A 144,179-nucleotide genomic window follows, 5' to 3' on the forward strand; every position below is an offset into this window, starting at 1 on the left:
CGGAAATAAATTGGTTAATTAAGTATTCCGAGATCCACCGTGTCAAGAGCGTGCCGAGAACACCAGATTTCAGGTATTACCTCTCAACTGGTCAGTGGTCGACGGCTTTGACATAAGGCGAGGTTTACTATCCCTTGGTTAAAAAAATCGATTTTTTTACAATTGCATTTTTGGTTCCTAAACGTGTTTAGAATCCACCCCTGAAACGGTTTTTCCGAATACGGAACGGAAATGTTAGTTATGCGCGGCTGAACAAAAAAATGCAAGTGCCTCAAATCAGCCTATTTGACACACCAGTTTTTTTTCGGGATTTTCGACTTTGTAGCCGAGAAAAATTATCCTATGTGCTTGCCCAAGTATCAAGTGATCAAGGAGCTTACGACGTACTACGGCTTGGCAATACGGCGACTTTCCAATTCGGAGGAACAGATGAAGAAGGCAATTTGGACAACGCATTTCCCCAAGTGTTCGACGGATGACCACGCACAACACCAAAATTGTCCGTCTGGGGAAACTAGTTGGTGCAAGTGGCGCATTGCAGAGGCTACCGGACGTCTGCATAAATATCAACTCGACCAGCCGCTCTCCAAAGTAGTTCAAAAAGTGATTCATCCGATCTACGAGGCCCTTTCGGAGGACGAGTTATAGTAGCGGTGCTCGGGAGGAAACACTCAAAATTGAAATGAAAGTTTGAACGCGTGTGTTTGGAAGTTAGTCCCCATGCATTTGCGTTCTGGTGCGAAGACTGTGGAGACTGCGACTTTCTGGCAGTGAGCAGCTTCAACGAAGGGTATTCAGCAATTCTGAAGACCATGACAACGATGGACGTCGCCATGGGACTCTATTAGACGCAGTTCGCCAAGCATTCGGACGACCACCGGATTCAAGCGGCCGTACCAGCTGCTCTGGATGGCCCAGATTGAGCAGAACGCCCTCTATGAGGAAAAGGAAGGACTAGTTTATGGACCCAAAATAGCAGATTGAACGTACGTTGCATTATAATGCATGTATATGTCGTCAAAACTTCAAGCACGTTTTTCTCGAAAAGACTTTTTTTATCACGCGGTATGGTAACTCCAAATCTACTGAACCGACTGGCATGATTCTTTATTTCCGTTGAAGCTAACTAAATTGTCTAGGAGTTGTACCACTTTTATTCCGATCCATCAACTATAAATATTTTTACTAGGCCGACGAAGTCGAAAAATTGATGAAAAAAACCCTATTTTGTTTCAAATAGTCGCCATTTTGTTTTCTATGGTCCAAACAACTCCTAAAGAATCTTATATACTTCGCTAACATCAACTTAATTTTGATTTCAGACGAGCCGGCTGACCTGTGACATACCTCGCGTTTAGGTCTACATCGAAATTTTGTTTCGTTCCGAAGGCACTTCCGCCTTTGCTCTTCGACATTTCCGGTCGAAAAAATTCCAGTTTGTAGAGGAAATATCAATAAAAATTTTGACCAAATTTGACATTGATATCGATAGCACATCCAGAGGAAAAATCCTCAAAGAACATGCTTCTTTTGTGCAGAAGATAGTAAACCTCCCCTTAACGTCCGAGAGCAGCCTGATTTGGTTACCATGAGTAATTCGATTTTCCTCTCTAACTGCATGCGGTGAAAAGTTGCTATTCCTTCACACGCAGAGTTCCCACGCAGTGTAACTCGTCACTTGGGTGGTCCGGTGACAGGCGGGCTCTGCTGAACTTGAAAGGGTTAAGCCGACAGGTGTGAGGGAGTCGAGTGGATACTTTCCAGACGCCGACATTGTCATAAGAGCGGGGACAACACGCCTACAGGGGCCTGACACTTTCTGGCGGGCTACCAGCGAGGTGTGGGAATGACTTGTGTTCCCAGGCAGTCTTGGCGGGCAAATTCCCGCGTTTTCTGCAAAATCATAACTGTGATTGTCTTTCTCACGGGATAGCTCCGTGACGTAGCAAAATCGGCCCAGAAATTGGCGCCAAGTACCTCCATTGGTGAAATAGTAGTGCGTCGGCAATAGAGTGGAATTTTCCGCCGGTTTTCGAGTTGCTGATTGGAACATTGAACCACAGCCTTTCAGTCGGAGTAGGTTACAAGACTGAGCTCTCGCCGCTCTAGACAGCCTGCCTTCCATTGGCTGTCTAATATACTTTCATTTAATAGTAATTGTTTGACGAAGTTGCTGAAGTTTCGACTTCAACGTAAGTTTCGGAGTACAGATGGCAATTGAGCGTTCTGCGTACAAGCGGCCTATGTTGTCCGTCTTGAGCAGTTTTGGCTAAAGTTGACTGTACCGGAGATACTGAGTGACTTCTCTTACTAAAATCACTCACTGTATCATCAGTGATTGTGTAGCGAGCCTTCTTCGTCTTCCTCAGAGGCGTATTTGTGTTGCTAGGAAGTCTTTAGTCTGGAACAACCAGATCAGGAGAATTTGGTTCGAGCTATACTCGCGACATTATCGTCGCCACGACAGGACGTCGAAGCAACCAGCCATCAACTCCAGTATGCCAGATCGTGTCATTGTAGTTAAGGAGACAGCATGGTAATGTACGTCCGCAGCACCGGCAAATCAGAGAATTTTGCTAGGTGATAATAAGAAGTCAGCAGAGCGCGACTGTTCGTCTTTTCTAACTTTGTTCTCTCTTGGGTGTTCATTGTCTGAGTTATCTCTACCGTAGCAGCAATTAATGTTCCTCTTAAGATTTGATTTGCAAGGAATTGGCTTCACATACCACTTGATAATGAATGTCACAATCTAGTTTACGAACAACTTCACCTTCACCGCATTTATTTGAGTATCCAATTTGATGTATTGTAAATGTTTCATGTGTTTTGTTTATTATTTTGAGTTTAGTCATAATAAATCAAATTGTTATTTTGGGCAGAACTTTCATTCTGTTAATCGGTAGAGCGACCCTTTCATTTCTCACTACGTTAATGAAACTTTCATCTACCTAATTAATTTCGATCCAATTAAATTATTGCAGGTGCCAAACTCTATTCTACTCCACTTGCAGGGTCGATTACAGTCAGTTCGCGTTTCTTCTTAATCCATGTGCAACAGCAAAAGTTAGAAAAGGGAGGGGCTTAGAGCTTCATTTCCATATGAAGATTCGAAAAGAATTTAGTGTTAAATGCACTACTAGTCTGGCACCTCGCAAGTTGTCACTGCAGTGTGCAGTAATCGCAGAAATCCATGTGGGACTTATGACGAACATATCCGTTAGGACAGTTTTTTGCCGTTAATGGGCTATGGCAACAGACGACCGAAGCGTGTTACTTTTGCTAACAGCGCGAGATCGTCTGTCGCGCCTCACCCGGGCGCGTGCCCATATAGGTTGCAGCCTGGACGGCTGTAAAACCGTGGTCTGTCCTGATTTCAGTTGTTAAGAGCTGATGTAGGTTTCGAGTGTTATGCAGACCCCACGAAGCCGTGGATTCAGGATGTCAAGAAGGCACTGTGCAAGCTGATGGTAGCTCCAAAATGGTGTGGGCTGTGTTTACACGGAATGGACTGGGTCCTCTGATCCAGCTGTACTAATGATTAGCTGTAAATGACTGTGGTCGGCTACTTGGAGACCATCTGCAACCGTTCACGGACGTCACCTTCCCAAACGACGATGGAATTTTTATGGAACACATGCGCCATGTTACCGGGCCACAATTGTTCGCAGTTGGCTCGAAGATCATTCCAGACAATTCGAGCGAAGATTTGGCCAATTATGGGATATTTATGAGACATAATCGCGAGGTCAATTCGTGCACAAAATCCTGCACTGACAACACTTTCACAATTATGGACGGCTATAGAGACAGTTATAAGAGTCGAGGGACATGAAAGGGAAGCAGTGGTTGGGAAGGGAGTGAGACAGGGTTGTAGCCTCTCCCCGATGTTATTCAATCTGTATATTGAGCAAGCAGTAAAGGAAACAAAAGAAAAATTCGGAGTAGGTATTAAAATCCATGGAGAAGAAATAAAAACGTTAAGGTTCGCGGATGACTTTGTAATTCTGTCAGAGACAGCAAAGGACTTTGAAGAACAGTTGAACGGAATGGACAGTGTTTTGAAAGGAGGGTATAAGATGAACATCAACAAAAGCAAAACGAGGATAATGGAATGTAATCGAATTAAGTCGGGTGATGCTGAGGGAATTTGATTAGGAAATGAGACACGTAAATTAGTAAAGGAGTTTTGCTATTTGCTATTTGGTCGAATTAGAGAGTACATAAAATGTAGACTGGCTATGGCAAGAAAAGCGTTTCTGGAGAAGAAAAATTTATTAACATCGAGTATAGATTTAAATGGTAGGAAGTCGTTTCTGAAAGTATTTGTATGGAATGTAGCCATGTATGGAAGCGAAACATGGACGATAAATAGTTTGGACAAGAAGAGAATAGAAGCTTTCGAAATGTGGTGCTACAGAAGAATGCTGAAGATTAGATGGATAGATCACATAACTTATGAGGAGATATTGAATAGAATTGGGGAGAAGAGAAGTTTGTGGCACAACTTGACCAGAAGAAGAGATCGGCTGGTAGGACATATTCTGAGGCATCAACGGATCACCAGTTTAGTATTGGAGGGCAGCGTGGAGGGTAAAAATCGTAGAGGTGGACCAAGAGATGAATACACTAAACAGATTCAGAACGATGTAGGTTGCAGTAGATACTGGGAGATGAAGAAGCTTGCACAGGATAGAGTAGCATGGAGAGCTGCATCAAACCAGTCTCAGGACTGAAGACAACAACAACAATAGAGGTAGCATGGCTCTGTATTTCTGCAGCGAGTTGTTGGGTACATGCCTTTTCGAGTTAATGCACTAAAGCGGGCGAAAGGAGGTCCGGCAAGACACTCGCACATAGGTAGTTAGTGGAGAGCCACTGCCTGAAAAAGAAGAATCAAAAATTAGTTCTCAGAAAGTATACTGTGAAGTAATTCCTCTATAGCTATAGCATATATGACGCGAAGCAGATTTCATTGGTTTCTCCATCGAAACAGCTTGTGCTGCGTAATATACGTTTCCATGTAGCCTTCCTCCGAATTCATACATTTTGCATGCCTCCGATCGAGTGTTACAATTGGTGTTCGGAGCTGTGTAACCATCCAGGTCAGATTCCTGGAAACCTTCTGCTGTTATTGGCGCTTCTGCGTCAGTTGTTGTTACAAAAAAAAATTGCGCTTAACTGCACTGACGGTATTCGCATCACGGTCTATATTATTTCAGTCCGGCGGAATACTTGTAACAACATTAATGTGGTAATATAACAAAATACAGTTACATGTTAATTTATTGTTCGGTGTTCGACCAATAGGTAATACACATTTCGAGAAGTGACTGTAATTATAATTAGGTACTCAATCAATTTTGTAGTGTGGAATCTGATCTTCCCTCTCATTTTTCGTAGCATCAGTATATTTATTTTTACGTGTAGCTTTTGATACCACTGCGCAACAACCGACAACGAATTACAAAACAGAAGGCGACAGAATAGAAGACTCTGGCAAACGAGGGTGCATGGGAAAAGAAGGATGGATAAAATGCTTCTAGCATATTTATATCTAGTAGCGTCACCCGTGGTCGACTTGATGAGCATATAACTGCAAGTAACGTGATCAACGACAACAAGTAGAAGCCATTGGAGCTCATCTATTATAAAAAAAAATGTAGTGTATCTTAAAGCAATATATTTCACGTAAAACAGTGTCTGATATTTTAGCCACAGAATTGACCATAAACAAATTATGCATTTTAACAGCATCTACATCTACATACATACTCCGCAATCCACCATACGGTGCGTGGCGGAGGGTACCTCGTACCAAAATTAGCATTCTCTCTCCCTGTTCCACGCCCAAACAGAACGAGGGAAAAATGGCTGCCTAAATGCCTCTGTACGAACCCTAATCTCTCTTATCTTATCTTTGTGGTCTTTCCGCGAAATGTAAGTTGGCGGCTGTAAAATTGTGCTGCAGTCAGCCTCAAAGGCTGGTTCTCTAAATTTCCTCAGTAGCGATTCACGAAAACAACGCCTCCTTTCCTCTAGAGACTCCCACCCGAGTTCCTGAAACATTACCGTAACACTCGCGTGATGATCAAACGTAGCAGTAACAAATGTAGCAGCCCGCCTCTGAATTGCTTCTATGTCCTCCCTCAATCCGAGCCGATAGGGATCCCAAACGCTCGAGCAGTACTCAAATATTTTTGAAATAATTCTTTGATTTGTCCTTAATTGTTCGATGATTTGAAGCGAGTCCTTGATACAGCGTGTTGAAAATAAATGTTGTGTTACCGGCGGCAAATTAGCTTGTCCCTTATGGCAAAACGTTGGGAGTGCCGATGTATCACGTAAAGTAAGCTCAGATGCGAAGTGTTTTGCATCACAAAATCGGCAATGTAAGTTCATCAATCCGCAGTTATAGCTATAACAATTATTTGGAATTACGTTCAGTGTACATTTAAAAGTATCTTTCAAAAAAACAACAGAATTATCATATCTGTTACTATTATTATATCATTCCTATTACTTCCTCTACGAAAAAATTGCGTCTATCAAGCTGTTTGTCTTTCGGTCCAACCCATTATTGTTCTTCTTCATCGCATAGTCTAAAGCAAACGTAGCTTCTGTACAATAAGCAAAGTCGTAGCTACTCAGAATTAAGCATCTAAACATTAGCAACTTATTTCAAGTTTTGTGTTAACAGCGGCAAATGACAGTATGTTAGCCTCGTTTACCCTTAGACGAAAATAAGAGAAAAAACGACGCCAGCACGCCATGTAACGTACAGTCAATTTTGCCGAAAGCAAAGAAAGGTAGGGAGATTGGGTATAATGTCGCGTCGACATCGAGGTCATTAGTGACAGATCACAAGCTCGTATGGTGTCAAAAATGGGGCAGAAAATAGGCCGTGACCTTTGGAAGGAGCCATATCAGAATTTGCCTGAGCGATTTAGGGATCGCGGAAAGCCTAAACCTGGATGGCCGGACGCGGGTTTGAACCGTCGTCCTCCCGAACAGGAGCCCACCGGGCTAACCACTGCGCCATCTCGCTCGCTCAATCGGTGTTGCCCCCGACAGCTTCATTACGACAATGTTTTGTTTTCCACAGCTGACAGCATCAACGACCTACGATTTGTGCCAATGTAGGTAACCCGATATGCGTGTGTTACTGAACCATCTGCAGCCTTAAAACATGAACGTCCCTATTTATTTATTTATTTTATTTATTTAAATGTCAAGTTCCGTAGGACCAAATCTCCAAGGTCATGGAAAGCGATTTCACAAAACGTTTTACTTTCATGCGTCATTTCTACCATGTTGTTGTTGTTGTGGTCTTCAGTCCTGAGACTGGTTTAATGCAGCTCTCCATGCTACTCTATCCTGTGCAAGCAGTACCTACTGCAACCTACATCCTTCTGAATCTGCTTAGTGTATTCATCTCTTGGTCTCCCTCTACGATTTTTACCCTCCAAGCTGCTCTCCAGTATTAAATTGATGATTCCTTGATGCCTCAGAACATGTCCTACCAACCTTTCCGATCTTCTAGCCAAGTTGTGCCACAAATTTCTCCCCAATTCTATTCAGTACCTCCTCATTAGTTATGTTGTCTATCCATGTGATCGACAGTATTCTTCTGTAGTACCACATTTCGAAAGCTTCCATACATGGCTACACTCGATACATATACTTTCAGAAACGACATCCTGACACTTAAATCTATACTAGATGTTAACTAATTTATCTTCTTCAGAAACGCTTTCCTTCCCATTTTATACATTTCACATCCTGCCTACTTCGACCATCATCAGTTATTTTGTTCCCCAAACAGCAAAACTCCTTTGCTACTTTAAGTGTCTAATTTCCCAATCTAATTCCCTCAGCATCACCTGATTTAATTCGACTACATTCCATTATCCTCGTTTTGCTTTTGTTGATGTTCATCTTATATCCCCCTTTCAAGACACTGTTCATTCCGTTCAACTGCTCTTCCAGGTCCTTTGCTGTCTCTGATAGAATTACAATGTCATCGGCAAACCTAAAGGTTTTTATTTCTTCTCACTGGATTTTAATCCCTACTCCAAATTTTTCTTATGTTTCCTCTACTGCTTGCTCAATATAGAGAGTGAATAATATCGGGGATAGGCTACAACCCTGTTTCACTCCCTTCCCATCCACTGCTTCCCTTTCATGCCCCTCGACTCTTGTGACGGCCATCTGGTTTCTGTACAAGTTGTAAATAGCCTTTCGCTCCCTGTATTTTACCCCTGCCACCTTCAGAATTTGAAAGAGAGTATTCCAGTCAACATTGTCAAAAGCTTTCCCTAAGTCTACAAGTGCTAGAAACGTCTGTTTGCCTTTACTTAATCTATTTTCTAAGATGAGTCGTAGGGTTAGTATTGCCACACATGTTCTTACATTTCTACGGAATCCAAACTGATCTTCCCCGAGGTCGGCTTCTACCAGTTTGTCCATTCGTCGGTAAGGAATTCGTGTTAGCATTTAGTAGCCATGAATTACTAAACTGATAGTTTCACATCTGTTAACACCTACTTTCTTTGGGGCTGGAATTATTATATTTTTCTTGAAATCTGAATGTATTTCACCTGTCTCATACATCTTGCTCACCAGATGGTAGAGTTTTGTGAGGGCTGGCTCTCCCGAGGCTATCAGTAGTCCCAATGGAATGTTGTCTACTCCCAGAATCTTTTTTCGACTGCTCTTCAAGCAGTATCACATCTCTCATTTCATCTTCATCTACGTCCTCTTCCATTTCCATAATATATCACCATGATAAGGACACGGGATGAAGTTGGTACAAAAAGGAGGAAAGCTTTTTTCATGTATGTTCGTCTCTTTCCTTCCACCTCTCTTAACGGTTACGTCCACACCACACATGAATTTTTCTTTTTTTTTTAGGGGGGGGGGGCACATCTGTAGTAAAGTACCTTTCGAACTATGTAAGATTCATTGGCCTCCTTGTACATTAACGTTTGCAAATCGGTTCTTCAATTTTCGATGCTCTCGTAGTAATACTGTATCGTTGTTGTAATAATTTGTTGATAGAAATACTGTAGTGCAATTTTCTTTAAATAATTTATTGAATGGATGCGTGACTGTAGAATGGATACAACACTCGAGTTAGCGTGTTGTAACGGCAACTGGTGTGCTTACTCTGTGTTATTGTTAGCAAACTTTACACGAACTGATTAGGCAGTGCAGCTCCCAATACCAATAAAAAAAAAATAGTCACTGCAAAATACATTCAGCCCCTTAGGCAATGAAATCTCTGGCCCTGTTCAATAATGATAACTTTGGTCCCCGTGAACAAAACAAATAAATTGTTTAGCAGCAACGGTGGAACGCGATATATTCTGATCTCTCATAAAAAAATATATAAAAAGTGCTACCTACAGGCTCAGCGGTGTGCAATGCTGGCCGTTAGACTTTGAAATGTACATGAAATTTCTCTGGCATTTAAGAAAAATCCAACGTCTCTCAAAAATATGACCTGGAGGGGGAGGCGGTACTGATTGTGATGAATTACTAACATTGATTGTTTTCGTGAATTATATTCCGAATTAGTCTGGCTTTTCAAAAACATCTGACAACTGAAATTACATTACTGAGAAAAAACATACTTTTTGCTAACTGATTCAAACACTATGAGATTTAAACAGCAAGTTTCACTAAAAAAGCATAAATACAAATCATGAAATTACATATAAGTATTAATAAATCTTAGGAACATTGCAAAAGGGAAATATCTAACTAGCCTTTCCATCAAATCTGTTTTCGTGCATTTTGGGGTTACTCAACAATTACAAATTATTAGCCAACTCATCTACATTAACGCGCTGGCAGAACGAGAGTCATAAATATCTAACATCTTTACCTTGCTTGCGAGAAGACTTCTGCTTACATGTTCTCGTAATTCCTACATTATACTAACACTTGGTGGCTTCACAGAGCTCACCACACCAGTGCCTACTCCATCCTCTTTCGCTCACAGACAGCTACCAACAATTACGCGTCAAGTGCTCTCTCACGCCAACATTACATTCTCAGACCAGAAACAGTATCTTTGGCTCTGCTTTATACGGTCTATCAGAGACACATATCGTTTATGATAAAATAGTTTCATTTTAGTTTACAATAGTATTATTATCATATTCTGGAGCCACATGCAAGTGTGAACCACCATACTACTATCAATATAACGATTCTGCCAATGTATTAAGGTGGATGTTGTGACTACCCGCCAGCGACCAATGTGACCGCCGTTCATACACAGCAACAACACGAGTGACTGCATCTGTCTGAAATACACTCATGGCCATTAAAATTGCTACACCACGAAGATGACGTGCTACAGACGTGAAATTCAACCGACAGGAAGAAAATGCTGTGATAGGCAAATGATTAGCTTTTCAGAGCATTACCACAAGGCTGGCGCCGGTGGCGACACCTACAACGTGCTGAAATGAGGATTTCTCATACTCAAACAGAAGTTGACCGGCGTTGCCTGGTGAAACGCTGTTGTGATGCCTCGTGTAAGAAGGAGAAATGCGTACGATCACGTTTCCGACTTTGATAAAGGTCGGATTGTAGCCTATCGCGATTGCGGTTTATCGTATCGCGACATTGCTGCTCGCGTTGGTCGAGATCCAATGACTGTTAGCAGGATATGGAATCGGTGGGTTCAGGAGGGTAATACGGAACGCCGTGCTGGATCCCAACGGCCTCGTATCCTGAGCTGTCGAGACGACAGGCATCTTATCCGCATGGCTGTAACGGATCGTGCAGCCACGTCTCGATCCCTGAGTCAACAGATGGGGACGTTTGCAAGACAGCAACCATCTGCACGAACAGTTCGACGACGTTTGCAGCAGCATGGACTATCAGCTCGGAGAACATGGCTGCGTTACCCTTGACGCTGCATCACAGACAGGCGCGCCTGCGATAGTGTACTCAACGACGAACCTGGGTGCACGAATGGCAAAAAGTCATTTTCTCGGATCAATACAGGTTCTGTTTACAGCATCATGATGGGCGCATCCGTGTTTGGCGACACCGCGGTGAACGCACATTGGAAGCGTGTATTCGTCATCGCCATACTGGCGTATCACCCCGCATGATGGTATGAGGTGTCATTGCTTACACGTCTCGGTTACCTCTTGTTCGCATTGACGGCACTATGAACAGTGGACGTTACATTTAAGATGTGTTACGAACCGTGGTACTACCCTTCATTCGATCCCTGCGAAACCCTAGATTTTAGCACGATAATGCACGACCGCATGATGCAGGTCCCGTATGGGCCCTTCTGGATAGAGAAAATGTTCGACTGCTGTCCTGGCCAGCACATTCTCCACATCCCTCACCAATTGAAAACGTCTGGTCAATGGCGACCGAGCAACTGGGTCGTCACAATACGCCAGTCACTACTCTTGATGAACTGTGATATCGTGTTGAAGCTGCATGGACAGCTATACCTGTAAACGCCATCCAAGCTCTGTTTCACTCAAAGCCCAGGCGTATCAAGGCCGTTATTACGGGCAGAGATGGTTGTTCTGGGTACTGATTTCCCAGGATCTATGAATCCAAATTGCGTGAAAATGTAATCGCAAGTCAATTCTAGTATAATATATTTGTCCAATGAGTACCCATTTATCATATGCATTTCTTCTTGGTGTAGCAATTTCAATTTCCAGTAGTCTATCTTTACGTTTACGGCATACTTCCAGTTGCAACAGCGACTACTCTACACAGAAAAAAACGGACAAGAGCGAATATGGCTCTCATTTTGTTCCTTACAAAATATATAGACAGGTCATCCATAAGTTTTGATGAGTGAGTTTGAGACTGTCAAAACATGTGACATAAACGGTCGTATCTTTTGAGTGCACTGACCTAGAAGCCAAGGGAACATAGACCTTAGTATTTGACATAAATTTCAGTTTCATGCCTCCATCCGTTCCGGATAAAAGGGGTCTTAACAAACGGACAGACAGACGGACAACAAGGTAACCCTATACGCATTCAGTTTTTGCTGACTGAGGTACAGAATCCTCCACAGAGTCTATAGTCCCAATTTTCTTTAGTGCGCCTACTGGCTACCGGAGTCGGTACACACTACCTCCCTGCCACTCATTAGTCACGCTAGCTTCCCAAGTAGTTTGTCTAACGCTCCGTGCCAGGAGATGAACTAAGGAGGGTACCGTGTACCAATACCAGCAACCACGGCGGGGGGAAATAAAAATTGTGACTATCGACTAAAACAGATATTTTTAAATATCAGTACCGGCAGCAGATACTGTAACTACGCACTCGAAGTGACAAGGTAGGTACGGTGTATGTTCCAGTAACGCAATAGTTCAAAAAATGGCTCTGAGCACTATGAGACTGAACATCTGAGGTCATCAGTCCCCTAGAACTTAGAACTACTTAAACCTAACTAACCTAAGGATAGCACACATATCCATGCCCGAGGCAGGATCCAAACCTGCGACCATAACGGTCGCGCGGTTCCAAACTGAAGCGCCTAGAACCGCTCGGCCACAACGGCCGGCCATGCAACTGTTGTTCATGTGCCCTGCTCACTATATTTATTCATTAAATAAATAGCATACACCGACACATCAACAGAAATCTTTGGATGTGGTACTCGTATCATTGTTCTTAATTTCTTTGAGGAATAAGAATAGGGAGACCTCACTTATCGTTATAGAAAACTCGTAAAATGAACAGTACAAATTACGTTATAAAGCTGTACTCTATAACATCTCCCCCTAAATTATCTTCGTTCTATTTTACTGTTATTAAGGAAACGATGCCACCTATTTTATTGTTATTGACTTTTGGGTATCATCCATACAACAGATCCGGTATGATTTTGTAATATTTAAATGTATAAGACCCAGAATCATTAAATAGTGACAGTTAACCGTTGCATTCATTTACACTGAAACTAAATCACTGATCTAGAAAATTACAATACGTTCCAAAACAGTTTTTGTTGCTTGTGTTTCACAGCTCTGATAAATCTTAGAAATGACATATTGTTGCACCTGAAGCTTGTATATTAATATCTGTTTCGATAGCTTATATAAACTTACATTTGATAATCTAACCATGCAGGCTCATAAAAGGCATATAATTTGTGTAAAAATTTCTTAGATCGTCACTGAGCAGCGACCGCCTAATATTTCAAAGAATATCTTACACACCACAACGTAGAATACGAGTTGTTCATAAATTGTATCGATAGCGATATTTTGGGTTTCTTATTTTTTGGCAGCTGAAGAATTGTAATCCTCTTCTGTTGCCGCAGTCATGACATATTTTTTTAAAGATGGCGGACGTCTATGTGGCGTGATCCGCAATCACTAATTAGTTACTGTAAAATATTACTATTGTTCAGTGCTATGTAAGAATTTATGAAATATCGAAGATAGAACATTAAAACTGTACAGAGCCTATTGTTAACAATACTGACTAAGGTAATTAAATTGGTTATTGTGCTCTCAAATGCTGTAGTGCCTGCTTATTACTTAAAGTATTTCTATGCTATCCATCTCCTGTTAATGGCAACAGAAATAACGGTGTCTTTATAGTTTTCATACAGCTACCAGGGACTGACTGCATGTCGGCAAACGTCGCAGTTAAGGCAGAAGGCGCATTGCTATTCACCTTGTTTGTGATTTAAATCCAATTTCTTTTAGCGCGTGGTGTAGTATACCAAAGAAAATTTCCAGCTCTGTCTGGTCCCTTAGGTTTCTCTGTTCGTAGTTGCTATGTCTCATATCCTGTCGTGATCGAACATGATCACGACACAAATAAATTAAGTGGCAAGGCGAACTCTGTTCGGTTTCTCTGTTCGTTGTTGCTATGTCTCATATCCGGTCGTCATCGAACATGATCACGACACAAATAAATTAAGTGGCAATGCGAACTCTGTTCTTAATCTTGAGAACGCTACGCCTTCTGCAAAAGATTTCAGGTAACATATAAACTATCACATAAAGTACTTAAGTTTTTGAAATTCTTTGCTCTTCCCTCCAAAAAGTGGTGTAAAAGTCACAACAGATTTCTGAATCTTCACAAGACAATAATAATTTAATCAAAATATAAATATATATTTTTTTTAAAAAAAAAACATCACAAGCTGCTGTATAATTTATTTTGAACTGTGTGACCAGTTGGTGTCTGAGACCATTTTCCAGTATATGTTGTTCTGTGCTACATATACAGGGCAATTTCTTTCGAAAAGAAGATCTGAAACTTTTAGTAAAATATACGCCATAGTTATAAATTTTTGTTGTTAACAGTTCTTACGTATATATAATTATAAAAATATAAAAACATAACATATGTGTAATTGACACTCAATGCATCTACCCCTGCATAGAAAACTTTATTGACAATTGTGACTTTTATTTTATGATATGTGTGAAACACGTGATATTAACAAAAGTTTGCGGGTATTGTATATTACTACAAACGGTCTCTGACCGAAACCGATCGTACAGTTACGTACAGCACGTCATTTCTAGGACAAAGTCATTCATTAATATGAAAGTGCTGTGTCGCCCGAACAAGACACAGCCAGGGCAAAAGCACCACAGGCGCAGGGATGCGAGCTGGTGGCAGTGCCATAGAAAGTCGCCACTTGCGCGAGTTCCACCAACGCCACGGGCGGCGCTGAGGATGAAGATATCGACTTCGCCTCGGCCAATTGCCGGCCGAGTACACTCCGCCAATGAGCGGACGACAAAGGACAGAAGCCTACTCAGGAGATGGAAGAGCAGCTCTCGCCAACTTGGTTAGAGATCATCGTCGAGGGTTGACTTAGAAAGGGAACGTGGTGTAGTGGACTCTTAGAACTGAACAGACAGTTGTTGTAAATTGCATTTGCTGTGTAATGTGAAGTTAACCTACGGTTATTTGCACTTAGCCAATGAGGGCCTTTTGTGTTATATTGCGTGCAGTGATACAGATTCCATTATTCAATGTCACAAAGTAAACCTTTTTCACTCATTTGCGTGTCTTTGTTACTAATTTGTTGGAGTGCTGTGGAACCTTCGTTCTCCTATCCTGTTCCCTGACTCTGGGGCATAGTGGCAGAGAGAAATTGTCTTAGCGGTGTACTGCAGCAGAAGCCGTTTCATGAACTCACGAACTCGACCTATCGTAACAACTGTGGCAACTCGGCCTCCACAGCTGTAGCGACGAGGCCTTTACAAAACTGGCGACGACGGTTTACAAAAGAAAGGAAGCTTAGCAACGCAAAACATCCCTTCTCTGATTATAACTGCATGGCTGGGTGGAAGCACTAATAATATTGTTTCCGGGTGTTGCTAAGAAATTTATCATTAATATGCTGTCATTCAGATATCTAATGTGACTGTAGGGGATAAGAACAACTGCTGGCTGGAGTCACATTGTACTCTCATGGTACCCAGAGTCTCTTATACATGCCTTACAACTCTAAATGTTACGTCCCTTTGAACTCTGGTAAAACCTTTCCGTCTCCTCTATATCTCGTTTGTTACACAACCTTCCCTTCTACAATACCCTATGAAACCTTCCCATAGGATTTCTATCTCTTGCTTAATAATAACAAATGAAACCTTCCCTTTCAAATTAATTCTCTTTGTCAATCTTCGGATACAAATTTAAATGCTGCTTATTAAAAGTGATTTTGTGAGTATTTCGACGAAACATAGAATGTGTCGTCGTCGTGGCCCTCAGTCGTTACCTGCAATAACCCAAAACTGTTCCTTACCTTTTTTTGCTGTTACTGGATCGCCATCTGACTGCTACATCGAACTGCGACATGAATATACTTACTCTGTTTTACTATACTCTATTCATTGCGAATGGGCTGTCATAATAAGTGCCTGTATTTATTACCAAAGGTGACGTTATTCCTTAATAGCAAATCTGACGTTATTCTTTAATTAATTTGACTGACGTTACGTAATTCATTGTTAAACTTTTTCTTGACAACAATCAGATTTTGCAAAGTTTTACGTTGATGGTTTTTGGGATGGATTATAATCAGTAATGCAATATTGCTGGCAAAAATGAATTATATTCTGAATGAAATGATTTTACAAATGTTCAAATGGGACTTACATTTTACAATGATCTTACAACTAGCATTGTGCAAACATACCTTCAATAGTCTCGAGTTTCTCAAAAAAATAATTCAATAATATTAGTTCAAATGCTTCAAATGGCTATGAGCACTATGGGACTCAACTGCTGTGGTCATCAGTCCCCTAGAACTTAGAACTACCTAAACCTAACTAACCTAAGGACCTCACACACATCCATGCCCGAGGCAGGATTCGAACCTGCGACCGTAGCAGTCGCACGGTTCCGGACTGCGTGCCTAGAACCGCGAGACCACCGCGGCCGGCTAATAATATTAGTTCCTCTTATGATAATCGTTAGCTGATGTCTCTGTACATTCGTTTATAATCTCTTGTAAATCATAGCTGGTGGCTGGCATGCACACCGCTCCTCTCAACCTCTCGCTTCAGACCTGCTACCGACTCGTTTCACTTCTCGCTTACTGCTGACTTCCTACTAACGCTAAAGTGCGGTCTCTCCCGCCAACAATGCTTTCTGGTGCAGACAATTCCTGCTACCATTACAAAAAGTATCAATGCGCGGTCTTTCCCACTCTTTTATTAAAATGTATCCATAAGCGGTGTCTCCCGCCCTTTTTAAAATTACGTCAATGTGCGGTCTCTTCTGCCAACAATACTTTGGTGCAGACACTCCCTGCTACCGCAATTATTTCCAACATGACAAATATTGATTATTCCTACGTAATCCTATTAATAAAATATAGACATATTTCATAAATTGTGGTTTGACAATAGAAATATACACTATTTACACTGGTAACTGCTACAGCTGTTCCCTCTTGTAAATATGGAGGCATCTGACCACCTGGTGCCGAAGTAGAGATAGCCAATGCAGGAGCGTGTGCCAGCTGAAGTGACAGGGGCTACTGGGAGAACGTGCATACCTGCAGATGATAATTCATCGTTGCACTTTGCGCCGCATTAATTTCAGTTGATCTCTATGATTACTGGGTATGTTACGGCCTCAAATGCTACAATTTGTTTAATATGTCTCTCCCTAGCGTACTCAGGGCAGCGACCATCATTCGATGTTCGACCACCAGAACAGGGTACACAAATTGCACGGATCGACTTGTCAGAGTCCCGAGTGCCATGTTAACCTGCACAGCGAACACATCTTTGCTGACTACGGCATTGTTTGGTGCCATGTCCACAGCGCATTCAAAAGTAACAGCTGTCATTCCACGTTTACTGAACACCTAATGGATATGAAACACAGCTCAACAGGCGTTAACACCATCTTTAAAATTCCCAAATGCGGCAACAGCCCTCCACAGAACTAATAACTGATACAAACCATCAAATACAAAAAGCCACAGTAGAAGGAAGAAATAATAAATGAATCCACAGCTCTTTGCAACGGAACTCTATTCTCTGCCCTCAAAGAACTATTAGTCAGAACCAACCCATAAACATACAAAACATCCGCACATACAAACACACACACACACACACACACACACACACACAACTAAATTAATTAAACAAAGCCCACAAACTTTCAGCTACTTGCATACAGAAAGACACAGATACATGCAGCAATTAAATAAATAGACTCCACACCCACTCACCTAATACCACACGCACACACACACACACACACACACACATACACAAATGCACACACACACACACACACACACACACACACACACACACACACACACACACACTCACACACACACATGCAAATACAATTTCATGGTGTTTCAAAAGCAGGGAAAGGCCACCTCCTGAGTGGCCGCCAGTTTCCGCAGAATTGGCCCTGTTTCTCGAAATGCTTACTGTGGACACTTCCTGACGCCAATCCGCTTGCCACAGGCACGCATGCCACCAGCCTCCAGAGCTATCCCCTAGGGGTGCTTGAAGTTGAGAAAGTTGCCTTCCGCTCCGCACGTTATAGAGGAGGCCGCCTATTGTTATTTGTCTCTTATGAGAAAGTTCGTCGCTTCCCTCCAAAATTACAGACTGTCCAACCCAAAGTAAGTCTCCAGTCAACGGACGGCGTGCAGTCCGTGCTGACGAATGGGCAGCGACTGTTCAAGAAGAGTACCCAGTTCATCAATTGCAGTGAAAGGGTACAGTATCGCCCGACATTGAAAATAGGTACAACATTCTTCGTTAGTCTTGTCAGTACAACATATTTTTTGTAATAATAGCTCAATTTCACTTAATACACCGAAGCCGGATACCAGTGTAGGAAAGAATGACAATTTATTTATTTTATTGATCACATGTACACACCCACAAAATAAATCCCTACATCCAGTTTGGTGAGAGCTGTGAAATGAATGAATGTATGGTCGTCTGCTAACCGCAGATAGTAAATGTGAATATATGATCATCTTTGAGACGGTCCTTTGGTCACCTTTACCTGAGCTTTGAGCACCTGAAATGTAGCTGACCAATACGTTAGCATGGTCTTCCCCCACCTCGACCGAGGTGCGAGATGACCTGAAGAACGGCCATGTTTCAGCACTCTGGCGCTGGATCTTTGTTGGTAAGACCTGTCTTAGCTATGCTCCGTAAAGACCAAAGAGTGGAGAAAATGGTATGCATGTGAAATACTTAAGAGTAGTTTGGAATAACTATTTCTCTATTTCAGGAACTTTTGGGGGGAGAATTAAATGTCAGGCAGGTAATATTAAGGGGATCGCAGTAATCTTCGGAAGGGTCAACGGTCACAATGAAACCACGTGTAGCAAGAAGTTGAAATACTTCCGAGTGCTTCAGTTAAGCTGAATTACTAGCGTGTGTACTATAAGTTGGAAATTTTTAAGAAATGGCGTGTGCAGGACATGAAATTAGAGACGAGTACTTCCACGTGGTGAGTACTGTGTAAGTCTCAATCTGTGTGTCGGACAAAGGATAAAGAGAAGTACTCGTCCATGGTATAAGTTGAGGACTCGCGTGTGTGACGAATATGTTCTTAATATTACTTTGTGTGTTACGTTTCCGTGTGACGCTGGATTCAAACTCTAATACTCTGAGAGTGAAGCAAGGTGAGTCAGCCGTCTATCCAGCAACACCACTCGGCTTGCATTGCACAGGAAGACGCGCATATATCCTCTAGAGTTCGTGGTAGGAAAGAAAAGTTACGAAGTGGGGCAGTGTCGTGTGAAACTGGGATGAATACTAATTGAAGTGGGAAAGCTGAAAGTGAAGTGATTCTAACGTTGTGACAATTCTTTGTGATGTATGTTGCCAGTGTGAAGCATTTCATGTAATTTAAGTATGTGTGGTTTGCATGCGAGAGTAGCAAGATAGGTTCAGAGGCAGTGGGTTTTGCATGTTCCTTTCTGTACCGCTCGGTCTGGAGGAAATTTCCATGATGATGGGTGTGAGAGTCGAAGTGTGAGATATAGCGATAGATCCACCATCCTATCCAGAAAGTGCACTGTAGCGTTAGATAATTAAGAGATCATAAGATAGAGAATCACCAATGTAAAGCCATGCCCACTGGGCGGAGTTTCTTTGTTGCATAAAATGTAATGGTGTGTTCAGTTTATCGTTGAATCATAATAGAATTTATCGGAATAAAAAGGATAGTGAAACGAAAAAGATTGGTGGTCTTGTTATTCGAATACAGTGAAGTCATGATATCCAGAATTTATAATGTGTGCGCCATTCATATTCAGTGCGATGGCCACGTGTTGGTCAAAGCCGTCGGATAAGAAAGAAAATGTCGTATTGACAGTGTGTAGTGAACAATCAGAGTTGTGTAAATTACTAATAGTCAGATGTGCGTTATCCGTTACCGTTGCGTAATATTCAAACAGGAGAATAATTTGTAGATTAATTGTGAGTACCGGAGCTCATAATTAGTCATTGATGTTACTCGATAAATAAAAAAATAAATGCACTCGCTCGGCAGACCGCTCATCTTGCAGGCCTGACTGCGCCACAGTATAAGCAAGGCATATGGGTGCCTCTCAACAGTAACGCTTTTTGACAAGGTTTGAGTGAGAAGTTTCCGTTGCGTTTATATAGATAAGCGAATATATTCGTTCGTCAGATCGGCTGTAGAAGTCAATCACCCCAAGTTGGGAATTATGAGGATTCTGCAAAGAAATGGGACTGTAAGATTGGATTCGCTTCTCAGCTCTCGTCTGGTGCTGATGGGTGGCTTCTCGCTGTACATGAAGCAGTTATGTTTTACTTAGGCAGTAGCGTAATCCATCTTCTGAGGAGCTCGCGTTTAACACATTTCGTTGATTGCTTATTTGACTGCCCAGATGGGGAAAACTTATTCATTTTGCTTCCTTCAGTCTTCCAATTAAATATGAGTCCGACACAGTTTAATGTCGTTCTATTTTAGTTTACAACAATTTTCAGAACATTGCTCTCCACTATTCATCATCAGTTGTTCACCTGATTAGATTAAACAAAACCTTTGTATTCTCCATCTGACCTACATTATGAGATCTCGTTCGCTATGGTTAGGTGACCCATAAATAGTAAATCTAACCAGCTGCATTTCTAGGATGCCTGGTTCATTGCGGTGAGTCTTCGTTGTGTGCAGTGGCCAAGTACTATTTTTAAAGGTACGAGTTTATTAAAGACTTCTGGGAGAAAGGAAGACTACCAGTCGACTGTAAAGAAGCCACAGTTCATCCGCTACAGAAGAACGGTAACACGACAAACACCAACAGTTGCTCAGGCATATTTCCTCCCAAAAAAAAGGTTCAAATGTCTCTGAGCTCTATGGGACTCAACTGCTGTGGTCATTAGTCCCCTGGAACTTAGAACTACTTAAACCTAACTAACCTAAGGACATCACACACATCCATGCCCGAGGCAGGATTCGAACCTGCGACCGTAGCAGTCGCACGGTTCCGGACTGCGCGCCTAGAACCGCGAGACCACCGCGGCCGGCACTTTCTGCTTCCAGTCACCTACGAAATTATATCCAAAGCTCTAGTGAATAAGACAGAATATCAAGCAGGTTACAGTACACTTCTTCGCCCACTGCTTCAGTATTGCTCACCAGTGTGAGATCCGTACCAGATAGGGTTGATAGAAGTGATAGAGAAGATCCAACGGAGAGCCGCGCGCTTCGTTACAGGGTCATTTAGTAACCGCGAAAGCGCTACGGAGATGATAAATAAACTCCAGTGGAAGACTCTGCAGGAGAGACGCTCAGTAGCTCGGTACAGGCTTTTGTGGAAATTTCGAGAACATACCTTCACCGAGGAGTCAAGCAGTTCATTGCTCCCTCCTACTTATATCTCGCGAAGAGGCCACGAGGACAAAATTAGAGAGATTAGAACCCACACAGAGGCATACCGACAATCTTTCTTTCCACGAACAATACGATACTGGAATGCAAGGGAGAACCGATACAGGTACTCAAGGTACCCTCCGCCACACACCATCAGGTGGCTTGCGGAGTATGGATGTAGATGTAGATGTAGAACACACAATTGGCTACAACCACGCGGGCATCAGAAAAAATAGATGCTGCCAAGAGCAAACTTTTCACTTGAAAACTATCTGCAGGATCAGAACAATGCGAACTTTAATACAGACGTTACATTCATTTCTCTCCAGTCGTCGTTGGTCCTGTTCATGCAGAATCTTTTTCCGGCCGCTGCGATGTCGGAGAGTCGAAGTATTACCAGATTCCTAATGTTCAGGGTACACTCGTGAAATGGTCGTACGGGAAAATCCCCACTTCGCCGCTACCTCGGAGATGCTGTGTCCCATCGCTCGTGCACTGACTATAACACCACGTTCCAATTCACTTAAATCCTGATAACCTGCCATTGTAGGAGCAGTAACCGATCTAACAGCTACGCCAGACATTTGTTGTCTTATACACGTGTTGCTGACCGCAGCGCCATATTCTGCCTGTTTACATACACTCCTGGAAATTGAAAGAAGAACACCGTGAATTCATTGTCCCAGGAAGGGGAAACTTTATTGACACATCCCTGGGGTCAGATACATCACATGATCATACTGGCAGAACCACAGGCACATAGACACAGGCAACAGAGCATGCACAATGTCGGCACTAGTACAGTGTATATCCAACTTTCGCAACAATGCAGGCTGCTATTCTTCCATGGAGACGATTGTAGAGATGCTGGATGTAGTCCTGTGGAACGGCTTGCCATGCCATTTCCACCTGGCGCCTCAGTTGGACCAGCGTTCGTGCTGGACGTGCAGACCGCGTGAGACGACGCTTCACCCAGTCCCAAACATGCACAATGGGGGACAGATCCGGAGATCTTGCTGGCCAGGGTAATTGACTTACACCTTCTAGAGCACGTTGGGTGGCACGGGATACATGCGGACGTGCATTGTCCTGTTGGAACAGCAAGTTCCCTTGCCGGTCTAGGAATGGTACAACGATGGGTTCGATGACGGTTTGGATGTACCGTGCACTATTCAGTGTCCTCTCGACGATCACCAGAGGCATACGGCCAGTGTAGGAGATCGCTCCCCACACCAAGATGCCGGGTGTTGGCCCTGTGTGCCTCGGTCGTATGCAGTCCTGATTGTGGCGCTCACCTGCACGGCGCCAAACACGCATACGACCATCATTGGCACCAAGGCAGAAGCGACTCTCATCGCTGAAGACGACACGTCTCCATTCGTCGCTCCGCCTGTCGCGACACCACTGAAGGCGGGCTGCACGATGTTGGGGGGTGAGCGGAAGACGGCCTAACGGTGTGCGGGACCGTAGCCCAGCTTCATGGAGACGGTTGCGAATGGTCCTCGCCGATACCCCAGGAGCAAAAGTGTCCCTAATTTGCTGGGAAGTGGCGGTGCGGTCCCCTACGGCACTGCGTAGGATCCTACGGTCTTAGCGTGCATCCGTGCGTCGCTGCGCTCCGGTCCCAGGTCGACGGGCACGTGCACCTTCCGCCGACCACTGGCGACAACATCGATGTACTGTGGAGCCCTCACGCCCCACGTGTTGAGCAATTCGGCGGTACGTCCACCCGGCCTCCCGCATGCCCACTATACGCCCTCGCTCAAAGTCCGTCAACTGCACATACGGTTCACGTCCACGCTGTCGCGGCATGCTACCAGTGTTAAAGACTGCGATGGAGCTCCGTATGCCACGGAAACTGGCTGACACTGACGGCGGCGGTGCACAAATACTGCTCAGCTAGCGCCATTCGACGGCCAACACCGCGGTTCCTGGTGTGTCCGCTGTGCCGTGCGTGTGATCATTGCTTGTACAGCCCTCTCGCAGTGTCCGGAGCAAGTATGGTGGGTCTGGTACACCGGTGTCGATGTGTTCTTTTTTCCATTTCCAGGAGTGTATATCCGTATTTGAATACGCATAGCTACAGCAGTTTCTTTGGCGCTTCAGTGTATATCACATTATCTGACTCAATTCAAAAGATCAGAACAACATCACATCAAAATACCCAACACATTTAAATGTGTTACCACAGTAGCATCAAGTATACATAAGAAATTTACACTCCCAAAATGAACGAAAATAAATGATTTTTCAGTAATAAAAAGTGTTTGAGAGCGAGTGTTGTATGAAATCCTCCGAAGAAGGCTACCCATTGAAGAATCCCCCTTAATCGATTTACCAAAAACTAAAGTTAAAGAACAGAATTATCTTAATAAATTATTTGAGAAAATATGTCAAACATAAAAATTAGAAAATAATGTTAAGGTGTTTGAGGTGCACAGAGGGATATCATGTGTCCAGTGCTCTTTATTGTACGGGACTAAACAGGGAAACACGGATAAGAGACTTGTAAGTTTGATAATACCAAGACTATCAAACATTACAACATACATTTCATGGTCTCAAGATTGTGGAACGATCAACTTGTCTTTAAAGGGGGAGGCTATGTTTTGCAGGACTATCGTCTGTCATTGGTAGTACCAAAATAACGAGCACATCACACACTTACAATTCACCTTTACACTCACTTCACGTGGATCATCTTCGCCGGCCGATGTGGCCGAGCGGTTCTAGGCGCTACAGTCTGGAACCGCGCGACCGCTACGGTGGCAGGTTCGATTCCTGCCTCGGGCATGGATGTGTGTGATGTCCTTTGGTTAGTTAGGTTTAAGTAGTTCTAAGTTCTAGGGAACTGATGACCGCAGCAGTTCAGTCCCATAGTGCTCAGAGCCATTTGAACCATTTTGATATTTTTCCTCCGTTACGGTAGACCAGGTATGAAATTTGGAGTCGGTGTGATCACGCTCTCAGGAGAAGGTGCGGCTAGTGGCAAGTGTGAACAGCCAGACGTCTCTCATAAGATGCAGCTGGGTTGGATACCAGTGGTAGCACCAGACATCCTTCTGCGTCGACAGAAGTGGTGGCAGTCGAACCAGGTAGCTCACGTCGCGGCAGTGCAGCTCGTTGCAGGTAGACTGCTCTACAGGCGATTGTGTCATCCATCGCAGGAAGTCTGCACAGGTGTCCTAGTCGCGAGTGATACACGGCATGTGTCTCATTCCCTCTGTGGAGCTCACCTCATATGGGCTAATGGCAGGATTATCACACAGCTGTTTGACGAGACGGAAGAAATGGCTAGTTCAGGGCTGAGCAAGGAATATGATGGTCTGGGTGGAGTAGTAGCACTGCTTTGTTAGTCAGCGACAAGAACCTGAAAGCTGGTTCGCAGATCACGTCATTCATCATGGATCGCTCATGTTTTAGACTCTCTAGCAGAGGAGAAATTGGGTTAGGATATACTACGTGTCCACACTCCTTAGCACCAACTGCATTGTGCATGGGGCCCACAGATTGCGTGGGAGATTGAAGCGTAAAAAAAGTCATCTGCATACATTGGAGACAATATTCGACAGGTGAGTGCCGTTTTCACTAAACACGTGGGTCTGCTGCTAGTCGTTTCCAACTGCAGCGAAGGGGAGACTCGGGGCTCGAGGGAGCCCTCTTCTCGTCTGGCTGCACACAGTCTGCCACCGCCGGAAGATGGTACTGCGTCCAGGTCCGAACCCCTGGCCTCTGGCTTTCTTCCGCACCAGTAAGCCGCTCTGGGATTTCTAAGGTCCCTGACATCGCTCGGAGGGATGAATATCAGCCCATCGACATAGCCGCAAGCCTTTTTCTTGCGCCTGGCGACTCCGGATTTGGGTTCAGGTTACACCGTGCAGCCTGCCTCACTTCACTAGTGTGCGGACATTTGCAACGCCGGACATTTGCCACGATCTTACCTGCTTCAAAAGATTCGGTCCCTTGTCTCCCCATCCTCCTCCTCCTCCTTCTATATTCTACATCTACATTGATACTCCGCAAGCCACCCAACGGTGTGTGGCGGAGGGCACTTTACGTGCCACTGTCATTACCTCCCTTTTCTGTTCCAGGCGCGTATGGTTCGCGGAAAGAACGACTGTCTGAAAGCCTCCGTGCGCGCTCAAATTTTACATTCGTGATCTCCTCGTGAGGTATAAATAGGGGGAAGCAATATATTCGATAGCTCATCCAGAAACGCACCCTCTCGAAACCTGGACAGCAAGCTACACCGCGATACAGAGAGCCTCTCTTGCAGAGTCTGCCACTTCAGTCTGCTAAACATCTCCGAAACGCTATCACGCTTACCAAATAACCCTGTGACGAAACGCGCCGCTCTTCTTTGGATCTTCTCTATCTCCTCCATCAACCCGATCTGGTACGGATCCCACACTGATGAGCAATACTCAAATATAGGTCGAACGAGTGTTTTGTAAGCCACCTCCTTTGTTGATGGACTACATTTCCTAAGGACTCTTCCAATGAATCTCAACCTGGCACCCACCTTACCAACAATTAATTTTATAGGATCATTCCACGTCAAATCGTTCCATACGCATACTCCCAGATATTTCATAGAAGTAACTGCTACCAGTGTTTGTTCCGCTATCATATAATCATACAATAAAGGGTCCTTCTTTCTATGTATTCGCAATACATTACATTTATCTATGTTAAGAGTCAGTTGCCACTCCCGGCACCAAGTGCCTATCCGCTGCAGATCTTCCTGCATTTCGCTACAATTTTCTAATGCTGCAACTTCTCTGTATACTACAGCATCATCCGCGAAAAGCCGCATGGAACTTCCGACACTATCTACTAGGTTATTTATATATATTGTGAAAAGCAATGGTCCCGTAACACTCCCCTGTGGCACGCCAGAGGTTACTTTAACGTCTGTAGACGTCTCTCCATTGATAACAACATGCTGTGTTCTGTTTGCAGCGGTTCTCATTTCGAATTCTAGAATATTTACTTCGTCTTCTTTGGTGAAGGAATTTCGGAGAAATGCATTTAGTAACTCCACTTTCGTGGCACTGTCACCAGTAACATTACCGTCGCTGTCGCGCAGTAAAGGTACTTACTGAGCCTTTCCGCTGGTTTACTTAACATAGGACCAGAATCTCTTTGGATTTTCCGCCTCATTTCTACAGAGAGTTTCGTTGTGGAAACTATTAAATGCACTTCGCATTGAAATCCGCACCAAATTCCGAGCCTCAGTAAAACTTCGCCAATCTTGGAGATTTTGCGTTCGTCTAAATTATGCGCGCCTTTTTCGGTGCTCTTTCAACAGCTTTCTGTAGTGTTTTGTGTACCATGGGGCGTCAGTTCCGTCTCTTATTAATTTATTTGGTATTAATCACTCGAGTGCTGTTGATACTATTTATTTGAACTTAAGCCACATATGGTCTTCACTTACATAGTTTGGAAGGATTGGAGACTATCTCTTAGAAAGACGTCAACCGAATTTTTAACTGCTTTTATAAATATATTTCGCGTTTAGTTTTGGTGAATTTCTTTCTTACGGAATTGACCCTCGCTGCGACTGTGTGTTCACTGATCCCTGTATCCCTCGTGATGCTCAGGATTATTTATGGCTAAGAGGTCAAGTGTGTTTTCGTAACCAGTTACAATTTGAATGGACTGGTGAACTAATTGTTCAAAATAATTTTAAAAAAAGCATTTAGAACAATTATGGAAGTTGTTTTCTATCTACAATATGGTCTGAAAATGAATTTTTGTTAACATACGGAAGATAGATTGAAGTCACTGTCAACTATAATTGTATGAGTAGGGTACCTATTTGTGATTAGTCTCAAGTTTTCTTTGAACTGTCCTGCACGTGTTTCATCAGAGACTGAGGGTCGCTAAAAGGAGTCAGTTATTAATTTATTGCGGTTGTCGAAAATAATCTCTGCCTATACTAAGTCACAGGAACTACCTGGTTCAATGTCGCTTGTGAGCTGGAACACACATTACATTATTTTTCCTTAACTTATGCATCTTGTTTCTGTTGTAGCGCAGATTATTAAAATTACGGCTTTTCCCTCCAAAACCTAGGATGCTTTCTCTGTGACCCTGTAAATCCAGAGCCAAATAATGTAGAACAACAACATACGTTACAAGCATAGCATTCTGTATTACTTCACTTCCTTATTCCTAACATTTTAAAATTGTACGTCGACTTTAGATGACATGTCAATCATAGATGTTGTTATCTCTATTTAGTGAACGTATTTTCAGTCATGTTTTGAACATTGTCCCGCTACAGTTTACTAACTAATGTTTCGCCACGAGGGATATCGGATCTTAGAGAGTAAATTAATATGGAGTAAGTCGTTATTCTTTTCAAACATTCACATAACCATTTGTTCTTTCCTTTTTGTCCATTGGGCATGCAGTTGTAGTAATTAAAGTAGACACAAATGCACTGGTCAAAAAGAAATGATTAGCGTACATTCGAATTCTCTTTACATCGTTCCTTTCTTGTTGCTCCCATGGCGATGGACTGTTTCTATGGCAAGCAGTAAGCGTGAAAGGAAGCTACCGTACATTCAGAGGGATCTACATTTATACTTGGCAGAACTAATTACATACTGACAGAATCGTCGGTACTGCTTTCGTTTCCCAAAAGTTATAAATATTTCCACTTCGGGAAAGAAGCTCTGTAGTTCGCCAAGATGTCGAAGGTGCCTTACGTACTGGTTGTATCGAGTAAGATGCGGAGACGGTGGTTTGAAAGCGGACAGAAGAAGTACGAGGCAGGGCGTCCCTTACCTGAGGGACCTACCTGGGGAAGAGGCAAGTGTGGCAAATGTCTGGCGTGGCAAATGTCCGGCATTCACTACCTACACATTACTAATGGAGTCCCTGTCAATCACCACCCCCAATACGTTCACAATACAGTTTTACAAATACATTACACACAAACAAAATAAAAGACAGTCTTAGTCAGTGCGCTATTTTTCTCGTTGTGATGGCTCTCAGTCAGTGATGGGTGGAGGACTAGATAGCCTTCAGTGGAACAGTATTGTCATAACGTGTTGGGATTTTGAGAGAATTAGCAGGGGTCTATGATTGGCTAGGGGTATCAGCTCTTCCTGCTTTGGCGAACACCGACTAGCGTGCAATACCGTAAAGGGTGACAATGGAAATGTGTGACGAGGGCCTCCCGTTGGGTAGACAGTTCGCCGGGTGCAGGTCTTTCGATTTGACGCCACTTCGGCGACTTGCGCGTCGATGGGGATGAAATGATGATTAGGACTACGCAACACCCAGTCCCTGAGCGGAGAAAATCTCCTACCCAGCCGGGAATCGAACCCCGGCTCTTAGGATTGACATTCTTGAGCGCTGACCATTCAGCTACCGGGGGCAGACAGGGTGACAATTATTGAAGTATGTGAACTGAAGTCGTCATAACTTCTAAGCGATCTGCGTGAAGACGTTCAAACTGCACGGTTGGCCGCGGGACATGATGGGGAATTAGTACGGTATGTATGGTTTGCTTTAGCAATATGTAAAATTAGCGCACCTGGGAGACTGAGAATCCGCATTTCGCAGTCTAGAGGTCTCTTCACCGTAAACGGGTGAATATGTGGTGTGCTATGTCCGGTCACCGAATAATCGGTGCGATATTCCTTGATGGCACTGGCTACCGAACGGTACGTATCGGTTTTGGAAGATGATTTCATCCCCATTATTCAACGCTACACTGATTTCGACAAGATGTAGTTCATACAAGACCGCGATTGATCAAATCGAAGCAGGAGAGTGTATGTCCTGGAGAAGCACTTTGGGGACCGCATTCTGCCTCTGCGGTATCCAGAGGCCACTGGCATGGGCCTCGGTTGGCTGCCAAATTCTCCGGATCTGAACACATGTGACTCCTTTTATGGAGCTATATTAAAAGACAAGGTATACAGCAACAACCCCAAAATCATTGCTGAGCTGAAAACAGCCATTCTGGAGGTCATGGACAACATCGATGTTCCGACACTTCAGCGTGTCATTCAGAATTTCGTTATTCGTCTGCCTCACATCAACGCCAATGATGGCAGGCACATCGAACATGTCAAAACCTAAACCCGAATATCTGTAGTGACGTTTACATGTTGAATACACACTTTGAAAGCCATAGTTTGTGACTAATTGAAGTTCTTTTCATGTAGCTCAGTAACTGTCAGCATGCACGTAACATAAATAAAAGACGTGAGGAGAAAATGACGTGTATCTACCTACAAAGGAAGGATAGATTTGGCGTGGTGAATTGTGATCTCAACGCATTGAGGAATATATCACACCGTAAGGGGGACAAATTCGTTTCTTAAACAGCTGCACACTACAGTAGTACAGGGGTGTAACTGGATTTGTTACAGTGTACAAACAGTAGGGGCGATACGGCTGTAATGTGGGTAAGCAGAACGTCCTCTCGTCGGCTCCGCTAAGCCGATCCACACATGTACTTTGTCGCTCTATCGATTGCGATGTTTACTACAGTACACTAACCCATATCGGTGACGTCTTTCCAACCCTTTCGTACGTGGGAGTGCTGCTGATTATCACATAGTGCCGGACGCCGGTGCTTTACAACACTTTCTTGAGAGTGTCTTGGCGGGATGCAGCACATCCCGGAAGTCTGTTATCGAATCTGATTGGCTGGTAGAATTAAATGTCAAATAATTTCATAGAACTGAGGAGAATCGAGACACCTAGCCGGTGTGAGGGTGGACACACACTAATTTTTTTCGTATGCTATACACATATAAACGATAATCGGAAACGTTTATGTGTCGGAGTGCAAAGTTATTGTGGTCAGTGTTCTGTCAATGGGAGATAAAGGGGAGAATGGGACAGAGATATATGTATAAACAGTAGCAGTGAGAGGGAGGTGCTCAGTACAATGGTTTAATTACATGGAAGCAAGGAAGGTGGATTGGGTTTTACGCCCCATTGACATCAATGGAGCACAAGCTCGGACATTGTCGAGGGTGAGAGAGGAAATAGGCCATTCCCTTTGGAAACAACCATCCCGGCGTTTTTCTTATGTGAAAATCACGGGAAACCTAAATCTGGATGGCCGGACGCGGGTCTAAGCCGTCGTCCTCATCAGTGCGAGTCCAGTGTGCTAACAACTGCTCCACCTCACTCGGTCAACTAGAAGGAGAAAATGGGTAAAAGTATTTAGAACGTTCTTTGTTAAGAGACCGCAAATAAACTCGCATGCCAAAATTTTTGGTAAGGTAGGCAGAATGGGGATTGAGGCACATCCTCACTCTTTCGCCTTTCGACTCTTCAGGAGACGAAGTGGATTACCCGATAAAAAATATAGGGTGCTACTTAAAAAAGACATACTGCTGTTAGTATCTACTTTAACGAACAACGACGGAAGAACGGCAATCATACTGCCCGATGCGTCCCTGGAATCCAAAGGAGATCTGCTTGATCCATTTTTTATTTTCATTCTGGACAAAAAGTTATCTGAGGTGCTGAAAATAAATGACACACACACACACATATACACCAATATATAACACATACGCATACGGTGATTCACGAAGATATGCAAATATCTTAATATGTTATTGTACAAATAAAACGAAAGTAAAAAGTTCATATAAACATAGGTTCGCATATGTTTTGTTACGGAGTTACGGCTAGTAAAAGATTTTGCCTGAAATTTAGCAACTTCGCTAATGAAGCCATCGTAAAACTGTACGAGGTTAAAGTGAAGCACGATTTCCATTTATTTTGTTGTTGTTGATCTGGTGAATCTAATAAAACATGTCCCAGACGCGTATCTGCAGTAATTTTCCAGAACATCCAGAGAAGCAAAGATTATTATACAAGTAAATTTGTTTACTTTCCGTTAAGAACGTAGAAATGTTTATGTCATTGTTGGCAACCATTAAAGAGTAGTTTCAGTTGTTTCCTAACATTGTAAATCTATTGTGAAATTTTATGTATACTGTACAACTTCCTTAACGCTGAGCCCTTTTTTTCCGGTTTAACATGAATTCACGAGTGCTATGGTATTAATAAAAGCAGATTATCTGACACATTCTTTCAGTTTCAGTTGAAGTTATTACCATCATTTTCCCAAAATTAAATTGTCTAGAACTACTGTTGAAAACTTTGTGCGATTGTCTGGAATCTAAAGAAACAAATTGGGCCAAGTAGTTAATAAATTAAAAATTTTACGAAATTACTTCTTTGCTTCTCTGGACGTTCTGGGAAACTACTGCAGATACACGTCTCGGACATGTTTTTAGATTCACCAGATCAACAGCAAAAAAATAAACGTAAATCGTGCTTTAATTTAATCTCGTACAGTTTTGCGATGGCTTCAGATTAGCGAAGTTGCTAAATTTCAGGCAAAATCTTTTATTAGTTGTAGTCCGTAGCCGGCCGCGGTGGCCGAGCTGTTCTAGGCGCTACAGTCTGGAACCGCGCGACCACTACGGTCGCAGGTTCCAATCCTGCCTCGGGCATGGATGTGTGTGATGTCCTCAGGTTAGTTACAAGACTGATGACCTCAGAAGTTAATCCAATAGTGCTCGGGTCTTTTTTTTTTTTTGTAGTCCGTAACTAAACATGTGGGGACCTATGTTTCTATGAACTTTGTTCTTTAATTTGTAGAATAACATATTAAAATATTTGCTTATGTTCTTGAATCACCCTGTATAGAGTGCTACTTAAAAAAGACATAGTGCTGTCAGTATCTTCCTTAACGAACAACGACGCAAGAACGGTTATCATACTGCTCGATGCGTCCCTGGAAGCTGAAGGACATGTGCTTGATATATTTTTTTTTATTTTGATCCTGGACAAAAAATAATTTTTAGTGTGGTTAGGATAAATCACGCACACAAATATAGAACACACACCTGCACCAGACAAACTTTAAACTGACAACATTCTGTTCGAATCTTGTGATTCATTGGTTGCTTGTTTTAAATTAAATGTTATTATGAAATTTAAATGATATTATACTGGTTGCGTTATACACTGTGTACATTCTTATCGCAATTCTCCAAGAATTGTAGTTTTCGACAAAATAGCATAAATCTTATTATTTGTCACCAAATGCACATTTCGCAAAGACAATGTCAGCGATATATATAGTCGACAATAAAACGGACTTAGTGAGCAACTGAAATGTAAAATCGGAGAAGTCCTGTCTGAAGCCTGTTTCACTCGAGCGACTTTCTGGTCAAAATCGGCTTCTCGCCGTGTGTTTGCGTCTCATGTTTCCATGTAAAACAGCAGCCAACCACGCCACGAATGGGGCAATGACGTCAATGATCAATTGACCCTGTCGAGTTTGGAGTTCTAGAACGGTGCCGTCTGCAAACATAGAAAGCTAACCTATCCTCGTCGAGCTAGTGGCTACTGCAATAACTAATTTTAAGCTTTCGCGACTTAACCCTCTACCACTCACGTGTGGCATTCCGTACAACATTCGGGCACACATTGATTAACTGTTTACGGCCAGAAAAAAGACCCCGCAACAAAGGAGAAAGGGGGGGGGGGCGGAGGCGACACGGATGGCAGGATGGCAAGAAGAGTTTTGTTGCGACGAATAGCTCACGCCAATTCCCCGAGAAGTTCTGGTGCTAAATTAAAGAAAGTACAGTTGCTCGACTAGTGGAGAGTTATTTTGTTGTGTGTTTCGTTTAGTGAGACACTGGAAAGGTTGCGGGGTGGCGTGGTAGTGTTCCTGTTAATTTTCTCGCACAAGAGAGAGAAAATATCTGAAAGCAAAAAAGTATTTATGCTTTACGATACCTGCACAAAGGAAAACCTTCACTAGGCATAGCTAAGAATGCAAATAAATAAAGTTTATTAATGAAAGGCAAAAGGGAATATAGACGTCTCAAAAATGAGATCGACAGGAAGTGCAAAATACCTAAGCAGGGATGGCTAGAGGACAAATGTAAGGATGTAGAGGCTTATCTCACTAGGGGTAAGATAGATACTGCCTACAGGAAAATTAAAGAGACATTTAGGGAGAAGAGAACCACTTGTATGAACATCAAGAGGTCAGATGGAAACCGAGTTCTAAGCAAAGAAGGGAAAGCAGAAAGGTGGAAGGAGTATATAGAGGGTCTATACAAGGGCAATGTACGTGAGGACAATATTATGGAAATGGAAGAGGATGTAGATGAAGACGAAATGGGAGATACGATACTGCGTGTAGAGTTTGACAGAGCACTGAAAGGCCTGAGTCGAAACAAGGCTTCCGGAGTAGACAACATTCCATTGGAACTACTGACGACCTTGGGAGAGCCAGTCCTGACAAAACTCTATCATCTGGTGAGCAAGATGTATGAAACAGGCGAATACCCTCATACTTCAAGAAGAATACAATAATTCCAATCCCAAAGAAAGCACGTGTTGACAGATGCGAAAATTACCGAACTATCAGTTTAATAAGTCACAGCTGCAAAATACTAACACGAATTCTTTACAGACGAATGGAAAAACTGATAGAAGCCGACGTCGGGGAAGATCAGTTTGGATTCCGTAGGAATGTTGGAACACTTGAGGCAATACTGACCCTACGACTTATCTTAGAAAATAGATTAAGGAAGGGCAAACCTACGTTTCTAGCATTTGTAGACTTAGAGAAAGCTTTTGACAATGTTGACTGGAATACTCTCTTTCAAATTCTGTAGGTGGCAGGGGTAAAATATAGGGAACGAAAGGCTATTTACAATTTGTACAGAAACCAGATGGCAGTTATAAGAGTCGAGGGACATGAAAGGGAAGCAATGGTTGGGAAGGGAGTGAAACAGGGTTGTAGTCTCTCTCCGATGTTATTCAATCTGTATATTGAGCAAGCAATAAACGAAACAAAAGAAAAATTTGGAGTAGGTATTAAAATCCATGGAGAAGAAATAAAAACTTTGAGGTTAGGTTAGATAAATGCTGTTTTGAAATGTCTAGACGACATGTTCGCTTCTCCTTCAATCCTCAGGAGTGTGGAAAATGTACCGAAAGTCCACTGAGATGAACATCCACTGCCATGGTCATTAATAAACACTATTATTATTGCTTGATCCTACATTCTGTTATCATTTTTCGATTTTTATCTTGACAAGGATGGTCCCCCACAACAACACTTTCAGTGTTCAGGTGCCAAACAGCACGGCAGACAGCTCTCACAATGGACACAGTTTTGGCGCTGACGTGTGATAACGACTACTCGTAACTGACGAAGCTCAGTGCAATAATGAACCACCAGGGGTGCTGCAGTCGCCGCGCGGTTAGAGGCGCCATGTCACTCACTGACTGCGCGGCCCCTTCTGCCGGAGGTTCAACTCCTCCTTCGGGCATGGGTATGTGTGTTGTTCTGAGCATAGGTTAGTTTAAGTCGTGTGTAAGTCTAGGAACCGATGACATGAGCAGTTAGATCCCTTATGAACTCACACAGATTTGAACATCTTTTTGATGCAGTCGTCTCACTTTCTGCGAGCAGTCGACTGAGACTTCGTAATTCACGGATAGGAACGTTTCCCGCCAGTATTCACTCAAGCCCGCGTCGCCGTGCACTTCCTCATCGTAAAGAACGCCAGACACGGTTCCCAGCCATGAAATCTATTCGCCAAATACGGGCAGCCATCAGCTGTATAATGGAATGAAAGCAACGAAAATTTGGGGTGGACCGGGACTCGAACACGAATTTCCCATTTTCGCGAGCGGTCGGCTTACCATCATGCTATCCGACTACGCTTCACGGCCAGACCCAAACTTCAATACCTCACCATCCACGTGTGTATAGGACCTGCGCTTGTACACCCATTATGTATATTCCTGTACAGTGGAGACATTTTTATCTGAAGTCGCTTGCCCGGTGTCTGCGGATAAATACGATATTACCGTGGCAGCGCTGCTGAGAAGTATGATGCAATGATGGAATGAAGTCTTTTACGACCGAATGATATTGTTGCTGGGAAACGGTTCGGGGTATAAGGTCGTGGTCCACGAAACTCTTCCGTTCCTAACGTTTCGTCTACAGCTGCGCTGGGCATCTTCAGAGGCTTTGCTCTTCCGCTGAGTCGGCAAATCAAGAGCAGTTCTCGACGAAACGTTAGGAACAGAAAAGTTTCGCGGGCCACAAAGCTATACTCCGAACAGTTTATTTGTCCAGGTACAATGCATCGTACTTCTGCACAACACAACCACTGTGTGTCGTACATATATTAGAAACAAATCGGTGCATCACACGGAACGTGCTTCTCATGATTTTCGGCAGTGGTGCTCTGCAGCGTTAGTTGTCGGCCGTATCTGATTCGCAGATCACACTGTTTGTTTACGAAAATGGTTGCGTGTTAAACTGCTAAGTTAGTTCTATTAAAACCCACATTTCCTGACTTGTGCATGTCTTAGCTGTGTTGATCTGTCATGGTATGCATAAGTAAAACTCCTTTTAAAATTTCCAGTATACATGGGACAATGATTTCAGAATTCTCACTTTTTAGTAATACCATAAGGTTATTCATACTAGATGATTACTTCCATTCAGTTGCAGAGTTTCTAGAACATGTGAAATAACAACACTTTCAACAAGTAAGTGTAAAATATCCTATTAAAACTAGTGCAAGTTGTCCCGTAGAGATAGCCAAAAAAGTATCTATTTACTACAAAATAACTGTTAAATTATATGTACTTCATATTAAAGTGCGTGTGACTATCAACGTTCATGTGTGTTTGTACAGACACTCATACACAATATTTATAAAGGAATTATGTGCTCACAATCTGGAAAGGTTTTGGGGTAAATAAATAAACAGTGAATAGCGATCGAAAGAGGCAACGATGTAAAAAGCAGTCTGGCAATTTGTTGATGCATATCTCTGGTATGGTTAGAAGAAACAAGCTCATTCCTGAGAGAGAGCGTTCTTATGTACACGACATCAAATATAGTAAGAATGTCTCACAATTTTTTGGAAAACTCGAGGCCGAATAAATTTTTTGAGGGGAGAATTGGAAACGAACCGACTATACTGGGTACTTCAAACCCGTGGCAGGGTGAACTTCTGGAATGTACGAACACATACAGGGTGAATCAACTAAAACCTGCACCCCCAGATATTGAGGAAATGCAAAATGTCATTGATGTGCGGTTTTCACCGAATACATTGATACACAGGGACTCGTATTGTTAGTTAGTAAAGAGATTGTAATAATACTTGGAAATCGTATTTTTGTGCAAACATACTATTTTAGATGGAACAATGACTATTGACAATAACAAACTAAAAGTATGGTTATTTAGAATATCAGTGATGTTTGTTGCAGGATTCTAATGCGAGTCGTTAACAAAATATCGTATTTTGAAGTATTATTATAAAACGTGAAAAAACGACGCGTTTTCGAGAGACGGTAAACGAAACAGTGTTCTGAAGAGCATATATTTATGGGAAGTAAGGTATAATTTAAAAAAAACTCTCGTTTAGATCAGTAGGCAAAGGATCACCAACATAAATGTACATGCACCTACCATCAACGACAACAGAAGTAATCCAGGAAAAGTCGAACAGTTTTCAGAGACACATGGAAAATACAAAAGCACCACATAAAGTTACTCGTAGGAGACTGGAACGCACAGATCGATAAAGGCAATGGTGGGAAATTTTCCTGCACGCAAACGCAACTATAAGAACGGCGAAAGGCTTACAAACTTATGCAGACAATTTGCCTTAAAAGCTATTTCAGAAAACTGCCAAGGAGAAAGAAGACCTGGTCTTCAGCATGTCAGATCTTGTGAACACGCTGTTGAATGTTGACCAATGATACGGCAGAACGCCATCTATGTCACATGCACGCCATCTCCCTTCGGTGCAGAGTTGCGAGGCGCTATATTGGCTTCCAGTTGAAGCCCGTATGTATATATCCAATTTCCGAGCGCCAGCAAACTGAGGAGCTCTCGAAAACTCTCCGTTAATTGTATGATTATTTCTAGTAAAATGATAAGAAACGTCATATTAATGCCAAAAGAATAATGATAACTTGCATATTATGGAAGTACGTCATTTGAAATCAACAGCACGTTGACGATCAATTAAAACACATTGTTCTTGGTACAATTTGTTATAGTTAAATTTCAATTTGTAATGTAGCTACAATTAAGGCTTTCAGAATATGCTAACAAGCTAGATATGGAGCCTGAACACTTGTGGTCGCAATACCGTGGTGAGTAGTGTCATAATTTCGCACTAAAATTTTGAAGTGTTGGTAGTTAGCATCACACTACACCTCGGCGTTTTTGATAGGTTCTGATACTTTCTTATTAGTTTAATATAAGTATATACTATAATATTCGGTGTTACATAAATAAAAGCGCACTCTTTTTGTTGTTCTTTTTTTCTTTTTTTGGTTTTGTGATTCACATGTAGAAATTCTACTACTGAGTAGGAACAGCGATCAAGTAAAAAATGACGTCAGAGTTTTACTAAAAAGCGAGAATGATGAAATAATTTTTATCTTACGTGGAAAACTGCTGTAAATTTGTATCGTACTATTTGTGATGGAACTTTTATAAGCCTATGTCCTTGCTGACTGGACATGGTATTTGCCTTTTTGCCTTATAATGTTTTCACGGATATTGAAGAACAGAACAGCCTGACTAGCGTATGGACAAGGGAGGAAAGTGCGCTTTAAGGGGGTAGGACGTTAAATGCGCCGACTTGGAACAGAAGAGGCACCACCGGTCATTTTAATTTCCACTGTCTATACATGTGCAAATATATTCATGAAATTTTGTCAGCATGACCAGGAAGGATTCCGGACCCACACTCATAGATGTCGAAGTTCAAAAACATAAGAACATAAATTTTTTATACATGTAAAATTTCATCATTTTTTCACTTACTATTGGGTGCATTTGTTGCTATAGGTACACTTTTCTTCATAAGTGAGAGAGATTCTTCGATGAACTTTGCTCAGCACACAAATCATACTTTTAGGTATAGAAACTCTATAATTTTCCAAGTCTATTAAAAACTGTGGTAAAAATTGAGATGATAACTATAAAATTTGAATTGCTTCTAAACTTGAAGTTTAAATGTAACAGCCGTTCATTTTTTCATAAATTAAATAAGTTCGAGAGCCTCATACACCTGTAATTATGGTTTGTATGCTGTGAAAATTCATCGAAGAATCTCTCTCACTGGTGAAGAAAAGGGTACCTATAGCAACAAATACAGCCAATAGTAAGTGAAAAAATGATGAAATTTCACATGCATAAAAAATATTTTGTTTTGTTTGTGAACTTCCACTGCTATGAGTATGAATTCTCGATCCTTTCTGGTCATGCTGACAAAGTTTTATGAATTTTTTTGTAAAACTATAGACAGTGCAAATTAAAATGTCCTGTGGTGCCTGTCCTGCTCCAAGTAAGCCCGTTTGACGTCCTACCCGCCTTACTAGAGCTTATATGGGAATTTTACGCCCGTCCATTTCGCAAACAGTGTGATTTACGAGCCAACTGCCTCTGGAGCGCTTTGCACAGACGCCATCGTTTCTGAGCGCCCAGCAGCTCGTTGAGAGCGCCGAGTTCAACGAGCTACTGAAAATGGCTCGAATGGCTCTGAGCACTGAGGGACTCAACTGCTGAGGTCATCAGTCCCCTGGAACTTGGAACTACTTGAACCTAACTAACCTAAGGACATCACACACACCCATGCCCGAGGCAGGATTCGAACCTGCGACCGGAGCGCTCGCCCGGTTCCAGACTGAAGCGCCTAGAACCGCTCGGCCACGTAGCCCGGCTTCGGTATTGTAATTGTAAACCGTCGAAGCTGCGTTGGTAAAGCAGCCGACCGAGCTGCTAAGTGTCAGGAACGATGCCATTTGTGCATACGGTACGTGCTCCCGAACGTGGTAAACGCAATTTCAACGCGCTCTAGCGGCAGTTGTCGGCTATATCTGGCTCGTAATTCACACTGTTTGCGAAACGGACGGGTGTAAAATTCCCATATTAGCTCTATTAAATCGTACTTTTCTCCCTTGGTCAGGTTGTTCTGTCTGCAGTATACATAAATAAAAACTTTAATATCCGTGAAAATATTATAAGGAAAACAAGGGAAATACCGTGTCCAACAGTAAGGACAGCGGCTTATAAAAGTTCCATTACAAATAGTTGTTGTTGTTGTTGTTGTTGTTGTTGTTGTGTTGGTCTTCAGTCCTGAGACTGGTTTGATGTAGCTCGCCATGCTGCTCTATCCTGTGCCAGTTTCTTCATCTCCCAGTACCTACTGCAACCTACATCCTTCTGAATCTGCTTAGTGTATTCATCTCTTGGTGTCCCTCTACGATTTTTACCCTCCACGCTGCCCTACAGTACTAACATGGTGATCCTTTGATGCCTCAGAACATGTCCTACCAACCGATCCCTTCTTCTGGTCAAGTTGTGCCCCAAACTCCTCTTCTCCCCAATTGCATTCAATAGCTCCTCATTAGTTATGTGATCTACCCATCTAATCTTCAGCATTCTTCTGTAGCACCACATTTCGAAGGCTTCTATTCTCTTCTTGTCCAAACTATTTATCGCCCATGTTTCACTTCCATACATGGCTACACTCCATACATATACTTTCAATAACGACTTCCTGACATTTAAATCTATACTCGATGTTAACAAATTTCTCTTCTTCAGAAACGCTTTCCTTGCCATTGGCAGTCTACATTTTATATCCTCTCTACTTCGACCATCATCAGTTATTTTGGTCCCCAAATAGCAAAACTCCTTTACTACTTTAAGTGTCTCATTTCCTAGTCTAATTGCCTCAGCATCACCCGACTTAATTCGACTACATTCGATTATCCTCGTTTTGCTTTTGTTGATATTCACCTTATGCCCTCCTTTCAAGACACTGTCCATTCCGTTCAACTCCTCTTCCAAGTCCTTTGCTCGCGATACTAAATTACATCAGTTGTCCACTTAAGATAAAAATTATTTCGTCGTTTTCAAAAAAGGTCCAAATTGCTCTGAGCACTATGGGACTTAACTTCTGAGGTCATCAGTCCCCTAGAACGTAGAACTACTTAAACCTAACTAACCTAAGGACATCACAGACTTACATGCCCGAGGCAGGGTTCGAACTTGCGACCGTAGCGGTCGCGAGGTTCCAGATTGTAGCGCCTAGAACCGCTCGGTCACCCCCGCCGGCCATAGTTTTAACTTTTTAGTCGAGCCCTAAGGCTATTCTTACTTGATGAATGCCCCTATTTAGAAGCAGAATCTCTACAACTTGTGAATTACGAAACGTGAAAGAAACAAGGCGAAAAATACCTTAGTACAAAAAGTGCAAGGTGCCCTGTACATTAAAGGCAATCGAACAAACTCACTCCTCAAAAAGAGTGCGCTTATATTTACGCGACATCGAATATTATAGTATACAGGGTGGTCCATTAATAATGACCGAGCCAAATATCTCACGAAATAAGCGTCATACGCAAAAACGACAAAGAACGAAACTTTTCTAGCTTGAATGGGGAAATCAGATGTCTCTATGGTTGGCCCGCTAGACGGCGCTGACATAGGTCAGACGGATATGAAATCCTTCCTTTTTTTTAAATAGGAACCCCCTCTTTTATTACATATTCGTGTAGTACGTAAAGAAATATGATAGTTTTAGTTGGACCACTTTTTTCGCTTTGTGATAGATACCAGCTCACTGATCGAACAGCGGGCCGGTGCGGCCGAGCGGTTCTAAGCGCTACGATCTGGAACCGCTCCGCTGCTACGATTGCAGGTTCGAATCCTGACTCTGGCATGGATGTGTGTGATGTCCTTAGGTTAGTTAGGTGTAAGTAGTTCTAAGTTCTAGGGGACTGATGACCTCAGATGTGGTCACAGCCATTTGAACCATTTGAATCTGACCGAACACGCCGAGCTACCGCGACGGCTGACTAAAGTAAACACGTACTATCTGTGCACATATGCAGCTTGTTACTGACTGAAATTTAATAACAGCAAATTGTACCAAGAACAATGCGATTTTAATGGTTCCTCGCCATTCTGTTGCCTTCAAATGGCATACTCGCGTTATAGGCAAGTTAGAATAATTCTTTTACCACGAGTATGACGTTTCTTGTCATTTCATTACAACGAATCACACAATTAACGGGGGGTTATTGAGTTCATGCTCACAGACGGCATATATACATACGAGCTTCAACTGAAAGCCAATAACTCTGCACCGAAGGGAGATGGCGTGCATGTGACGTTCTGCCATCTCATTGGTCAACGATCAAACGCACGTTCAGAATATCTGACATGCTACGTATTGCTCTGAACGTTCGGAAAGGCTCCCCAACGTGATACTCCACGCTCTGACGCCAAAAACTGGGCACGCCCAACTCTCAAAGAAGTTCGGGTGCACGGTCCGTGTGCCGTCGGCTTTAGGAAACACGAGTCCGGAGAAGTTTACGCCGGGAAAGACCGCTGCAGCGGTCGTTTCCTGCTGCGCGCTGGACGGTCAGTGTGTCCACGCGCCGGCAGGTCCGTCTGTGACCTTTGCAGTTATTTGCGCTGGCCCCGTTCCCAAAACAAAACTGAGTCACGCGAGCTGCGAGCGCGCTTCCGCTGCCGTCTGGAAACGGTCCGATTCCGCGAACAGTTAGCCGGCGAAATAACAAGGCGGCGCGGACGCGCTAATTGGCGGACGCGCCGGCTCTCTCGCACTTCATTGAGGGAGGGCACCGCTCCGAGCCCGCTACCGGCGAAACGATTGCGTCCCGGCCAGCGCTGCAGCAGATTCCGGGAAAGGCGCCCCGTCGGCCGGATGAATGGAGTGTGTGCGTGCGTGTGTGGTGCGGGACAATGGGCGAGCGAGCACGCCGCTCGCCGGCCTACCGGGAACTTTCTGTTATCTGCTTGTGCGTCTGCCGCTGAAAAACAACCGGAAGGCGGGGGATTGCGTTACGTCTCACGACACCCACATCACACCATGTAAACGAAGACTTCTTGTTCCACCTCAGGAGATCGTAACATCGTCCCTCCTTTCAATCGTCGTGCGAACGTCGAAACGCCAGATACTGAGATAACCGATCGCGGAACTGAAAAGCAGCTACAGTCGCTTAATAGCGTAAAGTCGTCAGGACCAGATGAGATACCTATGAAATTCTTTGAAGATTATGCGAAAGAACTTGCTTCCCTTCTAGCAGTAATTCATCATAGACTACTGACCATTAAAATTGCTACACCACGAAGATGATGTGCTACAGATGTGATATTTCGTCGACAGGAAGAAGATGCTGTGATATGCAAATGATGAGCTATTCAGAGCATTCACACAAGGTTGGCGCCGGTGGCGACACCTACAACGTGCTGACATGAGGAAAGTTTTCAACCGATTTCTCATACACAAACAGCAGTTGACCGGCGTTGCCTGGGGAAACGTTGTTGTGATGCCTCATGTAGGAAGGAGTAATGCGTACCATCACGTTTCCGACTTTGATAAAGGTCGGATTGTAGCCTATCGCGATTGCGGTTTATCGTATCGCGACATTGCTGCCCCCGTTGGTCGAGATTCAATGACTGTTAGCAGAATATGGAATCGGTGGGTTCAAGACGGTAATACGAAACACCGTGGAAAATTAACATCTCCTCTAAAAAAATCAACATGGATTCCACAAACAGAGATCCCGCGAAACTTAGCTCGCTCTGTTCCTCCATGAGGTCCACAGCGCAGTGGAGAAAGGCGCACAGGCTGATGCCGTGTTCCCTGATTTCAGTAAGGCATTCGAAACTATCCCGCACTGTTGTTTAAGAAAAAATACGACCTTACGGAGTAGCGGAGCAGACCTGCGATTTTATTCAAGACTTTCTTGCAGATAGAACTCAACACGTCGCTCTTAACGGCACAAAATCGACAGATATGAAGGTAATATCCGGAGCACCACACGGATGTGTGATAGGACCGCAGTTGCTTACAATATATATAAATGATCTAGTAGAAAGCGTCGGATGCTCTTTTAGGCTATTCGCGCATGATGCAGTTGTCTGTACCAAAAACAACGTCAGAAGACAGTAACGATTTGCAGAACGACCCGCATAGAACTGATGAATGGTGGAGGCTCTGGCAGTTGACACTGAACGTAAATAAATGTAACATACGGCGCATGCATAGGAAAATAAATCCACTACTGTACAGCTGCACTGTTGATAACTAAAGCCAGAGACAGTATCTGTCATAAAATATCTAGGCATAACTATCCAGAACGATCTTAAGTGGAATGATCATACGAAACAGATAGTGGGAAAAGCAGACACCAGACTCAGATTCATGGGAAGAATCTTAAGGAAATGTGGCTTATAAGGCGCTTGTTCGCCCGATTCTTGAGTATTGTTCGTCTGTCTGGGACCCCTAGGACTGAGAGACCAGATAGAGAAGAGCGGCGCGTTTCGTCACAAGATCGTTTAGTTGGCGAGAGAGCGTTACGGAGATGCTAAACAAACTCCACTGGCAGACGTTACAAGAGAGGTGTTGTGCATTATGGAGAGATTTACTATTGAAATTTCGGGACAGCACTTTCCGGGAGGAGTCGGGCAACATACTACTTCCCCCCACATACATCTCGCGTATTGACCGCCAGGAGAAAATTCGAGAAATTAGAGCCAATACAGAGGCTTACCGACAATCAATCTTCTCATGCACTATTCGTGAGTGGAACAGGGTTGGAAGGATCAGATAGTAGTACCGAAAGTATACTCCGCCACACACCATTATGTGGCTTGCGGAGTCTGATGTAGATATGCATGACTTCTCCAGAGCAAATCACGCTCAAAATGGTGATCCCAAGTCAACCGTTACATCCTGCCCATACAAATGTGGCGGCTCCACCTACAAAAAATTTCGATTAAGAATTAATTTGTAATCGAGTTCTAAACCTTAATGTTATTTTTCTTTTTTTTCTGTGTGTATGGGGGGGGGGGGGAGGGGGGGCGAGGGGGGAGGACTCAGGTGAACCGCCACTATTAGGAACGAACATAAAAATCTCCCCTTGAAATATCAATTTACGAGAGTAAAATGATGCCTGGAGCCGTAGAGTACGCATCTGACTTCTGTTAAAAGTATTACGCCACCCTTGGCAACCCTAAGTTCCAAGCAGTAGAGAGTACTGCCTCAAACAGGATCCCCATTTTGTTTTTGACCTTTAAAAGATATGTGCTTTTTACATTTTAATCTTGTCGTTGTTGCGGTCTCCAGTCCGAAGACTGTTTTGATGCAGCTCTTCATACCATTCCATCCTGTACAAGACTTCACATCTTCGAATAGCTACTGCTACCTACATCCTTCTGACTCTGCCTCTCTTGGTCTCCCTCTACAATTTGTGCCCCCCACGCTTTCCTCCAGTACTGAATTGGAGATCCTCTGAAGTCTCAGACTGTGTCCTACGAGCCTACCCCTTCTTCTAGTCAGGTTGCCCCACAAATTTCTTTTCTCCCCAATTCGGTTCAGTACCCATCTAATCTTCAGCATTACTCTGTAGCACCACATTTCAAAAGCTTCTGTTCTGTTGTTGTTTAAACTGTTTATCATGCATGTTCCGCTTTTATACTTGGCTACACTCCATATAGTGTAAATCTGTTTAGAAAAGACTTCTTAAAACTTAAATCAATATTCGATTTTAATAAATTTCTCTTCTTCAGAAACACATTCGTTGCCAGTGCCAGTCTTCATTTTGCTTCTTTTCTACTTCGGCCATCATCACTTACTTTACCGCCAAAATAGCAAAACCCATCCACTATTTTCACACTCTAGTTTACTAATCTAATTCCCTGAGCAGTAAATAATTTAATTCTACTATATTCCATAATCCTTGTTTTACTTTTTTTGAAGTTCAGCTCTTGTAAGTAGGCTGTTTAGGTTTCTATATTGGTGACGCTACGTAGCGCTCTGTATGAAATTCGCTGATTGCACTGTGTGCAGTCTGTGGCTGGTTGGACTCATTGTTGGAATATTCGCTAGTGTAGTGTTGGGCAGTTGGATGTGAAACAGCGCGTAGCGTTGGGCAGTTGGAGGTGAGCGGCGTGAGCCGCCACAGTGGTGATGTGAGGAAAGAGATGCCAGAGTTATGAGACGTTACTATGAGCGAACGATCTGGACGTATGTCCGTCAGAAAAAGGAAATTTGTAAAAATGGATGTCACGAATTTGTATATATATGTTACCGTGAATGACCGAAATTTGAGAATGTCCACTTTCACCGGTGAATGTCAACAGATACCAAATACGTCGGTGAAAGATCAAATATTTCATTACATTGTTGTACATTCGGACCCTCTCCGGTGTGTGTCGACAATCAGATATGCTCTGGTGGAGGTCCAAAACAGAAGAGTCAAAAAACAAGCGACTTGCTCTCTCCCGCCAAATCCTTTGTTCTGCTCGGAGTCAATAAGCTTTGTCGGTCTTTTACAAGCTTCGATAACGAGGGCAACGTTTTCTCAATTTTTTTCCGATACCCTAATTTATACTAAATGAATACTGCAGTAAGTCGTGATCTTTTTCATGAAAAGTTAAATGCATTAATTGCGGGTAAACGAGAAGACAATTGTTTTTATTTTTCTCAAGAAAAGTAATCTAAAATACTTTCTGAAGTGGTTTCTGCTAAAATTAAATGCAACACACCTTTGGATTACAGACAATGAAAACGTGTAGATATTTTAAAAATTAATGACGAAAAGAAGTTAATTGTGTTGTAATGTTGTATTTAAATTCATGCAAACAGTGTCAAATGAAACATACTGCACCTAAGAAAGGTTTTGTTGTGAAGCCAATGGTTAGTTCTGAATTAAACTCAACATGTCAAGTTGATCTGAAAGATCTGCAGAAAAAAGAGAGATGGAGAATATAAGTTTATAATGGTGTATCAAGATCATTTAACGAAATTTGCCCAGCTACGACCTTTGAAAACTGAAAGAGCTGAAGAAGTAGCGCATCACGTTCTTTCAATATTTTTAAGATTTGGTGCACCGACAATATTGCAATCAGATAATGGTAGAGAATTAAGTAATCAAGTCATATCCGAAATATGCGCTATGTGGAAAAATGTTAAAATAGTTCATAGAAAGCCTCGTCACAGTCAAACACAAGGCTCCGTTGAAAGGGCCATCAGGATATACAGAATATGCTAACTGCATGGATGAACTATAACGATACAAATAAATGGTGAGATGGTTTACCCTTTGTTCAATTTGCCAAGAACACTACAGACCACGAAGAAAGTCCTTATGAAGTCATGTTTGGCGTTAAAGCAAAAAGAGGCATAGCATCGTCTTTTTTGCCTGGCGAACAAATCGCAAATATTGAAACTGAAGAACAACTCGAAGAAATTGCCAATACCTTTGAAACCGAAGAAACTGTTAATGCTTACAAAAAAAAAAATTGTTCGGTGGTCATACCGAAAACCATATTCCAAAGACAAATATTGAAGAGGGCCTACACCCTAAAACGTCTTCACATCAAGTCCTATCTGAAAAACATGAGTTGATTTCTACAAAATGAGCGACCGCGAAAGAAACTCTTCTACTGCAAGCAACGAAGATGTTAGGGACCTCACAAAAACAATTTCCTCCTGCTCAAATTGGTGATAATGTACGAAGACAAGTCCCTGATGTCGACCATGGTCGTGCAGATAGCCGAAATGTGTTAGCAGTTGTTGTCGGAATAGAAGACTCCGACTTCTATAAACTGGCTAATAAAAATGGTACCCTCAAGCAGCTTTAGACACGTAATCAGTTCGTAATTTGTATAGAAATTTAGTTTCCATAGATGAGATTTCTTTTCAAGAAATTTCGCTGAGAGAAGCAGCTTCAGCTAATTCGAGAAGCGGGCTACAAGGCTATACACGCTGTCATTGCAAAAGGAAGTATTCCACAAATAAATGCAGTTATAAAAGCAAGGCACTCTTGTGCAATTCAAAGTGTCATAAGAGTTTAAGATGTTGCAATAAATAAGATTTGAAACCCATAAGGAAGTAATTTTTTATAACTATTATTTTCTTTTCTCATGTAGAATGTACTGTGTATTTTAAATTCTTGGTCATTCCTTTCAGAAAGAGAGGCAAAAAAGTTACGTCACCCTTGTGACGTTTTATAGCGACTGAATTACGGAGAAGAAAATATAAATCTCCAACATGTTAAACATTCACCATTAGTGCAAGGTGTAAGTCAGAAATAAGGGTATTTAGCAAATATTCCGGACATACACTAAGTTAATGGTGTTAGGACAGCAACCAGCCACAAAGTTACTTTCAGTTCCTTTATTCGAAGGGCACCGTTACCAGTTTCGAATCGTTGTGTTTCATCCTCAGACGGTTTACACGCTTTCTTTATGACATGTTGTGTTTTTTTTTTACAGATTAATTTTCCTAAAATATAAATAATACATAATTATTAACACTCCATACGCAGATGGTTGCGTTACTGATTTTCGTTGCATGTGACTTACGTGAAACGTCGGTTTGGAGTGTTTGTCTCCATAACATTCGTCCAACAGATGTAAATGCATTCCCACTGCATTCTTGTTGTTGCACACGCAAATTGTTCTCACTAAACACTTTCGATTTGTCACTGAGAAGCTTTCTATCATGCACCACATGTTTTGATACATACAAAGAGATTACAAACATATGAGTATCACAGATGCTATGATACATCATAACATTTGACAATGATGTCCTATGTTTGGAAAGGATGATATAGTCATTTACGCAACTGTAATGCCTTTTACACTGGTACAGAGACACTGAATTTTTGAGTTGATGTTTTTAAATTAATTATAAAGTTTTTTTAAATTTTTTATATATAACTGTATAGGTAAAATATATAATATTTAATTACATTTAGCATCATGAGAATTATAGTAACATATATATTTGCTACTTGATATGCAGATAGGTGTACTAATATTATTTGCTTTTGAGGAGGGGGAGTAATTTTTGGAAATTTTTCAGGAAAGGGGTGTTAGCTAACTCTGTTTATTCGTTAAGGATATAGTCTGGGGTGCTGTTTGTGTGTGTGTGTATTTCTAATTCTTCTAATATATTCATAGTGGCTCCTTTTTCTGCTAGATGCAAAATTTTTAAGTTGTCCTCAGTGTTTCCCACTGGATGGTTTCTTCAGCAGTATCGGCTGCAAATGCTGATTTGTTCAAGTTACCAAGTCTTAAAGCATCAATATGTTCTTTGTGTTTAATTTCAAAACTTCTGCCTGTCTGTCCAATGTAGAATTTTGGGCATGTATCAGATTTGAGTTTGTATATTCCTGATTTACGGTAGAGACTCTTGGAGGTATTTACATCATGGATTACTTTTTGCTGTAATTTATTGTTTGTGGATAAGCTGATTGTGATATTTTTCTTCTTTTTAAATAAGTTTGCGGTTTGGTATGAAAGTGGTCCTATGTATAGGACAGTAGCATATTTAGCTTTGGCTTCAGTGGCACACTGATTTGGCATGAAGTGACTGCTGTGAAGTGGATCTGTTGTTTCTGTCTTCATTTTGTTGTGGAGTTTTTCTATTATTGTGGATTTATATCCATTATTATGAGCAACTGTTTTAATGTTATTGATTTCATTTTGTTGCTCTGTGTCACACATTGGTACTTTTTGATTCGGTGTAGCATCGTTCTGAAATATGCAATTTTTTGTTGGCGGAGGTGGCAATATGCGTTGCCAATACTGATATCTGCGGTGGTAGGTTTTCTGTAAATACTAAATTGATGTTTATTGTTACTATTGCAAATTTTCAGGTGAAGAAAGTTAATGCTCTTATTAGTTTCATGTTCAACTGTGAATTTAATATTTCTGTTCATTTTGCTTAGATCTGCTGCTATTTCATTGCTTATAGAATCAAAAAGCAAGGTTGTTGCTGAAGCTCAAGTAACTATGCTCTAGAATAAGTGAAAGTATTTCTATGAGTTCACAGATCTCTGCAACACTAATTTTCTTATATTTAAGCAGATTGTTTCTTATAATGTTAATAGTCTCTTCGACAGAGATGTTCATAATTAATTTTAAAATATCAGCTCAAAAATTCAATGTCTCTGTACTAGTGTAAAAGGCATTCCAGTTGCGTAAATGAATATATGATCCTTTTCCAAACATAGGACATCATTGTCAAATGTTATGATGTATCATAGCATCAGCGATACTCATATGTTTGTAAGCTCTTTGTATGTATCAAAAAAAGTGGTGCATGGTAGAAAGCTTCTCAGTCACAAATCGAAAGTGTTCAGTGAGAACAATTAGCGTGTGCAACAACAAGAATGCAGTGGGAATGCATTTACATCTGTTGGACGAATGTTAAGGAGACAAACACTCCAAACCGACGTTTCACGTAAGTCACATGCAACGAAAATCAGTAACCCAACCATCTGCGTATGGCGTGTTTATAATTATGTATTATTTATATTTTAGGAAAATTAATCTGTAAAAAAACACACAACATGTCATAAAGAAATCGTGTAAACCGTCTGAGGATGAATAACAACGATTCGAAACCGGTAACGGTGCCCTTTAAATAAAGGAACTGAAATTAAATTTGTGGCTGGGTCCTGTCCTAACACCATGAACATTTGTCTTCAAACAACAGCCACGGTCTCCATCATGTCATCATAAGACAAAAGTGCACACACTAAGTGACTAAGTGAATGTTGACACTCACCGTTGCAAGTCGACACTCTCCATATTTCGGTGTTTCACTGTAACACATATATTATCACTTTTGAACAGTATTAAGGTAAATACATTGCTTGTTCTGTATCAAAATCTTTAATGCCTTCAGTATTTAGTCATTTATTTAGCTGATAGTATTGGCGCTCTCTGTATTGCAGTAGTTCGAGTAAAGAAGATTTTTGTGAGGTAAGTGATTCATGAAAGCTATAAGTTATTATTAGTCAGGGCCATTATTTTGTAGGGATTATTGAAAGTCAGACTGCGCTGCGCTAAAAATATTGTGTGTCAGTGTAGTGATGATCAGCATAAGTAAAGAGAGAACTGTCTGTTCAGTTTTGCTCAGCTGTTTTGAAATCAGATAACTAAGAGTTTTTCCAGCACTGTCATTCTTTACATTCGATGGAGAAGTTTCACTCTCAATGTAAAAAAAATGTAAGCTAATGTGGATGAGTAGGACAAGCAAATTCGTAATGTTCGGGTACAGCGTTAATAGTGCTCCACTTGACGCTGTCACGTCGTTTAAATGTCTGTCCACAAGGCTGCAGAGCAATACGAAATGGGCCGACAGTGGTAGGGAAGGCTAATGGTCGTTTTCGGTTAACTGGGAGAATTTTCGGAAAGGGTGGTCCGCCTGTAAAGGAGACCGCCTGTGTAATGCTGGTGCCACGTATTCTTGAATACTGCTCTAGTGTTTGGGATCCGGTCCACGTACGATTAAAAGGAAGAAAAAATGGGTTGAAATGGCTCTGAGCACTGTGCGACTTAAATTCTGAGGTCATCAGTTGCCTAGAACTTAGAACTAATTAAGCATAACTAAGGACATCACGCACATCCATGCCCGAGGCAGGATTCGAATCTGCGGCCGTAGCGGTAGCTCGGCTCCAGACCGTAGCGGCTAGAACCGCCGTGCCACTCCGGCCGGCAAAAGGAAGGCATGGAAGCAATTCAGATGCGCCTGCTAGCTTTGTTAATGGTAGGTTCGAACAACGCTTAAGTGTTACAGAGGCCCTTCAGAACTCAAATGAGAATCCCTGGAGGGAAGGTGACGTTCTTTTCGAAGAACCCTATTAAGAAAATTTAGAGAACCGGCATATGAAACTGAATTCCGAACGATTCTACTGTCGAGAAACATACGTTACGCGCAAGGACCTCCAAGATACGAGAAATTAGGACTGCTACAGAGGCATATAGACAGCCGTTTTGCCCTCGCTTATTCGCGAGTGGAACAGGAACCGAGCGCTGCATCATTATGAGAGATGCAGAGTGTGCTGGGACTTACGCCACTTCATGACTACTGGCGCGTCGTCATCACAATACGGTTGCGCCACAATCTAAGAGTGAAATTAAAAACTGAAACAGCTTTTACAAATTTCGTCAGTGAATGCTTCAGTGTATTAATGTGAAAACTGTTAAACATCAGAATGATCAGATTAATACATTTCGCTAAGTAAACCATTAAAAGAAAAACAAGTGGCGCTAAATAATGAAGCTAGAAAGCTAAGAATAGTTCATAATGTGCAAATGTGTGTCACAATCACAAGTTACAGGTCTGAATTTGATAGGAGCTATATTCTGGTGAAACTCGCCGTTTGTACAAAAAATTGAAGGCGCTGAACATTAGGCTCAGAAAGACCAAAATTCGTATCCAGCCTCAGTTTGACATAGAAATATTAACTATGTGACTCTATTAAGCTACCTCGCATAGTTTTCAAGTAATTTATCAAAAAAACGAAATTTGGAACGAAAATATCCTTATTCATGATTGTGTTTATGCTAGAAAGCTGTAATTACAGCACTTGATTATATTCATTAAATAGTACATTTGTACCAAATTTCAAGACTTTACTGAAAATGAATTGTTACAAGGAATCTTAAAGAGGCAGTTCAGAGGTCTGTTCTACTGTCGCTTCCGTTCTAAAAATTCTAGCCGATACTCCAGCCAAGAGTCTTTCCGTAACTAAAGCAAACGTAACTTTAATTAGACAAAGATATGAAGATTGTAAAAGCCGGCCGCTGTGGCCGAGTGGTTCTGGGCACTTCAGTCTGGAACCGCGCTGCTGCGACGGTCGCAGGTTCGAATCCTGCCTCGGGCATGGATGTACGTGATGTCCTTACATTAGTTAGGTTTAAATAGATCTAAGTCTATGGAACTAATGAGCTGAGATGTTAAGTCCCAAACTGCTTAGAGCCATTTGGACCATTTTGAACATTGTAAATTGTGCCACAACAGAGATATTAATTAATACGTGTCCCAGATAGGAGCTATTTAGATGGTGCTACTTACGCCTAGGTCCGTTGATGGTAAATATTCCGCTCGGTGATCCGTTGTGGCCACATATAAATACGGCCAGAGGGGCTGTGAGGTACACACTTCGCACACAGCTGTCAATCTGCCCGAATCAACCATACGCCGGCGTGACCTCTTCCTCGGATGACGTCAGAGCTAGGCACCTACCAAACGCGTTTTCGGGGTAAAAGTACGAAGTGAAGTCGCGAGGACTGCACATCGTCCGGGATCGCTTATACACTCCTGGAAATTGAAATAAGAACACCGTGAATTCATTGTCCCAGGAAGGGGAAACTTTATTGACACATTCCTGGGGTCAGATACATCACATGATCACACTGACAGAACCACAGGCACACAGACACAGGCAACAGAGCATGCACAATGTCGGCACTAGTACAGTGTATATCCACCTTTCTCAGCAATGCAGGCTGCTATTCTCCCATGGAGACGATCGTAGAGATGCTGGATGTAGTCCTGTGGAACGGATTGCCATGCCATTTCCACCTGGCGCCTCAGTTGGACCAGCGTTCGTGCTGGACGTGCAGACCGCGTGAGACGACACTTCATCCAGTCCCAAACATGCTCAATGGCGGACAGATCCGGAGATCTTGCTGGCCAGGGTAGTTGACTTACACCTTCTAGAGCACGTTGGGTGGCACGGGATACATGCGGACGTGCATTGTCCTGTTGGAACAGCAAGTTCCCTTGCCGGTCTAGGAATGGTAGAACGATGGGTTCGATGACGGTTTGGATGTACCGTGAACTATTCAGTGTCCCCTCGACGATCACCAGAGGTGTACGGCCAGTGTAGGAAATCGCTCCCCACACCACGATGCCGGGTGTTGGCCCTGTGTGCCTCGGCCGTATGCAGTCCTGATTGTGGCGCTCACCTGCACGGCGCCAAACACGCATACGACCATCATTGGCACCAAGGCAGAAGCGACTCTCATCGCTGAAGACGACACGTCTCCATTCGTCCCTCCATTCACGCCTGTCGCGACACCACTGGAGGCGGGCTGCACGATGTTGGGGCGTGAGCGGAAGACGGCCTAACGGTGTGCGGTACCGTAGCCCAGCTTCCTGGAGACGGTTGCGAATGGTCCTCGCCGATACCCCAGGAGCAACAGTGTCCGTAATTTGCTGGAAAGTGGCGGTGCGGTCCCCTACGGCACTGCGTAGGATCCTACGGTCTTGGCGTGCATCCGTGCGTCGCTGCGGTCCGGTCCCAGGTCGACGGGCACGTGCACCTTCCGCCGACCACTGGCGACAACATCGATGTACTGTGGAAACCTCACGCCCCACGTGTTGAGCAATTCGGCGGTACGTCCACCTTGCCTCCCGCATGCCCACTATACGCCCTCGCTCAAAGTCCGTCAACTGCACATACGGTTCACGTCCATGCTGTCGCGGCACGCTACCAGTGTTAAAGACTGCGATGGAGCTCCGTATGCCACGGCAAACTGGCTGACACTGACGGCGGCGGTGCACAAATGCTGCGCAGCTAGCGCCATTCGACGGCCAACACCACGGTTCCTGGTCTGTCCCTGTGCCGTGCGTGTGATCATTGCTTGTACAGCCCTCTCGCAGTGTCCGTAGCAAGTATGGTGGGTCTGACACACCGGTGTCAATGTGTTCTTTTTTCCATTTCCAGGAGTGTATTTCACGGAAGTAAATTTTTGTGTGCCGCCCGTAATGTTGACAAATCCGCTTGGCTCGTGGTGAGACTATTATCCATTTTTGTGGCGAGCAATTAACTTCAATAATTAGAAGTGTGCGCGAGGGACCATTTACTTGGAACTTACTGCAGAGATCGCCTCTGAAATGCTAACAGCGCTTCTTCTGATAGGGGCATTATTATTATTATCAGGATTGTGATTAAGTTTGTGCGTGTAAAATATTATTACTATTATCAGGAATGTTATTATGTGTGTGCCTGTGAACTTTTACTGAATATATTAATCAGAATTCAAAACTTTTATTTATAGTCATAGTTCCTGATCACACTGAGGAAACAGCAAGTAGGAACATTTTCTTTCGATGAGCGCAAGAAGAATGTGAACCTGTAGACCGGTAATTACGCTCAGTAAGTTCCCCATCACTTTCTGGCTGACCGCAGAAATAATTTCCAGGCCTCTTGTATGGGGTTCACCACCCTGCTGGAGCAAATGTAATCTCAATGTATTGCTCACTTGCTAGAACGACAATTCACAGGCGCTGCCTGAGACATAAAATATCTTTGCCCCTGTCAAAAGAGAGCTGCAATAGAGTTGCAGGTCAGAGCAGTCTGTGCCGCAGTTGCAGTCGCTCGCTGCTACAGTGTAGTTGTAGACTGTCGCTGGTACAGCGCAGTTTACAGTTAGTAGTTGTTAAAGTCACAGTGCAGAACAAACTGTAAAATTTTATTATATGGAACTGAATAATATTTGCGATCAGCCGCAGAGCTAAATGATACCATGGAATGAGATGATGAGCAAATGAATAATTGTTAATATAATGAAAAATCAACAGAGTAATTATCTATTGTAAGGTAAATTTTATTATTTTGTTGGCATGCGCGTAGTTAAGTCACTTGTCTGAGATGTTAATATGAATTTGTTTCAATCTTTTCTTTTGTGATTCGTCAGCACCAGTTGACCCAGATTTGTAATATGTTCAATTTTCCCGTGTAATGGCTTGTAGATCTATATTTGTTTTTACCAGTCAGCGATAAATGTATAATTTCCCCTTAAATCATTGCGAGTCCCAATCCAGTCATTTATTTAAATTAAAATATTCAAGAGTTTTTGTCAGATCATAGACATGTGTTCTTTAGTAATCAGACGACCAGCTGTGTAGCTGTGTCACTAAGTAAAGTCAATTTTTCTGGTCATTCAGATCTCAGACAAATGTTTTCCAGTATTACTAGATAGACCAGCATTGCACTAAGCTGCACAATTTACGAGCAGATACGGCCGTAGTGGCCGAGCGGTTCTAGGCGCTACAGTCTGGAACCGTGCGACCGCTACGGTCGCAGGTTCGAATCCTGCCTCGGGCATGGATGTGTGTGATGTCCTCAGGTTAGTTAGGTTTAAGTAGTTCTAAGTTCTAGGAAACTTATGAGCTCAGCAGTTGAGTCCCATAGTGCTCAGAGCCACGAACAGATATATAGACAGCGTTATCCGACGACACCATCATGAGGAAAGAATTTTTCAGTTTATTTCTCACGGACAGATTCAGATTGATTCCACAGGACCATGGCGTAACGCTGCTTACGTCAAAATGTATCAGTTTATAATGAGTTAACATTTATCAGTTTTCATACGTCAGAAATTAATTATCCAAATTTAATTATTTTTATTTTTTATTTTCTGTTCGGGAAGTTTACACATCATTATTTTATATATTTTTTATTTATACAGCACCCTGTAACTCCCTGTAAATACGACGACGAATAACAAAATCCACCCACCGCTCCACAACTAGTGCTACAAGTTACCCTCTGCCACGCGCCATACGGTGGCTTGCTGAGTATCTATGCAGATGTGGTTGTAGAATATTCGAAATATAAAAGACAGCTATTCATTGGGTATTTCCTTTAAGTAAATACCAGGTGCAGGCAGTGAGTGGGGCTATGCACTGTATAAGGAGGTGGAAACTGAAGTAATTATATAATCTATTTTCAGTTTTTCAGATTTATTTGTTTCCTGCATATTTCAAGAGATACATTTCTAAAACTCTCTACTTCTTTTTAAAATTAAACAGTGCCGGGGACAGCGTTATCAGCACCGAACAGAATTCTGATGGTGCTCATTGTCGGTCTCCGTTTAGCCTGCTGATGAAATCTCGCAGTTTGAATATTTGTCGAGCTTTCGGATGTAACAGTGGCCAGACTCTGGACGGTTTGGAAACGAAAGCGTAAGTATACTCGTTATCAAGGTTCCGAACGACAACGTTTGACCATCATAAGGGAGGATCCGCATACTGTGCACCGAGCACCTCGTAATCCCTTCACATCTGCACCTCGCATCCGAGACGAAATAATGGGCTCCCAACAATAATCTGTTGCCATCACGTACCACTGATCAGAGACTGGCAGTAGGCGGATTAGGAAATTACATTCTCATACATGGGGTGCCGTTGAAGAGCACAATACAGATGATTGCATTTGCGGGGGTGCCGTAAACCATGAAGCATAGGCTGCTGAAGTACGGCGTCGTATTGTGTTCAGTGACGAAGGGAATCAGTTGTGTACCGCCTCATATGAATATCGTCGGCAAGTATGGCGACGGCGTGGGTGGAGGTCCCATTCCTTCATTGCTTTGGAGAGGAATAATGGTGTTACTCTCGGCGTCATGGTATGGAGAAGAGGTCCCATTCTTTCAATGCTTTGTAGAGGCATAGCGTTGTTAGTCCTGGCGCCAAAGCGCGGGACACAGATATGACTTCAGCTCTCGGCTGATGCTGATTATGGGATCTCCGACAGCAGAACAGCACGTAACTAATGTCCTGAAACCTCATGCGTTACGTTTCATGCGACAGTATTGTGGCGCCATTTTTTAATAGGACAATGCTCGTCCACATGTGGCACGTGCCTACACGAACTGTCTACGTGACGTTGAAGCACTCCTGTGGCCGGGAAGATCACCAGATCAGTCCCCAACAGAACATGTCTGCCACCAGCGGGAACATAAGTTCTGTCCGAGTGCCGTTAATACACTGAAGCGCCAAAGAAACTGGTTCAGGCGTGCGTATTCAAATACAGAGATATGTAACAGGTAGAATAAGGCGCTGCGGTCGGCAATGCCTATATAAGACAATAAGTGTCTGGCGCAGTTGTTGGATGGTTTACTGCTGTTACAATGGTAGGTTATTAAGATTTAAATGAGTTTGAACGTGGTGTTGTAGTCGGCGCACGAGCGATGGGACGCAGCACATTCGAAGTAGCGATGAAGTGGGGATTTTCCCGTACGACCATTTCACGAGTGTACCGTCAATATTAGGAATCCGGTGAAACATCAAATATCCGACAGCAATGCGGCCGGAAGAAGATCGTATGAATGGGACTGAAGAGAATCGTTCAACGTGACAGAATTCCAACCCCTCCGTTGACAGCTGCAGATTTCAATGCTGGGCCATCAGCAAGTGTCAGTGTGCGAACCATTCAACGAAACATCATCGCTATGGGCTTTCGGAGCCGTAGGCCCACTCGTGTACCCTTGATGACTGCACGACACAAAGATTTACGCTTCGTCTACGCCCGTCAATACCGACATCGGACTGTTGGTGACAGGAAACATGTTGCCTGGTCGGACGAGTCTCGTTTCATATTGTAACGTGTACAGATGTGGAGACAGCATCATGAATCCATGGAACCTGCATGTCTGCAGGGGACTGCTCAAGCTAGTGGAGACTCTGTAATGGTGTGGGGCGTGTGCATTTGAAGTGATATGTGTTCCCTGGTACGTCTATATACGACTATGAGAGGTTACACGTACGTAAGTGTCCTGTCTGATCACCTGCAACCATTCATGTTCGTTGTGCATTCCGATGGACATGAGCAATTCCAGCAGGACGATGCGACACCCCACACGTCCAGAATTGCTACAGAGCGGCTCCAGGAACACTCTAATGAGTTTAAACACTTAACCTGGCCACCAAACCCCTCAGACATGAACGTTATTGAGCATCTCTGGAATGCCTTGCAGCGTGGTGTCCAGAAGAGATCTGCACCCCTCATACTCTTACGGATTTATGGGCAGCCCTGCAGGATTCATGGTGTCAGTTCCCTCCAGCACTATTTCAGGCATTAGTCGAGTCCATGCCACGTCGTGTTGCGGCACTTTTGCTTGTTCGCGGGGACCTTACACGATATTAGGCAGGTGTGTCAGTTTCTTTGGCACTTGAATGTATATAATAGGCTGGTAAGGTCTTATACCATCCTTGAGAGAACGTTTCACATCTCGGACAAACTACAGTGTGCTCATTGCTGATGGACTCAGGTTTTATGCCCGTAGCTCCCGAACGGTTCATTTCCGATTTTTTTCTGGAAAGTTTTGATGGATTCGACATCCCACATACTCCGTTCACCTTCTCGTCAGGTTACTTTTCTCCGAACTGTATAAAATAGCGTTAATGCGGATCCGAGACACACGGATGAAGGTTGGTAATTAATCGATCTTCGGTTCCTGGGCAATGGGTTAGGCTAACTTATACAGGGTGTTTTCGTAAGAGCGTGGAGAAATTTAACAGGTCATAGAGGATAGCCGGCCGATGTGGCCGAGCGGTTCTAGGTGCTTCAGACTGGAACTGCGCGACAGCTCCGGTCGCAGCTTCGAATACTGCCTGGGGCATGGATGTGTGTGATGTCCTTAGGTTAGTTAGGTTTAAGTAGTTCTAAGTTCTAGGGGACCGATGACTTCATATGTTAAGCCCCACAGTGCTTGGAGCCATTTGATTTATTTCTCTAATATTTTGAGGAATATTGTTCCAAAGTCGGGCTACTGATACAGAATATCATTTAAAGAACATGGCAGTGTTGTGTAACGATACAGAGAGGATTTTACATTGTTGAGAACTAGTTTTTCTGCTGCATTGTTCAGGTAGTAGTGTAAGGTTTGAAGACAAATGGGAAGGAGTGCAATGACTCAGATGACGATGCATCAAACACAGGGTATGATAACCTCTAAACTTATCGGCACTTAGCCATGATAACTGCTTGTAGGCAGCAGTGATATGGTCGAAATAACATACGCCACAGTGTATCGCAACAAGCATTCATCGTCAGTTCCAGCCGACATGAGCTCTCATACGAAAATCGTTGGAGAATAGGATCACCCTAATGAAGGATGGGGAGTGATGTTTAAAGCTTTCCCGGCGTACTGATTGTTCCATAAAAACACGGGAGAACTGCCGGATATCAGTAACTTCCTGCCATGATACTACTACAGTGGCACTCACCTGAAGATGGCCAGAATACTCTGCGCCGAAATATCGTGGCAGGAAGCGACTGATATCCGGCAGTTCTCCCTTGTTTTTATGGGACAAGGATGGGGAGTATTGATGACTCTACGAGTTTCTTTTTAAGCTGGAGAGGAAATACTTTTTTATATTGCTGTAATGAATGAAGTGATGCTGAAACCTTCTTATAGACGGAGCAGAGAGGAACATAGATTGGAGGTGAGATGGTGTGGAGGTGCGCGGCTGTGAGATCATACAGAAGTTGCCACGTGGTGGCAGCCTGGCGGACTTTGCTGACTTGTGAGTTAAGTGTCACTCTTTCGGGTTAGCTCTGCCTTGGCTCCGAACAGCTCACAATTTGGAGAGGTCTGTTTCGCAGCTGGTGTTGCTTCTTCATCAGTTTCACTTATCTGGATCTTTAATTAGTTTTTATTTTGCGTTTCCGAGCTGGGCAGACTTGGAAAGACAGTCACGTTTCCGCAGCAATCTTCAATATGTTTTAAGGTACCTACAAGCTATTTACAGTGCATTCTGTGCCAAATGAGCCTCCCTGAAGCCGTCATTTGTTATATTTTGTGTACATGGACCTGAAATCCGTTGTGGAATTCATTAACGAAAGCAGTCAACTCCAATTCACATAAAATCTGGAGTGTTGTACACTCATTTTGAGATCCTTTACATTTATTATGCTTTAAGCAAGCAATCACTTTTGATACAATTGCGTGAACTGATATTCCCTTTTTATTCAAATAATTAATTGTAAATTACTTAATTGTGGTACCTACCTGGGGAAAAAGTTTAGGAAGGTCTTTTCTTTTAATTGAATCCACTATGGGTTCGTGATGAAACATTGTAAATAAAGTAAACAAACAGTGTTTCATGCCTTGTTTCACAAATTTTATTATGGTTACTGCATAATACGAAACCTAGGTTCTGCACTAACCAAAACAAAATTTGTGAAACAAGGTATGAAACACTGTTAGTTTAATTTTTACTTTTGTCTTACAACTATGCTGGCAGGAGACCCTAAGTGAACAATAAAATATGACTACCTTCTTTTGCTCTGTCTGTGGCGGCGTTCCAGTGTAAAACAAGTGCCACTACTTGGAACATGTAACGTGTGCTGTAGGACATTTACTTCGTTAACATAACTAATGATTTTTGAGAATTGCTCTCATTCGTGTTTAACACAGTGTTGAGATTATAGAGATTTTCAGTTACTGTAACCTGCGTGTTTTTTTGGTTTAATGTTGTACGGGGCGTACACTCGTTTGTATGACGTTTCTGTGTTCAGTACGCAAGTGTAGTAGAAAGTTTGCACACTGCCCTGTCGGGTCTCAGCACGTCACAAAACACCAACAACCAGCAATAATACTGCAGGTCCTTGAGACGTGTAACATTCCAGAAGCACGTTAGAAAGGGAAATGTCTCGAAACGGAATACGAAGTTTGAAAGGGTTAAAAGAACCGCAAATACCGGAAGAAAATTGGCGGAAGGACAGAAACAACAGTGAAGCGACTGTATGAAGGAGTACTGGAAACATAGGAAACTCCGGACAAAGTGGACAAAATGAAGCTCTAATCTGATCGTAAGTTGTCAACTCGCCAACAAATGAGATTTATTTTTGGTTCACGAATTTTTCGTAAAATACTTTCATCCTTCAGTAAAACACAACCCTACTAATATGACAATATGCTCAAACATATTGAAGAAAAAAAAGGTATTATAAAAGATTTTTTGATTTGCATAAAAAGGCAGAACTTAATCCCCACAAAAATGGTTCAAATGGTTCTGAGCACTATGGGACTTAACCCTTTGAGGTCATCAGTCCCCTAGACTTAGAACCATTTAAACCTAACTAACCTAAGGACATCACAAACATCCATGTCCGAGGCAGGATTCGAATCTGCGACCGCAGCAGCAACGCGGTTGAGAACTGAAGCGCCTAGAACCGCTCGGCCACAGCGGCCGGCCACCCACAGTTTGTTACGTAAACACAGTTGCTGCGAGATCATCAACAGCCGAACAGCTATCTGTCTTATTTTATCTCTTTGATTTGTGTAAAGTACATTCATAGAGGGCTGAAGAATATTTGCAATGTCTGCTTTGAAAGACTGTTCTAGATCCTAGTTAAAAATCTCAGTAACTGTCTTTCAGTAGAGGTCACGTTCATAACATTAGTAAAATACACTGGTGTCCAAAATTAAAGCAACAAACCGAAATTATGTAAAATTGCGTATATATTGCCTCGAAACAGTATAGTCAGGCGATAATGAAGTAGACACAATATAAAGAGTACAGAACAGAAACAACTGCAACATGCATAACGATAGACAAAAATGTTCGTTTTTTCCAGCTTAAGGGGGGTAGGACATCAAACGGGCTGACTTAGGAGAGTCACCACAGAACATTTTAATTTCTACTGTCCATACTTTAACAAATAAATTCATAAAACTTTGTCACCATGACGAGGAACGATTGAGGACTCACACTCATTGCAGTGGAAGTTCAAAAACGTAGCAAAATACCTTTTTTTACATGTGAAATTTCATCATTTTTTTCACTTATTACTGGCTGCATTTGTTGCTACATGTACACTTTTCTTCCTAAGTAAGAGAGATTCTTCAATGAATTTTTCATAGCATACAGACAGTAATTACAGGTGTATGAAACTCTAGAAATTTCGAAATCTATTAAAAAACTGTGGAAAAAATTGAGATAATTAACTATAAAACTTGAGTATTTTAACATGAAGTTTAAAATGTAACAGTTCATTCGTTTTTTCATAAATTAAATAACGTCTAGAGTTTCATCCACCTGTAACTATCGTTTGTATGCTGTACAAAAGTCGTCGAAGAATCTCTCTTACTTAGGAAGAAAAGTGTACCTATAGCAACACTTGCAGCCAGTAGTAAGTGAAAAAACGATGAAATTTCACATGTAAAAAAAATGTGTTTTGTTACGTTTTTGAGCTTACTGTGCTATGAGTATGAATCCTGAATCCTTCCTGGTCATGATGTTAAAGTTTTATGGATTTATTTGTAAAAGTATAGACAGTGGAAATTAAAATGTCCTGTGGTGCCTCTCCTGCTCCAAGTCGGCCTGTTTGTCGTCCTATCCCCCTTAACGAATTTACACATACATACCGACAACTGGTTAATGCGCTCAGTATGGGGTGTGACCACCTCTGGCAGCAATACAGGCCTCGAAAATGACGGGGCATGCTGTGAATGATGTCATCAATTTTATGTTGATGCAACAACGTCCATTCTTCATGCAGCGCTGCTCGCAAGTCTTGCAGAGTGGTTGGTGGATGCCGACGTGATGCAACCCGTCTCCCTAGTGCATCCCAGACATGCTCCGTGGAATACAAATCGGAAGAGCGAGCAGGCCACGCCATGCATGCAGTATCTTCCGTTTCCAAGAAAACATCGACCATCTGTGCTCTATGAGGTCGAGCATTATCGTCCAGCAATACGAAGTCTAGGCCCACAGTACCTTGCAACAAAAGCACGTAAGGTTTCAAGATCTCATCACGATACCTGACAGCAGTTAAACCTTGCCGATTTAGCAGTACGATTTCAAGAAGAGGTATTCGAGTGGTCAAAGTAATCCCTGCCCACACTATTAGGAATCATCCTCAATATCAGCCTCTTTCCACGTCTAGGCGCGCAGTCCGGAACCGTGCGACTGCTACGGTCGCAGGTTCGAATCCTGCCTCGGGCATGGATGCGTGTGATGTCCTTAGGTTAGTTAGGTTTAAGTCGTTCTAAGTTCTAGGGGACTGATGACCACATCAGTTGAGTCCCATAGTGCTCAGAGCCATTTGAACCATTTTTTTTCCACTCTTAGACTGTCCACGTGCCATGTTGACGGCTCCACTCTAGACGTTCCCTTCTAGGAAGACACGCCAGAGGTAAGGAGACAGCAGGTCTCCAACAAAAAAGGCCACTCTGCGGAAGCCTTACGTGCACCTTTTGCGTCGCGAGGTCGGATGGAAGTTGCCGTGCAGCGATAAGGCGGTTCCGTCGTGCCCTTACAGACAAATAATGGTTCTTTTCTCTCTAATGTTACACGTGGTCGCTCCCGCCCTGATGTTCGGGATACACGGTTTCGATCTCTATAGACTGTCCCCACATCCGAAAAACAATAGAACGATTACTACTAAGCCATCAGGTCACATCAGTTTGCTACTGTGCTACTTCATTTCATCCCATGGCCCTCCGCCGCAGAAAGCCCGGTAGGCGTCTTTTCTGCGCCATACTGCACCGTCTGCGACCGCGTACACGGTGATTATGGCTCTGGGGCTACTCGACAAATACTACCCCGTTTCATAGTTAGCCTAACGTCATCTACATCTACATCTACATTTATACTCTGCAAGCCATCCTACGGTGCGTGGCGGAGGCCACTTTACGTGCCACTGTCATTACCTCCATTTCCTGTTCCAGTCGTGTATGGTTCGCGGGAAGAACGACTGCCGGAAAGCCTCCGTGAGCGCTAAAATCTCTCTATTTTTACATTCGTGATCTCCTCTGGAGGTACCAGTAGGGGAAAGCAATATATTCGATATCTCATCCAAAAACGCAACCTCGCGATATCTGGACAGCAAGCTACACCGCGATGCAGAGCGCCTCTCTTGCAGAGTCTTCCACTTGAGTTTACTAAACATCTCCGTAACGCTATCACGCTTACCAAATAACCCTGTGACGAAACGCGCCGCTCTTCTTTGGATCTTCTCTATCTCCTCTCTCAACCCGACCTGGTACGGATCCCACACTGATGAGCAATACTGAAGTACAGGTCGAACGAGTGTTTTGTAAGCCACCTCCTTTGTTGATGGACTACTTTTCTAAGCACTCTCCCAACGAATCTCAACCTGGCACCCGCCTTACCAACAATTAATTTTATATTATCATTCCACTTCAAATCGTTCCATACGCATACTCCCAGATATTTTACAGAAGGAACTGCTACCAGTGTTTGCTCCGCTATCATATAATCATACAATAAAGGATCCTTCATTCTATGTATTCGCAATACATTACATTTGTCTATGTTAAAGGTCAGTTGCCACTCCCTGCACCAAGTGCCAATCTGCTACAGATCTTCATGCATTTCGCTGCAATTTTCTAAAGTTGCAACTTCTCTGTATGCTACAGCATCATCCGCGAAAAGCCGCATGGAACTTCCGACCCTATTTACTAGGTCATTTACATATGTTGTGAAAAGCAATACTCCCATAACACTCCCCTGTTGCACGCCAGAGGTCACTCTTACGTCTGTAGATGTCTCTCTATTGAGAACAACATGCTATGTTCCGTTTGCTAAAAACTCTTCAATCCATCCACACAGCTGGTCTGATATTCCGTAGGCTATTACTTTGTTTATCAAGCGACAGTGCGGAACTGTATCGAATGCCTTCCGGAAGTCAAGGAAAATGGCATCTACCTGGGAGCCTGTATCTAACATTTTCTGCGTCTCATGAACAAATAATGCATCTTTCGTGCTGGTCACTATCAGACAGACATCTGTTAACAGTCTGTATGATTAAATCGTGAATTAGGTACAGGACGGGGAAATAGTGGTTTGTTGCTTTAATTTTGGACACCAGTATAGCTGCTCACAATTGTAGCGTATAAGCAGTCCTTCTGTTCCGCGCTCCATCCGTAAAGGGAACGTGTGGGAACCTTAATACAGTCAGAAGTATCTTTTGTCACATAAAAACTGCGGTGACGCACGTGGCATAGATGTAGATTTAACAGCAGAAAAAAAAATTGTATGCAGTTTTGTATTGACCTGTAAAGGCCGCGCGAGTACCGCCAAAGCGTTCATGTGAAATGATGGCTTTGTAAAAATGTCGATTTGTTCCGACTGAAAAAGCTGACCGTTGGCGCTTCGTCGGAAACGTGAAGAGCACGACTTTTCAAACAATGGGCGCGTGCCCGCTTCTCCGTAACGGCTGCGCCGTATCGCGGCTTCTCCGGAACCCCTTTGTCGGGTCACGTATCCGTGTTGCATGGAAAGCAACACACTCATATCTGCCCCTCTATTCCCGTTCTCGCACTTGATACACGTGCTAAATATTTTTGAACTCCGAGACATTGCTACTCAGGGGTGATGGCAAGGGGGGAGGGGGCTGTGGGGACTGTAGCCCCCCCCTCCCCCATATAGTATCATATTACACTGGATAAAATGACTTATGAAATAAGCGAATATATTACATCAACAGATTCAATCTTTTTATATATATAATTATGTAGCTTTATAGGTTGCAATGTATTTCAAACACATTTTAACAAAAGAATAAGAGCGGCAAATAGCTTACTATCTAAACCGATAAATATCGTTTAACATAAAATGAGCGTCTTATTATTCATTAATATACAGGCTGTCCGAAAAGTCTTTTCCTAATTACATAATAACTCAGGCTAGAAGTAAGATACAAATATGAAACTGGTGTCTAATTGATTACAAACTATCAAAGCTTTTTTCACGCATCAGTAAACTTCCACATGAGCACCCTTGGTAGCACGTAGCACATCTAGGCGATATTCAATTGCCGTCCACACATCAGCCAACATCACTGGAGGGATAGATTCAATGCTGTGGTTATCCGTTGCCGCAGGGTTTCAAGACCTGGTACACGTGTTCGGCAGACCTCGTCCTTGACATAACCCCATAAAAAGAAGTCTAATGGGGTTATGTCTTGAGAGCGTGGAGGCCAAACCGTTGGCCCATCACGACCAATCCATCGCCCAGGGAAGGTCATATCGAGATAGGCACGGACATCCAAACCCCAATGAGGCAGTGCACCATCTTGCTGAAACAAGACAGCGGGGTGATACTGAGGCAGCTGAGGAACAGCATACAGTTGCAACTTGTCCAGATACACTGCAGATGCGATGGTAGCCTCAGAGAAGAAGAATGGCCCGATAATTCGATCGTGCAATAGCGCGCACCAAACATTCATCTTTGGACGTGCTACCAAGGGTGATCATGTGGAAGTTTACTGATGTGTGAAAAAAACTTAGATAGTTTTTAAACAATTGGACACCAGTTTCATACTTGTATCTTACTTCTAGCCTGAGTTATCAATTTATGTAATCGGGGAAAGACTTTTCGGACACGCTGTACATTGAATGACGTCCTATACTCAGAGGAGAGTAGGGAACGATGCGGGAGACCCGTGCCGCCGACTAGGCAAGATTATAAGGAGATGGTTAGCCATAATGGGGGTAAATGATGATGATCACACAACACCCAGGCATGTCGAGGGAGGAAAAATCCCTGACCCTGCCGGGAATCGAACTCGGGACCGTGTGCGCAGGAAGCGAGAACGGTACCGCAAGACCACGAGCTGCAGACGTATACTGATGTACCACTTACATTAATCAAGAAAGCTAAATTAGACGGCCATGCCTACCAACACGTCAAGTGCTGACCCCAGACAAAATCTTCGAAATCGCCGGACATGTGGGTCAAATCGTATAATTTTCCCGAGTACACACATTCTGTAGACGCGTTGCAGGGCTGGCTACGCCAGCGGGCGCGCCCCACGTACCAACCAGTAGATATGAACTACACGCGAGAGTTAAAGGAATTTGTGAAAGCGCATTATAGAGTTTTTGGAGAGTTCTTCGCATTTAATGAAACGAGAGCTGAAACTATAGAAGAAAAAGTGAATTGATGAAAGTAAAAGACCTGAAACAGCAACTGAAGCTTTAAAGAACTGCGACAAGCAATTTTTCCCAAACGCATATGTTTTACTTCAAATATTTGGGACTATTCCTGTCACCACAAGCACTTCTGAACGAAGCTTTTTTACTCTGAGACGAATAATGACTTATTTGCGAAACACAGTGGGGCAGGTGAGACAAAATGGATTGGCTCTTTCAAATATCCATAAAAAAAAGAAATACGGAAATTGAAAATGTCATTGGCATATTCAGTAAAAAGAAACAAAGATGGAGTATCATGCCAAACTGGGCAGAAGACGGAAATATCCGGTGAATTTTGTTACAGAATTGTTTTGTTATATTCATGTCACGTTCAAGTTATTACGCTCATGTCATCTTCTGTATCCAGAAAATTAATGAAAACTTATTTGTTGTAAGTTGACCTTTTTTATGGTGTATGTAATTTATAAAATCTCCCATGTTAAAATAATTTTTTTTTTTTTACCCTGAACTCGAAAACAGCAAAAACTACTTTAAGCAACATCAAACTTTCCCAATTTGTCGGTGGAGGACCCCACTCTCCTTTTGTTAAGCGGTATTCTAATCCCCCAAACCCCCCCAATTAGCCCCTCCCCCTCTTGAGCGACTTCTAGAATCGCCCCTGCTACACGACCTGTATGATTCACACGAGGACCATGGACGGGCGTTAAACTGGCGGATCACGTGGTATAGCACCCCGTTTTAAGATCAGAGGAGTAATTACGTCGAGTCGAATACTTATTTTTAAAACCTCCAGCACCGAATTCGTGAATGAGATGAGATACCGTTTTTAAGTGAATTTCCACTTTCTCGGGCGACGAAACTGTGCTTAGTAGCAATATCTACTTCGTGTTCTTTGTTCAGCTGTTGAACATTAGGCAGGCCGAAGTGGCTGAGCGGTTCTAGGCGCTTCAGTCCGGAACCACGCGGCCGCTACGGTGGCAGGCTCGAATCCTCCCTCCGGCGTGGATGTGTGTGATGTCCTTAGGTTAGTTAGATTTAAGTAGTTCTAGGGGACTCATGACCTCAGTTATTAACTCCCATAGTGCTCGGAACCATTTGTTGAACATTGGAATCAGTTACTCAAAAGCGTCTTATTTCGCGCGAAAAAAACCGTAGCTCCTGTAATTTTATTAGTCTATATAATTTCGTCCATTACACGTAACAGACGTAGATTATCGACAAAACTCTTTCTACTGTCTGCTGATCTTTACTTTGGCGGAGAAGTATCTGACCCATAATACCACTGCGAAAGATCTTTCACAAGCATATTCCTCCTCCACCCTCTCTCTCTGGCTGTCTCCTCCACTCCTCTTGTCTCTGTCCTTTTCCTCCTCTTTCCTTTCTCTGTCCATTTCCCCCTCCTCCTCTCTCTGTACAACTCATTCTCCCCCCTCTCTCTGTCCATCTCTTCTATCCTCCATCTTTGTCTGTCCATCTCCTCCTTTCTCCTTCTCTCTCCATGTTATCACCCCCACAGCAGGAGGATGTTAGTGCTTCTTACCCTCACGGTGTTTCTTCTCGGATTGGAACTAATGTGGGTAACAAATTTGGTTGAAATCATTGCAGGGATTTAGGATAATTTTTTACCCGTTCCTCTGCCCGAGGACACATATATCAAATATACACTATGTGACTATGCGATCAAAAGTATCCGCAGACCGCGCTGAAAATTACTTACAAGTTCGTGGCGCCCTCCATCGGTAATGCTTGAATTCAATATGGTGTTGGCCCACCCTTACCCTTGATCACAGCTTCCACTCTCGCAGGTAAACATTCTTCACGCAATGCTGCACTACGGAGGGGTATCGTAGTCGGTCGGTGAGGCATGGCACGAAGTCGGCTTTCCAAAACATTCCAAACGTGTTCTATAGGATTCAGGTCAGGACTCCGTGCAGGCCAGTCCGTTACAGGGATGTTATTGTCTTGTAACCACTCCGTCACAGGCCCTACTTTATGAACAGGTGCTTGATCGTGTTAAAAGATGCAATCGCCATCCCCGAATTACTCTTCAACAGTGGGAAGCAAGAAGGCGCTTAAAATTTCAATGTAGGTCTGTGCTGTGATAGTGTCACACAAAACAACAAGGGGTGCAAGCCCCCTCCATGAAAAACACGATCACACCATAACATCACCGCCTCCGAATTTTGCTGTTGGCACTACACACGCTGGCAGATCACGTACACCGGGCATTCACTATACTCTCAGCCTGCCATCGGATCGCCACACTGTGTACCGTGTTTCGTCACTCCACACAACGTTTTTACACTGCTCAGTCGTCCAGTATTTATGATCCTTACACTAAGCAAGGCCTCGTTTGGCATTTACCGGCATCATGTATGGCTTATGAGCAGCCACTCGACCATAAAATCCAAGTTTTCTCACCTCCCGCCTAACTGTCATAGAACTTGCTGTGGATCCTGATGCAGTTTGGAGTTACTGTGTGATGGTCTGGATAGATGTATGCCTATTACACATTACGACCCTCTTCAACTATCATCGGTCTCTGTCAGTCAGACGACGAGGTCTGCTTGTAAGCCTTTGTGCTGCACGTGTCCCTTCGTTTCCACTTCACTATCACACCGGAAACAGTGGACCTAAGGATGTTTAGCAGTGTGGAAATCTCGCGTACAGACGTATCACTCAAGTGACACCCAATCATGTGACCACGTTCGAGGTCCGTGAGTTCCGCGGAGCGCCCCATTGTGCTCTCTCACGATGCCTAATGACTAATGAGGTCGCTGATATGGAGTACCTGGTAGTAGGCGGCAGCACAATGCACCTAATATGAAAAACATATGTTTCTGGGGGTTTCCGGATACTTTAGATCTCATATTGTGTTTCACATACATTTAACATATTTCACACGTATTTCATTTTTATCTCTACCGAATATCGCCCTGCATTTTCATTTCACGCAACTGAATGTTTATGATGTCGTATCTTCTGAACTACATATTGTACATAATTTTACATGTATATCCTGTGGTATACGTGGGTGCTGTATGAGATGTGTAGAGTGAATAAAGTTAGTAGTAAAGAAGTAATAAATTAAAATGGCATGGATTATATGGCAATGTTTCACGCATCTCAATGTTTGTTTTCATATCTCCTTAACTACACTTCATACAGTGATGTAATTTTGTAGGTACATTCAGTAGTATATGTGGATTTTTGTACGCGAAGTGAGTTACTAATAGGGTTTGTAGCAAAGAAGTAATAAAATTTAAACAATGAATAATGCACAGGTTTTCGCGCATCTGAGTCTTTATGACGTTATATCTCGTAAACTATGTGTCGTACAGTAACATATAGCTGGCACAGTCGTGGTATATGGGAATGCTGTCTGGAAAATATGTTGCGAATGCAGTTACTTTTAAACAACTAACAAATTAAAACGTCATGCTTCATGCGGCAGTTTTAATGCACGAAGAGTGAAAATGTAGTAAGCAATAACCTCTTTCCTTTTCATCATTTTGTTGGGTTGTCAGCAAGAAATTTCAGAAAGGTTTGAAATAATGTGAAGAGTTTGTTTGCAAGTCACTAAGTGCTCTCATTCTTGGATACTGAGCAAATTAAGTACGAATATTCGCTCGTCGTGGGCTGCACTGCTTTTTCTCCACCATCACTACCCTTGCGATACGTTGGTGGGTCTTATCCCCAAAGCGATTCTTTCCACACAGTAAGTGATACGTGTTCCAAATTTGGTTGAAATCGGTCCAGTGGTTCAGGAGAAGATGTGGAAGTTACATTCTTACCCACACTTATAGTACATATATCTAATGTGGAAAGTTCTTTTAGAATGTAAACAGGTTGGGATTAAAGGAGACCACTCAATAGGAAGCAGAAACGTTGAATTGTCGATAGGCACACAAAAAAGGAAAACTTGCTAGCTTTCGGATTTTATCCTTTGACGAGCCAGAGTAAAATAAGCCACACACACACATGCACACACCAACACACACACACACACACACACACACACGCACACACACACACACACACACACACACACACACACACACAACTATCCCACTACATGGTGCCAGATAGACTGTAGGGCCATAGCTGTGCGTATGTGTGTGTGTGTGTGTGTGTGTGTGTGTGTGTGTGTGTGTGTGTGTGTGTGTTGGTTTGTGTAACTTATTTTGCTCTAGATCTTCAAAGGATAAAATCCGAAAGCTAGCTAGTTTTCTGCCTTTTGTGTGTGCCTGTCAACAACTCAATACTTCTGCTTTTCGGTTAGTTGTCTTTTTTCTCAAAGTACATACGTCCACTTTTATAATACGTATTGACTTTTCCAAGAGCTTTGACAGTGTAATGTCGGTCTTAGTGTTGAGTGCTGTGGTGACGTACCTTAGCGTCCTGTCACATCCATGTTACAACCTGGGTCTTGTCGCTACATGTTATTCTTAAGCTGTGGAATCAGTTTTTGTACGGCAAATGTACAGAATCTCAGCAGAAATACTTAACTACACAAATCGTATCTAAGGATAATAACAAGATAAAAAAATTGTATTTGGGCTCAGTCCAACAACGTATTTAAGAAGTAGGCGATTCGACAACTTCATTAAGCGGAATGGTTGCTTCGACGCAGAAGAAGATTTAAATAACGCTTTGTATGAGTCTACAATGTTGTCAAGGGAAATAGCAAATTCATAAATGTGTTCGTGACCTTTATTTTATTTATCAGCAGATGTACGTTTCGGTGCAACATTAGTCATTTAAGTAACATTACAATTAGCGTATGATGTACAAACTTATAAAGTAATAAAACTAAGCAACGTAACTGATACATAGAACTAAATTCTATCATTTTATCCATGTTTGAGCTCGTGAACACTGCAGCCACTAAGAATTGTTTGTGAATAACGCAACCAGCCACAAATATTTTTAAAAAAGTGCTATAACTGGTTTCTGGCTATCATGCCCATCCTAAGTTTACATTAATATTTCCGTCAGCAGCATGTCGACCGCTGCTGTTCCAATGGACAATGTTTGGTCTTACTGTGGCCCTTGTGCTTTTTCAGGGCAATGAATAAGCTGTTGTAGTGAAAACATCGTACATATTCTTAGTAAATCACTGTGGTACAGAAACACTTCATAATATTCTTACTAAACAAAACGAAAATTTGGAATGTAAGAACAACTCTAATTCTAACCAGACATGAAGCACATTAAGAAGTGTGGATGGTACACTATGAATCGTTTCTGAATAGATACTGAGGAGAGGTAGTCGACTGCAGATGCTGTTTGAAAAAGATGTACTGCTGTGCACATTTTCGTAACGAAAAGGCAGAAACACTGGTTAATGTCACCTGGTAATTGAGCAACATTTGTTTAATAGATGTCTTATTTTGCTCCTTGACAAAAAGTTATTTGGATGGTCAAAATAAATGGGAAAACTTGTACTGTATTGAGTCACTTAGGTTTATTTATAAGTGGTTTTGTTTCACATTAACGATACAAGTGACTATATTAGCAGTTAACATGACTGTTTACCTGCCTATAACGGAGCAGCATTGACATATCGATAATGCGCAAATGACACAAATGTGATATATTTCCCATATAATAAATATTATCACATTATGTATTCAAGCAGGTGTATTCACGTCTGCTGGCATGTTCAGCATCTTCTAAAAGATTTACGTAATTTCGTTATGCAACAATGGGGTGGGCAGAAATATGGAAACGCCAAAAACACAACACATTACCGCGTCTAGTAAGTTGCAGATCTTCAGATCAGTTTCCAGTCGTGTGGGAACGAAGAAACACAGATCGTCTACGGTGTTCAAGGGGATCTTATAGCTACCACTCTTCCCGCAAAACAGTAGCACGTTCAGGAAACAAAGTTGGAGGTAGATAGCGACTACGCAAATTCAGCACTCCACGTGTTAAAAGATGAAAAAATAGAGAAAAATATATTAATCTAGATTTTAGCTCTTTTTTACAATGCTTGGGGTGAAAAAATTTCAATTGATATTCTCCATCATATTTTGTGATTTTATTCCACGCATTTTCCGTGAAATCTTGATTGTTCCCAACAACAGTCACACAGCAACGAAACTCACACCTCAAAGTTCTCAACGCGTAGACTAGAGACTCGTCTTTTGCAAAAATCGCAGTATTTTGACCGCATTAATGCCATCTTTGTGTCGGATACAGGACTTTGTGAATACTCGTCATATTTGGAAAATTGAGACTTAAAGCAAGTGTAGCGCCAGTCTTTCTTACCGCGCGCCCTGTACTTACGAGTACATAAAGCAACGAGAATACAGTGACACTGAAACGTTGTGAATACCTCACCACACAACGGAGAGGAGCTTGTAAGAGTGCCTGGTAGCAGGGCGTCTGTCAGAAATCTGAAGAAGTCATTTCACTTTATGCCATAAGTAACGTCTTAAAATGGCATCTGAAAGCTCTCGGAAAAGCCCATGTTGTCCTGGCAGAAGGCCGTTAGGCAGTGTGGGATTAAGGCACAGTGTCCTCTTCCAGTGCGTGCTTTCTGGACGGCTGGAGCCTTCCCGGAAGACAGCGGCGACGTTAGAGACCGCGGAGGACTTCCAGGAACCGAACTAAGCTGGCCTGAGACCCCTTCATCCCCGTCCTGCCGGTTCTTTTGAGGGAGGAGACAGGGCCTCCAACATACCGGGAAAAGCGCCGCCGCTGCAGTGTGGCCCACTCATTCCACGTTGTTCGGCGAAGTGGCTGCACTGTCCGAAACTGACAATGCCTTGGTCGGAGCCCTGGGAAACGTATTCGCTATCAGGAAGCTTCTACCGCTCACACACAAAATGATGCAAAGAGCGCAGCGCGTAAATAACATTTCATAGCCCCCCAAAACTATGATACTGTTGCCCATCATTATCACACACTGGAGGTAATGCGCTGATCAGGCAGACATCCTTGTCCTTTACTCGCCATCTGTTTTTCTTTTTCTTTTTTTCTGTATCGTTATAGGGACAAAGACGATAACTGCGAAGAAACCATGGGTAACAGAAGAAATACTTCAACTGATCGATGAAAGGAGGAAGTACAAAAATATTCCGAGAAACTCGTGAATACAGAATCACAAGTCGCTGAGGAATGAAATAAATACGAAGTGCAGCGAAGCTAAGACGAAATGGCTACATGAAAAATGGGAAGAAATCGAAAAAGATATGATTTTCGGAAGGACAGACTCAGCATACAGGGAAGTCAAAACAACATTCGGTGACAGTAAAAGCAAGGGTGGTAAAATTAAGGGCGCAGCGGGAATTCCACTGTTAAATGCACAGGAGAGAACGGATAGGTTGAAAGAATACATTGAAGGTCTCTATGAGGGGAACGATTTGTCTGATGTGATAGATGAAGAAACAGGAGTCGATTTAGAAGAGCTAGAGCATCCAGTGTTAGAATCAGAATTTAAAAGAGCTTTGGAGGACTTAACATCAAATAAGGCAGAAGGGGTAGATAACGTTCCATCAGAAGTTCTAAAATCATTGAGGGAAGTGGCAACAAAACGACTATTCACGTTGTTGTGTAGAATGTATCAGTCTGGCGACATACCATCTGACTTTCGGTAAAATATTATCCACACTATTCAGAAGACTGCAAAAGCTGACAAGTACGAGAATTATCGTACAGTGAGCTTAACAGCTCGTGCATCCAAGTTGCTAACAAGCACAATATACACAAGAATCGTAAAGAAAACTCAGGATGTGCTAAATGACGATCAGTTTGCCTTTAGAAAACGTATAGGCACACGAGAGGCAATTCTGACGTTGCGGTTGATAATGGAAGCAAGACTAAAGAAAAATCAAGACACGTTCATAGGATATGTCGTCCTAGACAAAGCTTTCGACAGTGTAAAATGCTGTAAGATGTTCGAAATTCTGAGAAAAATAGGGGTAAGCTATAGGGAGAGATGGGTAATATACAACATGTGCAAGAACCAAGAGGGAATAATAACATTGGACGAGGAAGCGCTTGGATTAAAAAGGGTGTAAGACAGGGATATAGTCATTCCCCCTACTTCTCAATCTGTTCATCGAAGAAGCTTTGATGGAAATAAAAGAAAGGTTCACGAGTGGTATTAAAATTCAAGATGAAAGGATACGATTTGCTGATGACATTGCTATCCTGTGTGAAACTGAAAAAGAATTATATGATATGCTGAAGGAATGAAATATCTAATGAATACAGAATATGGATTGAGAGTAAATCGAAGAAAGACGAAAGTAATGAGAAGTAGTAGAAATAAGAACACCGATAAACTTAACATCAGGATTGATGGTCATGTAGTAGGTGAAGTTAAGGAATTCTGCTACCTGGGCAGTAAAATAGCCAACGATGCACGGAACAAGGAGGACATCAAAAGGAGACTAGCAGTGGCAAAAAGGACACTCCTGGCCAAGAGAAGTTTACTAGTATCAAACATTGGGCTTAATCTGAGAAATAAATTTCTGAGAATATACATCTGTAATACAACGTCGCATGGTAGTGAAACATAGACGGTGAGAAAACCGTAACAGAAGAGAATCGAAGCTTCTGAGATGTGGTGACACAGGCGAATGTTGAAAATTAGGTGGAAAAAATGGTTCAAATGGCTCTGAGCGCTATGGGACTTAACATCTGAGGTCATCAGTGCCCTAGACTTAGAACTAATTAAACCTAACTAACCTAAGGACATCACGCACATCCATGCCCGAGGCAGCAGTCGAACCTGAGATCGTAGAGGTCGCGCGGTTCCAGACTGAAGCGCCTAGAACCGCTCGGTCACAACGGTAAATTAGGTGGACTAATGAGGTAAGAAATGAGGAGGTTCTGCACAGAATCGGAGAGGAAAGGAGTATGTGGGAGACAGTGACAAGTAGAAGGAACAGGATGATAGGACATCTATTAAGACACGAGATAATGACTTCCATAGTACTAGAGGGTAAAAATTGTAGATAAAGAAAGAGATTGGGATACATCCAAGCAATGATTGAGGAAGTAGGTTGCAAGTGCTACTCTGAGGTGAAGAGGTTGGCATAGATGAGGAATTCGTGGCGGGCCCCATCAAACCAGTCAGAACACTGATACTCAAGAAAACATCATGTCAGTCACCGTGTGGCTGTTCTCCACATCATCTCCACGCTTCCCTTTCCTTGTTTCTCCCATAGTCCATCCTTCACAGCCAGGTTCCAGAAAAATGTCTGGATGAACTGCTTTCTTATTTCTACAATCACGTTCGGAAAAAAATAACATCTTGAACGATAAAAGATAGGACGACAAGTCTCACCTCTTCCGCTGTCTGGCAGCAAGTGTCATCTTACTTAACTCTTAAAAACAAGGCTGTTTCTGCCACTGTATGACTCTCCTCAGCCACTTGCATCAAATCTTGCGAACTTTAACCCATAATAATTTTGTAAATAAGTTTAACAAACTGCTACTCTTGTGGATTTTGTCATTTTTAACCAATGAGTGTCGGGTATGGGGAAAACGGCAGAAGATCTCTACCTCTCTAACACATGTTTCTAACCACAACCAGCTGAAGGGCTTATACGCCGATATGCACAGGAAAGAGCGCCTTCTACAGAAATAATTATTGTGAGCCAGTTACGGCCAGTGCTATTAGAATATTTAACAAATGTTCTGTAATAGTGTGACCCCAGAAAAACGGCTGGTTTGACGCTTAACCACTCTGGCTTCACATGTTATCTTTCCAAAAGTATTCCTTCAGGCCTCTCGCACAATAGACTTATGGCAGATAAGTTGCTCCAAGCCGCTTGATGGGCTGCGATGAGACATGGATGAATTCTGTCTCCTACTTGCTCGGGCAGACAGCTTTCAGTTATGAACACATTTATGACCCTTGCTGGTCATCTTAAGAAAACTTCTATTTTGCGCAAGTCAGCTACAAAGAGCTCTCCAAGGTTGCAGAAAATAGAAGTAATCAGTGGTGCAATCATTGACAGTAAAGATTACTGTCTACTTTCACAAGCTGCGACATCGTCGCGAAAAACACAGTGACCCGTATATGTAATAAGTTTCCTTTAATTTACGTCTATGTGACCATAGACGTAAATTAAAGGAAACTTAATACTGTCTACTGTTACGATGCAGTGTTAAAGAATCATCTATATTAATTACTGAAATGAGCATATCATATCATAAAATATGTCGGGCAGGAGTTTCATGATAAACTGCCATGGACTTTTCTATGTTGTGGCAAAGAGATGGCGTGTAATTAAGGCTTTCAAGAGGCTTTCAAGAGTATACAACTTGCCATGGGCTTGTGCTTATTAAGCAGAAAACAACATGGGTCAGGAAGGCGATAAATGAAATATTAAAGGGTAGCTAATTTAAGATTTTTGGAGTTGTGATGGAATGTTGGTTCATAGATGTTTTTAAATTTTTTAAAGGGTATTGTAGAGATGTTCTTGGATCTTCTAGCTCCACACACTGGACACGATTCCTAATCATTACTGGGTGTTACGTGATCAGTCACATGCACTTCACAGGAATAAGAGTACCATTAAAACCTTTGAAAGGAAACGAAGAAGGAAAAGCAGAGACGTTATTAAGAAGTTGGAGTTGTGATGGAGTGTTGCTTCACAGATGTTTTAGAATTTTTTAAAAGGGTCTGCCCATGACAGTAGCGTAGTCCAAGCAAATACAGAATATGTAGAGATGTTCTTGGATCTTCTAGCGCCACACAGTATCATTAACTGGCAGACTGGTTGTGAGCATTTTTCCTGATTATTACTGGACGTTACGTCATCAGTCATATGCAGTTCACAAGAATGAGAGTATCATTAAAAGCTTTCAAGGGAAACTAAGAAGGAAAAACAGAGGCGTTTTGAGGTAGGTGTAAAGTCTGAGACTCATTCTGTATCATACCTCACTACTCCTACTCGCATATTCAAAATTCCGTTGAGAAATTTTTAGGTAGGGTTAGCGTATGTATTTTCGAAACTCTTCTTTCCAATAATGGGGAAGTTTTCTTGTGAGGAGACTTATTGTTCGTAATGTGTCAAATCAACCTTTGACAAATTAGCTGACTGTATGATAATGGAAATAGTAACTCTCACTACGATAATTAACAGCAATGTTTGTGTCTGTACCACAACAGTTTGTATTTCATCTTCATGTTTTCGTTACGATTTCGCTTCTGTGACCGACGATGTACCTTCTTACCCTGCTGGCTCAGCAATTGCTTCGATGAGATGTTACATGATCACTCCTCCTCTCTTATTCCGGTAGCTGAATATCTTTGTTACTGCAAACGGCAGACCTTGGTAACTATTTTAATAGAATTTATATCGGAAATTGTAAGTCACCAAAATGTTGCTCTTGAACGTAATCCGTCCACAAACTTGGGGCAAAATAAAATTCTGATTGATTCCAGGAAACTGATGAGTGGGAATTGCTTTGTTGTTTTAAAGAAGACATAATATTAAAGTAGTAAATAGCGTACACCTGATTGGATATACGTATTTGCTTGAGGATGTGCACATTTATTAGCAAAGTACTTCACGTGAAACCTCATACTACGCCATCATAGGGACTGATGACCATAGATGTTAAGTCCCATAGTACTCATAGCCATTTTGAACGCCATCATAGTTGAACTAATCTTTCTTATTAAGTTGGTAGTCCGAGTGTTCAGATAATGTAATAGATAAACATATATGCAGTTTATCGAATAGACACACTCCGTTCACATATAAGCCCCATTTCCAACATGATTATTAATGTTTGATGTTAACTGTTTCCTCGGAGTTCACCAGCTCGTACAAAATCTTACTATATCTATTAGCTACGAAACGTATTGAGTTTCAAGTAGATGCTACCCGCCATTAAAGTTTTTCTGAATGTCTTCTAATAATCCTTCTTGCCTGCGAATTATCCTCAGAAATACACCTCTGTGCACACTTCAGTTCTCATTTCTCTAGTCTGGCTTCCTTTAATACATCCACCATCCTCGTGTATAGCAAATAACCAAAAGCTCCATGTAGCTTTCACTGAACAGTTCTACAGTACCGCCAATATGCACCGATACCACTAATGATTACAACACGCGGTCGTATCTTTCGAGTTCGTTTTCATACTTTTCCATGTAAATAGACACTTTGTTTATTACTTCTTTTACTGACAATGTTCAAATTACCGCTCCTTCACCTTTTTTCACTGTTATTGGCTCTCACAGAAATTAAGACCTCTAGCATACTTACATTTCCAACTCACAGCTGTCTCTCGTAACCCGAAGATCACGCGCAGATCAGAGATGAAGCAGATTTTTTGTCATTCGTTTCTCGGTACGCGAGCAGCTGTGTACAGGAGTGAAACAGCGAGGGGCCAAGCTGAGATTTTTGAGGTCTCTGTGGTGGAAGACTACAGAACGACTCAGATGTTAGGCTTAAGGATTTAGGTATGGAGATGACAGGAGAAATGAGACTTTGGCTTGGCTCACTGGTCTGCTTTTTCATCTCTCCTACACCTGTTAACATGGAACGTGCATAAGAGCACAGACTTTAGTTTATCACTAAATGTAGACCACAGATGAGGCTTGAAACCAGCTACCAGAACAAATGGCCACCCCGTTCTATCTCGCTGTTGTGAGTCAGGTAAACACAGTAATTTACGGCCTACAAACCAGGAACATGAAAGTACCAGAATCTGTTGTCCTAAACGAACCCTTATGTGCCAGTACTCGTCACAATCTAAGTGACATGCAGACACAGCAACATGTAGCCTAATGTTCTATGGAAAGCAATATTCCTTGCCCAAAGGTACTTAGACTCAAGATTCTTAGTCTACAAAGTTAACTGAGTCTGAGTGCTCTTACATAGTATCTGCTGTCGGCTCGTTCATCCGAGGCTTCTGTCGTTCGCTGGGGCTCCCGAGTTCTGCCCAGCTCTTGAATTGTACTTTGCATGGTGCTTGAGGGCCTCTAGCGTTTGGGGCTGTTTGCTTACAAATGATACGGACTGCGTCGCTTTCTACCTCCAATTCGCAGTCGATGTGAAATCACTCGTCTTCTTAATGGACTGACGAAAGCGGCTTCCATTGTCCGCCTCTACCAAAGGTACATTCGTACTTGGAAATTTTCTTTTCGCAGCCTTTCATGAATCGCTCGTTTCATGCCTCATCAATTTTGTCTCCCTGTTCCACTTAAACACATATTACGTGGCAAGTAATTTACAATTATTCATAAAATTTTCCATGATGGTAATATTTTTACAAACAACACTTGTACATAACAAAATACACACTTAAATTAATCATATCTGTAAGAACAGAAGTTAAGTGAACAAATAAGAAAAAAAGATTTGCACTTTAAACCAAAAAACAGTAAGCCAATCACACCACTATAACCCGTACCGTCTTCTGGTAAGTGTCTTGCATACCCTACTTCCCTTACCTTTTTAGTAGCTCTTCACACCGTACCTTACCTTTGCTCTTGCATTTTAATGTTCTCCAATGACGTCACATTTCTGATAGTTCCAGTTTCTTCCATTCCGGATTTTCGTTGGTCCACATTTCCTTCTCTACAGCCCTATACTCCAGTCTTATATATTCTGGTGCGTCTTCCTCCGTTCCACGTCATTATTGGATACTGACAGAAATATTGCACTGAAGAAAGCTTTCTTCGCCCAATGCAGTTTACCTCCAATATCTTCCTCGCTTCGGCCGTTCAGTGTAATATTGCTTCCTATATTGCATCACTCCTTTCACTCGTTCCACTACTGTTTCTTTGCACGTTTTGGCGTTAAGTAAGTCACTATTCTCGTGTCTTCTACACGGCATCTCTGCAAAGTTTACGATTAAGCAGCAATGTATGCTGTCCACTCCCTTCAACAGATCTTTGAAGTCTCTCTCCCGTCAGGACAGGAAGACTGTCTTATTGTCTACGAAACTCGACATTGTTGTCTCTCTTTGCCCCGCACTTTCATTCCCCCTCCGTAATTTTCTTTCACTTTCCTTTGTTGCTCGACCTACCCATAAGTTGAAAAGCGGTGTTCACATGCTGCAAACCTTACCTCGCACCCTTGTTATCACCAACATGACTTTCTTGACTTTGCACTTCAGTTCTGTAGGTTATTGGTCTGTCTCTGGCACGGAAGAGGTTGGAACTGCAGGCTGGGTAATTCTTTTGTCGGACTCAGAGGCAGAATTTACTTAATTATAGTCTCTGAATAGCTGAAGCACTTGTCTGAAATTGTCATTTTACTAGTATTTATTTATATAATGAAACTAGTTTTATCAAAAGCTGGTTACGTTTTTGATTTTTTTTATGTTCAGATGTGTATGAATTCCTAAGGGAACAAACTGCTGAGGGCATCGGTCGCTAGACTTACACACTACATAAATTAAGTTATGCTAAGAACAACACACACATCATTGCCCGAGGGAGGGCTCGAATCTCCGGCGGAAGGAGCTTCGCAGTCCGTGACATGGCGCCTCAAACCGCACGGCCACTCCGCGTGGCTTTAAATTCGGAAGTTGTGGTAGGGTCTTATAGGTCCAAACTGCTGAGGTCATCGGTCTCTAAACTTACGCACTACTTAATGAAACTAACTAAGGACTACACGCACTCACCCCTCCCCGAGGAAGAACTCGAACCCCCGGTTACGTAATTAACAACAAGTATCAGTGCTGAAGATGAAAAGAAATCGTGTGCCCTTAGATGACAGTATTAAATGTTTTGTTCATGTGATCTGATGCAGCTCTGAATGTTACTCTGTCGTGTGCAAGCATCTTTATCTTCGCATAATTACTGCAAGCTACATCCGTTTGAACTAGACTACCGTACGTAGACCGTTATCTACCACTAAAATATGAACTGCTTCCCATCACCATAAAAAAATCCCTCGCCATTAGTAAATTAACAGCTCCTTGATGCCTCAAGACGTAGCCTATCAACCTGTGCCTTCTTTAACCACTTTTGGAATATAGAATTTTCAAATCTGAGACCACCCACAAAACTGTAGAGGAAATCTTGAAGAGCAGCTACTTGTTGTGTTCCGAGAGGGAGACTGAAGGACACCTTACCTCAGTCAACACAGTCGATGACGGAAAGTAGCTTGGGCTGCTTGTAGCACTCCGAAAGTGGTTCGGCTGCAAGCTGGAAGTATTCCGAAGCACGGAAGTCAGAAAGGATCCTCGATAAAGGAACTCTGCTCCAGGCATTATTCCAAGGAAAATTCCGCCTTAGCCAATGCTATGTCTACCTCTCAGCTCGTGCCGGCATATCGGCCAACCATTTCTCAGAATACATCTCGTTAGTAGCGGCGGCATGCTGAGGCAATTGTTCCAAGTACGAGGTCCGGAGACAGGCGACACGGTGGTGGTGTGTCCCAACTACTGCACAGCCGTTCTCCTCTGGGTCGCAGACGGACCCGTATTTGCAATGCTCACAGAGGTCCTTTCTTGGACCATCCCGAGACGGACTATCGATTTCAGACATCTTACCGCTGTCGGGCGTGTCCTGCCTTTCCGTTCGGTGGTTGGGAGGGGTTGCGCGAAGCCTTCAAGAGGGGTAGAAGACGCTGTCTCGTGGCAACTGGCTTCCGGTTCGCAGCCCTCTCTGCTCTAACGTTCCCGACAGACGTGCCGGCGCCTGACTTTTCGCCGGAACCAAAGTCATGAAGTTCACTCGGGAGTTACCCCATTTAAGTAACAGATGTTCTGTAAAATTTATGTACATGTAAAACTGTAAATGGTATCTGGTTTCCGTTTTCGACTACACTCATGATCATAAATTAAGGATAACTGAAGAATGTGGTGCCACACAACGTGGCACTACACAAAACTGGCGCTAATAGCACAGACACAAAGAGAACGAGTACGACACATACATGTAAGTCCACGGTATTGGTGATTAGTCGAGAAAACCCTCCCGAAACACGTGTGCTACAGAACGCTACCATACTCTGGATCAGGTGGTCGAGCAGCTGCTGGGGTATAACCTCCCATTCTTGCCCATTTAAGTAACAGATGTTCTGTAAAATTTATGTACATGTAAAACTGTAAATGGTATCTGGTTTCCGTTTTCGACTACACTCATGTTCATAAATTAAGGATAACTGCAGAATGTGGTGCCACACAACGTGGCACTACACAAAACTGGCGCTAATAGCACAGACACAAAGAGAACGAGTACGACACATACATGTAAGTCCACGGTATTGGTGATTAGTCGAGAAAAACCCTCCCGAAACACGTGTGCTACAGAACGCTACCATACTCTGGATCAGGTGGTCGAGCAGCTGCTGGGGTATAGCCTCCCATTCTTGCACCGGTGCCTGTCGGAGCTCCTGAAGTGTCGTAGGGGTTTGAAGACGTGCAGCGATACGTCGACCGGGAGCACCCTAGACGTGCTCGATGGGGTTTAGATCTGGAGAATAGGGAGGCCACTCCATTCGCCTGATATCTTCTGCTTCAAGGTACTCCTCCACGATGGCAGCTCGATGGGGCCGTGCGTTATCATCCATCAGGAGGAAGGTGGGACCCACTGCACCCCTGAAAAGGCGGACATAGTGGTGCAAAATAACGTCCCGATACACCGCACCTGTTACAGTTCCTCTGTCAAAGACATGCAGGTGTGTACGTGCACCAATCATAATCCCACCCCACGCCATCAAACCACGACCTCCATATAGGTGCCTTTCAAGGACATTAAGGGGTTGGTATCTGGTTCCTGGTTCGTGCCAGATGAAAACCCGGCGAGAATCACTGATCAGTATATACCTGGACACGTCCGAGAACATAACCTGGGACCACTGTCCCAATGACCAAGTACTGTGTTCTTGATACCAGGCTTTACTGGCTCTCCTGTGACCAAGAGTCAGTGGAACGCACCTTGCAGGTCTCCGGACGAATAAACCATGTCATGTGTAGACTGTGCGTCTGAAGACAACTGTTCCAGTGGCTGCGGTAAGGTCCCGAGCAAGACTACCTGTAGTACTCCGTGTCTGTCTGCGGGCGCTGATGGTGAGATATCGGTCTACTTGTGGTGCTGTACACTGTGGACATCCCGTACTGTAGCGTCTGGAGACGCAGCTGCGGCTCTCCTGTGACCTGGACACGTATCTGGAATCTTTGCCATAGTCACACTTTGTGGCACACGGAGGACCCGTGCTATGACCTGTTGTGTTTGTCCAGCCTCCAGTCGCAGTAGTATTTTACCCCTTATAACAAATGGTTCAAATGACTCTGAGCACTATGGGACTTATCTTCTGAGGTCATCAGTCCCCTAGAATTTAGAACTAATCTAAGGACATCACAGACATCCATGCCCGAGGCAGGATTCAAACCTCTGACCGTAGCCCCTCATAACATCATCAACATGTGTTCTTTGAGGCACGTCTGAAACCGTCTGCACACTTACTCGCTGCACCGTACTCTGACACGCACCAACACACCTCTGCGAATATCGACTACTGCCAGCGCCAGCGTGCGACGACAGCAGGTCAAATTCACCGAATGGTCATACCGAGAGGTGATTTAAACCGGCAAACCACCCACCAGAGCGTATCCTTAATTTATGAGTATTAGAGTATTTACTGTTTTAACATTGTTTCTCGCGGTTCTAGGCGCGCAGTCCGGAACCGTGCAACTGCTACTGTCGCAGGTTCGAATCCTGCCTCTGGCATGGATGTGTGTGATGTCCTTAGGTTAGTTAGGTTTAAGTAGTTCTAAGTTCTAGGGGACTAATGACCACAGCAGTTGAGTCCCATAGTGCTCAGAGCCATTTTTGAGCCAACATTGTTCCAATATTACCTGCTCGACGGACAGCCACTGTGTGCGTCATCTTTACGCAAATAATGGCACCCGCTTGAGATCAATGTGAATACTGATTTGAATTGTAGAATATTTTGATTACTTGTTGTAAATCTTTAATTGTAAGTTTGTCGAAATTATAACCTCCGGCGATTAGTTAGCTAGTAAAGTTGAACGTAAATTGCTCTTCCTATTCCCTTTTGTATTATTTCCCCTTTTTGCTTCACATATGCCTGTGATGTTTAAATACTTGCTACCTGACATTTAATTATGAGAGGTTAAGTTCTAATGTTCGTGCTAGTAGAATCGGACTGTTCACATACCTTATTAGGAAGCATTCTAGAATACCTCCTGGCCGGCCGTGGTGGCCGAGCGGTTCTAGGCGCTACAGTCTGGACCCGCGCGACCGCTACGGTCGCAGGTTCCAATCCTGCTTCGGGCTTGGATGTGTGAGATGTCCTTAGGTTAGTTAGGTTTAAGTAGTTTTAAGTTCTAGAGGAATGATGACCTCAGAAGTTAAGTCCCACAGTGCTCAGAGCCATTTGGACCATTTTTTTTTAGAACGCCTCCTCTGACGTCTGTCTGTGTTCGACGCGGCGTGGCTAGAATCACCTTCGTAACGCAAGCCTCCTGCCATTTGTGTGTCCAAGCTCTGTTTGTCGCTCTCCGCCGGGATGTCGAAAGCTAGGAGACGCTCGATCAAATGATGAGGCAACGCTCCGGCTGCTTCTGCTGCCAGCTTCTACTTGCGGCTTTGGAACAATTTCTCAGTTTGATACTCCTTTACCTCTTACTTGATAGGTGCTTGCGACACATTTCTCACATCAACTTGCCAATTTCTTTCAATTCAGGCTTCGGCGTTTTCCATTTTTATATCTCATCAAAGATTCGTTCAAAGTTATGGTAATTGTCTCTTAGTTTTTCGAAGTGTAACAGAAATATAGAGAAGTAACATTTCTTTCATCTTCGGTTTCCTGCATTCTGAATATTCAGCAGTGTTTGAAAATTTTAAAGGTACGTTTATAGACGTGATGTATGAAATTCCATATTAGTTTTTCGACTCTGTTATTTAAAAAGAGACTGCAGCCTGAAGCCAGTTCCTGACTGTTACAAAGGCAATCGGTCGCAGAAAGGAAACGTTACAGCATTGTTCCAGGGCTATATACTGATACCGAAGTATGTTGAAGTTCCTTTGCAGTAAAATGTATTCCTAAAAGAAACGCATACACGCATCACTCTTAGACAATCACCCCTTAGTTTCACAGACAGAAATGTAAAAGTAAACACGACTCACATATCAGGCGTTAGGCTTGTTCCGACTGGCCGACTGTTGCCTACAAGGCAGTACGAGGAGCGATATGTGATCGTCACATATGAGGTCAGTCAATATGTTGCCAATCCCTGCAGCCATTTTTGCCAGTGGATGAACGCAGCATGTCATTCTCAATGGAGAGAAATCTTCCGAAGTAAGAGTGATTTCAGGTGTGCCGCAGGGGAGTGTCATAGGACCGTTGCTATTCACAATATACATAAATGACCTGGTGGATGACATCGGAAGTTCACTGAGGCTTTTTGCAGATGATGCTGTGGTGTATCGAGAGGTTGCAACAATAGAAAATTGTACTGAACTGCAGGAGGATCTGCAGCGAATTGACGCATGGTGCACGGAATGGCAATTGAATCTCAATGTAGACAAGTGTAATGTGATGCGAATACATAGAAAGATAGGTCCCTTATCATTTAGCTACAAAATAGCAGGTCAGCAACGGGAAGCAGTTAATTCCATAAATTATCTGGGAGTGCTCATTAGGAGTGATTTAAAATGGAATGATCATATAAAGTTGATCGTCGGTAAAGCAGATGCCAGACTGAGATTCATTGGAAGAATCCTAAGGAAATGCAATCCGACAACAAAGGAAGTAGGTTACAGTACGCTTGTTCGCCCAATGCTTGAATACTGCTCAGCAGTGTGGGATCCGCACCAGGTAGGGTTGATAGAAGAGATAGAGAAGATCCAACGGAGAGCAGCGCGCTTCGTTACAGGATCATTTAGTAATTGCGAAAGCGTTACGGAGATGATAGATGAACTCCAGTGGAAGACTCTGCAGGAGAGACGCTCAGTAGCTCGGTACGGGCTTTTGTTAAAGTTTCGAGAACATACCTTCACCGAAGAGTCAAGCAGTATATTGCTCCCTCCTACGTATATCTCGCGAAGAGACCATGAGGATAAAATCAGAGAGATTAGAGCCCACACAGAAGCATACCGACAATCCTTCTTTCCACGTACAATACGAGACTGGAATAGAAGGGAGAACCGATAGAGGTACTCAGGGTACCCTCCGCCACACACCGTCAGGTGGCTTGCGGAGTATGGATGTAGATGTAGATGTAGAATGAAATGTCGTGTGGCGAGGACCTCCAGTCGGGTAGACCGGTCGCCTGGTGCAAGTCCTTTTAGTTAATGCCACTTCGGAGGCCTTGTGTGTCGATGAGGGTGACATAATGATGAGGACAACACAACACGCAGTTCCCGAGTGGGGAAAGTCTCCGACACAACTGGGAATCGAATCCAGGCCCCTCGCATGACATTCCGCAGCGCTGATGGCTCAGCTAGGAAAGCGGATGATTCATGGCGATTACAACACATCGAACACTGGCATCAAAATATGCGGCAGTTCAGCTTGGCCGCCGCAGTACGCATGAACACTGCTTCAGTATTCACTCATATAATATCCACGTAAGTCTTCTTTTATCGGCAACGGTAATAGAAATTTTCTTTCTCGCTGATCATTAAATTACGGCTATTGTTAAAGGTCTACCCACTGAGTAGGTGAGTCGTTCAACGGCTACCTTTCAACCACAACCAGTGAAGAACGAAACCAACATCACCGTAATAGCGCTCTCGGCGCTTCCACCCCACCTTTACCTACACGTGACAATTACGCTAAGTAAAGGGTCGTGGGTTCCTTACAAGTCGTACCTTCATTTCTCTGGTAGCATTTCTCTAACATTTAATAATTTACAGCACTGGCGTCAACTTCTCTGAAGTAATTCCCAGTCACATTTGCTTTTCGGTCGGTTTTCAGTCTCAGGGGCGGTCGATAAGTGAGTGGTGTCTCATACACGGAGTGAATGAGCAGCAAATGAGAGACAGCCCTCTAAGACTGTCTTCAAAAGCCGTTCGGAGCTTTCGCCGGCACGTGAAAGCTTTCTCTGGGGCGTTCCCAGTTTCCACATCCCGTTACGGTACTCTGGAAATCCCACGAATCCCGCCCACACACACTGGCCATACCTGAGGATATTTGTAAACAACGGCGGCCGTCCTTTAACGTGTGGCATGACGAGCCAGCTCGACAGACAACAGACCGCCCTGTATACGTGTCTGGGGACGTAGCTGCTGCTTTTTGGTGTACTGATCTAAAAGTGCACCAAATTCAGACTCGAAACCTAACAGTTTCGGTAAAACCTGCGATTCAAAGCCACCGGAATTGTAGGCGGAATTTTTGAGACTGCTTATTCATTAATCTTCCGTTTTTTCACGCAACACTATACCTGCATGTAGGGGATAGTCGGGTAGCTTCGGACAGCAGAATGTATCGGACAGGATTTCGTGACTACTTTACTCATAGTAATCTCGTGATCTAAATTTCTATTCATAACAATGCTAACATCTGTTGCACCACTCACCGAGGCAATATTTCCCTATAATCCTCGGATCATTAAAGTGCCTTCTTTTCTTTTCACTTTCCAAATATCTAGCACGCCTGGCTACTTAGCTTGCACATCTTTCTCTCCACATTTTCCTTTCAAAATTCAGAGGTCTATCTTTCTACTCTATCTTTCTATTCTCCGAGTCGTTGACTTTAGCCTCATTCTTCGCCCTTCTTGTAATCTTCTCAGCAGTGGCCACCCAGCCATCCGAATGGGGGATAGTTCACCTCTAGAACTGTTTTGCAGATATTCTATGTCAGTGCCATTTTTTAACTATAGAAGGTAAACATTAGTGTCATTTTACTCCGTTACAAGAAAGCAGGTGTTGACAGATGGGAAAATTATCGAATTATCAGTTTACTAAGTCACGGCTGCAAAATGCTAATACGAATTCTTTACAGACGAATGGAAAAACTGGTACAAGCCGACCTCGGGGAAGATCAGTTTGGATTCCACAGAAATGTTGGAACACGTGAGGCAATACTGACCCTACGACTCGTCTTAGAAGATAGATTAAGGAAAGCAAACCTACGTTTCTAGCATTTGTAGATTTAGAGGAAGCTTTGGACAATGTTGACAGGAATACACTAGGCTATTTGCAATTTGTACAGAAACCAGATGGCAGTTATAAGAGTCGAGGGACATGAAAAGGAAGCAGTGGTTGGGAAGAGAGTGAGACAGGGTTGTAGCCTATCCCCGATGTTATTCAATCTGTATATTGAGCAAGCAGTAAAGGAAACAAAAAAATTTGGAGTAGGAATTAAAATCCATGGAGAAGAAATAAAAACTTTGTGGTTCGCCGATGACAATGTAATTCTGTCAGAGACAGCAAAGGACTTTGAAGACCAGTTGAACGAAATGGACAGTGTCTTGAAAGGAAGATATAAGGTGAACATCAACAAAAGCAAAACGAGGATAATGGAATGTAGTCGAATTAAGTCGGGTGATGCTGAGGGAATTAGATTAGGAAATGAGACACTTAAATTAGTAATGGAGTTTTGCTATTTGGGGACCAAAATAACTGAATTGGTCGAAGTAGAGAGGATATAAAATGTAGACTGGCAATGGCAAGGAAAGCGTTTCTGAAGAAGAGAAATTTGTTAACTTCGAGTATTGATTTAAGTGTCAGGAAGTCGTGTCTGAAAGTAGTATGGAGTGTAGCCATGTATGGAAGTGAAACGTGGACGATAAATAGTTTAGACAAGAAGAGAATAGAAGCTTTCGAAATGTGGTGCTACAGACGAATGCTGAAGATTAGATGGGTAGATCACATAACTAATGAGGAGGTATTGAATAGAATTAGGGAGAAGAGAAATTTGTGGCACAACTTGACTAGAAGAAGGGATCGGTTGGTAGGACATATCTGAGGCATCAAGGGATCACCAATTTAGTAGGGGGCAGCGTGGATGTTAAAAATCGTAGAGGGAAACCAAGAGATGAATACACTAAGCAGATTCAGAAGGATGCAGGTTGCAGTAGGTAATGGGAGATGAAGAAGCTTGCACAGGATAGAGTAGCATGGAGAGCTGCGTCAAACCAGTCTCTGGGCTAAAGACCACAACAACAACAACATTCTTTAAATTTTCTACCACGCACTATTTCTTTCCCAATATCCATGTTGTTTGTTCTAATTTTGAGTACAGCAGTTTCGAATCTGTCAATTCTTTCCTAGGTGCCTGGATATCATAAAACACCATATCACGGATGTTTGAAAATGCTTCAGTGCGTACTGAAACTTTGCCAGATAATGCATTCGTCTTGGAATGTTCCTCGAACGGAGTGCAATATACGTACCTTAAGGGGTATTCCCTCTGGGATCGCTCTGCAAATATGAAATTACACTGTTGCCGGCCATGTTACAACCTCGTTTTTCTGTGAAGTTGCCAGCCTACGTGTAGTGAAGTCATATTACTCGCATTACTGGGCTATGGAAATGATGTGCCCTGGTATAGACTGACAACAATTCATTCTAGCAAGCCAGAATGACCGTTAACTTAAACTAAATCATAATTCTGTCGCACTTAGTCGTTCATTAAAGAGTGTCATATTGCAGCATCTCGATGCTCACGTACTCCTTTTTTGAAATACTTTAAGTTTTGGAGCATTGTCTGCCCAAATTGCATCATGGAGAAATTTACTATTATAATATGCTAGAATAACTACAACGGGGAATGCAGAAGAATTAGAGCTCTTGAGATTCAGGGTTGTCAATCGTACGAGGTTCCTCGTACAAATACGATATTTGTGGTGTGATGTACGAGGTACGAGGGCACGGTGAGGCTCGTACTGGTGTGTACGAGATTTCGACATAGGAAATTTTATAACACTTTTTCTATTGTTGGCAACAATTTACAGTGTAAATGGGTCTTCACACTTTGGGTACATTGGGTGTGCTACATGAAAAGTAGAAGCATTGGGTATGTTCGTGGACTCTTTTCATTTTAATGTATCCTTTATAAGTTTTCCTACTTCCCTTAGCTCCCTCGACTTTTCTCGGAGTTCGTCGGCAGAGTCCGGAACGTTCCGTTGTTTTACGCACTGCTGCCATCGAATGCGATTTGCAATGAGCGGCACTACAGTGAGTGTAGAGTAATTCAGTGTGCAGTGGACTCGATAGTGTCAATGATGAGGATAGTGATGATGATGATGATGATGATGACACTGAGATATAGAGTCCAGAAGAATGCAGCTCCTGCAACTGGCCTGTTATTGATTATACACGTTCTGAGTGTTAAATAAATTTTCACATGGTTTTCAATGTAATTCATGTTTCACTCATTGAGTAACGGTGTCACATCATGATTTACTTTTTTCTATATTCCATATTCATTGAAATAAAGTACAGTAACTTAATATAAACTTACACAAATACGCTCTTTCAGCAAATGTGTTTACTGTCGTGCTCTTTGCACCACAATAAGCGGGAACTGCGTGCCCGTTGTCAACACTGCGAAGAAGCCATTCCGCTGATACGCGTTGTCTTTTGCTTTCGTTCCTCCCTGTCGCGCTTCCCCCCTCATCCCAGTAAACCAGAAAAACTTTACAAGGGATAGTGGCCAAAGCCAATGCGTACTATAAGTTATACGTCTAATTTACATGGAAATGACACATGCGCAACAGAGTTACTCAGCAATTCAAAAACTGCTAAATGTAATACTCAAGGAGAATCGACCCATTCTCCATGGTAATACATCAGACTCATACAATACTAAATATGGCACAATGTTCTCTAAAATTAGCACTGCTGTTAGTAGATATTTTTACTTTTCAGTTACAATTTAAATTTCAAAATTTGACATAAACGCAACATGTTTGTTACTTTCCTATTACTCTAGAAATTAAATGTTTTATTGTAATAATCACATTAATCAATCTTTATTTATTTGCAATTCATAAAAAAATGTTAGTTTATAAGGCCTATCTCTGGAATTCATTTTAACGAAGTTTCGAATTTTGCACACTGGAGTACGTGACAGTGAGAACGAGAAATTCCGATGGAAATAAAATAATTTTTTTCTCATTGATCTTAATTTTTGTTTCAGTGGCCTTCAGTCACATCAAACTTGACGTAACACTTGCATTCGTATACTGAAAGTCTAGTATAAGCTATCCCTAAATAAGCATCACTTAAAAGAAAAAACAGTCTACTCTGTGATTAGTTAGCCGGGAATCCGCGATAAACAAATTCCGTTCTTCATATTGGTCGTCTCTATCACAAAAGCAAACTACTGCTCAGCCAAGAATAGGTGGCCCCTTCCTCCGACGCTTACCGACAATTAACGAACTGAAATCGTAGCGCTGCCAACATATTCAGTATAACAATGCGTGGTGCGGTATTATTTCAGTAGGTATTTCATAATGAAGTGGCCACACATATGCAACGCTCTTTAACGAAATCAGACGATCGTTATGGCGTTCTGAGCGCTCAGTGTATCAATAGTTCAGCGCAGGTGTGTTTCCGGCACTGGCAATAGCCCGCCTCGCCTTATGCAGTATCTACTTTTCTCTGTTCCATACGTGTAGTATTGTATCTCTTGTGTAGTTGTTTTTGCTACCTATTTACCTATAGTTATGAGTGATTGTGAGGAAGACAGTGACCGTTTGTGTACTCTCATTCCACCAAGAAAAATTTAGGCGGCTGCACAAGAAAATAGGAAGGTAACACATCATTGCAGCATCGCTTACAAAATTTTACACATCATTGGTTAAAGTATCCGGCTTTTAAGGACTGGCTTTTGTCAGACACTAATGATTCAACTAAAGCTAAGGGTGCACTTCGCCCGGGAGCATCGATGGTAGCTGAAATATCTAGCTGGCCGGAGTGGCCAAGCGGTTCTAGGCGCTGCAGTCTGGAATCGCGCGACCGCTACGGTAGCAGGTTCGAATCCTACCTCGGACATGGATGTGGGTGTTGTCCTTAGGTTAGTTAGGTTTAAGTAGTTCTATGTTTTTAGTGGACTGATGACCTCAGAAGTTTAGTCCCATAGTGCACCATTTTTTTGAAATATCTAATTTGAAAACTCACGCCACTAGCAAAAGACATAAATAACAAACCTGGTTGTAGTGTAAAAACGCAAGCATTAGCATCGCTTGGATTCCAAAAAAGTGTAACTCTACAAAATTAAACTTGCAGAAATTAAACTTGCTTTTTTTTTTTTTTTTGCAGTGCATAACATTGCATTTTCGGTTGCTGACCATTTGATACCTTCATTAAAAGAAGTTGTGACGGATTCTAAATTAAGGAAATTGAGCTCAAACGAACTAAAGCAACAGTAGTAGTAAAGAACATTCTTGGAGGAAGTCATAAAGCAGAATTAGCCCAAAAACTACACAAAAATAAATGTGCAGTCGGTAGCCCCACATCCACTGTCGCCTATCGGTGTGCACACAGTCACAGACGGTGCAGTAAGTCGCAGAGAAGACGCTTACCTGTCTCTCTGCAGTGGCGAGCGTTAGGAAAACTGGGAGCAAGACAGCCGCAAACTGATGTGGGCCCGTGGCTTAATGCGAATCGTTCTCTTGTTTCTCAGATGAGGCGACGGTTTATAGAGACGGCCAGGACAGTGCCGACCACTTGTGACATCAGAAAGAGAGGACCGTTATTTGGCTGTAAGGGCACGCCGGTATCACCTAAGTACTGCACGGCAAATGGCATCTGACCCCACAGCGTCCACTATACGTGTTGTATCGAGGCAAACTGTGTAGGGAAGGCTTCGGCAGAGTGGCCTTACTGTTGGAGGCCTGCTGTATGTGTACCTCTGACGCGTCTTCTCAGAAGCGTACGTCTACAGTGGAGCCGTCAGCATGCCACCCTGACAGTCGAACAGTGAGCCAATGTTCTTTTCGTATTTTCGTTCTTTTGGTCTGGAGAGTGATTCTCGACGGATTCGCCTCTGGAAGGAACGTGGAACACAGTTTCGCGACCCAGACATTGTGGAAAGAGACCGATATCGAGGAGGATCCCTAATGGTGTGGGGAGGGACTATGTTGACCATTCGAACAGCTCTTCATGCAGTTGTGCTGGTGAATCGGCAAGGTTTAACTGCTCTCGGGTATCGAGACGAGATCTTGGGAACTCATGTGCGGTTGTTGCGAGGTGCCGAGTGCCCAGACTTCGTATTGATGCACTTCATATTTTCTTGGAAACGGAAAATACTGCATGCCTGGTGTGGCCTGCTCGCTCTTCCGGTTTGAATTCCACAGAGCATGTCGGGGCGCACTGCGGAGATGGGTTGCATCACGTCTGCATCCACCAACCACTCTCCAAGACTTGCCAGCAGCTCTGCTGCAAGAATGGGCGATACTGCCTCAACATGAGATTGATGACATCATTCACTGCATGTCCCGTTGTTGCTATGCCTGTATTGCCGCCAGAGATCGTCACACCCTACACTGAACTCATTAACCGGTTGTCGGAATGTATATGCAAATCCGTTAAGTTGAAGGAAAAAAAAAAACAACAAAGATCATTTTTGTCTACCGTTCTGCATGTCGCAGTTGTTTATGTTCTGCATTCATTCCATTGTTTCTACTTTACTATCACCTGTTTATACTGTTCTGTGGCAAAATAAACGCAACCTTGCAAAATTTACGTTTGTTACTTTAATTTTGGACACCAGCGTAATTGACGGTGCAGTGTGCAGGTGATGTTCTGAGATCAAGAGGTGGGCATCAGTGAGAAATTCGTGGCGTTCCGAAACGAACTAGTCACAAGACTGAGGAAACACGGTGTGCTGCGGTTATTGTTGCGCGTAGCGCCAATTTCACTGTGCACCAGCATTTCAGACAGGTACCTGCAGTTTTTCCGCTTCTCCGATGGGCCAACTAAGAATCACGTACCAGTTTTGATTTCCTAGTTTTTGTTCTCCTTTCTGTCAGTGTTTTTCCCTCTGTTCACTATAGTTTTTCCTGTCTTTGAACCACTTAGAAAAAGGTTTTTTTCACTCCCCTAACCTGCAATCCTTCCATACTTTTTCCCAAAACACCTCTCTGACACCCGTTTCTTCAGATTTTATGTTAGTTTATCCTCAATCCTTACTTACTTCATGTATCCAACTTTCTCGTGATTCTTATCCCACAAATATTTGAATATCTGTTTTGCTATTTTACTGTACCTCATCATATCCTAACGTCCACAAAGATACGAGTGTTATTTTTCCTAGTTATTCTAATATGTTGTGTAAGTTTCGTAAATTTCATCATTACTAAGTAATTTCTAACTTTCCATAGTTTATCGTGGGCCTAATATTTTACTAACAATACGCCTTTCTAGCATTTCTAATTTATGAAAACTATGGTTTAAAACTATATACTCGCTTGTTCATAGACATTCTGGTTAGACTACTGTTTTCTAATACCTTATTTCTGCAAATTTAAACAATCTTTTTTTCTGTAAAAGTCCATTAATATACCATTTACCCTTCACGTTTTATGTACTGTTTCCTGTATAGCACCTTTATACAGAACATTTTCTTCGCTTTCCTCTCAAGCCATTTCAACTATTTTAGCCTTTCATTTTGTCTAATATCTGTTTTCAGGAATGTCAGTGCATTCTAAATGTTTGTAAAAAATTGTTTTTGTGCACAAAATCTCTAATGTCTTCTAAAAGATTAATTTTTGTTACACGAGCTGCCACATTTTCAGAAAGTATAACAAAGTCGTCAGCAAATATGAGTCAATTTACTCCAGTATTTTCGTTTCCACCTCCCAACCTTATTGGTGACATCTTAAATATGTTCTGTTTTTATTCTAAATTATCCGTTTTTTTCTAGCACAGGTAAAAAAATTGGCGATGGACCATCGTCCTGTCCAACACCTTTGTTAATTTCGATGGGCTGAGATGTTTCTGGATAAATCTCAGTTTAGATATTGTGTCTTTAAATGCTTCACGAATTAGATTAGCTAATTTAGACTTCACTCGAAGTTGTCGACGTATTTCACCCATAATTTGTCTGCAACGGTTTCAAAATTACTTTTCAAATCAATAAACATTTCTACAATATAGTTTGAATTCAGTAATCTGTGGCGAATGACTCACTTCAGATTAAATATTTGCTCTGAACATGATCTTTCCTTCCTAAGAGCACATTGATACTCACTTAAATGGCTGTTCTACTCTCCATTGCAAAATCTTGGAAAATATGTTATACGTAAGTGGTTGCAAAGAAATTCATCTGTGGCTGTCAGTGTCCTAATTATTGTCTTCCTTAGGTAGTGGCTGCATTTTCTCCAAGAGTAATCTTATCTCAGAATGAGATTTTCACTCTGCAGCGGAGTGTGTGCTGATATGAAACTTCCAGGCAGATTAAAACTGTGTGCCGGACCGGGACTCGAACTCGGGACCTTTGCCTTTCGGGGGCTAGTTCTCTACCAACTTTTTAAATTTTTTTTTAAATAACTATTTTGTTCGTTTTCGTTCGTTGTATCTGCTCGGGGCGGACGTCGTAAGACATCCGTTTGAGTTCGTTGTCTATCGATTGACTCAGTTTTTTTTTGTTACAGAGAGCAGCTAACCCTCTGACCGAACACGCTGAGTTACCATACCGACTCCAACTGAGCTACCAAGGCACGACTCACGCCCCGTCCTCACAGCTTTACTTCTACTTGCTGGAGCACTTGCCAGCGAAAGGCAAAAGTCCTGAGTTCGAGTCTCGGTCCAGCACACAGTTTTAATCTGCCAGGAAGTTTCAATCTTAGCGCAGTTCTTGTTTTTGGAAACCGACCATTTTAATAGCTCCGCTGTAAAAATGTCTTCTCTACTATATTTATTGGGTTTATTTAGTTTTTTAGTTTTTAATTACTTCTTCAATTTCTCTGACGGTGAGAGATAATTTTCTTCTAGATTTTCAGTGGTGTTCGAGAGTTCCAACTTAAATATTGCTTGTGGACAATTAAGAAGCCGATCATAAAATTCTGTAAGTATTTCGCAATTTGCAGTGTTCCTTAAGCTGACTCTCGCATTTTCATTTATGAACCACACACTTTTGGATTTCGTATCCCTTCGGTCTATCCTTAAATGTCTGATAAAAATCACGGATATTACTGTTTGAAAAGTTTTCCTTAAATTCTGCAAGTTTCCTCTTTTGAAACTATTCTTGCAGCGTTTCTTCAATTTTGTGTGTTTTCTTTTTTTCCGGTTTAAATTGATCATTATGTTCAGTTTCTGTTGACGATTTCCACTTGTTCTCAGTTAAATTTTCCTGCTATTAATTATTTAATTTCAATTTCTTTAGATGATAATTAAAGCTTTATGACTACCCCTATTGTAGTCGTATTAACACAGCAGCATGTCATTGTCAATGGAGAGGAGTCTTGCGAAGTAAGAGTGATTTCAGGTGTGCCCCAGGGGAGTGTCATAGGACCGTTGCTATTCACAATATACATAAATGACCTTATGGATGACATAGGAAGTTCACTGAGGCTTTTTGCCGATGATGTTGTGAGGTATCGAGAGGTTGTAACAATGGAAAATTGTACTGAAACGCAGGAGGATCTGCAGCGAATTGATGCATGGTGCAGGGAATGGCAATTGAATCTCAATGTAGACATGTGTAATGTGCTGCGAATATATAGAAAGATAGTTCCCTTACCATTTAGCTACAAAATAGCCGGCCGTGGTGGCCGAGCGGTTCTAGGCGCTACAGACTGGAACCGCGGGACCGCTACGGTCTCAGGTTCGAATCCTGCCTCGGGTATGGATGTGTGTGATGTCCTTAGGTTAGTTTGGTTTAAGTAGTTCTAAGTTCTAGGGGACTGATGACCTCAGAAGTTTTTTAAGTCCCGTAGTGCTCAGAGCCAGCCAGCTACAAAATAGCAGGTCAGCAAATGGAAGCAGTTAATTCCACAAATTATCTGGGAGTACGCATTACGAATGATTTAAAGTGGAATGATCATATAAAGTTGATCGTCGGTAAAGCAGATGCCAGGCTGAGATTCATTGGAAGAATCCTAAGGAAATGCAATCCGAAAACAAAGGATGTAGGTTACAGTACGCTTGTTCGCCCACTGCTTGAATACTGCTCAGCAGTGTGGGATCCGTACCAGATGGGGTCGATAGAAGAGATAAAGAAGATCCAACAGAGAGCAGCGCTTCGTTACAGGATCATTTAGTAATCGGGAAAGCGTTACGGAAATGATGACCATGAGGATAAAATCAGAGAGATTAGAGCCCACACAGAAGCATACCGACAATCCTTCTTTCCACGAACAATATGAGACTGGAATAGAAGGGAGAAACGATAGAGGTACTCAAGGTACATCGTTAGGTGGCTCGTGGAGTATGGATGTAGATGTAGATGTAGATGTACATATAAAACTGCTTTCAGAGGACAGCATGCGCCGGTGCAGGCGTCCTATACAGCTGTTAAACGTGAGAACCTGAATTGGAGCGTCCTAATTCCCGTTATCTCCCAGCATCCCAGGCGGATACGGCCAGCTAGCGGTCGTAGCCCTCACTGCCCAGAGAGTCTTCCCAGAATTCGCCCCAGGGGGGCAGACTGTTGGCGCCAACGGCCCTCCACGGGAGGCGCAATAACGACCAAGGACACCCACAGACCGTTCCTTTCAAACTGGCGACTTTTTCATCTCGGTCGACCACTTCTAGCAAGCGAGTCGGCAGCTATTCCCGGAGTTACGAAGAGAACGGATTCTTCTTGCCACGGCACAACCCTGCATCTGAAAATGATATCGCTGTTTAAGTTGTTCTGCGTGTGAAGTATTAAGTCTACAACTTTGCCTCCACCGTTTTGCAATAGACGGCAGTAGCAGCAAGTGGGGTTCAGGTGGTTAGTCATAGGTGTAAGACAATAAGCTTAGGCATCTGTAAACATACTTACTTACTCACTGGTCATACCGGACTCGAGAGTCCATTACCGCAGCAATGTATTTTCGACATCTGTCCCTGTCCTGGGCTATTTCCTTCCATTCATCCTTCAATACCTGGGCCCCTCAAATCAGCCTTCACATTGTCCTCCCATCTACGCCTCTGTCCCCCCACAGGACGTGATTTAATAATACTGATTATGTCATGCCTTGAACAGAGTTCGTGAACCTCTTCGTTATGCAGTTTTCGCCACTCTCCGCTAATGTCATCCCTATTTGCTCCGAAAACTGTCCTCACAATTTTGTTTTCAAATACTCGAAACAGCTTTTCATTTTGCACAGTGAGAGACCAAGTCTTACACCCATACAGCGTAACTGATTAATAGTTTTGCATATTCTAATCTTATCCATGATGAAAGTAATCTGTTTAGTGAGAAGTAGCACGCATTTCCCGCCCGTAATCTCTTCTTCAGTTCGGATTCAATCTCATTTCTCGAAGTGATGTCTACGCCCAGATACTTTGTAAGTAGGCTGTTTAGGTTTTCTTATTGGTAACGCCACGTAGCGCTCTGTATAAAAAAAACACTGGCTGTGCTGTGTGCAGTCAGTGGCTGGTTGGCATTGTTGTAATACTCGCCATTGTAGTGTTGGGCAGCTGGATGCTAACAGCGCGTAGCGTTGCGCAGTTGGAGGTGAGCCGCCAGCAGTGGTGGACGTGGGGAGAGAGATGGCGGAGTTTTGAAATTTGTAAGAATTGGTGTCACAAACTGATATATATATTATGACTATTAAGGTAAATACATTGTTTATTCTGTATTAAAATCTTTCATTTGCTAACTATGCCTATCAGTAGTTAGTGCCTTCAGTAGTTTGAATCTTTTATTTAGCTGGCAGTAGTGGCGCTCGCAGTATTGCAGTAGCTTGAGTAAGGAAGATTTTTGTGAGGTAAGTGATTTGTGAAACGTATAGGTTAATGTTATTCAGGGCCATTCTTTTGTAGGGATTTTTGAAAGTCAGATTGCATTGCGCAAAAAATATTGTGTGTCAGTTTAAGCACAGTCGAGTATAAATTGTTCTAAGGGGACGTTTCATATGGCGACCCTGCCAGGATACCTCACTGGAATCTTCTGATTTTTTCTTGTAGTTTGTGTAATTAGTGTAGATTTTGTTTATTGCTAGCGCATAATTGTAGAGAGAATCTCCTTTGCAGTTGCAGTCTTTCATTGTTGTACAGTAAAACAGGTGTGGCACACATGTAAATTTGCACCAAGTATTTCTCAGCTGCACTTGCAATTAACTAGTTATTATTTTCAGTGCTATGTTTATGTGTTTTATTATTTTGCTCTTCAAATTGTGCTTTTCTGTGTTGTCGTGTGAAATATTGTGACTATAATGACGTGTGAAAAACGTAATACTAGGCTCCAAAGTAAACTGAGAAATGACAGTGAAGACGAAAGCAGTGTGTTAGCACCACCATGTAATGAATTAACTAATGTTCAAAGTAGTAATTTGGTAATTGTACATAGGGAAATGCAGTGGGCTGCAAATAATGGTGTAGACAGTGAAACAATTAGTGAACAGGGAAGCATTATCGATCGATCGGTCGGCAACAGCTTGCCTCAGGATTCCGAAATGACAGTACATATTCTTGCAAATACTGTAGATTCAGGTTTTGCATCCTCACCATTTTCTGAAATAAGTCAAGACACATTTTCTGTTTTTCAAACTGCGAATATTGCCGGTTCAAATGCATTGCCGAATAGCACTAAGGAACATGTTTCAGACACCAGTGCACTGTTATTACAATTAATGCAACAAATGGGACAAAAGCTTCAAAAGTTAGACGTAATGGAACAAAATCAGAGACAAACACAGCTAAAGCTTCAAAAGTTAGACACAATGGAACAAAATCTTCAAAAGTTAGACACAATGGAACAAAATCTTCGGAAGTTAGACACCACACTTGAAGAAACACATGAAGATTTAACTACTGAGTTACATAACATTGAATCGAAATGTTAAAAAATCTGTAATGACGTAAAAACACAAATTTGTGAGCATTTTCAACCTATTTTTTCGCGGCATGAAAACGCATTACAGAATCACGAAGCAGCCATAAAAGAATTGCAAACTATTGTTCGTGAAAATCACGACACCTTGCAAGCTAAAATGGACTCAGTTGCATCCACCGATTCGATTACGCAACTTGCAAGAACTCAGGAAAACTTAAAGGACACAGTAGATTCGATTTCAACACAAATGGACACTCTGAAACTTGGTTCAGAAAAACACACTGAGGAAAGGTGTTCAATATCGGAGAAAGTAGCCGAACTTTCGGATCAGTTCACTAATTTATCTGCAAAGCTAGATGATGATCTGAATGACGCAAGACCTGTAGCCATCACTGACACAGAAGAGTGCGAACAAATTAAGAAATTCAAACAAAATCAGAATCAAATTAATACGCAATACAAAAGAGATATCCGGGAAGTACAAGATCAATTGACGCAGGTAATACAAAAATTACATATTTCAGAGGACACTCGCGCTCCAACACGGGAAGAGGAACTTAGAAATACGGAAAAGCCACAAAATAATAACACAGGGCATTTCGGAAATCATGAAAGAAATTGGCAAGGTGCACCGAATTTTGAGATGGAACAGCTGACACGACGTAACAATGACCGATATGCTACTCGCCGACACGATGATTTTGACTATAAGCTGTTCATTACTGCACTTAAATTCAAAACATTTAAGAATTCTGGCAACGACATTCATCCACAAGCGTGGCTCCATCAATTCTCTCATTGTTTTCCTCCCAACTGGTCATTAGAACACAGATTATAATTTATGTGTGGCTACTTAGAGAATGAACCAGCTGTAAGAATGCGATCGGTCATTCACGATTGCCACAGTGAAGGAGAATTTTATCATGCCTTCCTCTCAGCATATTGGTCTCAAGCTACACAAGACCGAGTAAAACATAGCATCATGATGATGAAACGCTTTGAACAATCTGAATTTTCCAGTCTTGTCAAATATTTTGAAGACATGTTGCATAAGAACCAGTATCTTTCAAACCCATACAGCCCGTCAGAACACATCCGCATTTGCTTGATCAAATTGCCTGAACATTTAAGGAATATTATTTTGGCAGGGCGTTGCAAAGACGACATTGAAGCTTTTCAGGGGCTCTTACAAGAATTAGAAATTGACACACACAGTCGCGGGATGCGAAAACAGGAAAACAATCACTACAGTTCACATCTGTCACAATTCCGTGACGACAGAAACAATAACTGGACACGACAAGTCTATTCTTACAACGCAAATCATGACCAAAACAGACACAACCCATATGACAACCACTGGCAGAGTAATAATAGTTACAGAGAAACATCGCATTTCCGTAGTAATGACTATCACAGAGACAATCAGAGAAACAGACAATATGGAAACCAAAATAATTATTATCAAGGGAGACAGAATAACTTAAGACGCAACGGTCCAGCGCGCAGTTACGATTCAGGGAGAAATTCTGCACCACGTGACCGAGAAGAAAGAAACTATGGAATCTACCGACATGACGACAGACGATGTGATCGTAACGACAGACCTGAATTGCAGCAGAACTGGCGGGATTCAAACAGAGCAGGGCCCTCTCGACAAGGTGAATTTGTAGAAGTTAGGTCTCCTAATCCCAATAACGACGCGCGCCGAAAAAGAGACAATAGGCAATGACTCATTCCGCTGGCAGCCACAAAACGTAGGTATGAAACTGACGACGCAGCTGTCGAAGCTAGTAATTACGTAAAAATGGAAGACATTAGGGACATCTTACTCCAGGAACACGACGTAAAATATAAAAAGCATTGCATATCCTGTGATTCACATTACTGTAAATGACGTAAAATTTACGGCAGTACTTGACTCTAGCAGTCCCATTTCAGTAATTAGTGAAACAGCTTTTAGCAAATGCAGCAAATCGAAGGATTGCCCCACACTTCCGTTACGCAAGGTTAAATTACAAGGTGCAGTCATTGGAAAAAGTGTAGATATACGCCAACAAACCAACGTAGATTACTTTTGTCAAAGGCACAGCTTCTCTATGAACTTTCTTATTGTTCCATTATTGTCGACGGAAATTATACTGGGACTAGACTTTTTGAATGAATACAAAGCAATCTTAAACTTTCACGATGCTGAAATAAGTTTAGAGAAAGAAGGTAAGTCAATGGCTTTGAAATTTGAAGATTGGCTCTCAAACCATGGCGAGGAAATTAATCGGCTTTACCTTCTGTTGGACAACAGTTCGGAGTTTTCTACACAACTAGACACTAACAATCACTCTGCAAGTACTGACAGGGATGATATCGATGGCATATTTGAAACTAATGAGTTAATTCAGAATAAAATTCAAACAACTGAGTATTGTAATGACACTGATAGGCAGGACCTTTTTGAGATTTTACAAGCACATTCCACAGCTTTTACTCACAAAACAGGGACAATCAAGGGATTTCAATACCAATTTCGTGTTCGTGAGCATACTAAATTTTGTGTTAGACCATACGTAATTCCAGCACATTATAGGGACCGTGTTAGAACAGAAATACAATCTATGCTTGACGAGGGCATTATTGAGCCTGCAGTAAGCTCATACAACAATCCATTACATATTGTTGAGAAGAAAAATGGATCGATCAGGCTTGTCTTAGATTCGAGACAAATCAATACTATCATTATTCCTGAAACAGACAGGCCGCAAACGTTGGAAGAACTACTTCAAAATTTTAATGGTGTAAAAGTGCTGTCTTCCATTGATCTTAGATCCAGCAAAAATACACAGCTTTCCTTTGTTTCGGCGTTTGTTATCAGTTTCGGAAACTTCCTTTTGGTTTGAACATTTCTTCGGCAGCATTCATTCGCGGGCTAAATTCCATATTACCTGAGTTCTTAAAACGCCACATCACCTTATATGTGGACGATATTCTGATAGCAGAAGCCTCATGGGAACAACATAATCGCATCCTCAACAGCGTGTTACATATTTTTGCAAAATCTGGAATTACAGTTAACTTGGAAAAGTCTGAATTCGGTAGGACAAAGATGAAGTTTTTGGGACATATTATTTCTTCTGAAGGCATTCAGCCGGATCCTGAAAAGTTAGAAACAATCAGAGCCATTCCAGTTCCATCCACAAAAAAACAAGTCCGCCGTTTTCTAGGCCTCGTAAATTTTTACCGTCGTTTTCAGAATATGCAAATTCTAGTTACACCAAAACTTTGTTCTCTCACTGGAAAAAATACTATTTGGAACTGGGACGAACAAGCACAGTTGGAATTCAATTCTTTGAAAGAATCGCTACTTAACGCGCCAATACTAGCTCATCCAGATCGCTCACAAGATTTTTGCCTTAGCACAGATTCTTCTAAAGTCGGTCTTGGTGCCCATGTATTTCAAGAAGCCACAGAAAATGGCATTACTGTTCAGAAAACCATTGCTTTTGCTAACAGAGTGCTAACAAAATCTGAAAAAAATTATTCCGTTACTGAATTAGCTTTAGCTATCGTTTGGGCATTTAACAAATTCCGTTTCTTTCTTTATGGTAAGCACGTAAAAGTATACAGTGACCATCGTTCATTACAATTTCTTATGTCTTCAACATTAAATCATGACAGGTTAAAACGTTGGGCATTGTTTCTGCAAGAATTCCACTTCACAATAGTCTACATTCCCGGCAAGGAGAACATTGTTGCGGACGCACTGCCACGCGCACCGGCTGGGCTCGAGAAAAATAACACAGAAAGCAACCTCGAGAAAAATTTCAGTATTCTTTACATTCAGAAAGTCGCCTTTGAAAACTTCATCACCACATCTTTAAAGGACATTGCTCATGAACAAGATAAAGATCCGATTTGGAAAGACATCAAAAGTAAATGGCATGAAAAGACACACACACAGATTCGGCATTATTATCTGGTTAGGAACAACATACTCTTCAAACGCTGCACTGTTGATGACAAGCTATGGGTACTTTGCATTCCAGACGATTTTGTTAATAAGCTCAATTGGTTCATTCATTTCAGCTATGCACATTTTGGTCCACGAAAATGTTATCATATTCTTCGAACGACTTGTTATTTTAACAATATGGAAAAGAGAATTCGAACAGTCTTGTCTATTTGTAAACTTTGTCAAAAGACGAAACCATCTACTGTCTCGCATCGTGCTCCATTGTTTCCTATCATTCCTTCTAAATTAAAAGAATTTGCTGCTGTTGATCTCTTGGGACCGCTTGTTAGAACATCTAATGGATTTTCGTACGTTCTGGTCGCTGTTGAACTTACTTCAAAATTTGTTTCTTTCACTCCGTTACGTAAAGCCACTGGACGGTCTATATCCAACGCCTTTGTTAAAAATTTCTTACGTGAAGTTGGTCACGTTAGTAAATTAATTTCAGATAACGGACCGCAATTCAGATCTGCTGTTTGGTCACGCATCCTTCGTAACCATAAAATCAAATCTGTTTTTATGTCATTGTACTCACCACACTGTAACCCATCTGAACAGATTATGAAAGAAATCAATAAGCTTTGCAGACTTTATTGTCACAGAAAGCATCAGCATTGGGACAGATATTTACACTTATTTCAAAACGTGCTGAATGAAGTGCCTCATGACTCCACTGCTTTACCACCTGTTCTTGTACTGAAGAATAAAGAACCACCGAACAGAATCAGAGAGCTTGTACCTTTTCCGAATACACGTAAACTTCGACACAAAGACATAATTGATTTGGCTATTAAAAATATAAATTCTGCTGCAGACAAAAGGAGAAAATTACACGGTAAAGCAAATGCAAAGAAATTATATATTGGTCAGAAAGTTCTCATTAAAGCTCATTCATTGTCACATAAGAAGAAACACTTAAGTCACAAATTCTTTCTAGTTCACAATGGACCTTACAGAATTCGACGTATACCACATGATAATTGCGTTGAAGTTGAAACTCTGCGTACTAGGAAGAGTATAAAGGTTTACACCACATTTCACATGTAAAACGGTTTATTGAAAGATAATCTGCTTTTTAACTTTGTCTCTGCCATAAAATTTTTCACTTCACGCTACTAGTACAATTTGTCAGACTTAGAATCTGTTAACATGCAACCGTGTTTGAAGTTAAATATCCAGTCAAGAACCAAGAGAACTTATTTAAACAGAAATCACGAATGCATTGTTATAGAGAACACATGTCACAGTGTTATTGTGTGTGTACATTCTTGCTTGTTAGTTGCACGATTACGTAACGACTATAAGGGTGACATACTTAGAACAGTTACCAGTACTGCTAATGAGATTTTAATGCAACATTTTGGTTTACTTGAAAATAAATTCTGGATTTAAAGTACTTTCTGTGAGATACCAGATGACTCAGTGGCTAGTTTATGTGACAGCTACACGATCTTATCACGACGCTACTAATGAGAGACAATTTACAATGTTGCTTTTGCACTGTATCTGTTTTATATCTGCACAGTTTTTCTGAATTCTTCTGGAAAGGAAAACATGTTTTAGTAGTAACTTTGTGGTATAGATACAATGAGACAGCCTTTTCTGTAGCACAACAATACGTTACAGTACAGTACTTACTTCACCACGGCAATAAGCATAGTAACTACGATATCTATACGCAAAGCATTTCACTTTTGTTTATCATGAGGTAAGTACATTGACTTCTATAGAACTTAGCTTTCGGAGGACGGTAACTACGACACTTCCACAGAGATTATCTTACAACACGATGCACAGTTTAGCGCTACAGTACGCGTATTTGAGTGCCTAATTTTGTACTTAAAACATTTATTTTTTAAAGATATTTGAAATACAATGATACAAAGGTTTCCGTGATACATTTCATTCCATTGCTGTAATCTGTAACATCTGAGGATATAATTACATTTATCCTCAGGGGGGTACACGCTTACTTTGTGTACCATGTGTATGGCAAGCACAAGGAGGCCTAGCTAATATGGTATTTGCTTATACAACTTTACACATCGGTACCATATTTCTCTAACACATTAATTACACAGCTATCTGATCATTTAACTGGGAGGGACAAACATTCATTTTACTACATCAGTCACAGATGTTTACATAATTACACAGTTGGATAACTTCACACCTACGAAATTGTATTTTGTCTGTACTTTGTGAACTGTTCATATTTTTTCGGAACCATTGTGATACTATGAGAGCTTTGAATGACATATTTGGTATGGGATCATGATTTTTACATTGGAGGTACATGACACTTTTGACATGAGCAGAGAATTTTTTTTAGGTTTTGAAATTATTGGAGGAAGCTACGACGATTTTGACAGTTGACTGAGGTGTTATGGTGTTATTATTACGATGACAATGTGTATTATGCTGCTGAGGTATGTTTATGATCAATAAGCTGATGCTATATGAGTTATTTGATTATGCTACGTATCTGTTATGATGAAATATTGAAGAAGTGTCGACGAATAAGGTAAGGAATAATGAGTAGTGGTTAGGGACTTTGGTTTGTGAAAAAGGTTGTTGGAAACCAAGAATCGTACTTTAAGAGTTATGAAATGTATGTACATGCGTGAATGTATTACAATGCCGCCGAAAATGTTTTGGACACTGTTATATTTACAAGATTTTGTTTCTACAGATTTGTAACGCAAATTCTTGACCTGTGAAATATTTTTATATGAGACTGCAACTGTAGCGGAAACTGGTGTCGTAAATATTTTGATAAGACAGTTAAGTGACCACCTGCACGTAATGCGTGGTGGGCACCCAGCTGCGCGACAACCACCTGACAAAAGAAAGCCATTAGTGTGTGCCTTTCAGAGGCACAGGTGAAAAAAAAGGAGGCCATTATCCTCGCTATTGACATTCCTTTGTAGAAAGCACCGCAAATACGACACGCTCATTACTGAGAAAGATACTAACATCTGACACCTGATTATAACAAACGTCTTTCTACGAGAGTTGAGAGAATTCTACTAACTTATGAAATGTCACATGACTATTGAATGATATTTTTATGCTTTGCCTTTCATAGTTGCTTGTTTCATTTTATATCTGTTTTCCAGCTGTGTTACAGCATTGGTTTTATAAAATAAAATTAAATGCATTTGCTAACGTGAAAACTTTCTGTCAACAGATATGTTAAATAATGATCGACATTCTTCAAAAAAAAAAAAAAAAAGGAGCACTTGGAAAGGAAAGAACAATAAGAAGGGACTAGTAACAGTAACTGCATATATAATGTTCTTTTCCAGTACTTGGTATATTTTTTAAAATTAGTTTTTGTAGTGCGCCGCTTTAATTTCATAGACATTAAGATGTGAATATAAATTTTCCTTATCTGCATTGTTGTCTTTAGTGTACTATTTTTTCTGTTTGTGGGTTTGTCATGTTTAGATATAAGTTATTACATTTATTGCTGCTTGCTTTGCTTACTTCCACTTTTTGTCTTTGTTGTTTGTATTAATTGTTTTGTGCTGCTGCATTGCCTCGTCCATTAGTTTAGCATCTGAGCTCAGTAGATTTAAGTTAGCTTAAGAGGGGGTAGACTATATAAGAGAATGAGTAGCGTTGAATTGGAAGAAATGCATTGAGAAGTTTTACGAAAATAGTACAGAAAGCAGGTATAGATAGCACTGTTTGAAATAATGAAGAACGAAGGGAGATCTCCAAGAAGTAAAGAAAGTTTTGTTTGCAAGATACTGCAGTAAAACAAACCCTGTCCTTTCCTTTTGTGTTATCCCACTATGTGTTATTGTGTACTCTTGTGTATTTATGTTCTTCCTGTCTTTGTATGTTTATCTGATAAGACTTATGTTGCAGAATTTTTCTAATACTAAGCTACATTCACTATGATGAGGAATACTGTTATCCTCAAATATAATTTGCATTAATAACATGTTATTTACTTTGTAAAGATGTTTACACATTATTTATTCTGTTTTGTTCTAATGCTCATGTGTGAAGTTGATGTTTCAAAAGTTATTCTGATCATTTATGTACGTACTTATAATTTTTGTAACACTGATGTATTTGCTATTTCGATTCTTTTGTAAAGCCTGTATTACTGCAAATGTTATCTGTATTGTTATGTTCTTTAAAGATGTATTTTGTACATTTGTTATTGTATTCTTATGTTATAAAATTGTAATTGACACCAGTTAATCAAATTAAGTAACTTGTAAATTACATTTCACTGCACACGTTTCTGTTGGTCATGGTATATGGACAATATGAGAGAATTAGGGACTGATAGTGTTTGCACGTGTGTTAATAATTCAGTAAGGGACTGGATAATAGCATTGCTGGTTCTAAGGACATTTCAAAAACAATTTTTGTGATTGCACAAGTGGTGGTTATGGACTTGCTATATTATCCGCAAGACTCTTCAATGGTGATTGTGCGCCTTCACAATCAAACAGATGGCTGCTGGCCATCTCTACAAGGACTACAGTGGGTCTGCACCTTCGATGGCCCACCAATACCATTATTTCTACAAGGACTGCAGTGGGTCTGCACCTCTGGTGGCCCACCAATAGTAATCTCTGTCTGGACTACAGTGGGTCTGCTTTTTGATGACCTACATCTACATCTACATCCGTACTCCGCAAGCCACCTGACGGTGTGTGGAGGAGGGTACCCTGAGTACCTCTATCGGTTCTCCCTTCTATTCCAGTCTCGTATTGTACGTGGAAAGAAGGATTGTCGGTATGCTTCTGTGTGGGCTCTAATCTCTCTGATTTTATCCTCATGGTCTCTTCGCGAGATATACGTAGGAGGGAGCAATATACTGCTTGACTCTTCGGTGAAGGTATGTTCTCGAAACTTTAACAAAAGCCCGTATCTAGCTAATGAGCGTCTCTCCTGCAGAGTCTTCCACTGCAGTTTATCTATCATCTCCATAACGCTTTCGCAATTACTAAATGATCCTGTACGAAGCGCGCTGCTCTCCGTTGGATCTTCTCTATCTCTTCTATCAACCCTACCTACCGATAGTCTTCATCGTTGACTGACTCTGCTGTGGCTCATTACCTGTCTGCATGTCAAGAGTCAGCACTGTCTGTCCGTTGGAAGGACAACACTACTTCTTCAAGACTGCTTAGAAATCCACTACTTCCAAGTGCAATTTCTTTTATTGCCCACACTTTGAGAAAAACACTGGAATTTTACTGTGATGAATGATCAGGACTGTCTTTATGGTCTGTGAAAATTTTAGCTTTTGACCAACATTGTATCAATAAGTGTGTGCATTTGATATCTTTGTTATTGTAATTATGAAAAATTTTATCAAATTATTATTGGCCACTGCCCAAAACAATTTGTAAAACTTTTTGTGGGGAGCATGGGGGCTATGCAAGTAGGCTGTTTAGGTTTTCTTATTGGTAACGCCACGTAGCACTCTGTATAAAAAGACACTGGCTGTGCTGTGTGCAGTCAGTGGCTGGTTGGCATTGTTGTAATACTCGCCATTGTAGTGTTGGGCAGCTGGATGCTAACAGCGCGTAGCGTTGCGCAGTTGGAGGTGAGCCGCCAGCAGTGGTGGACGTGGGGAGAGAGATGGCGGAGTTTTGAAATTTGTAAGAATTGGTGTCACAAACTGATATATATATTATGACTTTTAAGGTAAATACATTATTTATTCTGTATTAAAATCTTTCATTTGCTAACTATGCCTATCAGTAGTTAGTGCCTTCAGTAGTTTGAATCTTTTATTTAGCTGGCAGTAGTGGCGCTCGCTGTATTGCAGTAGCTTGAGTAACGAAGATTTTTGTGAGGTAAGTGATTTGTGAAACGTGTAGGTTAATGTTATTCAGGGCCATTCTTTTGTAGGGATTTTTAAAAGTCAGATCGCGTTGCGCAAAAAATATAGTGTGTCAGTTTAAGCACAGTCGAGTATAAATTGTTCTAAGGGGACATTTCAACTTAAATGTGTTTACTTTATCAAACTGCATGTCTCCAACTCTTAACATTTCCTGATCTACTGCTGTTGGCATTCTAGTAGTAACCAGGTATTTAGTTTTGTCTTCACTTCTCCTTAGACCTACATCTTCACTAGCCTTGATTAACGCATTCGCATTTGCTGTTACAGATTCTTTACTATCGCTAATGATGTTTAGATCATCTGCATACCCCAATATTTTAATATTTCCATTTAGCTCCACACCCTCTGAATTATCTCCTGCCATTCGTAAAATATATTCTAGGACTAAATTGAAAAGTGGCGGAGACAGGGCATCTCCCTGCTCGAGTCCGTTCTTTATTACAAATTCTTCTGATTCCAATTTCCCCACGCGTACTCTACCTTTTGTGTTTTTCTATGAGTCTAACATACTTCTTTGGTACTCCAAGTTCCAAAAGAATTCTGTACAATTTTGACTGCAATACTGAATCATATGCTTTTGTAAAATATATGAAAAAATTATGGCTTTATTGCATTCCCATTTCTTTTCCATAATTTGACGCAGGGTGAATATTTGGTATATAGTTGATCTTTTCCTCCGAAAGCCGGCTCGGTAATCCCCCACAATTTCATCTGCATATGGTGTAAGCCTGCTTTGCAGAATATTCGGGAATATTTTGGAACATACTGGTAATAGCGATATCCATCCCTCTATAATTACTACAATCCATTTTGTCGCCTTTCTTTACAATTGGGATCAGAATCGACTCCTGTCACTCTTCAGCTATCATCTCTGACTTTAGTTATCTCTTTATGAACTACTTCCACCAATTTCTGTCCCCCACTTTCAATTAATTCTGCAGTTATGCAATCTGATCCTGGTGCTTTATGGTTTTTCACTTTGTTGATTGCATCTCTTACTGCCTTTAACGTTGGCTCAGGTATCTGCGGTTCTGCTGTATGTATTTCGTACGCCTGCTCGTTTCCTGCTTCCTGGTATACATTTAAGAGATTCTCAAAATACGCCCTCCCGTTACAGGGGTCTGTCAGTATTCCCCCAGCATCCCCTCGAAGTGGATTTGTCCTAGCCTTGAAGCCTTTCCTATACCCATTTATGTCTAGGCAAAGTTCCCTAATGTTTTTTGTTTTACTGTTTGTTTCCATTTTTGTAATTTGATTGTTCAAATAATCCCTCTTCTTTGCCTGTAGCCTACGACCAACTTCCCTTCTCAAGTTCAAGAACTCCTCTCGTTTTCTGTCTCCCATTCTATCCCAATCTAATCGCGCTCTTCACCTCTCCTTTACCAATTTCTTGCATTCCTCATCAAACCACTGTTTCCTCCTGTTCATCTTAATTGTACCTATTATGGCCTTCGCTGCCTCTTTGATATTATTCCTCTCAGAGATCCACTGTTTATTTACATGCTCGTCTTGATCTTCGTGTGTAATGAGAGCATCAAACCTATTTGAAATTTCTATCATGTACCTTCTTCTAAAGTTTTCATCATTTAGCTTGTCAGTGTCGAACCTAACAAGTTCTGCATTGTGACACCTTGATGTTGCTGTAGATAGCCGTTGGTGAACTTTGGCAACTACAAGCAAATGATCAGAATCGCAGTCTGCTCCCCTGAAAGTCCTAACATTTTCTATACTAGTGTGCCATCTCCGATCTACAAGAACATGATCAATTTGGTTTTGGGTGTGTCCATCCGGAGGGACCCAGGTTGCTTTATGAATGTCCTTCCTTTTGAAATATGTGCTCTCAACAATCATGTCTTTTGAAACAGCAAAATTAACCACCCTTGTGCCATTATCATTTGAAATGTTATGCAAACTTTCGTTCCCAATTGTAGGCCGGAATACCACCTATGATTAATAGTGTATCATACGAGTAGAACTTATCCAACAGTTGATCAAATTCTTCATAAAACACTGCCGGACAACACTATAACTGATAGTCGGTCACTAATGAACCTTATATCTCTGATTGCGTGAAGCACTCTTCTCTGTACTGCGAAACCTGTTCCGAAACTATGAGCTTCCGCACCTCCATAGAAAAATGTATAGTTACCCCTCTTTATGCTACCCTCCCCCTGCCACCGAGTTTCTTGAATAGCTGTAATGTCTACATCGTATCTACTAATTCGTCTAATAATGTCTGGAATGTTCCTGGCCAGTTCAAACTTTTAACGTTCCATGTTCCCAACCTGAAATTTCCTTTCGGCCTGAATCTCTTCGAAGTAGGTTCCGCCCGGAGATATGAATGGGAACCTAGTTTATCTGTAAACATAATACCATAAAAATATTAGTCGAGTTGTGATTGCATCATAACGTCATTCTCGATTACGTACGTCAACTTACGTACCCATTTCTAGTCATTTGCGGGAAGTTTTAATTTTTTGCTTTAACATGAAGAAAATCTGCGGCTGTGGCTCTTAAAATGCTGGGTGGTGAGGGAACTATTAGTGGGACAACTGTAAGTAGGCTGTTTAGGTTTTTATGTTGGTAACACCACGTAGTGCTCTGCACTAAAATCACTGACTGTGCTGTGTGCAGTCCGTGGCTGGTTTGCATTGTTGGAATATTTTCTATTGTAATGTTGGGCAGCTGGATGTGAACAGCGCATAGCGTTGTGCAGTTGGAGGTGAGTCGCCACCAGTGGTGGATGTGGGGAGAGAGATGGAGGAGTTTTGAGAGCGGATGATCTGGACGTGTGTCTGTCTAAAAAGGAAATCTGTAAGACAGGTTGTCGTGAACTGATAATATAATGACTTTTGAACACTATTGAGGTAAATACATTGTTTGCTCTCTATCAAAATCTTTCATTTGCTAACTATGCCTATCAGTAGTTAGTGCCTTCAGCAGTTAGAATCTTTTATTTAGCTGGTAGTATTGGCGCTCGCTGTATTGCAGTAGTTCGAGTAACGAAGATTTTTGTGGGGTAAGTGATTCATGAAAGGTATAGGTTATTGTTAGTCAGGGCCATTCTTTTGTAGGGATTATTGAAAATCAGATTGCGTTCCGCTAAAACTATTGTGTGTTGATCAGAAAAAGTAAAGAGAGAAGTGTTTGAGTACGTTGAGTTTTGCTCAACTGTTTGAAAATCAAGTAACGTAAGAGGTTTATCAGCACAGTCATTCACAAATTTATCCAAGGGGATATTTCACAACGTGCAGATAATGTTTTCAACGCCTTATGAACGGTGATTTTGTAGGAGACCGGCATGGCGGTGGAAGGCAGAACGTTTTCGTAGCTACTGAACAGACGAAGACAGTCACAGGACATCATTATCGAAAGCGATTGATGCATTGGAGCTCAGCACTGAAACACAAAGGGCGCAGCAGGTCAGTACTCGACCCCATGTAGCAAAACCCGTCAAGATATACATGGAAACGTTGAAATGAGAAGTCGTATCCTCCCGCCGTATTCGCCATACGTTGCTCTCTCTGACTACCACCTTTGTCGATCAGTGGCATACAGTCTGGCTGACCAGCACTTCCGATCATATGAACAAGTGCAAAATTGAATCGATTCATGGATCCCCACAAAAGATGCCCAGTCCTTCCGCCACGAGATTCGTATGCTATCCGAAAGATGGGAGAATGTAGTGGCCAGCGATGGACAATACTATGCAATCACTCCGTCTTCAGGCCACGAGTGGCCTACCGCGACCATCCGACCGCCGTGTCATCCTCAGAGGAGGATGAGGATGAATCTTAATTTTTTGCAAGTTTTTAATAATAGAGCCCCGAACTTCGAGAAAAAACGGTGGAAACAAAGTTGTAGACCTAGTAGCACACGGAGATACTGCGAGAGGAAATCCTGGCAGTCTTTACTCGCCTGCACTTCCTCTCCATAAATCTTGAAACAAAGATGTTTTCAACAACGAAACTATGAGTGGTAATTGACGTCAATTACTACTGTCACTATTACACTGAAGAGCCAAAGGAACTGGTACACCTGCCTAATATCGTGTAGGGCCCCCGCGAGCACGCAGAAGTGCCGCAACATGACGAGACATGGACTCGACTAATGTCTGAAGTACTTCTGGAGGGAAGTGACACCATGAATCCTACAGGGCTGTCCATAAATTCGTAAGAATAAGAGGGTGTGGAGATCTCTACTGAACAGCACGTTGCATGGCATCCCAGACCCGTTCATGTCTGGGGAGTTCGATGGCCAATGGAAGTGTTTAAACTCTGAGTGATCCTGGAGCCACTCTGTAGCAACTCTGGAATTGTGGGATATCGCATTGTTTTGCTAGAATTGCCCAAATCCTTCGGAATGCGCAATAGACATGAATGGACGCAGGGGATCAGACAGGATGCTTACGTACGTTTCACCTGTCAGAGTCGTATCTAGACGTATCAGGGCTCCTACATCACTCCAGCTGCACATGCCTCACACCCCACACCATTACAGAGCCTCCACCGGCTTGAACAGTCCCCTGTTGACATGCAGGGTCATGGATTCATGAGGTTGTCTCCATATCTGCACACATCTATCCGCTCGATACATTTTGAAAAGAGAGTCGTCTGACCAGGCAACATGTTTCCAGTCATCAACGGTTTAACGTCGGTAATGACGGGCCCAGGCGAGGAGTAAAGCTTTGTGTCGAGCAGTCGTCAAGGGAACAGGAGCGGGCCTTCAGCTCCGAAACCCCATATCGTTGATGTTGCGCTGTATGGTTCGCATTCCGACACTTGTTGATTGCCCAGCATTGGAATCTGGAGCAGTTTGCGGAAGGGTAGCACTTCCGTCACTTTGAACGATTCTCTTCAGTCGTCGTTGATGCCATTCTTGCAGCATCTTTTTCCGGCCGCAGAGATGTCGGAGATTTGCTGTTTTACCGCATTCCTAATATTCACGTTACACTCGTGAAATGGTCGTACGAGAAAATCCCACTTTATTGCTACATCGGAGACGCTGTGTCCCATCGCTCGTGCGCCGACTATAACACTCACTTACATGTTCATAACCTGCCATTGTAGGAGCAGTAATCGATCTAACAACTGCGCCAGACACTTGTTGTCTTTATATAGGCGTTGCCGACCGCAGCGTCGTATTCTGCCTGCTTACATATCTGTGTATTTGAATATCTTATACCAGTTTCTTTCTCGCTTCAGAGTACAACGTTAACAGCTTTTGATTTGAGAAATGCGAATGCCCCCTAATTTATTTCTTCAGTTCCGTTAAATAGGGAAAACATTTCTGCACATATGCTTAAATCAATGCAGGGTGAGAGTCCAGAAAAAAAACCGTAAGTCACTGTTACGACAGCACTGTACAATCACAATATCGAGAATCGCACTACTATACTTAATTTCTCCATCGTTTCTACAGAGACTTTCAATATCGCATCAAACGCTGCCCAAGACAAATTTAACGTTTATTTCTTGCGATGACGAGGTACGCGATAACATCAGTGGGCAAAATAAAAAGCTTGATGACATAGTTTTGTCCCTTATATTTCCCTCTTTATCAAATTATTTTTTTGTCCACTGCATCAGCTGGAAGTATCCCCTGAATTCGCATCTCTGCTCACCGCCAGAAATTCCCAAAGCCCTCCTACTGGAGCTGTAACAAAAGAAATTTATGTTAGTCATTTTCAACACACAGGGTCATTTTTACCACCGTGCACAAAGTCTAGGCATTGATCGATGACAGGACAGGAACAAAAAATGTCTAATGGACTTACGCCCGGAAATGCAGGGTTTCCACGCTAGAGACCATTTATTCAAACTGTACAGAGACTACGGTTTAATACGCGCTGTACCATGCAGCCACAGTTGCAGTACGTGTTGAAATTGGTTTCCACGTGCCTCAGCGCATGCGTGTACGCTCCGTATCATGTTCTGTCCCACACCACATCGACCAGGTTGCATCCGAACAGTGTCAAAGGCAGAATGAATACGCTACTGCATTGTCTCCACATCTGAAATGGGCTCTCCATACACGATACTTTTGAAATGGCTCCATAACCAGAAATCAAAGGGATTAAGAAACGAGCAGGACATTCAACTGGACTCCCTCGTCCGATCCATCGACCAAGGAAGACAAGATTCAGATGCGTCTGGATGTTAACCGTAAAGTGGGTTTAGAGCACCATCATATAGCAGCCACATAACCCTTCAAATCATCAATGGCACTTCTTCCAGCAGGGGAGGCAGTCATCTTCAAGAAACGCCTGTACAGGGTGAGTCACTAACTATTGCCACCATGTATAACTCTGAAAGTAAAAGTTTGTGGGACAAATGTTGCATGGGACAACGGGGGCCACAGTATGACATTGATTTTTTGTTGCTAGATGGAGTCGCTTCAGAGATATGAAGGATAACTTTTTTTTAATGTGATGCTATAGTTTGATACTTATTTTCTGATAGTGGCCATCGAGACAAAGCCAATGATGTGCAACAGTAAGGTCTTTGAAGGTCAACGAAGGTCACATAGGTGGCATGAACGTCCATTTACAGAAGGTGTCCAGAGTGATGACCATTGGTATCAGTGCAGTGCTGCAATCTTCTTATCGTGGATTCAGTGGAATTCCGTATCACTTCGGCACTTATCGAAGCACATGCTCTGACAATTCTCTAGCGTATATCGTGCAAATAGTAAATATTCGCCGAATACGGCGTATCCCTCTAACCTACTCTCTAACACCATTCGCAATACAACACTAAGAGGAACGGTAAGATTAGTATCGTCGAATCAAGCGAAGGTAAATGATGTATTCCTCCAAAGAACAAGTCGATATGCTCATCATTTACGGAGAATGCCAACGAAATTCAGTAAGATCTAGAGAATTATACGCTGAAAGATATCCTCAACGTACTCACCCTACACGTTGCACATTATGTGTATGATAAATTGAGAACAATTGGATCTTTAACGCATCGGAAACATATCCGGCAAAGGAGAGTCAGTAACGAGTAAACAGAAATTGGTACTCTTGCCACCGTGGTTCGAGATCCTTGTGTTAGTTAATTCGCGTCAAATTGCAAGGGAATCTGGCATGAGCCAGAGTAGTGTTGTTCGTCTTCTGCATTGCCATAAATATCACCCTTATCATAACAGTCTCCACCAAGAATTAACTGGTACGGATTGTATGCGTCGTATTGAAATCTGCCGATGGGCTCAACTTCAGATTCAGTGGACACATTTATTAACTTGATTTTATTTACTTACAATGCTACATTCACGAACCATGGAAATGTTAATTTGCATATCATGCGTTATTCGGCAGTTGAAAATCCATGTTGGCTGCGGCAAGTAGCACACCAAAAACCATCGTCAGTGAATGTATGGTGTGTGATCCTGGAGGACAGAATTATAGGCCCCTATTACATCGAACGTAACCTTAATGGTAGGAAGTACACGTCATTCCTGCAAGAAACATTAGGTCTGTTATTGGAAGAAATACCTTTGGGAACAAGGAACAGAATGTGGTAGCCGGCCGCGGTGGTCTCGCGGTTAAGGCGCTCAGTCCGGAACCGCGTGACTGCTTCGAATCCTGCCTCGGGCATGGATGTGTGTGATGTCCTTAGGTTAGTTAGGTTTAAGTAGTTCTAAGTTCTAGGGGACTGATGACCACAGATGTTAAGTCCCATAGTGCTTAGAGCCATTTGAACCATTTGAACCAGAATGTGGTATCAATACGATGGGAGTCCGGCACATTTTTCACTGATGGCTAGAAATGAGTTGCAGAGATAATTCCATAATCGCTGGATTGGAAGCGGAGGACATGTGTTGTGGCCGGCTCGTTCGCCAGACTTGACGGCTCTGGATTTTTTCTTGTGGGAATTCGTAAAATACACTCCTGGAAATGGAAAAAAGAACACATTGACACCGGTGTGTCAGACCAACCATACTAGCTCCGGACACTGCGAGAGGGCTGTACAAGCAATGATCACACGCACGGCACAGCGGACACACCAGGAACCGCGGTGTTGGCCGTCGAATGGCGCTAGCTGCGCAGCATTTGTGCACCGCCGCCGTCAGTGTCAGCCAGTTTGCCGTGGAATACGGAGCTCCATCGCAGTCTTTAACACTGGTAGCATGCCGCTACAGCGTGGACGTGAACCGTATGTGCAGTTGACAGACTTTGAGCGAGGGCGTATAGTGGGCATGCGGGAGGCCGGGTGGACGTACCGCCGAATTGCTCAACACGTGGGGCGTGAGGTCTCCACAGTACATCGATGTTGTCGCCAGTGGTCGGCGGAAGGTGCACGTGCCCGTCGACCTGGGACCGGACCGCAGCGACGCACGGATGCACGCCAAGACCGTAGGATCCTACCCAGTGCCGTAGGGGACCGCACCGCCACTTCCCAGCAAATTAGGGACACTGTTGCTCCTGGGGTATCGGCGAGGACCATTCGCAACCGTCTCCATGAAGCTGGGCTACGGTCCCGCACACCGTTAGGCCGTCTTCCGCTCACGCCCCTACATCGTGCAGCCCGCCTCCAGTGGTGTCGCGACAGGCGTGAATGGAGGAACGAATGGAGACGTGTGCTGCGAAAGGTGGATATACACTGTACTAGTACCGACATTGTGCATGCTCTGTTGCCTGTGTCTATGTGCCTGTGGTTCTGTCAGTGAGATCATGTGATGTATCTGACCCCAGGAATGTGTCAATAAAGTTTCCCCTTCCTGGGACAATGAATTCACGGTGTTCTTATTTCAATTTCCAGGAGTGTACTTTGTTTATAAAGACGTTCTAATTCCACCTGAAGATATGCGAGAGAGAATTGTCAGAACATGTGCTTCGGTAAGTGCCGATGTGATAAGGAACACCACTCAAAGCATGATAAGAAGATTGCCCCATGCATTGATAACAATGGTCATCACTTGGAACATCTTTTGTAAATGGACGTTCATGCCACCTTCGTGACTTTCGTTGACCTTTAAAGACCTTACTGTTACACATCGTTGGATTCGTATCGACAGCTGCTATCAGAAAATAAGTACCAAACTATGGCAAACTATATCATCATACTTCTTAAGCGACCCTACCTGGCAACAAAAAACCATCGTCTTATTATGGCCCCGTTGTCCCATGCAACATTTGTCCCACAAACTTTTCAGTTACTGTGATACTTTCGGAGTTATTCTTTGTGGCAATAGTTAGAGAGTCATCCTGTAGTTCCGGCATGTTAGGTGACGTGGAAGGAAGACTGGCACCAAATTACGGTCGCCAGTTATCCCGACTACACATTCCAGCAGCCGCGATCCTGATGATTCGCTGTCACCATACCATGGGGGTTCTGCATACTATCCCACAGATGACTGTTATAAAAGTTAAAGGAACCACTGTAAGTAGGCTGTTTAGGTTTGTTTATTGGTAACGCCACATAGCGCTCTGTATGAAAATCACTGGCTGTGCTGTGTGCAGTCTGTGGCTGGTTTGCGTTGTTGTCTACGGCCGGGAATATCAAAAAAAGCATCCGTGAAAGGGAAAATATGTGGAAAATTTAGTCAGTTCCACAAGAAAGTGTACGCCGTTATCTGTATGAAAAAAGACACTAGTATAAATTTTTGTTTGTATGGAAATACATGTTATTACTAATTGCACAATTACGAGGCGTAAAACCTTGTCTCGTGGAGCCATTAAGGGTACAAGAGTGGGCCTTCGGCTCCGAAAGGCAATATCGATGATGTTTCGTTGAATGGTTCGTACGCTGACAGTTTTTTATGGCCCAGCACTGAAACCTGCATCAATTTGCGGAAGGGTTGCACTTCTGTCACGTTGAACGATTCCTTTCAGTCGTCGTTGGTCCTGTTCTTGCAAGATCTTTTTGCAGCCGCAGCGATGTCGGAGATTTGATGTTTTACCAGACTCCTGATACTCAAGGTACACTCGTGAAATGGTCGTATGAGAAAATACCCACTTTATCGCTACCTCGATGCTGTGTGCCATCGCTCGTGCGCCGACTATAGCCCCACGTAGACTCACTGAAGTCTTGATAACCTACCATTGTAGCAGCAGTAACCGATCTAACAACTTCGCCGGACACTTGTTGTCTTACATAGACATTGCCGACCACGGCGCCGTATTCTGCATTGTTACATATTTCTGTATTTGAATAAGCATGCCTGTACCAGTTTCACTGACGCTTCAGAGTATTTTATGCGATCTTGGCTGTTGAATGGTTTTTACAATTAAAACAGGTCATCCTTCCATACTGTCAAAACGCAAAATTCAATCAACGCCTTTAATTCTCGGAAGAGGCGTTACAAGATTATTAAAATACGTAAGTTCGTTCTTAACCCTAAGAGTGGGCTTCGGCGGAGAATTCAGATATGCATGTCGATTTTAGGAAATGAAGGTTTCGTTGCGCTCATACGAGAAGAATAATTTCTTATCAGTATTTTTCTGTCGTCGAACCATACAGTAACTTAGAAGTTAGTTAGGTAGTTACGCATTCCATGGATCACTCTACCCGACTAATGTAGTGACGCGGAGCCAGTAGGTTTACAGAATATTCACTTAATTGTTATTTGAACATATATCTGGTTATATGAATGGATTGTAATCAGAAGTGATAAACACTTTTAGTACACCAATTTTCGTTCGCCATTTCACTCATCGACTGAATTCAGCGCTATCGTCAGTCATGTAAAAGATTTAAAAATAAAAAAAGGGGGTCTAACTACTTATTTTTCCGAGTCAACCAAAAGACTCTGGGCACTAGATGAGGTAGTAAGGAAACTCTTTTGGTGAAAACCTTATACTGAAGTCAACTGGTTCCACTTTTCAGAAAGATGGTAGATCCAGCTAAGTGGCAAGAAGAAGCCTCTACTGTTACTCGTAGATTTGAAATCACGATTGAGGATGTCGGGTTGACCGGCAGGAGTGGCCGAGCGGTTCTAGGCGCTACAGTTTGGAGCCGCGCGACCGATACGGTCGCAGGTTCGAATCCTGCCTCGGGCATGGATGTGTGTGATGTCCTTAGGTTAGTTAGGTTTAAGTAATTCTAAGTTCTAGGAGACTGATGACCTCAGCAGTTAAGTCCCATAGTGCTCAGAGCCATTTCAACCACGTCGGGTTGTTTCGTTGTACATATAGTCAGTTGCACAAGAAAGTGTACGTCATAATGTTAAATGTAAGGTCCACAGCGACACTTCTGGTAGTGATCTGGAATCTGTACGGAATGCGCTTTTGCACACTGTATGGATAAACAGCGTGAGAGTTTCTTTGATTGCATTTCAAAATGGGTGCAAAGTATCTGAAGCATCACGAGGCAGTCTTCCTTGCAAATTATCTTTTTGGGCCTGGTCTTTCAAAACCCTGGAGTATGATGCGTGCCTAGAGTACGATGCGTGAAAGTTTGCTTCAACGGACTGTCAAACTGAAACGTTCCCTTTGAAAAATTATACAAGACTGTGCTTAAACTGAAACACAATATTTCTGGCGCAACGCAATCTGACTTCCAAAAATCCCTACGAAAGAATGGCCCTGACTAACATTAACCTATACGTTTCACAAATCACTTACCTCAGAAAAATCTTCGTTACTCAAGCTACTGCAATACAGCGAGCGCCACTACTGCCAGCTAAATAAAAGATTCAAACTACTGAAGGCACTAACTACTGATACGCATAGTTAGCAAATGAAAGATTTTAATAAGAACAAACAATGTATTTACCTTAAATGACACCAATTCTTACAAATTTCAAAACTCCGCCATCTCTCTCCCCACGTCCACCACTGCTGGCGGCTCACCTCCAACTGTGCAACGCTACGCGCTGTTAGCATACGGCTGCCGCTGCCCGACACTACAATGGCAGACAACAATGCAAACTAGCCACAGACTGCACATGACACAGCCAGTGATTTTTCATACAGAGCACTATGTGGCGTTACCAATAAGAAAACCTAAACAGCCTACTTACAAAACACCCGGCCGAAGTGCGTGTTCGGCGATGTTTCTTTAAACGCGGTTTTGGCTACTGGCACTTATTTACAACCAATATAAACGCTGAAAAATGTGCATAATTTATCAAAAACGCCTCCAGAGGTCCGTTAAGAAGCTGTTTGGTTCGAACGAGGCAAACTGTGTGCTTCAAGAGGATAACGATCCGGAACATCGCAGCCGTCTCTGTGGAAGCAGGACAATGAGGTGTCCACGATGGATTGGCCTGCAATGTCTCCGAATGTAAATCCGATCGAAATGTTTGGTCGTGTATTAAGATGAAGGTTAAAGGGAAGTCAATACATATTTTGAAGCAGTTGTCATATAAAATCAGGACGATATGGAGATCGTTACCGAGAGAATAAACAGAAAATCTCAAGAAAAGAGTGCCAGAAAGGTGCCAAGCTATAATCGATAAATCGATAATGGCGGCGATTGGGCCCTTCAACACCGACGTTGGACTGTTAATGACCGGACACATGTTGCCTGGTTGCACGAGTATCGTTTCAAACTGTATCGAGTGAACGGACATGGACGCGTATGGAGACAATTTCATAAATCCTCGGACCTGCATGTCAGGACTGTTAAAGCTGTTGGAGGCTATGTAATGGTTTGGGGCGTGTGCAATTGGAATGATATGGGATCCCTGATCCGTCTAGATACTACTCTGACAGGTGACACGTACGTAAGCGTGCTGCCTGATCCCCTATATGGTACAATTCCAGCAGGACAATGCAACACCCCACAGGTCCAGAATTGCTACAGAGTGGCTTCAGAAACAATCTTCTGAGTTTAAACACTTCCGCTGGCCACCAAACTCCCCAGACACGGACAATATTGAGCATATCTGGGATGCCTTGCAACATGCTGTTTAGTAGAGGTCTCCACTCTCTAGTACTGTTACAGATTTAGAGACAACCCTACAGGATTGATGGTGTCAGTTCTCTCCATCACTGTTTCAAGCATTAGTAGAGTCCATGCTACGTCGGGTTGCGGCACTTCTGAATGCTCGTGGGAGTCCTATACGACATTAGGGAAGTGTGCCAGTTTATTTGGCTGTTCAGTGTATATGTTTATTTAGGACAACCGGTTTCAACAGACTTTGCTGTCATCTTCAGGTCTTAGCGTACAATAAACATGTTTTACAGCACAAGATTTTAAGACCTGAAAATGACAGCGAAATCTGTTGAAACCTGTTGTTTTAAATAATGAAATATTTTATGCGATATTGGCTGTTTACAATTAAAGACATTGATTATGAGCTGAAAAAGATCTAGAAGCAAGCTACAATCTTTTCTGTTTGACCACTCTTATTTTACAGGAGTTTTTAATGCATTAATTCTGCTCTCTGTGTTACATAGGCTAGCAGTACGAAAACAAAGATAGTCATTTACTTTCTAAACTACTTAACATATTTTACACCATAACTAGATATCAGTAACATGAGCGCTGGTATATGCGTGCCACAAAATAATTTCGCTAACTAATGGAGCCTTCGCAACAGTTTGCAGAGAAGCTTTTGCAATGAATTTATTTTGAGGAAACAGGTCGTCCACAAAGAGAGAAGTAAAAGGAAAGGCTCCTTGAAATTATTGCAACCAGTCGCCTTCCTTTGTTCTTCAATTTTTTGCTTTATTTATTTTTTATTTTAATTTTTTTTATCTAATGCTGTGACGTTTATCGTTAATTTCATAAGTGATGATCAACGTTAGTCAAACAAAAGACAAATGAAATCTAAATCGAAATTGCAGTGCTAAAATTGTAGTTGTATTATCTTCCAAACTTATTATTTAATAGATTTTATAAATAGCACATTTCAATTTTGCCATATTACTACACGTTATTTTACAATAAAGAAATAGAGACATACTTAGTGACGCCAAAGTGTATTACAGGAGCTGAAGAAAGAGAATCTCTGTCCTAACACCAACTCTTTGGCGTAACGTTAGCCATACTCTTTGGTTTATTTATGTTTTGTAAAGCATGTTCAACGTGTTACCTGTGGCTAAGTGCCTAAAGTGAGGTACAATTTACGTCACTGGAAAACATTAATTATGTTTTACAAAATACTATGCACACCAACAGCCAACCAACGGATGATAATCACTGTAAGTAAAGTAACAAAATGTATGTCATAATGTGAATAATTCTCGCCACACTCAGTGCTCACACGTTTCGTTTGTACATTTTGCCAGAGCTACATGACTCCCACACTTTTGCAGACAATTAATGTATGTAACATATGATGATGAATCGCTAGGCCGTTCGAAACCGGTAATGAAATAATGTACAAGAAAAATTGAAGAACAAAACAAAAGGCGACTAGTTGCAGTAATTTCTAGAAACGTTTACTCTTTACAGTCGCAGCGTTCAGCATCCATAATGGATAAACGTTTTAGTGAAAGGAAAGTAAGTGAACTGAAAAGCGATACACCGATTACACATTACTTGGGAATTCAAAAGAGTGTTCTGACGTGCTTTAGCAAGCGTCAAGACGCGATACGTGTTTCCTGTAATCGACATTGTCCTTACGCCACACGTGTTCTCCTCGCATGATTCAGACGGAGAGGACGCACAGTCTGCAGGAAAGTCTCTGGCGTGGAGGTCGCTTCAACTTCCCAGGACGAGTGAGTCACGTTGCGAGGAATAGACTACTCACACACGCCCTTCACTAAATCATGTGCTGAGCCTATAAAATCGACTGCCGACAGTGTAGCTGAAGGACAATGCTGGTGTTAAAGTTTGCTTGGACAAAGAACAGCAGTAATACTAAGCACAAATGATCTTACCCCCGCAACCAGGAAATTGTAACAGGTCTTCGTTTTTTCCACTCAGTATCGAAGAGAATTTAAATGTCTATGCCCCACAGCATTAGGCTAAACGTCGGATAGAAATTTGTTCTGAGAATGACAGCATAAAATGGTAAATATTTCACCAAAGGAAGAATGCTATAACTTGAATTCGCTCAAGAGGAATATGACGTCAAAGACAGACTTGGAGGGAGGAGAAAATGGCAAGTGTTTATTTAATTAACGTATGATCAGAGAGTGATATTTTTTGTAGGATTGTGCACATTGATTTATACGATTTTCAATTGGTTCATAGAACTGCGTGCCTCTCTGACAGTTCTTCTGCGTCTCTGGATCGTTTGCGCTGTAAAGATACGTTTATACTGAGGGATTTGTCGTGGAGATTTGTACCCGGCACAAATCGCGGAGAAAAGTATCTCGGCACATCTATATTGCGACTTACGTTAGTGTCGGCTAGAGTGGCCGAGCGGTTCTAGGCGCTACAGCCTGGAACTGCGCGACCGCTACGGTCGCAGGTTTGAACCGTACCTCGGGCATGGTTGTGTGTGATGTCCTTAGGTTAGTTAGGTTTAAGTGGTTCTATGTTCTAGGGAACTCATGACCTCAGAAGTTAAGCCCCATAGTGCTCAGAGCCATTTGAACCATTTTGAACTTACGTTAGTTCAGGGAGATATGCCTGGCACAAGTAGCCGGGTTGAGCGTTCTCAATGGCGACATGTAGCGACTCAATTTCACGGAACATGGCGTCTGACGCAGAACTTTTATTTCTATCCGCTAGCGCTGTGAATCTAATTGTAAAACGGGAGGATAAAAATCAAAAATCGGAGAAAGGAACGTAGATGGTGGGTGCGTAATTTTCTCAGTAAACGGTGCAGTAATGGAGCTTACAGTTCATTGATAAGTGACCTAAAAGTTCAAGACGAACAGGGTTTCAAAAATGTTATTCGGATATCTAGGACGGACTTTGAAGTATTACTAAATATGGCTGCCCAGTACTACACATTGAAGGGCACAAATTTTCGAGATGCTGAAACTCCTGCTGAACAACTTGCCGTTACATTACGCTTTTTAGCCACTGGAGACTGGTATAGTTCGTTAATGTACATGCATAGGATTTCCAAATCCAAAATCAGTCAAATAATACCAAAAGTGTGTCAAGCTGTAATAAAGGCACTTCAAGGAGATATTAAGGTAGGAACTGTTATCTTTATTCTATCCTTTAATTAAATGAAAATTAAAAATTAAAAATGATAAAGCTATTACTACTTGGCAACTTCAGTTGTCTTTTGAAAAAATATATACATTTTCGAACTGCCCCTCAAAGTTCAATTCAGTTATTTCACTTGTACACCCAAATTCTTCTAGCAATTCCATTTTTGCTTCGAAGATCAAATCTTGTATCTTCTTTTGTAAAACTGTTAAACGTTTATTGTTCTGCATTTCTCTCAGTTGACATTTAACGTATTTTGAAAACAATTTGAACTTGCTGTCCTTTTTCCTTAGAATGTGTTGGCTAGTGCGCTTGAGCACCTCGTATGCAGCATCATCTGTTGTGTTTAGATTACCACTTGTAATATTAGCCTTCTTCCGCGGTTGACTTGAAGGCTCTGATTGTGTACTTGAGGTACTCTGTTCTTTTCTGCAGGTACTCTGTTCCTCTTCCAGCATTGTGTCCTCATCACTTCTCTCTTCCGATGTACACTAAAAAATAAACTGGAAAAACATTCTTCAGATTTTTTTTTCAGGTACCGAATTCTGAAGCACAGAGAATTTGAGATTCGCTGGAACTTTCCTCGCTGCATAGGGGCTTTAGATGATAAACACGTACAAATAGTTAATCCTGCACATGCTGGAAGCACTTATTATAACTACAAATACATTTTCAGTATTGTTTTAATAGCATTAGTAGATGCCGACTACCAGTTTATTTATGCAGATGTAGGAGTACAAGGACGTGTATCAGATGGAGGTGTATTTAATCGTACAAGCTTCAGCAAAGCCCTTCAAGCAGCATGTACCGCACCAGGATCGAAATCTCTGTCTGGAAGAACAGTGTCTACACCCTATGTAATTGTTGCTGACGACGCCTTTGCATTACAACAACACGTCATGAAGCCCTTCCCAGGGAGTCACAACAAAGGCAGCAAAGAAAGAATATATAATTACAGGCTCAGTAGAGCCCGTCGAGTTGTAGAAAATGCCTTTGGCATATTATCATCAGCCATTCGTGTTCTACGAAAATCAATTCACCTCGCTCCGCAGAAAGCAGGTATTGGTACTTTGTGCTGCATTTATCTCCACAATTTCCTAAGAAAACATAGAGAACCTCGCATAATTTATTCGTCGCCAGGCAATTTCGATTATGAAATATAGAACGAGGGACCATAGAACCTGGGAGTTGGAGAGATCACCCACCACTCACATTGCTACCAAGAACGGGTAGAAATGTTGCGAAGACGCGAAGCAAGTGAGGAATGACTTGCTGCATATTTTGTCACCGACGAAGGACACGTGGTGTGGCAATAATTGTTTGGTTAGTTCATTCATGAATATCAAATTAATAGAAAATGCTTTCTTTTTCCTTGCAGAAATGTAAACAACACAATTACATTCCCGATTGTTATGTAAATAAATATTTTTGATAAAAATAATGTAAAATAAATATGCTATAACTTACCTCAAACGTAGATGAACTCGTTCTTGGTTTCCAGAATGAGACTTTCACTCTGCAGCGGAGTGTGCGCTGATATGAAACTTCCTGGCAGATTAAAACTATGTTCCTGACCGAGGACCGAACTCGGACCTTTGCCTTTTCCGGGCAAGTGCTCTACCACCTGAGCTAGCCAAGCACGATTCACGCCCCATCCTCACAGCTTCATTTCTGCCATTACATCGTCTCCTACCTTCCAAACTTTTACAGAAGCTCTCCTGTGAACCTTGCAGAACTAGCACACCTGTAAGAAAGGATACTGCGGAGACATGGCTTAGCCACAGCAGTTGCCTGCGAAAGTCAAAGGCCCCGAGTTCGAGTCTCGCTCCGGCACACCTAATCTGCTAGGAATTCTCATTCTTGGTTTGTCTATATGCTTTAGGAAGAGCAACGATTCGAAGACATACTATTTTGACGAGTAAATCTCATCTGTTCCAGAACCTGATGTCTTCGAAGAAACACATTTATTGAATTCCCTGAGAAACTGTGACCTCAGGTTATTTACTGTCCATTTCCTTATCGGAAACTTCGAATAAACACGTAAGCTCATGAATTGCATCTCGTTTGGCGTTTCTGATTTTGTAATCGGGGGATGTGGGGTCACACAACGAACTCCTTTCACGAAATTCTGCAATAACTTTCAGAGTATTATTTTTCGTCCACTTCATCTTTGCAGATCGATATCTAAGAACTGATACAGAATAATACAAATACCTAACCTCCTTGTACACACAACTGATTACTTGCACCCAAGATGCAACGCAGCGAGTCCGCCTAGGAACTGCGCATCATTCGCATTGGAAAAAGTATCTGGGATTTGTGCCGTGTTTTCGATCAGCGAGCGGATACAGGCACGTGTGCCAGAAGAGAGTATTTCTCGGAATTCTGGCGACGAAGTTGCATGCACATGCCGGAGGAACTTGCAACTTGTGGCACACCTCATCGGCTACATGAGCCGGGCACAAATCGCCGAGACAAATCCCTCAGTGTAAACATAGTAAACATAGCTTTATATGTTCTTTCCCCTCCCCTCCACCCCAGCCCGTCTCCTCGCCTCTTCCACCATCGTCACCACCACCATTAGCTGGAAGACGTCCTGCAAACATGGAGGAGCTTGGCTGAATTACAAGCCATGACAAAAGACGTGATGGAAGACACATATACTCAAAGCAAGTAGGAGCAACATGGATTCTTATAGCTGAAGATAGTAACGCATGAAGAACACAGGAGAGGCATTTGGCCAGCAGTGGATACAACATGGTTCCCAATGCTGATCCGAAAATACGAGGCTGAGTAACCGTAAGGGTGATTTGCATTGGCACGTATTACGACAACAGTAGCATGCAAGTCGTATCATGAACGAAATAATAAAAATGATGATAATGACAAACCAGAGGCAGTCCTTTAACCAACTTCTGCTCATCAATCCGTTGAGCAATAGCAGCTACAGACACAGAATTCAGACCAATAAATGTGACGTAAACATCCGGAACACTACCAAGAAGACAAAAGACTTACAAAGGGACTGCAAGAGAAACAGGCGAACGATACAGCTGATGTACAAGCATCGGACAGCTGGTTGACTCACATAGGTCTTCATGCAGAAACTGAGGGATTTCTGACAGCTGTGTAAGATCAGATCATTGCGACGAGGGACTTCTGGAAGTGTATCGTGAAGGAGGACGGAATATCTGGTAGCTCCAGGATGTGATCGTTCCCTTTTCTAAAGAAATATTGAATCACGAATTCTGGAGCTCAAGTTGTTTTTTATAGTTTGTCTCGGCTGAGCCACCGCTGTTGTCTCGGCTAAGCCACCGCTGTTGGGAACCTAAAATAAATATTACAGAGCGAGATGACACAGTGCTCAACATACTGGACCTGTATGCGGGAGGACGACGGTTCATATCCCCGTCAGGACTTGCAGACTTATGTTTTCCGTGATTCCCGCACATCGCTCCAGGCAGAGGCCGGGGAGGTGCCTCTCCAAAGGCACTGCCGATTTCAATCCCCATGTTTGAAACATTCCGAGCTTGTGCTCCGTCCCTAATGACCTTGCTGTCGACGGGAAGTTAAGCCACAATCTTCCTCCCTGTTTTCTTGTAAAGTAAAAACCGCCTGGAAATATTAACTTGCCAATGAAAAAATCATGACTGGGGTGCTTAGAATATCCATGTGACTTCTTGTTAATGACCTATCGTAAGGCACGAGAAAAATAAATCGTTACAAAATGTAACAATAGATGGCGCTGTAAGCATCATAATTTAATAGTGGTCGACTACAAATGACAAATGAATCATACAACAATGTCTAAGCTGTACGTTTGACGTTAAAATTACTGTACTACTCAGTGTGCATGGATGTACAGATATGATACTTGTTAGTTACATATGCCCATGCACCACAGCAAGGTCATATCACATTGGATGGGAAAAGTCGGTTTTTAATTGTCCTGAGTCCAAAAACCGAATAAAAAGCATCAATCAAAAACAAATCGGATTATTCATTTCCGCGTGTCTGGCGCAAAACATCTTCAATATGCTGTCCACCGTTTTCTGCAACAAGTTGAAATCGAGAAACAGCATGTTCCACAACTAACCGAAGTGTTTCAAGGATCACGCTCAGAATGTGTTGCGCAATGCGTGCCTTCAGTGCAACTAAGTTTGCAATTGGAACAGTGAACACAACATCTTTCAGACAGTCGCACAGCCAGAAGTCACACAGATTAAGATCAGGTGATCGGCCGGCCAGGCTATAGGGAAATGGCAGCTGATAATTCGAGCATTTCAGAAATGGCGCTTCGGCAGCTGCTTAACTGAATTTGCAACATGCGGAGGAGCGCCATATTGCATAAAAATGATCGTATCGACACATCCATGCTGTTGGAGAGCTGAAATGACGTGGTTGCGCAAAAGACACTCACAGCGTTTACCAGTGACGGTACAGGTAAAAGGACCGAAAGCACCTCTCTCTTTGAAAAAATATCGCTCTATGATAAATGATGCAATAAACCCGCACCACACAGAGACCTTTTCAGAATGAAGTGGTACTGGTTGATTTTTCTGTGGATTTTCTGTTGCCCGTATTCGACTATTCGGTGTATTGACATATTCTGCTAGATGGAAGTGGGCTTCGGCTGTCCACAAAATCTTCCACGCCCAGTCATTGTCCACTTCTATGGGAGCAAGAAATTCTAAAGCAAAGGTCTCTCTTGCTGGCAGGTCAACAGGAAGCAACTCGTGCACATGGGTAATTTTGAATGGATAGCAAAGAAGGATGTTTCGTAGGATTTTACTTATCGTGCTCACGGCTATGTCCAATGTTCGGGCAATTCTCCGAGCACTACACATTTGCACATCACCACTCGTCTCCTCCTGCACTGCTATGGCCACTGCTTCCACTGACGTCGAACCAGTTCGAACCAATTCATGACTTCAGCGCAACTTCAGTGGATCGTGTACATAACAGGTGTTTTCGTTTACGCATTCTGACACATACAGCGCCATCTATTGATCTATTTTCACACTATTTTTTTGTCTTCTGCCATACGTTTCCCCCCCCCCCCCCCCCCGCCCCCTTCTCCTATAATATTCCTTTGCAATTTGACGTCATTCTGACCAATGGCGTTATTTCTACAGCGGTTTGAAAGTTTAATTACAATCTCCCTGTATATAGGTCATAAACTCAGAACACAGTGTTCTCCTATAAATAGATTTAGGACGGTTAATCAGTTCTATTTGCTTTCTTGTAGGCCAGTAAGCCCCAACATTCCTTAAAGAACCGAGGTCCAATGTGCAAAACAATTTCAAATTTCTATCTACGTTACAAATTGGTTATCGTGTTTTTCATCAACTCAGTGTTCACGATTTCATATCTCTGGAACTAGGTGTCGTACAATCATATAATTTTGCAGGTGCATTCAGCGGTATATACGGATACTCTCCGCAAAATATGTTGCCAATAGATTACTGGTACAGAAGTTATAAATCAAAACTTTTTCAGGCCTGATCCAGAACTTTTACTCCAAGTACGGCGAAAATGTATTAAGCCATAAACTTTTCCTTTCATTATTGTGCGTGGATGTCAGTAAGAAAAAGTTTCTAAGACATTTGGCCGTGTGTGTAAATCTTCTTGAAAGTCGCTAACTGCTGTCATTCTCAAATACTGGATGAATATAGTGTGGGTTATGTCTCGTGGAATATCCACAGTTCCTAGTTCTAATACCCAAGTTATTCTATTAGAACTTGAGCTTAAGATTACATCTCTTAATGAGTAGATTCTAACAGCAGTTTACATGTTTAAACCCGGTCAATAATTCTATGAAATACTGAAAAAGCGGAGTGTTGCTGGCGTTAGAACAGTTACAAAGGCAACCTACAACTGGAATCAGATGAGTGTGTGAGATCGCTTTAGCCACTTAGAGATAGGTAGGTGTGACCTGTATTTTTTTCTAACAGGGTTAATATTTCTCTGTTAGAAGGGATCTGCGGTACGTTCTAGTCGAGAGCAGAGTAACTCACGCATGTATAGAACATGGTAGGGACTCCATCAGTCCTTGGCGTCTCACTGAGTTTTGGTGGCTCAAGGTGCTTTTCGGCGCCGCTGACTAGTATGATAGCAGTGGTACAGTTATTGGAATATTTATTTTTCCTTCTCCAGAAATACTTGAAGGGAAATTAAACATTTCTAATTTTGTAAAATGAAGAACAAACCACCTTCAGTCACAAGTTGCGTTTATTTACTGCACTATGCATTTCGAGCCCTGGAGGGTCATCTTCAGGTGCTTTTTACTGATTTACATAAGATTTTTTAGTTGTTTGCCTGTTGATATTACATTTACAACGTGGTATATTGTACATATAAGTTTAACAGCGTTAATAATATGAAACTAACTAACAGTTTAACATTGTATGATGTCTGCTTCTGTTGTGCAGTTGGTATAAACAATACAAATCTTTAATTTTGCAGTACATACTCGGATATATACATATTCACACACTTTCTCGGACATTGTAGTAGCAGAACGTAAACATGCCAAAGATTCTCGTTCATACAGATGTTCTACTTCTAAATATAATCAATTTTCTTGTTTCACACAAGATAATATGATATAGTATTACTAGTACACAGGTATTATTAAAACAATTATTTGGCACTATGTTGTAGGTTGTCAGCTGTTTGTACTATTATGTGCCGTTAGTTTTCTGTTCAGTACTATCTCATTAGCTATACAGTCTACTCTCTAATCTTCAGCACTGTCTGTAGCGCCACATTTTCCTTGTCTAAACTGTCTATCTTCCATATTTCACTCACAGACTGCAGTTCATACAGATGACTTCATAACACACATCCTAACAGTTCTACTGATATTCGATGTGGAAAAATTTCTCTTCTATCAGGGCACTATCCTTGCTATTGGCAGTCCGAATTTTTTATCCTCTCTACTACGGCCATCGTCAGTTACTTTCCTCGTCAAACAGCAAAATTCATCGACCTTTTTACTCTCTCATTTCCTAATCTATCGGCATTACCTGGTTTAATCCGACTACGTTCAGTTACTTTTGTTGATGTTTATGTTACAACATTTTTTCAAGACATCATCTCTTCCATTAAATTGATCTTATAGGTTATTTGCTTCCTCTGACAGAATTACGATACCGTCAGCAAAAGATGTAATCCACTGAAATCGGACGAATCTTTTTGAGACTTCATACTTTTAACTTTTAGGTATGATTTGTATTTTATCCTTCAAACCTTCCTCGAGCAAAAATTTCGCGTCACTAAATCAATAGCATCAATTGTTCACGACGTAACTGGACTGCAACATGTTGTGACACAAGATCGAAAGCAGCGACAGTTTGCACAGTTGAATCTCAGTCAGTGCACACAGTATATTCTGTAACTTTGGAGGCTACCACAAAATAGAACACAAAAAGATGTTAAAAAATTATTATCGCATTAATATTCAATGTACACCTTTTCTAATGACACACAATGGTATTACCGACCGTAAAGGCTCTGAAACACCGTAGCAAAATCTTCAACTGGATTGCCGTTAAGAATCGCCTCACATTGCGTTGAATCGATTCTGCATCCTCATATAACAATGAGGAGCTGTTACGCCCACTTGAGCGGTCACGCGTGAGTCATCGGGCCACGGCAGCCGATTTACATGTAAAACTGGTGTGGTGTGTTGTCACGGCCGGCCTCCAGCCGGTTCCGACCTGCCCACTGCGGGGGGCGGCCACACCACAACTCTGAGTCATACTGTACGATTCGTCTGACCGGGAGATTTGGCAGGCGGCTTCCCGCATTTCCAACGAGACGCGAATCCGAGAAAGGAGACTCTTACGGTAGTTAAGGGGACCACACCCTGCCTATCTAACCCATGTTAATTTAGGCAAGTACTTGACCCATTTCCGAAAAAAACTATTTGACGCAGGACCTTAATATTTTTACTGTATGTTGTTGTTGTTGTGCAAGCTTCTTCATCTCCCAGTACTTACTGCAACCTACATCGTTCTGAATCTGCTTAGTGTATTCATCTCTTGGTCTCCCTCCACGATTTTTACCCTCCACGCTGCCCTCCAATGCTAAATTTGTGATCCCTTGATGCCTCAGAACATGTCCTACCAACCGCTCCCTTCTTCTTGTCAAGTTGTGCCAGAAACTCCTCTTCTCCCCAATTCTATTCAATACCTCCTCATTAACCATGTGATCCACCCATCTAATCTTCAGCATTCTTCTGTAGCACCACATTTCGAAAGCTTCTATTCTCTTCTTGTCTAAACTATTTATCGTCCATGTTTCACTTCCATACATGGCTACACTCCATACAAATACTTTCAGAAACGACTTCCTGACACTTAAATCTACACTCGATGTTAACAATTTTCTCTTCTTCAGAAACGCTTTCCTTCCATTGCCAGTCTACATTTTATATCCTCTCTACTTCGACCATCATCAGTTATTTTGCTCCCCAAATAGCAAACCTCCATTACTACTTTAAGTGTCTCATTTCCTAATCTAATTCCCTCAGCATCAACCGACTTTATTCGACTACATTCCATTATCCTCGTTTTGCTTTTGTTGATGTTCATCTTATATCCTCCTTTCAAGACACTGTGCATTCTGTTCAACTGCTCCTCCAAGTCCTTTGCTGTTTCTGACAGAATTACAATGTCATCGGCGAACCTCAAAGTTTTTATTTCTTCTCCATGGACTTTAATACCTACTCCGAATTTTTCTTTTGTTTCCTTTATTGCTTGCTCAATATACAGATTGAATAACATCGGGAACAGGCTATAAACCTGTCTCACTCCCTTCGCAACCACTGCTTCCCTTTCATGCCCCTCGTCTCTTATAACTGCCACCTGGACTCTGTACAAATTGTAAGTAGCCTGTCGCTCTCTGTATTTTACCCCTGCCACCTTTAGAATTTGAAAGTGAGTATTCCAGTCAACATTGTCAAAAGCTTTTTGTAAGTCTACAAATGCTAGAAATGTAGGTTTGCCTTCCCTTAATCTATGTAACTGTATGTTACATGATGCTAATAGAGTCAACTGTACTAAGATCTACTTTATTAATTTTATAGTTTTTAAGAAATACTTTTTCAAATTTATTACCAAAAAATAATAAGTTTTTTTCTGCACAAAATATTTTTGTGAACTTCCTAATGGGGGAATATTAATGAATTAAGTACCAGAGGTGGCTTTTTATGTTATGCAGAGTCTTTGAAAATTTCATTCATTTTCCGTACGATGGTGCTCCACCCCACATTGGTCACAGAGCACGCAGACTTTTGGATAGTCGATTTCCAGGACGATGGATCGGGCGTTCGGGTCCAACGTCGATGGCCAGCACGCAGCCCTGATTTAAATCCACTGGATTTTTAATTTTGGGGCCATATGAGGGAACTTGTTTATGCTGAGCCAGTAAATAATGTGGACGAGTTGACGCAGAAGATTTTAGATGCTGCCAATAACATAAATGCCATTGTGCACGTGTGTGAACGAGTGCGACGAAACTGGGTTCGCCGTAATGAAGCAAGTGTAGACGCGAATGTTGCTCATTTCGAACATTTATTGTAGTATTTGTGTAAGAGGAAACGAAGTAATGGGTTTTCGTTTCGTTACGATGTTGTTGTACAGAAGGAAAATAATGTGAATTTAGTATTCGTCATGGCATTGCTGTAAAAAGGTGAAACAGTTGATTGTAATTAATGCACAACTATCTACTTGGTGATTGATTGAATTTGTACTAATGGAAATACATTGTGTTTGATATCAGCTTGTCATTACTACTACGACCTTCGTTATCGACTTGTTGAGAAACAGACTGGTTGTATTCAATTCACGTAAAGCGAATTACACATTCTTGACAACCCAAAAACCGTTTACATTCCTTTTTTCGGTACTACCTGATTATCAAACCACGTCGTTGTACACGTCTAATGATTTCAATCCTCTGGTCGGCTCGTTGCCTTTCTCTGGCCGCTCCGTCATTGTAGGCAATAAGCTCGGTACGCCGTGTACTGTCGGTTGATTACGTAAACAGAAATGCATTTACTATCTATCCTACGAACATTAGGTTTTAATTATACAAAAATAAAGTACATGGTACAAGAAAATGTCATTAGAATTTTTTGTCAAGCACACCGAGATATACCATCTGTATAATTTTGGCGCCTTATACCGTTTTCACCCTGTATATTATTTCATTTGTGTAACTATCAGACAATAATCACGTAGAAAAGTTAATGTTAAAATCAGTTCAGTCATTGAACGGGAAACTAATCGTCAAAGTTCAATTATTTTCGAAAAGGTGAAAATTAATGTTTTAGGCAGATTTCTGGCTAATTCGTAAAATTTGATGATTACAATAAGATACTTTTCCACCAACTAAAGACTCCAGTTAATTATATTTAAATGAGCTGTAGTTGACTAAATGGGTATGTTACATTTTATTTCTCTCGCGTACAGTGTTAGGGCACCAAAGTTCTATTTTAACATTTGGTATTCTGTGAAATGTGTAACGCATAATACATAAAAGTGTGGTACCAAATACTTCACATAAGGCTCCCAGTAGTATGTCCTATCACAGCATGCACACTAAAATCATTCATAATCCCTTACAAACCGTCACCGGGTTGATAAAGAGAGACATGCAAATTACAATGGGCAGTCCACCACTAGTCACTGTGTTTTATAAAATCAATATCAGTGTTATTCCCATTTTCTCTGTTGTCAGCCTCAGAATGAGAAATACGTTCTAACTACTGACGAAATCGTCATGCAACATGCTTGCTGCATTTCAGTTTTCGACCTACAAGATCATAATCAAGCTACAAAATAACACCTCACCATACCTACCCGACTGGTCATCGAAACTGTAACACCAAGGAGGATAAAAAAGTTCAAATGGCTCTGAGCACTATGGGACTTGTGGTGTGACCGCCAGACACCACACTTGCTAGGTGGTATCCTTTAAATCGGCCGCGGTCCGGTAGTATACGTCGGACCCGCGTGTCGCCACTATCAGCGATTGCAGACCGACGCCGCCACACGGCAGGTGTAGAGAGACTTCCTAGCACTCGCCCAGTTGTACAGCCGACTTTGCTAGCGATAGTTCACTGACTAAATACTCTCTCATTTGCCGAGACGATAGTTAGCATAGCCTTCAGCTACGTTATTTGCTACGACCTAACAAGGCGCCAGGATCAGTTTCTATTGATGTTGTAAATCATGTACCGTCAAGAGTGACGTTCGTCATTAATGGATTAAAGTTAAGTATTCCACCAGCTACGCCAGTTTTTCTCAATTCTAATTCCCTTGTCATGTTCCAGACCTCACGCCAGCCTGCGTGAGCTAAAACGCGTGCATTTCGGCCTCCTTTAGTAACACAGTGTTGGCTGTCCTGCCAACCACAACAGGACTTAACTTCCGAGGTCATCAGTCCTCTAGAACGTGGAACTAACTAACCTAAGGACATCACACACATCCATGCCCGAGGCAGGATTCGAACCTGCGACCGTAGCGGTCACGCGGTTCCAGACTGTAGCGCCTAGAACCACTCGGTCACCCCGGCCTGCCAAGGAGGATAACTAATAGCAAAATTTTACTTAGTGTGTGTATACATTGTAGCAGAAATAACATGCCGTTAGATTTGTGCCTCTTTTGGCGATATGGTGATGATGATGATGATGATGAAGTCCCATACTCTTTGACATAGCGCCAAGGTCCCAGTGGAGGTGATTTGCCATTGTCTTCCTCCGACCGTAATGGGATGAATGATGATGATGAAGACGACAACAACAACACCCAGTCATCTCGAGGCAGGTCAAAATCCCAGACTCGGGCGGGAATCGAACCCGGGACCCCGTGCTCAGGAAGCGAGAACGCTACCGCAAGACGACGAGCTGCGAACTTTCGGGATGTACAGAGCCGAAAATTTAGCTGCTGCCACCTCCACAAAAAATATGGTTCTGTTACAGCCAAGTATCGAGACAAATTGAGCTCGGATGGCGCATACAGGTACGTCGTTTCATGCCACTTCAGCTCTACCCTTCATCAGTCAGGGTGGTTGGACAGTCGTGGCCTGAAGTCTCTTGGTGATCCACGACTACTTGATTCCAATGCGTGAGTGATTTGGAGAACGTGCTGGTCTGGCTGACAGTCAAGTGCTTCGGGACGGTTTTCTCAACTTATCACCAACACCGTGGACATACGGGTATGTGTCGTGTGTGTTCCCTACGCGCCTATGCTATTAGCGCCAGGTTTGTGTAGTGCCACGTTGTGTGGCACCACATTCTGCAATTACCCCCAATTTATGAGCATGAGTGCAGTTGAATTCATGAGCTAGCGTCCTGTCGGGATGTCTGTGTACCTCTGCTGCAGCGCAGGGAATTCTGTGGCTGTGATGGTTCAATATCTCTCCCCACAGAAGACAGAAGAAGAAAACAGGCGGCTGCACGGTTGTGTCGTTCATTTCGTTTTAAGAGTTTACATGTCCTGCTGCTATGAAACCACATTATTGTGATTCACTTCATTTTTATAATCTAGTTTCGTACTGTTTTGCTTAATATCAACTGATGTTACAAATACAATACATGGTAACACCTGTCAGATACATTAAATACAGTCTAAGACAAAATAGCTCCGCACCGCGAAGTAATTATCCGAATCGGAAGAAAATCGGTAGATGTGATGTACATGCACAGACAAACGAATGTTTACAACGTCAGAAAAACTGGATGATTTATTCAAGAGAGAGAGCTTCACAAATTTAGCAAGTCAATAACACATTGGTCCAACTATGGCCCTTATGCAAGCGGTTATTCGGCTTAGCATTGGTTGACAAGAGTTGTTCATTATATCGTGCCGCATTCTGTCCAACTGACGCGTTAGACTGTCAAAATCTCGTGCTGGTTGCAGTGCCATGCCCATAATCCTCCAAAGGTTGTTAACTGGGGAGAGATCGGTGACCTTGTTGGCAGAGGTAGGGTGTGGCAAGCAGGAAGACAAGCAAACTTGCCGTGTGTGGGCCGGTATTGTCTTGCTGAAATGTAAACCCAGTGTAACTGGACACGAAGGGTATTAAAACGGGGCGTAGAATATAGACAATGTGTTCCTGTACTATAAGGGTGCCGCAGATGACAACAAAAGGGGTCTTGCGATGAAAAGCTCACCATATGGGCTAGCAAGTAGGAGCTGTGCACTGGGGTACAGTTTCTTTTCATAGCACGACCCCTTTGGATGTCATCCGCTGCAGCCTTTTAGATCAGCGGTATGTCGACGATATTCTACTGCCCGTTTCATTGTCCTTCACGGCAAGCCATTCTTGGCTTACATTTTAGCAAGATAATACCTGCCCCCACCCGGCAAGAGTTTCTACTGTTGGTCTTAGCGCTTACAAAATCCCACTTCGGCCAGGAACGTCGCCGGGTGTCTCCCCAGTTGAAGGTATTCGGAGCATTATGGGTAGGGCCCTACGACTAACTCGGGATCTCGACGATATAACGCGCCAACTGGACAGAATTTGGGACGATATCCATCAGGAGAATATCCACCAACTCTCTCAATCAGTGCCAATAACTGCTTGCATAAGGGCCAGTCGTGGGAGAACGTGCTATTGACTTGATGAACTTTTATGAAATTCTACTCATTTGTTTGTCTGTACATGCACATCACGTCTAGCGATTTCTGTTCCATTCGAATAATTCCTTCGTGGTCCGTCGTTTTTTTCTCTTTTTTTTCTTAAAGTGTGTATCCTATAGTGACTCATCAAAAGTCCTATTTTCGTTTTGTGCCGGGTGATCAAAAAGTCAGTATAAATTTGAAAACTTAATAAACCACGGAATAATGTAGATAGAGAGATAAAAATTGACACACAAGCTTGGAATGACATGCGGTTGTATTAGGACAAAAATATCAAAGTTCACAAAATATCTGACAGGTGGCGCTGGACAGCAAAACGTCAGTGACTGCTACCGTGACTGGTGAGAGGTAGGCCGATATGTTACAGAATCGCATCATCCCCAGCCTGGCTGATAAACATCTGCTGGAACGTACGATGTTTACTCAGGATGGGGCTCCACCCGATATTGCTAGACGCGTGAAAGATTTCTTCCGCGCGTCGTTTGGTGATGATCGTGTGCTCAACCGGCACTTTCGTGATGCTTGGCCTCCCAGGTCACCAGACCTCAGTCCGTGTGATTATTGACTTTGGGGTTACCTGAAGTCGCAAGTGTATCGTAATCGACCGACGTCTCTAGGGATGCTGAAAGACAACATCCGACGCCAATGCCCACCATAACTCCGGACATGCTTTACAGTGCTGTTCACAACATTATTCCTCGACTACAGCTATTGCTGAGGAACGATGGTGGACATATTTCCTGTAAACATCTTTACTTTATCTTACTTTGTTATGCTAATTGTTGCTATTCTGATCAGATGAAGCGCCATCTGTCAGACATTTTTTCATCCTTTGTGTTTTTATGGCTCTAGTAAAACCCCATGTCATTCCAAGTATGTGTGTCAATATGTACCTCACTATCTACATTATTCCGTGATTTACTCAGTTTTCAAATTTATACTGACTTTTTGATCACCCGGCACATAAAATGATACAGATATACGTATTACATTACAATACTTTCTTTTCAGTTGCTTTTGTAATATACCACCCCCCCTCCAAAAAAAATGGAAACGAGCGTTTGGCGCCATTGGCCGGGAGGCCCCTTGCAGGGCAGGTCCGCCACCCTTGATGCAAGTCTTATTACGTTACACGCCACAGTGGGCGACCTGCGCGCCGGATGGGGATGAAATGATGATGCGGAGAAAATCCCCGACCCAGCCGGGAATCGAACCAGGGCCCGCCCCGGCAATCCGTCACGCTGATCACTCATATTCTCCCCATATATTAAACCTGTAGCACAGCTGTCCGTATTTTGAGCAGGAAAGGGTCAACACGTCACAAGTGTAATGCCCACTGCGCCAATTACCGGCTGTTCGAACCATAGGTGATCGTGTTGAGTACCGACTTTCACCCTATACCACTATGCGAGGTTCTGGGCCAGTCGTCGTCGTCGGCTACGATTCGGAGCGTGCATAACTTTTTCCTGCTTAGAGTGAGCATTTCAGCTCAGTGTACGCATGTGTTTCCGATGACTGAACAGACCAATCCTTGCCTGAAACATGCGCGCACAATAATCGAACTGTAGGTTGCAAGAGATCGGAAGATAATTGATCGAGCTTTCTTGCCTGTCACTTGCCCTCTTCGTATCTGCGGAATTCTCCTCCAAAGAAGGTGACAGCGGTGGATGTGGTGCTCCTTCACAGTAAGCGGTCGACAGCTCAATCTTCAAAAAATGGCTCCGAGCACTGTGGTACTTAACTTCCGAGGTCATCAGTCCCCTAGAACTTAGAACTACTTAAGCCGAACTAACCTAAGGACATCACACACATCCATGCCCGAGGCAGGATTCGAACCTGCGACCATAGCGGTCGCGCGGTTGCCGACTGTAGCGCCTAGAACCGCTCGGCCATCCCAGCCAGCGCTCAATCTTCCCACGTCTGTATGTCTATACCGGTCGTCTTCACGCTGTGTTTCAGCTGGTCGTCTTAATAGGCGCTCCATGAGGTTCGCTGCCACAGCAGAGTTCACCGTAAAGGACTTGGCGCGAAAGCGTGGTATCACTCACACGTTGAACTTGGACCAACCAGCTCAGAAGATGAGTGATGTTGCTTGTCTCAATTATGTTTAGATTCACTTTCTCGAGAACCGCAGTGTTGATCACTTCATCTTCTAGATGTGTCTCATTCTTTGTTGGTGGAAGCACTCAAGTTTTTCGATATCATGGTGATACAATGTTCAAGTTCAACAGCAGTACAGCTCTGTACATCATGAGCTTGGTGTGAGCTTTAGGTTTTTCATGAAGATTCTGTGCGTTAACCGTCGGAATGCGGTGTGGGCAGCCCCGATTCTTTTATCAACATCGTATTCGCAGATATTCTGTTTAGACGAGATGCTTCCAAGTCATTAAAAGTGATCAACCTGCTCCATTGTTGTCTAATATCGAGACATTGAATTGAGAAAGAGTTATCCATGGGGCAGGTTGTGCCAGTACGTTCGTTTTTCCCAGATAGATGGTAAGACTATAGCGATCTCATGCAGTTTTAATGCAGTACTGACTGTTGCAGCTCTGCAGGTTTTACAGCCGGAGATGTGGTACCATCAGCATACTACAGTTCTGTCACATGGCTAACCTCGGTGTGTGTCTTGTCAGACTGAAGAGACCTCCATGAAAACGAAACTTAAATCTCCATATTTTGGTTGTTTGCAAAGGATTCATACAGCACGGCACTCATGTACAGGGAAAAGATTGTAGGAGCAAGCACACAGCTTTGTTTCAAACCGTGAGTGATTGGCAACGGATTCGACGCAGTTACCACACGAGCTTCTAGTCCCGCAGGACAATGACGAATGCAATCTAGCAACCTTCATTCTCTTCGGAGCCGACGTACAGGGATAGGACCATCGTGACTCGTCTGAATGACAACATGTAGCTACTCATACGTCCACTGTTGTCTTTGGATGAATCACTGCCGGCGTGGCCGAGTGGTTCTAGGCGCTTCAGTCTCGAACCGCGCGACCGCTACAGTCGCAGATTGGAATCCTGCCTCGGGAATGGATGTGTGTGATGTCCTTAGGTTAGTTAGATATAAGTAGTTCTAAGTTCTAGGGGACTGATGACCTCAGATGTTAAGTCCTATAGTGCTAAGAGCCATTTGAACTATTCTTCGCTCAACACCCCATACAGGGAAGATCATTTGAACTACTTATGAGTCACTGCCGGTGCACCTCTTACTGCTGCCGCATCATGGGAAGCCACAACAATGGACGCTGTGCCAACAATGGCGTGCTTCTCCCGCCACAATGAAACACTGATGTCTTGTACGGGCTTGAGTAGGATCCCTCTCAACACATCAATTCCATATTCGCATGACTGGGCTCTCGACAAATAGTATCAGCAATACTGTGCATTGTTGTACACACAAAGACAAAAGAAACGACACACCACGAAGGAATCATCCGAATGGGACGGAAATCGGTAGACATTTGTATGTCCATCCTTTTCACAGGACATCTATGGGACGACGGCCGTTTACTAACGTGAGAAAAAATAAATACACCTACAGCTGTCCTTATGACAGTTTCGACGCTTCATTGCGTCATCTTCAGGCCTGTATGCATAAAACATTAAAGAGAGCATTATCAACTTATCGGTCAAGTTTTATAGAAACAGACTAAAATAGAATGAGAACAAAGGCAAGACTCTACAAATGAATTTACACCGAACATTTGACAGAAAGAAGATATACATCCGTTGTCACATATCTAAAATGTACCATCACGAATTTCCACTCAATACATTGTACAACTATACTATCTATTAAAACTTCTTTAAATTCTATTCACG

The sequence above is a fragment of the Schistocerca gregaria genome, chromosome 6 (assembly GCF_023897955.1).
Source record: "Schistocerca gregaria isolate iqSchGreg1 chromosome 6, iqSchGreg1.2, whole genome shotgun sequence".
NCBI lineage: Eukaryota > Metazoa > Arthropoda > Insecta > Orthoptera > Acrididae > Schistocerca > Schistocerca gregaria.